Here is a 112039-nt window from a genome sequence, read left to right as displayed (position 1 = left end):
CCGATTCTTGTGTCTGAAAAACAACCCTCCACCACCACCCTCTGTCTTCTACCTTGGAGCCAGTTCTGTATCCAAATGGATAGTTCACCCTGTATTCGATGAGATCTAACCTTAGTAACCAGTCTCCCATGGGGAACCTTGTTGAACGCCTTAATGAAGTCTATATAGATCAGATCTATTGCTCTGCCCTCATAAAGCCTTTTTGTTACTTCTTCAAAAAACTCAATCAATTTTGTGAGACATGATTTTCCATGCACAAAGCCATGGGCTATCTTTATCATCCAATTTGTAAAGCCCATTCTAGGGCATACGGAATTTTGAAAGTTGACCATCAATGTATTAATTATCTCTGCAACCACATCTGTCATATAGATCATCAGGTCTCGGGTATTCATTCACCTATTGTCCTATTAATTTAAACACTCCTCGATATAATTTGATTGTGTAGAATTGAGGTTGGTGATGAAGAGTGAGATGAGAGTCAGAGGCTGAGGGGTGATCTTATAGAGGTTTATAAAATCATGAGGATAGGGTGAATAATCAGTGTCTTTTTCCCAGGGTTGGGGAGTCCAAAACTAGGACATAGGTTTAGGGTGAGAGGGAAAAGATTTAAAAGGGACCTAAGGGGCAACATTTTCACACAGAGGGTGGTACGTGTATGGAATGAGCTGCCAGAGGAAGTGATGGAGGCTGGTACAATTACAACATTTAAAAGGCATCTGGATGGGTATATGAATAGGAAGGGTTTAGATGGATATGGGCCGGATGCTGGCAAATTGGACGGGATTAATTTCGGAATCTGGTCAGCATGGACAAGTTGGACCAAATGGTCTGTTTCTGTGCTGTACATCCCTGAGACACCGTGACTGTATAAAGGCATGTTTCCTAATAGATTGGAAGGATAGAAATATCCTTTTGGCAATTTAGATCTTTAAAGATGGGAAATCAAGTAGAAAAATTAATAAAAGTAGAAAATCAAATGTTTTAGGACAAAGAGGATTGTAAATTCGGAATTCATGTTTTCAAAAAGCAATGGCTACTTGGGGTCAACTTGGGTTCAAACCAAAACTGATAGAATTTCGTTGGGATGGGCTATCAGGGCTTATGAACACAGTTACTTAACAAAGCATCCATGATGCAATGGGATGGTAGTGCTCAGTCAGAATGGCATCCTCTTATTCCTTAGTTTCTGGGGCTAGGAAACTCTTCCCACTTCCAAGCTGTATTCGTTTTTGTTGATGAAGCTCATAACAATTAGTATCTGATACTAAAGAATGCATAAAGATTTTGTGAATGTCCCTGTCTGTAATGAGGAATAAAAACAGGCAATGCAAAATCACCGTTCCCAGACAACTCCAAGTGTAGAATTCCCAGTGCATTGCCAGACCAACTTACTATTGCTGACATTGAAGCAGCTCAGGGGAGATTCCCAGCTTGGTTCTGTAAACCAAATGCTGAATATAAAAGCAAATAAGAGATGTTGAATTGGGAATGGGGCCATGGTTGGCTGGATATAAGTCAGGGAAGGAGTGCGAACAACTCCAGGAAAATTTCCAGCCTTGGGATTGAATCTTCCTGTTTTCATGTCCATTTCTGGGCACTCCATGCAAGAGGAACATAGCAGAGGTGAAGAAGAAGAGGTGGGGAAAAAGTGATGAATAAACTAAAATGTTTTCCATTGGAACTGAGAAGATTAATTGGGCACTCTAATAGAAGCCTTCAAAGGCATTTTCAAAAAAGTGTTGGCAAGGAGGTAAAGGATGAAAGCTTGTTTGTTGGCAGGGTGGTGATTCAGAGATGGAGAGCGTGAGCTATAAGCAGGGAGTGAACTGTTAAAGGATTGTTCTCAGTGAAGGAGCTAATTAAATATTAGAGATGTCCGACAGGGAATTAGACCAACATTCAAAAAGAAAGGGCATTAGAAGATGTGGAGATAAGACTGCAAAATGGGAGGACATGCATTGTAAGAGCTGATGTCAGGCATTGGCACATAGTAATGGGCCAAATGGCCTCAGTTCTCACTATAAGTGCTTTGATATCTACAAGAAAACTAATCATTCTTCCAATCCTATCCCTCATAGTGACTATTTCCACTTACTTCTATTCATAATGTCAACCATCTCTACTAACATAAGTTCACTGAGTAGACTCAATACGCTGCAAAGTCCAAAACATTAACTCTCCTGCTCCCCGGATGCTGCCTGACCTGCTGTGCTTTCCCAGCACCATGCTTTATCAACTCTGACTCTCCAGCATCTGCACTCGTCACTTTCTCCTAAGCTGTAAAACCTACCTCTGTCCTATGTCTTATGATTTTAAACCTATCATTATTGGGTAGAGTTTTTGCCTACTGTATCTCTCTTGGTGACACTGCTTGCTAACTCTTTTCCCAACTCTGCTGCTTGGAAAATCTCATCTTTGCAGCATCGCCATCCAATCTATGATTAAATCCCTCTCCTCTCAGACATGTTGGCTTTCCCCTCGAGTTGGTGTTTCTTGCAAATTGTCCTGAAGACAAAAAACTTCCACAACTTGCCATTTTCAAGCATGACTTAATTTATCCGGTTAAAAGCAAAATACTGCAGTTGCTGGAAATCTGAAACAAACTCAGAGAACACTGGAGAAACTCAGCCAGTCTGGCAGCACCTGTGGGAAGAGAGAAACAGAGTTAACATTTCAAGTCCAGTCAGAACTGAAGAAGAACATACCAGACTCAAATGTTAACATTGTTTCTCTCTCTACAGATGCTGCCAGACCTGCTGAGTTTCTCCAGCATTCTTTGTGTTTATTTTAAATTTGCTTGGATTGGTCCTCCAGTAAACTTTCAACATATTATTAAATGTATTGAAAACAACAACCATTTGGCCCATCTGGTCTTTGCTTTACTTCACTGACTCTTCTCCTATTCTACCCAGCATATCCTTTGATCCCTTACTTCCTTTTGCATTTGTCTAGCTGCCCTTCAAACCCATCCACACTCCACCAGAATTCCACATTCTTGCTATACTGTGGGGCTTTGAAATTCATTCATGGATGAAGAGTGTCACTGGCCAGACCAGCATTTATTGCCTATCTTCACCTCCCAGAGAGCAGTCCACATTGTTGTGGGTCTGGAGTCACGTGTAGGCTAGAGTAGGTAAGGCTGGCAGTTTCCTTCCCTGAAGGACATTAGTGAATCAGATGGGTTTTCTTCCTGACAACTGGCAATGGTTTTATTTTGTTGATTTCACTTTCCAGCATTTGCATTGGTGGGATTTGAACCCCAGAATATTACCTGTGTCTCTGGATTAACAGCCCAGCGATAAAACCATTAGGCCATCACAGTGGAGACCTTTCTTTTGACAACCTCAGGAGTGTTATTAATACCATCAACACAGTTCACAAATCACTGACAGAAGCAAACACCACATGAAAGAAAGATACTGAGGAGAAAATTTTGCATCCCTCTGCAGGAGTGACTGCCAACATAGTGGCTCAGCGGTTAGCACAGTGCCAGGGACCTAGGTTCAATTCCACCCTCAGGTGACTATCTGTGTCGAGTTTGTTCATTCTCCCTGTGTCTGTGTGGGTTTCCTCCCATGTTCCAAAGATATGCAGGTTAAGCGGATTTGCCATGGGAAATTCGGGGGGGGGGGGCGTTGGGTCTGGGTGCGATGCTGTTTCTGGGGTCAGTATGGACTCGATGGGCCAAATGGCTTGCTTCCACACTGTTGGGATTCTATGACATGAGAAAAGAGGTCAACGAGTAGCAGCACATTGAATTCTTTGTGTGTTTCCACATAGGGTTATTTACAGGTAAAAAAATAATTGGGTTTTACAGGAAAGAATCGGGCCGTTCGGCCCATCTGCTCTTCGCCTGTACCATAACAGCCTCCTCTCTCTTCATCTCCCCACTCCATCCCTTTCTCCTTGATGCGTTTATCCTGGATTCTCCTCAAGAAGGTTCATCCAAGCTCTCGAACATGAAGGAGCAAGCCGCCCGACAAACACACCCGGTCACCTGCAGGTTTGGAAGTTCTGCAGAGCTCCGCAGCTTGATGGACTGCTCTTTAATAGCAGCCCCTTTCCCTCAGTTCCACCCTGCTCTTCTCCAGAGACCACTTTAGGTCTGGGTCCAGGTTAGCTCGACAGCGACACCCCGCGGGGACTCCGCTCGCGGCCCAACGTGTAACCAGCGACTGCAGGGAGGCCAGCCCTGAGTTGGGAAAAGTTATGTGGGAATATTTGGGGGGAACATTAACCGGGATTGGGGAAAGGGGCGCGTCGATTTGTAGCTGGAAGTTGGCAGAGAACTGAAAGACCCCCCCCCCCCCACTCCCATCCACACCCTGAATCTGGTTGAGTGATTTCCTAGGCAAGCAATAGCAGCAATTGCTGGAGAAACTCAGCGGGTGGGACAGGAAGTGTGAGAGAGAGAGAGCAGATTGTCTGAAGAGGCCAATGGAGTCGAATTTCTTACTCTTCTCCAGCAATTTCTGTTTTTGTTTCATATTTCCAGCATCCACACTTGTGTTCCTTCTTTCTTCAAATAGTTTTGAATTGGTTTTTAGCCCAGTTAAACCCTCTCTGGATTTAGTCGTTGCCTCCATGTGGCCAACAAAGTCTCATACCATTCAGTATCAGAACTCCCTGGCTTTCTTCTCGTTCAGAGTCAAAGAGTGTGGTGCTGGAAAAGCACAGCCGATCAGGCAGCATCAGAGGAGCAGGAGAGTTGCTGGAAACGTCCACTCTACTGCTCCTCGGATGCTGCCTGACCTGCTGCGCTTTTCCAACACCACACTTTTCAACTCTGGTCTCCAGCATCTGCAGTCCTCACTTTCTCCTCCTTCAGCCAGCTTTTAACCTTCACTAGAAATCCATCTCCTGACTCAAAGTTTCTGGAAACTGCACCTTCCCATTAAATCTAAAATAGAAGCAAAATATTGTGGATGCTGGAGATTTGAAACACTGGCAATATGCTTCTTTATAGTCCAGAGTGGTGCCAGAGGACTGTTGTTCAAACCCAAACAGTGTAAGGATAAGCATAGTAACTTCAGGAATAGATTACATTCCCTACAGTGTGGAAACAGGCCCTTCAGCCCAACCAACCCTCCAAAGAGTAACCCACCCAGATCCAGTTCCCTCTGACTAATACACCTAACACTATGGGCAAATTAGCATGGCCAATCCACCTAACTCACACATCTTTGGACTGCAGGAGAAAACCAGAGCGTCCAGACACAGGGAGAACGTGCAAACACCACACAGACAGGCACCCAAGGCTGGAATCAAACCTGGGACCCCACTGGTTTGAGGCAGCAGTGCTAACCACTGAACCACCTTTCTACCCCAGAGAACTCAGAGATCTGAAACAAAAACAGAAATTAGTGGAGACATTCAGCAGATAGTGATTCAATCCCTACATGGAATTTACTGAATGGGTAATCTTCCACAGCCCCCAGGGTAGAGCATTCCAAATGATTCACTGCCCCTTAAATGAAGAAATTCCTCCTTATCTCAGTCATAATTGTTTGCCCCTTTTTCTGAGATTGTGTCCCCTGGTTCCAGACACCACTTCCACATATCCCAGCTGGAGGAAAATAATCTTCCTACAACAACCTTTTGAGACCTGTCAAAAGTTTGAAAGTTTTTTCCAACTCTATGGAATATAGGTTCCATCGCCCCAATCATTTCTCATGGGGCAATTTAGTGAACCTCTGTTACACTCCCTCTATGGCAAGTATATCCTTCTTAATGTTATGGGACTAGAACTGTATGCAATACTCCAGGCGCAGGTCAAGGTTATATATAAATGAAACAAGAGCTGAAAAATGTGTTGCTGGAAAAGCGCAGCAGGTCAGGCAGCATCAAAGGAGCAGGAGAATTGATGTTTTGGGCATAAGCCCTTCTTCAGGAATGAGGAGGGTGTGCCAAGCAGGCTAAGATAAAAGGTAGGGAGGATTGACTTGGGGGAGGGGCGTTGGGAATGTGATAGGTGGAAGGAGGTTAAGGTGAGGGTGATAGGCCGGAGTGGGGGTGGGGGTGGAGAGGTCGGGAAGAAGATTGCAGGTTAGGAAGGTGGTGCTGAGTTCAAGGGTTGGGACTGAGATAAGCTGGGGGGAGGGGAAATGAGGAAGCTGGAGAAATCTGCATTCATCCCTTGTGGTTGGAGGGTTCCTAGGCGGAAGATGAGGTGTTCTTCCTCCAGGTGTTGTGTTGCCATGGTCTGGAGATAGAGGAGGCCAAGGACCTGCATGTCCTTGGCGGAGTGGGAGGGGAAGTTAAAGTGTTCAGCCACGGGGCGGTTGGGTTGGTTGGTGCGGGTGTCCCAGAGATGTTCTCTGAAGCGTTCCGCAAGTAGGCGGCCTGTCTCCCCAATGACCTGCAATCTTCTTCCTGACCTCTCCGCCCCCACCCCCTCTCCAGCCTATCACCCTCATCTTAACCTCCTTCCACCTATCGCATTCCCAACGCCCCTCCCCCAAGTCCCTCCTCCCTACCTTTTATCTTAGCCTGCTTGGCACACCCTCCTCATTCCTGAAGAAGGGCTTATGCCCGAAACGTCAAATCTCCTGTTCCTTGGATGCTGCCTGACCTGCTGTGCTTTCTCCTGTAAATGAAACAATGCCAGTTTTGGAAAACCCAACTTGCATTAAAGGCCCGCCTGCCATTGTCGTTTCTAATTGCTTGTTCTACCTACACGTAGGAACATTGTCAAGCCATCACAATGCAGAAAGCCATTCCACCCCTCAATCTAACACAGTGGGCAGCTGGAAGGTCACTTCAGGAAACTTGGTCAGCATGGACTGGTAAGGCCAAAAGGTCTGTTTCTGTGTTGTATGAAAATACCAACATGTCTGGAGATCAGTCAAAGGCAAACAAAAACAGTGCAGTGCAGTTTCACAACTGAGAACTGACTATCAGAACTACACACAGCAGCTGGGAGCGATCGGTGATTTCTAAGCCTGGTCAGCTAAATGTTTGTGTCAGAGGCTGAGGGGTGACCTTATAGAGGTTTATAAAATCATGAGGGGCATGGATAGAGTAAATAGTCAAAGTGTTTTTCCCAGAATACAGGAGTCCCAAACTAGAGGGCATAGGTTTAAAATAAGAGGGGAAAGATCTTAAAGGGACCTAAGGGGCAACTTTTTCACTCAAAGAAAAGTGTATGTATGGAATGAGCTGCCAGATGAAGTAGTGGAGGCAGGTAGAATTATGACATTTAAAAGGCATCTAGATGGGTATGTAAATAGAAAAGGTTTGAAGGGATATGGGCCAAATGCTGGCAAATGAGACTAGATCAATTTAGGATATCTAGTCAGCATTGATGAGTTGGACTGAAGAATCTGTTTCTGTGCTATATGACTCTATGACTCTATGTTAGCTTATTTATTTATTATGTATGACTCCTGTAATTTTAATTAAGCACTGTAATATGGCAACTTATAAAACTTCTCACTGTGTTTTTGTAAAAATACACATGACAATAAAGTGCTGTTCTATTCTATTGTTGATCAGTGAGATCATAGCTGATCTGATAATCCTCAACTCCACTTTCCTGCCTTTCCCTGTGTAACCCTTGATTGCCCTGGCTGATTAAAAATCTGGCTCTCTCAGCCTTGAATGACCCAGCCTCGACAGCCCTCTACAGTAAAGAATTCCATAGACTCACCATATATCAAGATAAAAAGATCTCCTAATGTCTGTCCTAACCAGTTATTCTGAAATAAAATACCCTCTGGGCCACCACTGCCCCAAAAGGGAAACATCCTCTCTGTATCTACCTTGCTAAGTCCCCTGTGAACTTTATATGTTTCAATAAGGTCTCCTCTCATTCTTTTAATAACCACCCAGATTCACTAATTCTGTTACATTTGGCTTGGGGTGGCACAGTGGCTCAATGGTTAGCATTGTTGCCTTACTGCACCAGTGTCCTGCATTTGATTCTACCCTCAGGTGGAGTTTGCACATTCTTCCACAGTCCAATATTGTGCAGGCTCGGTGGATTAGCCATGGGAAATGCAGGGTTCAGGAATAGGGCAGGGGGATAGGTCTAGGTAGGATGCTTTTGGGAGAGTCGATCTGGATTTGATGGGCCAAACAGTGTGCTTCCACACTGTAGGGATTCTACGATTCAAACAAACAAAAAAAAAAACACTTACAGTTTCCTAAAGTTTCATTATGTCTTCAGCTGGCAAGGGCCTGAGCTCTGAAAGTCCCTTTCACTAAATCTCTCTTCCTCTATCTCCTCCTTTAGGACATACTCATCAGAGCACTATAAAAAAACTTCAATTTTCAAACCACACTGTCAGTAAGTGGTTACTTTTAATTCACACATATAATGTAGGTATCACTGACTGCTCCAGCATTTATTACCCATCTTTAATTGTCCCTTGAAAAGGTGGGGGTGAGCAACCTTCTTGAACCACTGCAGTCCGTGTAGTGTTAGTTGACCCACAATGCCGTTAGGGAAGGAATTCCAGGATTTTGACTCAGCAACAGTGAAGGAACAGCGATACATTTCCAAGTCAGGGTGGTGAGTGGCTTGGAGGGGAACTTCCAGGTGGTGGTGTTCCCATATATCTACTGCTCTCGTCCTTCTAGATGGAAGTGGTCATGGGTTTGCAAGGTGCTGTCTGAGGATCTTTGGTGATTTTCTGCAATGCATCTTGTTGCACGCTGCTGCTACTGAGCATTGGTGGTGGAGGGAGTGAATGTTTGATGCTGTGACGCTGATCAAGCAGCTGCTTTGTCCTGGATGATATCAAGCTTCTTGAGTGTGCCTGGAGCTGCACCCATCCAGGCAAATGATCAGTAGGCTATGCCTGAGTGAGATAAACTCAGTGAGCAGCAAATTAGGCTCATGGGGGAATTCACTGTGGGCTGCTTTGAGTAAAGATGATTGATTGATTGATGAATTGATTTATTATTGCCATATGTACTGACATACATGTTGCTTTGCATGTTAATCAGACAAATCATACCTTACATAGGTACATCAGGGTAAGAGAACAGAATGCAGAATTTAGTGTTACAGCTGTAGAGAAGGTGCAGAAAAAGATCAACACCAGTAAAAGAGAGGTCCATTCACAAATCTCAGAGCAACTTGGTTGATAACAAGTCTGATTGCAACTATTAAATGTGTTAAACATAAGTTGGATTTGCCAGTACTAGTAACCTTTGTCAATTGTTGTAGAGTTTATCAAAGTACAGTCAAGTAAAACCAAAGTAAGTGAAATTAATCTCAGTGAAATAAGGTTAAGGTCTGGGTTAGAGCAGTTTGATCTTGTGGAGCTCTTGAAAGTTATGGGTGTTATTGATGACCTGGACAACTACATGTGTAAGAAGTGTCACTAGTTGCAAAAACCTGAACTCCAGGTTTCAGAGCTCAACTGGCAGTTCACAGCCTTGTGGAGGGTCTGCACATGCTGACTGATATAAGTAAGCATTGGATTCTCTGAGGCCTGTACAAGAGCAGAAGAAATGAGAGGGAAAGTAGGACTTCAACCACTCTAGTATCAACTGAGATACAAACAGTGTGAAAGGCACAGATGCCATAAAATTCTCAAATTGCTTTCAGGTGAATATTCGAGTAAAAAATGAGGTCTGCAGATGCTGGAGATCACAGCTGAAAATGTGTTGCTGGTTAAAGCACAGCAGGTTAGGCAGCATCTCAGGAATAGGGAATTCGACGTTTCGAGCATAAGCCCTTCCTGATGAAGGGCTTATGCTCGAAACATAGAACATAGAACATAGAAGGATACAGCGCAGTACAGGCCCTTCGGCCCTCGATGTTGCGCCGACGGAATCCTACCTAACCTATACTAGCCCAATAACTTCCAAATGCCTATCCAATGCCCGCTTAAATGACCATAAAGAAGGAGAGTTCACCACTGATACGGGCAGGGCATTCCATGAACTCACAACCCGCTGTGTGAAGAATCTACCCCTAACATCTGTCCTATACTTACCACCCCTTAATTTAAAGCTATGTCCCCTAGTAACACCTGACTCCATTAGCGGTAAAAGGTTCTTAGTATCTACCCTATCTAAACCCCTAATCATCTTATACACTTCTATCAGATCTCCCCTAAACCTTCTCTTCTCCAATGAGAACAGCCCCAAGTGCCTCAGCCTTTCCTCATAAGATTTTCCTACCATTCCAGGCAACATCCTGGTAAACCTCCTCTGCACTCGTTCTAAAGCTTCCACATCCTTCCTATAGTATGGCGACCAAAACTGCACACAATACTCCAGATGAGGCCTCACCAGAGTCTTATACAACTGCAACATGACCTCAGGACTCCGGAACTCAATTCCTCTGCCAATAAAGCCCAGTACACCATATGCCTTCCTCACAGAAACGTCGAATTCCCTATTCCTGAGATGCTGCCTAACCTGCTGTGCTTTAACCAGCAACACATTTTCAGGTGAATATTATCTTTCAGCCTGCATGTAGCAAATCCAACAAGAAAATTCTAGATTTAGTCTTAGGAAGTGAAGCTGATCAAGCGACTGGAGTAGCCATGAGTGACCATTTTGGAGATAGGGATCTCAGTACAGTTAGCTTTATCATCATTCTGGAAAAGGACAAAGATATAACGGGTATAAGTTCTAAACTGGAGGAAGACAAATTCTATTAAGCTGAGAGGTGGTCTGGAGAAAGTGGACTGGAACAGTGTATTGTCACAATGAAACATGTGGTACTCTGAAACCCAAAGTCCCCTAGTAATCCACAAGTATTGAGGATAAGGTAAAGCAGAAAAGAAACCCACAAAAAAAGACCTAATGCTGTAGGAAACCCACAGTAGTTTAGAAAGTACAGGGTGAAGTCAAAAAAGAACTTAGGAAATTAGGCAGAGGAAGCAAACACTTTCATTGGCAGGTAACATTAAAGAAAGCCCAAAGATGTATGTATTATGAGTAGGTAACAGCAAAATGATGACAAAAGAAAGGATAGAGACTATCAGAGATTACACAGTGACTTGTACATGGATGGACAAGATTTGGAAGGTTATTAATAGATACTTTGTCTCAATCTTCACAAAGGGGTTAGTGAATGCAGACATTCTAGTTAAAGAAGAGATATGTGAAGTATTAGTTACTATTAGTATAGTTCAAGAACAAATACTAGAGAGACTGATATCTTTGAAGTGGATAAATCACCAGGGCCAGATGGACTGTATCCAAGTTGTTAAAGAAAGTCATGGAGGAAATAAGGACCATTTTCCAATCCTCACGAGATATAGATGAGTGACATGAGGACTGGAACTCCGTGAATATTGCACAACTGTTTAAAAAGGGTGCAGGTGATAGGCCACATACTTACAGGATAGTCAGACTGATCTTGGCAATGGGCAAACTAATGGAATCAATTCTTATAGATAGGTTAAACTGTCCTTTAGAAAGGTATTTATTAATTAGAGATGGTCATCAGAGGTTTGTTAAGGGAAGGTCAAGTCTTACTAAATTAATTGAACTAGGAGAAGGTTTAGGAGAAAGTGAGGACTGCAGGTGCTGATGATCAGACTCAAAAAGTGTGGCGCTGGAAAAGCACAGCCGGTCAGGCAGTATCGGAGAAGCAGGAGAATTGATGTTTTCAAGCATATGCTCTTCATCAGGAATGTTATTCCTGATAGAGTCATAGAGATGTACAGCATGGAAACAGACCCTTCGGTTCAACCTGTCCATGCCGACCAGATATCCCAACCCAAAACGTTGGCTCTCCTGCTCCTTGGATGTTGCCTGACCGGCTGTGCTTTTCCAGTGCCGCACATTTTGATGAGGAGCAGGAGTAGACCATTCAGCCCCTCGAGCCTGAAGTGCCATTCAATACTATCACGGCTGATCTCATCTCAACCTCAACTTCACTTTCCTGCTCGCTCTCCACAACTCTTCAAGCCATTACTAATTAAAAATGTGTCTATCTCCTCCTTAAATTTATTCAATATCCCAGCATCTACCACACTCTGAGATAGTGAGTTTCACAGATTCACAGTTTTAAATCTGCCATCCCTTAGTCTAAAACTATGACCTGTCATTCTAGATTACCCCACATGGGGAAACCTCTCTACATCTACTTTGTCAATCCCTATTAGCATCTTATAGGCCTGAATTAGATCTCCCTCAAGAGAGTATCGGCCTAAACTGCTCAATCTCTCTTCATGAGGCAAACCCCTCACCCGTGGAATCAATCTTGTGAACTACATCCCTCTCGGGCATGAGTACCAAATCTGTACAAAACACTTCAGGTACAGTCTCATTAATGCCTCATATTGGTTGCAGCAACACATCCTATTTTTATATTCTTCCTTTAGCAACAAATGCCAAAATTGCCTTCCTTATTATCTGTTGTACCTACATAAGCTTTCTGTAATTCATGCATGATTGAGACTGTAGTGAAGTGAATGTTTTCTATGTAGATTTTTGTAAGGTTGTTACTGAGCACCCACATAGTGGGGAAACTTGCACACAACGCAAAACATTGACCGAGTAGTCAATAGTTAAAAAGGATGACTGCTGCTTGCAGGTTGTTATCAAAGATTGAGTGGGCAGGAAAGTGATAATTCAGTCTGGAGCAGATTTACACAATAGCAAACAAAGCACTAGAATAAAACTGGGCATAAAAGAAAACTCCCAAGCGATACAGGGAAATGAAACAAAATTGCCTGAATCACCATAAATGAAAGGATAATGTTTGACAGAAACTTTTGTGAATGGAAAGCAGTGATGCTCACAGGGCTTCGTGCTGTGTGCCTAGCTAATTGTTTTATATATCTATAGGTTAATGATTTTAGTAAGACCTTGTCAAGGCAGACTGGCCTCAAATGTAAAAGCCTTTGGGATGCAAGAAAATGTGGCAAGTTGGATTCAAAAATGGATCAAAAGCAAACGACAATGGTCAATTGATGTTCTTTGCGAATGGAAAAAATGCTTTCCAATGACATTCCACAGTGCTCAATGTTGCACCCTCTGGCTGTTTACAGTAAATATTACTGACTTGGACATAAATGTGGGAAGCATAGTGGGGAAACTTGCACACAACGCAAAACATTGACCGAGTAGTCAATAGTTAAAAAGGATGACTGCTGCTTGCAGGTTGTTATCAAAGATTGAGTGGGCAGGAAAGTGATAATTCAGTCTGGAGCAGATTTACACAATAGCAAACAAAGCACTAGAATATACAATAAACGGGTGAGAGGAGTTGAGGAAGTGTAATAGGAGGGCACATCTACTGGCTGCTGAAGATGGCAGGGCAGGTTGATGAGGTGGTAAAGAAAGCAGCTGGGATCCTTTCCCTTATTAGATGAGATATAAAACACAAAGGTGGGGATGTAATGCTGGGCGAACTAAATCTCTGGTTAGGCCACAGCTGTAATTTTGTGTATAGTTCACCACATTCTGCCAAAATATCCTCTTCTCAGTTCCAAAGCTTTTCTGTGTATTTAAAAGGCTCTTTAAAAACTAACTCAAAGTTAGTTCCCAATATCTCTTTACATGTTGCAGCATCAAATTCAGTGCGGGAGATTTTATGATGCTGAAGGTGTTATATAAACACAATTTGTTGTTGTTATATGCTTTAAAAGAGAACATTTTGAGACTAAGATCAGGGGACTAATGGGATAATCCTTTGGATGAGCCAGCAAGGGCTTTTTGTGAGTTGAATGGTCTCTGCTATATGATTCTATAATAGGGCAGGTGAAAAAGTCTTGGAAGGAAGGTTTACAAAGTGAAGAGAGAGGCAGAGATAATGCCAGACACTGGAGCTGAATCTGTATTACTAGAGCAACACACAATGTTAAAGTGAAATATCCCTCATGCGGTGGTGAACTGTTCTCTTGACTGAAAAATAAATTTCCTTTGGATTTATCACAGGATATATCTCAGCAGTTGGAATGTGGGATGGTCCCAGAGAAGGAACCTGTATTTTCACACCTTCCTTATTAAAATTCTAATTGACTGGTTACAAAGACTCAAATTTAGTCTGAGGGCTGCGTGAGTTCACAGAAGCCGCTAATGAACAAATAACTTTTAATATTAAAAAAAGTGCCTGTCCGGCACCACAACAAAGGCAAATGATTAACAACCGACAAAATTGTTACTTCCCATGAATAGACTCGATTGTAACATTGTTTCCCCAGGCTGGTGCGCTCCAAATTTCATTAAAACTTCAATTAAATTCTGACCGCGAAAGGAAAGAAACAGGCAGAACCTGATTGCCTGGCTGAGAACATTATAGGGAGCAAAGATTACAAAGTGCACCTTTTGTAATAAGCTGGGCAGTGCATGGTTCTCTCATGACTGATTTCACAACCCCATTACTCCAACGCCAACTTGACTGCAGTAACTTTTTCAGAGGATGGATCTTTACGTGCTGAACAGCAAAAGACAATCGGTTTTCTGCCTCCTTTGCTTTAATTTTGTCTCCCCCTTCCTACATGTTAATTCCTGGGGCCAGGAGTCTGAACTGAGCACTCAATGATGAAACATGGCCAGTTTCTTCAAATTTCTCCTTGGCTTCCCCCAGGCAAGTGAAACAGATTCCAGAAGATCTTACTCAAACACATCACTAAACAGACTTCAGTTAACCCTATACTCACACCCATCACACCAACAAACATAAAAGAAAGATGTTTGCATTTCCACGACATGTTTCCCAAAGTAAGGACATCCCAAAACCTTTTTGTCTTATGAACAAAGGTTAAGCAGATTGGGACTCTACTCACTGGGGAGAAAGTGAGGACTGCAGATGCTGGAGATCAGAGCTGAAAATGTGTTGCTGGAAAAGCAACACATTCCTGAAGAAGGATTTATGCCCGAAATGTCGATTCTCCTGTTCCTTGGATGCTGCCTGACCTGCTGCGCTTTTCCAGCAACACATTTTCAGCTCTACTCACTGGGGTTTGGAAGAATGGGAGGTGATCTCCTTGAAACATGTAGGAACTTGGCAGGGTGATTGATGAGAGGATATTTCCCCTCATGAGAGAGTCGAGAACCAGAGGGCATAGTCTCAGAATAAAGGGGCACCAATTTAAGATAGAGATAAGGAGGTATTTCTTCTCTTAGAGCTTATGAGTTTTTGGAACTTTATGCCATCAAGAGCTGTGAGCATAGAGCCCTTGTATAAATTTAAAGCTAAGATCAATAGATTCTTGATCATTCAAGGAATCAAGGGCTATGGGGAAAGGGCAGGAAACTGGGAAGAGGGGTGTTAGATCATCCATGATTGCACAGAATGGTGGAGCGATCTCAAAGATCTGAACTCCTGTTCCTGTTTCTTATGGCTTTATGAGTTACTTACCAAGCATCATCACTCCAACAGCGTCAGGATTAGAAGTTTAATGGAAGCATTAGACCCTAGCCTCTTCACAAATTTTATGAGTTTGTTCTCTGTAAGTAGTTGACCATTACTTGTTCTTCCTCAGAAAGGATCAAAGGAAAGTTTGTTGGTAACATAAAGACAAGTAGGAAAGTGTTATGTGAAGGGGACATAAAGATGGAATGTAAGTAGTATAACTGTTTGGATAGAGATGTGGCAAGTGCAGTCTACTGTGGAAAAATGTAGAATTGTCCATTGTGGCAGGAAGAATGATTTAAAAAAAAGAAGCATATTATCCAAACAGTGAGAGATTGCTGAGTTCTGAATTGCAGAGGGATCTGGGTGTCCAAGTACATGAATTACAAAAGTTTATTGCAGGTACGGCAAATAATAAGGAAAGCTAATAGAATGTTATCCTTTGTTGAAATGGACTTGAACACAAAAGCAGGGAGGTTATGCTTCAATTATACAGGGAATTGGTAAGACAAGATCTGGAGTACAGTGTACAATATTGGTCTTTTTAGGGAAGGATATAAATGATTGGAAGAAATTCAGAGAAGGTTAACTAAACTAATACCTATGTAAAGACTGTATCTTTTTTATATTTTTCTGCACTTTTGCTTGAGGACTGAGATGAGAAAAGGACTTTCTTTAAAAGCTGGGATATGGAAAGGATTACTGCACCAATTATAAACCGCTGCAGTAATCCTTTCACTGACACTCAGTGTAAATGCTGTTTACATAGTTGTTTGTTCAAGCAATTGGGGTAGGTGCTACAAATGAACTGGAGTGAGGGAGCATATGAACATAAGTTCGACCAGCAACAAGTTGCTGATTGATCTGTTGAGTGGAGATCGGCTGTTGATGACAAAAACCTTTTGCCTGCCAACAATAATGTAATTGGCTGCCAGGTATTTGAACAGGTGTGAATGTTTGGTGAGAGCCATTGGAACTTGGAGAAGGAAAGTGCTGTCCTTTCTCTCTGCAGTAAAAATATCTCAAGCCTAAAGACCATTTTTTTTCCCCACCAGTTGCTGTGAGTTGCAGCTTTTAACAAATTAGTCAGAGACATTTTTTATATTCAGTCATAGGATGCGGGCCTCACTAGCATTCATTGCCTGTCCCTAGTTGCCCTTGAGAAGGTGATGGTGAGCTGCCTTCTTCAAACCCTGCAGTCCACCTGCTATGGGTTGATCCACAATGCCATTAGGGGGGAAATTCCAGGATTTTGACCCAGCAACATTGAAGGAATGGCAATATATTTCCAAGTCAGGATGTTGAGTGGCTGAGAGGGGAACTTGCAGGGGGTGGTATTCCCATGTATCTCCTCCCTTCCCCTTCTAGATAGAAGTGGTCATGGGTTTGGAAGGTGCTGTCTGAGGAGTCTCAGTGAATTTCTTCAGTGCATCTTGTGGTACACACTGCTGCTACTGATTGGCAGTGGTGGAGGGAGTGAATGTTTGTGGATATGGTGCTAATCAAGTGGACTGCTTTAACCTGAATAGTGTCAAGCTTCTTTTGAGTGTTGTTGAAGTTTCACCCGCCCAGGTAAGTGGAGAGTATTCCATTGCACTCTTGGCTTGTGCCTTGTAGATTGCGAGTCATGAGATGAGTTACTCTCCGCGGTAGTCTTAGCTTCTAACCTACTCTTGTAGCCATTGTCTTTATGTGGGAAGTCCAGTTGAGTCTCTGGTCATTGGTAACCCCCAGGACATTGATAGTGGGGGATTCAATGATCGTAACACCACTGAATGCCAAGGGATGATGGTTAAGTTGACTCTTATTGGAAGTGGACATTGCCTGCCATTTATGTGGTGTGAATGTTACTTGTCACTTGTCTGTCCAAGCCTGAATATATTCCAGATTTTGTTGCATTTGAACATGAACTGCTTCAGTACCTGAGGAGTCACAAATGGTGCTGGGCATTATGCAATCATCAGTAAATTTCCCCACTTCTGACCTTATGAGGGAGAGAAGGTCTTTGAAGAAACAGCTGGAAATAGTTGGGACTACCCTGAGGAACTCCTGCAGAGATGTCCTGGAGCTGAGATGACTGACTTCCATCAACTACAACCATCTGCCAGGTACAATTCCAACTGGATATCCATTGATTCCAGTCTTGCTCAGCCTTCTTGATATCACACTCAGTCGACTGAAACCTTGATGTCAAGAGCTATCCCTGTCACCTCACCTTTAGAATTAAACATTTTTTGTCCATGTTTTAACCAAGGCTGTAATGAGGTCACTGAGTAGGTTATTGCTGAGCAGACACTGCTTGATAACACTGTTGACGACACCTTGCGTCATTTTCCCAATAATCAAGAGTAAACTGATGGGGTGGTAACTGGTCACATTGGATTGCCCTACTTTTTATGTACAGGCCATACCTGGGCAATCTTCCACACTGTCAGGAAGATGCCAATGTTGTGACTGTAACGGAACAGCTTGGCTAGGAAAGCGACAAGTTCTGGAGCACAGGTCTTCAGGATCTCAATCATCCTTCACCTCCTACAAACCAATTGAAAGTAACTGGAGAAGGAAGATCGGGGAGTCCTGATGAGACACAAGAGTCATCACAGTGAACCCTATGGCCTTCCCAGTCTTTTGTGTCTAGCTGTATGTGTGTGCAGGGGTGCGTTTTTTTCTAACAGGGTTAGAGTTTTATCTAATAGAGTTAAATAGTTCAAAATTATTTGTCTGTAGCCAAGGTCTATCTATTTGTCTATCTATCTTTCCTGATGAAGGGCTTATGCCCGAAACGTCGATTCTCCTGCTCTTTGGATGCTGCCTAACCTGCTGCGCTTTTCCAGCAACACATTTTTGGCTCTGATACTCCAGCATCTGCAGACCTCACTTTCTCCTCTATCTATTTGTAGTAAACTTTTTTTTGTCAAGTACTGAAACCTGGTCTCTGCTTTCTGTTAACCTGGGTCTAAAAGACACGTATGTTGATAACTATTTGCAAACAATTGTAAACTCTTCAAATTCTGTGACAACTCCACGAATAGCAAGGCTTGATTTCCAGAGTGCAAGTGACATCTAAAAAAGAGCAGATTGTCTGAAGAGGAAATGCAATGCCAGCCTTAATTTCAAAGGGATCAGAATGTAAAACATCAGGAGGTTTTGCCTAAACTACGTAAGATCTTGGTCACAACTTGGTGAACAGTTTTGAGTGCCTTATCTAAGGAAAGGTATAGTTATTGCTCCGTTTCCGCAAGGATTCCACTCCTGAGAATCCCAACAAATGATAAAGTTCACAAAGGCAGAGCTCATGCAAAAATAGGTTAAAAATCTCAGAGTTTTGCCAGGGGAATTTTGTTGTTCCTTATATTTTGGCACGGATAGGCAAATTTGCGATTCGTGATACAAAGGATTTACTGGATCCTGGCATTGGAGACAGTCCGGAGAAGATCCACTAGGATTGTACAAGTCATGAAGGGGTTGTTTTATGGGGAGACGTTGAGTAGTTTGGACCTGTACTCATTGAAATTTAGAAGGATGAGAGGCAGCCTTATTGAAACCTACAAGATTCCCAGAGACCTGAGAGGATAGATATGGGAGGGTGTAGGATCAGAAGGTACAAACTCAGAATCAGGGGTCACACATTTAAGACTGAGATGAGGAAGAATTTCTTCTCTCCAAGTGTAGTGGATCTGTGGAATGTTTTACTGCAGAGGTCTGTTGAGGCTGGGTCATTAAGTAGATTCAAGGCTGAGATAGACAGAATTTTAATCAGTAGAGAATCAAAGGTTACCGGCAAAGGCAGGAAAGCAGATTTTTTTTAGATTTAGATTAGATTACTTAAAGTGTGGAAACAGGCCCTTCGGCCCAACAAGTCCACACTGACCCGCCGAAGCGCAACCCATCCAGACCCATTCCCCTACATTTATCCGTGCAACTAACACTACAGGCAATTTAGCATGGCCAGTTCATCTAACCTGCACATTTTTGGACTGTGGGAGGAAACCAGAGCACCTGGAGGAAACCCACACAGACACGGGGAGAATGTGCAAACTCCACACAGTCAGTCGCCTGAGTTGAAGGTTATCAGAGCTGCCATAGAATCCCTGGAAACAGGCCCTTCAGCCCAACAAGTCCACACCAACCCTCCAAAGAGTATCCCACCCAAATCCATCCCCCTACCCTATTACCTACATTTACCCCAGACTAACGCACCTAACCTGCACATCCCTGAACACTATGGGGAAATTAGCATGGCCAATTCACCTAACCTGCACATCTTTGGAATGTGGGAGGAAGCGGAAGCACCCGGAGGAACCCCACACAGACACAGGAAGAACGTGCAAACTCCACACAGACAGTTGTGTGAGACTGGAATCGAACCCTGGTCCCTGGCACTTTGAGGTAGCAGTGCTAGCCATTAAGCTACCATGACACCATGTTGAATAGCAGAACAGACACAATGGACTGAATAGATAAGAGTGGTGCTGGAAAAGCACAGCAGGTCAGGCAGCATCCGAGGAGCAGGAAAATCGACGCTTCAGACAAAAGCCTTTCATCAGGAGTAGAAGCAGAGTGCCTGCAGGGTGGAGAGGGGAGTGGGGGTGGGGAGAAAGTAGCATAGAGTACAACAGGTGAATGGGGGTGGGGATGAAGGTGAGGAGGGTGGAGTGGATAGGTGGAAAGGAAGATAGGCAGGTAGGACAGGTCACGAGGGCAGTGCTGCTGTGGTAGCGGGTCGGTTTCAGCACATGGTTGAAGAGCTTCAGGGCAGAGGAGATGACCTGGGGGTTACAGTGAGAGAGAGAGACTCACTGAGATTCTTGTAGAGAGAGGAGGAAAACTTCTTCAAGGCAGGCATCCTTGCAAGAGGATTCGCAGTAGTGTCAGCGATGGATTGAATAGCGTATTACTTGACTGAAGCTTTGTGGTCTGATAAAGATGTTAAATCTGATCAGAGACTTTGAATATTTTCAAGGCAGAAAGAATCAATTCTTGATTAACAAAGGAGGTGAGAAGTTATTGGGAGATAGGTAGAAATATGGAGTAATCACATCAGTTAGCATTTATTGAATGGCAGAGCAGGGGGCCACATGGCCCTTTCCAATTAGATTGGAAAGAGTGTAAAAAAAAGTTTTACAAGGATGTTACTGTCACTGGAACATTTGAGTTATAAGAGGTTGGATCGGCTGGAACTTTTTTCCCTGGCGTGCGGAGGCTGAGGGGTGACCATATAGAGGTTTATAAAACCATCAGGGGTATGGATAGGGTGAATAGAAAAGGTATTTTCTGCAAGCTAGGGGAGTTCAAAACTAGAGGTTTAAGGTAAGAGAGGAAAGATTTAAAAAGGACCCGAGGGGCAACCTTTTCACACAGAGGGTGGTGTGTTGGGCCATTCGGGGAACCCTGGCTGACAGATAAGAACTGCAATGTCAGACATCCCATTCACCCTGAGAGCTGGCTCTAAGGGAGCTGTGTCTGTGTCAAGCACTCTCCACGCGTAAATAAAGGGTGAATCAGTGACAGGATACCAGCCACTGTGGAGTTATTTCACATTTCTCATATTTTCCCTCCCTCAGTGTTTCTCTCCTTCAATTTTTTCCTCCCCATTGGTTTCTCCTCTTACCCCCTCTCGGTTTCCTCTCCCTCAGTTTCCTCTCAGTTTCCCCCTTATCCCTCCCTCAGTTTTCCCCTCCCTCGGTGTGCCTCCCTCGGTTTTCTCCTTCCTTGTTGTCCCCTCCCTTGGTGTCCCTCAGTTTTCCCCTCTCTCAGTTTTCCCCTCCTTTGGTTTTCGCCTCACTCTATGTCCACTCCTTTGGTGTCCCTTCCCTCTGTTTTCTTCTCTGTCGGTTTTCCCCTCCCTCGCTTCCCCCCCTCAGCATCCCCTCCCTCGGTTTTCTCCTCCCTCAGCGTCCCCTCCCTCAGTTTTTCCCTCCCTAGGTGTCCCTTCCTTCAGTTTTCCCCTCTCTCAGTTTTCACCTCCCTCGGTTTTCTCCTCCCTCAGCGTCACCTCCCTCGGTTTTCCCCTCCCTCAGTTTCCGCTCACTTGATGTCCCCTCCCTCGGTTTTCTTCTCCCTCGGTTTTCTCCTCCCTCGGTGTCCCCTCCCTCGGTTTCTCCTCCCTCAGTGTCTCCTTTTTTCGGTGCCCTCTCCCTCGGTTTCCCCTCCCTCGGTGTCCACTCCCTCAGCATCCCCCTCCCCTGATGTCCCGTCCCTCGGTTTTCCCCTTCCTCAGTTTCCTCCTCCCTCAATTTTCCCCTCCCTCAGTGTCCACTCCCTCGGTATCCCCTCCCTCAGTTTTCCCCTCCCTCGTTGTCTCCTCCCTCGTTGTCTCCTCCCTCGGTGTCTCCTCCCTTGATGTCGTCTCCCTCCTTTTTCCCATCCCTTGGTTTTCTCCTCCCTCGGTTTTTCCCACCCTCGATGTCCACTCCTTTGGTGTCCCCCTCCCTTGGTGTCCTTTCAGTGTTCCCTCCCTCGGTTGTCTAGCACACTCTTTGATGATCCTCCCATACAAGAGCAATTGGCACAGCCGAGGACATGGATGTCCTGGGCCTCCTTCACCGCCGGTCCCTCACCACCAGACGCCTGGAGAAAGAACGCCTCATCTTCCGCCTCGGAACACTTCAACTCCAGGGCATTAATGTGGACTTCAACAGCTTCCTCATTTCCCCTTCTCCCTCCTCATCCTAGTTTCAAATTTCCAATTCAGCACTGTCCCCATGACTTGTCCGGACTTGTCTGACCTGCCTAGCTCCTTTTCCACCTATCCACTCCACCCTCTCCTCCCTGACCTATCACCTTCATCTCTTCCCCCACTCACCCATTGTACTCTATGCTACTCTCTCCACCCCCACCTTCCTCTAGCTTATCTCTCCATGCTTCCAGCTCACTGCCTTTATTCCTGATGAAGGGCTTTTGCCCGAAACGTCGATTTCGCTGCTCGTTGGAGGCTGCCTGAACTGCTGTGCTCTTCCAGCACCACTGATCCAGAAACAGACTAAGATTGTGCCCTGTGGGTACCCAGCCAGTGTTCCAACGGAAATTCAATAACATCATATGATCATCTGTCAACAATCAGTCATCAGATGATCAGACATCAAATGGTCAGTAATGATGTGTTCGAATCTCCAGAAATACCTCCAAACAGAGTTGTCTCGCTGATCCAATATTACAAACATTGAGCAATCAAATTCTTCGACATTTAACTTCACCTTGCTCTGATCGCAGCTGATGTTATCACTGGAAAAGTCAGATCCCAGACTAAAATCTGGTTTCACAGATCATTGTTTGTTTTGTTTTGGCTTTAATGAGGTTGTCTGTCATTCAGACAGAAGCACGCAATGTTGCAGGTTTTGATTTCGCCACTAAACAGAAGTACATTAGCAAAAGGAATTTAAGTAAAATAGAACAAACCAGTCTATTAAATATAACAGAAATTCAAAGAGTTTAAAATACACAGCAAGAGTATATTCCCAACACTTCATGATGATTCTTAAAGAAATCCTTTGCATTGTATTCACACTAAAATGCCTTTCTCTATTATAAAGATAAAGTTACAATGGTCCCAAAGGGCTGCTCTCCCACTAGAGAAAGAGATGAATGGTGATGAGTTCAACCTTAGAGTCACCATGCCTCAGGCAAGGAGTAAGTTAGGGCCTTTACTGTAACCTCAGCCTGTGCAGGAATTGAACCCACACTGTTATTATCAGACAGACCAGCTAACCAGACGGCTGAGTTAACTAACACCTTGATATGTGTGAGGTAACTGAATTTAACTTCTACCTTGAAACCTTGAAAGCTTATTCCTGGAATTATCATACATTTAAATAAATTCAGCTTCAATTCCTCTTCATGGTTTTATCTCAATACTTGCCCACTGGAACTATCACTGGAACTATCATTCCTCTAAGGTCAATTGGTTGAATGGCTGGTTTGCAATTCTGAGTGATGGTTCAACAGTGTGGGATCAATTCATACACTGGCTGAGGTCATTATTCTTCTTCTCGCCTCTCCCTTTATCGGAGGTACGCTGACCTTCAGGTTAAACCAACACTAGTTGTCTCTATGTAATGAGAGAGCAGTCCTACAATCTGTTGGACTCTGACGAATTTACCTTTACCTTCTACCTGAATCTATTAGTTGGGACATTTGCATTAGACAATTCAGTGTCCCTGAGGATTTGTTAAAAGTTGCCTTCCTTTCTCATATGAATTTCACTTTCGAGAGAAAGGGGTTAACCGAGCTTGTCACGTTAGCTTCTTCAATGGAAGGCAATCCTCAGGACAAGAACATTACTGTCAAATTAACAGATTTTTCTGCGTTTACCATGGCAACAAACTTGTGTGCTTTCAAACTGGGGATGGGTGGAGCAATTGCTGTTTATAATATATAAAGAGAGAAGTCAGATGTGACTTAACTTGGAGCTTGTTAGGTTTTTCTTGGGAAGTGAAACTGGCTAGAAGGTGAAAACATTATGTTTTATTTTGTTAACAAGAAGCTGACTTGGTGGAAATGGACAAGAAATCTCGCCCTCTACTGGAAAGGGTCCAGGCAAAGCTACCTTGAAGGGTTGGAGAGGAGTGGCAGCTGGTTTTTGAAGAAGATAGACTTGGTGTTTATTTCACTCAATCATCCCCTTTTCATGTCTGGGGGTGTGTGGTCACTGTCGTAATGGAGGAAACACGGAAGGTAGTTTGTGCACAGTGAGATCCCACAAGCTGCTATGCGATGGATGAGCAGATAACACATACTTAAATGAAGTTGGTAGAGTGATAAATATCAGCCTCGATAGGACCGAGAGGAATAGACATTTCCCCCACTTCATCTGGCCATAAGGATCTCAAATGCGTATGAGCTGAAATGATTAGAGAAGGAGAGACAAGTCAGGTTATGTCAGCAGTCACATTTGTAGTGAAAGCCCTCACAACCCAACATCTTACAGCCATAGAAAGTTACAGCACAGAGGAGGCCACTTGGCCCATTGTGTCTACCCACTTTCTTTATCTACAACCTTGTAGATGCTCATCTAAATGTTTTTTGAATGGCTTCCTTACATACCACCCTTTAAGGCATTGAGTTTCAGATCCCCAGTACCCTCTGGGTGAAAATATTTCCTCTCTGAACTTCCTACATCATCATTTCTTGGCCCAAAGACAGCTCCCAAAAACTGGGCCATAAACAGTTCCACAGATAGAGCAAGAGCATAAGGTTTCAAAACTACCTCAGCCAGCGTAGCAATTAACTCCATTGTGAGGGATGACAATCTGATCCAGCTGAGTTAACCAATCACTCGAGGAGCCTGGGTTGTTGTGACGACACACTTGGACGTGCATTGTGGGAATCTGAAGCTACAGATAGAGCACCCATTATTTTCCATCACATGTCTGACCTGCTTTCACTGCCTGTCATTGACATGTGTAGGAAGGATTTGTAGACTGATACTCACCTGGTTTGACTGTGTTGTGAACAGTCTTTCTTAACCATCCCAGGTCCTGGACTGCAACTCAAACCCAGAGCCTCTGGCTCAAGACAGAAACACTACACACCATGCCAGGAGTTCTTCAAAGTTCTTTCCTATATCTATACCCCCCAGCTTATGGCCCCCTCAGCCATGGGGAACTCAAACTGTCTATCCACTTTATTGAGATGCTCGTTATTTTGGATGCGTTAGTTATTTCAAATCCCTCTGTTCCAAAAAAAAAACAGCCCCAGCCTAGCTAATCTTTCTTTACAGTTAAAACTCTCCGGTTCAGGCCATATGTAAATCTGCTGTAGTTCCTCTCTGGTGCAATCACAGAGATTCTATAGTCCAGAACTGCATTCAATATTCCAGCTGTAATCTAACTAATACTTGATTCTGCTCTTATATTTTTCCCAATTAACCTGTTGGATATATTAGTACACATTACTGAAGCAGTTGAGACTTGAACCTGGGACTCCTGGCTCAAAGAGGGTGGCACAGTGGCTCAGTGGTTAGCACCGCTGTTTCACAGTGCAGGTTCAGTTCCAGCCTCGGGCGACCGCCCATGTGGAGTTTGCACGTTCTCCCCGTGTCTGTGCAGGTTTTCTAATGTTTCCTCCCACAGTCCAAAGATGTGCAGATTGGAATTGGCCGTGCTAAACTGCCCATAGTGTTCAGGGATGTGAAGGTTAGGTGCATTAGTCGATGGTAAACTTACAATAATAGGGGAATGGGGCTGGGTGGGATACTGTTCGGAGGGTCGGTGTGGACTTGTTGGGCCGCAGGGCCTGTTTCCACACTGTAGAGATTCTATAATCTAATTGAGGCGACTACCACTGCACCACAAGATCCTGTTAGGGTAGCTTTTAACTCCAGTTTTTCCCTTTAACCAAACTTGAATTCTGCCATCAGTCATGATGGGATTTGAACCCATATCACCAGAAACTGAGGCTGGGCTGAGCAATCTAGTGATGTTACCTTAAAAGGCTTTCAGGGGAATTATCATTGTAGGTGCTCCGATAAAACCCGTCACTGTTTTGAACCCACATCTCTTGCTGAGATGGTGAGTATATACTTCTGATGAAAGACCAAACAAGCTGATGCCCTGTTCTCTCGGGGTGACCTAATTTATTTTGAAGGGGCTTCATAGGACAGATGAAGATAAACAGTTTCCGCTTGTGGGAAACTCCAAAACTGGGGGTTTGATGGCTTGGTTTGGAAACTCAGGAGGAACTCCTTTGCCCAGGAAATGGTGTCCAACATGGAACTTGAGATGGCACAGTGATTTATTTTAATTCATTTATGGGATGTGGGCTTCAATGGTTAGGCCAGCATTTATTACCCTAAGGGCAGGTAAGTGTCATACACCTTGCTGTGAGTTGGGAGTCACATGTACACTGGATAAGGAGGACGGTTTCCCTCCCTAAAGGGCATGAGTGAATCAGGTGGGTTTTCCCTAACAATTGACTCATGGTCATCATTAGACTCTGATTCCAAATTTTTTAATTGAATTCAAATACCACCATCAGCAATGTTGGGATTTGAACCTGAGTGCCTGGAACATTACCTGGGTTTCTGGATTAACAGCCCAGAGATAATACCCCTGGGCCATCACCTACATCAGTGCATTGATGAGGAAGCTATGCAAGAAAGAGCACCTGAAACAAGGATCAATGAAGAAAAGTGTGAAGATGTTCATGTGGAGCATAAATACCAGCGTCTACTCACTGAATCACCAGCTTTTACATTGAGGATCGCATGCAGGAAATCATGACCCATTTGATATTCAGCGCATCAAACCCTGATGGATCCCATTGCAAACAACAAGGCAGGGATAGATTGCAAGTGAAAAGACAAGTGATGAGAACAACATATAACCCTGCTTACCACCTTTAACCATATTTATAATTTGTTCCTGACGTGGTGTTGATGTTACATAGTTCCTCAGAGTAACCGTCTCACATCTAGGATCTGTCCAGTGTCAACAGATTTGCCTTGTGGGGTAGGTGTCCAGTGGAGAGGCAGCACAGTGAGGGCAGAAACGTCAGGAGCTCTTGCACATATTACCGAACAGCAGGCTGTCAAACAACCTTGGCAAAGCCCAATGAGACGGTCACATTGCCAGGCCACACACAGCAGGGACTAATGGATACTGAGGGGCTCTGGAGGGGGAGAGGTGGGTAACTTAAACAGTGGGAAAATAATTTAGAAGAAAAAAGAATGTAAGTATTGTAAAAGAAAAATATTGTGACATGGTTCGAACAGCAGGAATATTGATATTAAATGATTATTGATGCCATTCCTTCTCCATATTCTGAATCAGATGAGTTTATATAGTGGCTCTGCCTGTAAGGTTCAACTTTCACCCTTCTTTTTTCAAAAACTTTGAGATCAGCATTCACTAAATTTTCCATGCTTCCAATCCTGAAATGACCTAGAGTTGACATCTATCCAACACTTAGAACCTAGAGCCTCCAGCCCTTGTCATAATCCCTGCGCTCCCACAACAATCTGGCACCCAACCCAGCTCCAGCTTTTGTTCAGGTTGTACATCAGCTCAGGGCTGAGCTGGAAGGTTTGTCCCCAGACATTTCGTCACATACTCAGTAACATCATCAGTGAGCCTCCAGTGAAGCACTAGTGTTATGACCCACTTTCTATTAATGTGTCTTGGTCTGTTAAGGTGGGTGATATCATTTCCTGTTCTTTTTCTCAGACTGTGGTAGATGGGGTCCAAATGGTTGGCACAGTGGCACAGTGGTTAGCACTGCTGCCTCACAGTGTCAGAGACCCAGGTTCAATTCCCGCCTCAGGCGACTCTCTGTGTGGAGTTTGCACATTCTTCCCGTGTCTACATGGTTTTCCTCCGGGTGCTCCGGTTTCCTCCCACCATCCAAAAATGTGTAGGTTAGGTGAGTTGGCCACGCTAAATTGCCCATAGTGTTAGGTGTAGGGGTATGGTGGGTTGCTCTTCGTAGGGTCGGTGTGGACTTGTTGGGTCGAAGGGCCTGTTTCCATACAGTAAGTAATTTAATTTAATCTATTCAAATCAATGTGTTTATTGATGGAGTTCTGGTTAGAATGCCAGGCCTCTAGGAATTCTCGCGCGTGTCTCTGTTTAGCCTGTCCTAGGATGAGTGTATTGTTCCAGTTAAAGTATGTCCTTCTTTGCCTGTATGCAAGAATACTAGTGATAGTGGGTCATGTCTTTTGGTGACTAGTTGGTGTTCATGCATACTGGTGGCTAGTTTCCTGCCTGTCTGTCTGAAGTAGTGTTTGTTACAGTCCTTGCATGGTATTTTGTAAATTACATTCATTTTGTTGGTTGTTTGTATAGGATCCTTCAGGTTTATCAGCCACTGTTTAAGTGTGTTGGATGGTTTGTGAGCTATTATGATGCCAAGGGGTCTGAGTAGTCTGAAAGTCATTTCAGAGATGTCTTTGATATATGATAATATGGCTGGAGTTTCTGGGCATGTTGTGTCTGCTTGTTTGGGTTTGCTGTTGAGAAATCGGCGGCCCGTGTTTATTGGGTACATGTTCTTCTTTTTCTTCGGCTGTTTGTGGTTCCTGTGTGTTGTGACCCATTTAAATAATGTTCTGATGTAGCTCCCTTTGTGGGTGTTGGGATGATTGTTTCTGTAGTTAAGTATTTGGTCTGTGTGTGTCGCTTTCCTGTAGACACTGGTGTGTAATTCTCCATTAACTGTTTGTTCTACTGTGACATCGAGGTGTGGTACTCTGTTGTTGTTCGCGGCCTGGTTTGTGAATTTTATGCCGGTAACGGTATTGTTGATGATGTTGTAGATTTCTTTTAATTTGTTCCATTTTGTGATGACAAAGGTGTGATCCACATAGTGGACCCAAAGATTGGGTTGTATAGGCTGTTTGTTGGTGTCTCTACATTAATGCTTCTGCTCAGAAACCTGATATCAGAGATCCCATGGGTGTTCCGTTGATTTGTTTATAGGTCATGTTATTGAAGGTGAAGTGGGTAGTGAAGCACAGGTCCACTAGCTTGAGGATGTTGTCTTTTCTGATGAAATTGGTGCTGTCTGGTATTTGAGTCCTTGGTTCTTCTAGTAGTGCAGTCAGTACTTCTTTGGCCAGGTTGATGTTAATTGATGTGAACAGGGCTGTTACATCAAAGGAGACCTTTATTTCATCCTCTTCTATCTTGGTGTCATTGATGGTGTTGAGGAATTCTTGGGTGGAGTGGATGGAGTGGTGTGAGTGTTCTGCTGGATAATTCAGTGTTTGGTGGAGACCTTTGGCTAGTCTGTGTGTTGATGTTCCAGGTAGTGAGACTATGGGTCTGAGGGGGGCCCCTGTTTTGTGTACTTTAGGTAGTCCATAGAAGCGGGGTGTGTTGGATACATCTGGTTTCATGTTTTTTTTTGGAAATGTGTCTTGTTTATTTGTCCTGATTTACAGTCAGAGGGGGGTGGGTTGCTTTTTGGAGGGTCGGTGTGGACTTGTTGGGCCAAAGGGCCTGTTTCCACACTGTAGGGAATCTAATCTAAAAACAATTTATGAACTCTTTTTACTGTAGTTTTCTAGTTTGACGGTATTAGGCAAGAACTTTCAGAAGCTGACTGAGGGCAGGTGTTCGCAGGTAAAGGGATGGCTGGAAAATGGGAAGCCTTCAGAAATGAGATAATGAGAACCCAGAGAAAGTATATTCCTGTCAGGGTGAAAGGAAAGGCTGGTAGGTATGGGGAATGCTGGATGACTAAAGAAACTGAGGGTTTGGTTAAGAAAAAGAAGGAAGCATATGTCAGATATAGACAAGATAGATCGAGTGAATCCTTAGAAGAGTATAAAGCAAGTATACTTAAGAGGGAAATTAGGAGGGCAAAAAGGGGACATGAGATAGCTTTGGCAAATAGAATTAAGGAGATTCCAAATAGTTTTTACAAATACATTAAAGACCAAAGGGTAACTAGGGAGAAAGTAGGGCCCCTCAAAGATCAGCAAGATGGCTTTGTGTGGAGCTGCAGAAAATGGTGGAGATATTAATTGAGTATTTTGCATCAGTATTTACTGTGGAAAAGGATGTGGAAGATATAGAATGTAACGAAATAAATGGTGACACCTTTCAAAATGTCCATATTACAGAGGAGGAAGTGCTGGATGTCTTGGAAAGCATAGAGGTGGATAAATCCTCAGGACCCAAGAACTCTGTGGAAAGTTGGGCCTTTTGCTGGGCCTTTTGCTGGGCCTCTTGCTGAGATATTTGTATCATCGATAGTCACAGGTGAGGTGCTGGAAACCTGGAGGTTGGCAAACGTGGGGCCACTGTTCAAGAAAGGTGGTAAGGACAAACCAGGGAACTATAATCCAGTGAGCTTGATGTCAGTGGTGGGCAAGTTGTTGGAGGGAATCCTGAAGGACAGGATGTATTTGGAAAGGCAAGGGCTGATTAGGGGTAGTCAACATGACTTTGCGTGTGGGAAATCATGTCTCACAAACTTGATTGAGTTTTTTGAGGAAGTAACAAAGAGGATTGATGAGGGCAGAGTGGTAGATGTGATCTATATGGACTTCAGTAAGGCGTTTGACAAGGTTCCCCATGTGAGACTGATTAACAAGGTTAGATCTCACGGAATAGAGGGAGAACTAGCCATTTGGATACAGAACTGGCTCAAAGGTAGAAGACAGAGGATGGTGGTAGAGGGTTGTTTCTCAGACTGGAGGCCTGTGACCAGTGGAGTGCCTCAAGAATTGGTGCTGGGTCCTCTACTTCTTGTCATTTACATAAGTGATTTGGATGCGAGCATAAGAGGTACAGTTAGTAAGTTTGCAGATGACACCAAAATTGGAGATGTAGTGGACCTCAGATTACAACAGGATCTTGACCAGATCAGCCAATGGGCTGAGAAGTGGCAGATGGCGTTTAATTCAGATAAATGCGAGGTGCTGCATTTTGGGAAAGCAAATCTTAACAGGACTTATATACTTAATGGTAAGGTCCTAGGGAGTGATGCTGAACAAAGAGACCTTGGAGTGCAGGTTCATAGCTCCTTGAAAGTGGAGTCACAGATAGATAGGATAGTGAAGAAGGTATTTGGTATGCTTTCCTTTATTGGTCAGAGTATCGAGTACAGGAGTTGGGAGGTCATGTTGAGGCTGTACGGGACATTTGTTAGGCCACTGTTGGAATATTTCATGCAATTCTGGTCTCCTTCCTATCAGAAAGATGTTATGAAACTTTGAAGGGTTCAGAAAAGATTTACAAGGATGTTGCCAGGGTTGAGGGATTTGAGCTACAGGGAGAGGCTGAACAGGAGGGGCTGTTTTCCCTGGAGTGTCGGAGGCTGAGGGGTGACCTTATAGAGGTTTACAAAATTATGAGGGGCATGGAGAGGGTAAATAGACAAAGTCTTTTCCCTGGGGTCAGGGAGTCCAGAACTAGAGGGCATAGTTTAGGGTGAGACGGGAAAGATATAAAAGAAACCTAAGGGGCAATTTTTTCACACAGAGGATGGTAGGTGTATGGAATGAGTTGCCAGAAGAAGTGGTGGAGGCTGGTACAATTGCAACATTTAAGAGGCATTTGGATGGGTATATGAATAGGAAGGGTTTGGAGGGATATGGGCTGAGTGCTGGCAGGTCGGACTAGATTGGGTTGGGATATCTGGTCGGCATGGACTGGTTGGACCAAAGGGTCTGTCCCCGTGCTGTACATCTCTATGATTTTGTTGTGGAGTTGGGTCTATTGCCACCTGTTGGTACGAATTTGAATCTGCAAGCAGTGAGTTCACTTTTTCAAAGTACCCTGTTCTGTTAAGGATGACAGTTATGTGCCCTATGCATGCAATTTTTTTTGTCTTTTTGAGTCTTTCTAGGGCTTTCCTTTCCTGTGTGTTGAGGGTATTCCTTTCCCTTTCCTGCTTAGCATTGGTGCAACTGTCTGGTGGTCTGCTGGGTTTCTTCTGTGAATCCGTTGTCCTAATGGGTTAATTCTAATGCTGCTAAGAAGTCCTTTTGTTCAGTGTCTCTCCAGTTGGAGTTCATCCCTCTTGTTTCTTTTTCTTTTTTTAGATCTTCTCCCACACTACCACCTGATAGCGGCTGTACTTATTTTTCCCTAGCCACCATGTCACATGTGTGCAGGTGTCGGACACAGTGAAAAACAACAGTGTGTAAATCTTTATTTATATTCCACCACCAGGAAGCAAGGAAACAGCCGAGTGACCAGTGACAAGCAGTGCCCATCTCAGAGGGCCATATTACATGATCAAACAGTGAAGGGGAGGGCAGGGATTAAATCAAAATAGAGTTGGAGGGCAAAATAATACACTCCATTCCCTGCAGTGCCCACCTCTCCCTGAAAACTGTGTGCTCCTTCTCCAGGGACACCCGGGCTCTGACATAACCTAGTTCATCCCTCTTACTGGGACAGCTTTTTCTGTATCTGTTGATGGTCGGTCTGATAAGTTTTAATCCAAGCCTGAGTTGTCTATGTTACTCTATTGTGTGAGCTTGTCCAGTTTCTCCTGTAGGGTATTTTTTTCATTTTCTGTGTTTGCTGTTGTTTGATGATTATTGCTCGTTCTAGTCTGTATGTCCATTCATGATCTGTCTCATTAGTACTTAAAGATTTTTTTGGCGTGAAATTTCTTGATTGGATTTATGGAGTCAGTTGTGGGCATCGTTAATCATTTCTTGCAACATTCTGTGGCCATTCTGTTCATCTATTCTTCTAGCTAGTGGGCAGTTGGGTTGTGATTTGTATTTTAGACATTTTGGTAGTATATGTTCCCTGAGGCATTTATGCAGGAAGTACAGTTGTTCATGGATGGCACTCACTTGGAGAGCATTGGTTTCCCATCTTCAGGCTAGTTTTAGTGTATTATGCCCATAGGTGTATGCGATCTTTGAAAAGATTTGTAGCTCAGGTTGAAGTTCAGGTTGTAAGTTTGCTCACTGAGCTGGAAGGTTTGTTTTCAGATGTTTCAACACCATCCTTGTAACATCATCAGTGAGCCTCTGGTGAAGTGCTGGTGCTATGTCTTGCTTTCTATGTATGTATCTCGGTGTCGAGGTGGGTGATATCATTTCCAGTTCTTTTTCTCAGAGGATGGTAGGTGGGGTCCAAATCGATGTATTTATTGATGGAGTTCCAGTTAGAATGCTAGGCCTCTAGAATTCCTGTGTATGTCTATGTTAGCCTGTCCTGGGATGGATGTGTGGTGCCAGTCGAACCTTCTTTGTCTGTGTGTAAGGATACCAGTGATAGTGGGTCATATCTTTTGATGGCTGGTTGGTGTTCATGTATCCTGGTGAGTGGTGTTCTGTCTGTCTGTCCAATATAGTGTTTGTTACAGTTCTTGCACGGTATTTTGTAAATGACATTCGTTTTGGTGGTTGTTTATATAGGGTCCTTCAGGTTCATCAGCTGCTGTCTAAGTGTGTTGGTAGGTTTGTGGGCTACCATGATCCCAAGGGGTCTGAGTAATCTGGAAGCCATTTTAGAATTCTTTGATGTATGGTTTCCAGCTTTTGTCTTTCACCAATGAATCAGGGCAAGAGTAGGCCATATAGCCTCTCCAGCCTATTCTATAATTTGGTAAGATAATGACTGATGTAATGACTCCATATTCCCACTGACCCACAATAAACTTCCACTCCTTTGATTATTAACTATCTGTCCATCTCCGTTGATAAAACGTTGAGCTGGAAAAAGCACAGCAGGTCAAGCAGCATCAGTGGAGCAGGGGTGTCACGGGGGAGGGGGAATGGGGGCCAAGCGATAAATAGAGGGAGAGGTGGTGGGGCTGGGGGGAAAGATAGGTGGAATGGCGATGGGTGGATGCAGGTAGGAGGTGAATGTACTTGGTCAGTGGGAAGGCTGGAGCGGATAGGAGGAAAGGAAGATGGACAGATTAGGTCAGGTCAAGGGGGCGAGATGGAGAGGGAGGGCTGGACCTAGGCTGAGGTGCAGGTGTGGTGGGGCTGATTTGGAAGCTAGTGAATTCTACATCATGGCCATATGGCTGGATGCTCCCGAGGTGGAAGGTGAGGTGTGCTTCCTCCAGTTTGCGTGTGGCCTTGTCTTGAGGCCGAGGACGGACATGGCGTCAGGGGAGGGGGAGGGGGGAGAGAGGTTAAACGGCTGGCAACTGGACGTTGGGTCTGGTTGGAGCGTATGGAACATAGATGTTCTCTTAACCAGTCTCTGAGTTTGTGCTCAGTCTCTCCGATGTAGGGGAGACCACATTGGGAGCAATGAATGCAATAAGTCAGGTTAGAAGAATTGCAAGTGAATCTCTGCCGGACTTGGAATGATTCTTTTGTGCCTCAAACTGAGGTAAGAGGAGAAGTGTGAGGGCAGGTGTTGCACCTCCTGCAGCTGCAGGGAAAGGTGCCAGGTGGGTGTGTGGGGTGAAGGGGCGCAGAAGTGGGGTAGGGGGAGTGGAGTTTAGATGTGGCCCTAATGAGGGAATTGCAGAGGGAACAATCCCTATGGTAAGCAGATAGGAATGGGGAAGGAAATATCTTTTTTGTGGTGGGTCAGACCACAGGTGGTGAAAATGGTGGAGGCTTTGATGCATTGAATTTGGAGATTAGTGGGTGGAATGTGAACACCAGGGGACTCTATCCTTGATGTGGTTGGGAGGGGGCTGGGGTTTGAGGGCAGAGGTGTGGATCTGTCTGTTTTTGCCTTAGGAGCATTCAAGGACTCTGTATCCACCTCTTTGAGGAAGAACTCCCTGTGAAAAATAAAAATTGTCCTCATCTCCATCTTAAAGGGGTGACTCTGTTCTTTGAAGCAAGAACCCTATAGTCGATGGCATTGTGGCAATCAGCCCCTGTTATATTGTTTGCTGATTGGCCACTTTTTTTCCTCTGGCATTGCCTTTTAATTGGCTAGTGTTATCTGGCATCTAATTTTTGATTCGTTAATTTTGTCCAGCATTGTTTGCGAATTATTTGTTTCCAAGAAGGCAGGTGAGTCCTCCATCATGTTTCCCCCAGAGTCGCTGAGTAAATTGGGCCTTTTTCTCTGGAGTTTAGACAAATGGGAGGCAATTTCATGAAGGAGCTTAAATAGGGTTGGCCCTGGGAGACATTTTGCACTGTTTGGGGAATCTATTACATGGGGCACAGTCTTAGGATATGGGAAAGGAAGAAAGTGTTCCAGTCAAAAGGTTGTAAATCTTTAAATCTCCTACCCCAGAGGGCTGTGGATGCACCATTGTTGAGTACATTTAAGACTAGATGAAGAGATTTTTGGTGCCTCAGGAATCAGGGGATGTGGAGAACAGGTTGGAAAATGGAGTTGAGACCCAAGTTCAGCCCTGAAAGTATTGAATGGTGGATCAGGCATGATGGGCTGAATGGTCTCATAGACTCACAGAATTTTACAGAAGGAAGCCACTCAGCCCATCATATCTGTACCAGCTCCCAAAAGAGCTACCCAGCTGGTCCCACTTCCAGCCCTATCTCTGTAGAGCTCTATGAAATCATAGTCTCGTGCTCCAGTTTTTATGCTCTCAGCCACCATCACTAATGCAGATTGAGCAATATCAGTGGAGCAAGAACCAGAGTCAACATTTCAAGTCTAATATGACCCTTCTTCAGGTCATCTCTGCTTCACAGGATTTAATTAATTGGACAAATATTGATCATCAATATAGGATCAAGATTCATCTTTCTGTACAGGTCCACTGTGGTACAGGGATAACACTCAAAAGTTGGAAGGTTGTTGATTTTCTCTCTCATAGAATCATACAATCCTAGTGTGGGTGTAGCCCATTCGGCCTTTTAGGTCTATGCTGACCCTCAGAACAGCATCCCACCCAATCCTTGTAACCCTGCATTTCCCATGGCTAACCCATCCCTGGGACATCCCTGGACATTATGGGGCAACTTAGCACATCTAACGCACCTAGCCTGCACATCTTCAGACTATGGGAGGAAACCGGAGCGCCTGGACGAAACATCAGGAGAATGTGCAAACTCCACACAGACGGTCGCCCAAGTGTAAAACTGGGGCCAGGACCTTGGCACTGTGAGGCAGCAGTGCTAACCACTGAGTCACCATGCCACCCTATGTGGGTTATTTTTAACCAGAGGCAAATGATCAGGGCAATGCAATGTAATGTGAAAGATCACACAAAGGGGAACAGAAACAGGAAAGATCAGTTGCATGGGTTTGTAAAAGAAACCTACCACCCATCATAACAGCTGTTCAAATTTGAATTCAATAAAAATCTGGAATAAGAAGCTAGACTAATGGAGACTATGTAACTATTGTCCATTGTTACAAAAACCTAAGTGGTTAATTTATGTATTTTAATGAAATAATTCTGGTTTACATGTGACTCCAGATCCACAGCAATGTGGTTGACTCTTAACCACCTTCTGAATTGGCCCAACAAGCCTTTCAATTAGGAATGGGCAACAAATGCTGTCTTTGCAATTAACAACCACATACTGTGCATGAATAAAGGAAAACTACATGTTTTGGGTGAGCAGAGAATTAGACTTGGTTTAGTGCAGCCACAATGTTCCTGAAAGAGGCACTGGATGCAGACATTGCTGAAACCATACTCAAAGTGAGACAGGAATTGGGGAGGGAAGGAAAAAACGTCAATTTCTCAACATATCAAACAGAGCAGCTGAATCAGGTAACCTTTGCTGAGCCATTCTGAACGGTTACTTTCTGTCAGCTCCAGTTTTCTCTTCGTTGTAATCATAAGGATTATGGAGGCAGACCTATCCCAGCATCCTTCATCATTGTGAAAGCCCCCTATTGAAGATACAGTTTAGAAAAGGGCTTTGTTCAAACAGGACAAACGCTAGGATTGCTCTAACTTGGAAAAATTCTCTGTTCTCATGTAGTAAAGCCTAAAAGTACCAGGTAGTTCAGTCCTTTATTTTGAAATCATCCGTCCCACTATACTCCAGGACGTTTAATCATGTAACACTGGAAGGCCATTTTTTTAAGGTTTGGTAATCTGAGGTGCACTTCTGTAACTTCCAACTGGGTCAGGAAGGAGACAGCTTCAACTTTGTCTAAGAAAAGCTATGGAGAACTTACACCAAAGGCTGCTTTCTCTGGTCAGTTTTAATGTAATACATGTTCTACAGAAACTTAAATTGCTTTCTTTAATTGTAGCACTCTCATCTTTGATTCAGAATGTTTTAGTCTCCATTCCAGAATATTAGACACACAATCCAGGCTGGCATTCCAGTGATATTTGGAGGGGCCTTGTAGTGATTGGAACCATGTTGACCTCGTTGACTATGAGGTCATTGACTGGGGTTGATAACATGGGCCAGTCAGGAAACTCCCAGCCCAACTGCTTGTTCTGTGGTGCTCTGGAGTTTATGGACCATGTGTATATGGGGTGTGGGTGTTTGCACTCCCTCTTTAGTTTTCTGGAGAACCTTCTACTCTGCTTTTGGCTGTACTTCAGTCCCACGTTCCTGATCTTTGGGCACCCGGTGCGGAGGGGTGAGGGTAAGTCAGGGATCTCATCGTGGGTCTGCTCCTGGGTCTAGCCAAACTGGCCATTAACAGGTCCAGGCAGCGGGCCGTGGAAGGGCTGTTATGGCCGGTTGCCTGCCCCTCTTCCGTAGCTACACCCCAAGCCCGGGTGTCTCTGGAGAAGGAGCACGCAGTGTTTACCAATTCCCATGAACCGTTCAGGGAGAGGTGGGCACTGCAGAGAGTGGAGTGTTTCATTTCCCCCGCCAACTGTATTTTGATTTAATCCCTGCCCTTCCTTTTACTTTTTTGATCACGTAGCATTGCCCTTTGATGAGAAGGCCATTGCTTGTCACTGGACATTTGGGCATTTCCCTTTTTCCTGGTCGTGGAAATTGAATAAAGATTTGTACACCTTTTGTCATTGTCTGTGTCTCACACCTGCACACACACAACGTGGGTGCTGGGGAAAAGATAAACACTACCGCAGTTAGGCAGTAGTGTGAGGGTGTTAAAAAACAAGAAAATATTGAACCAGGAGATTAGAATCTCCATTTACAAAAATAAACAAGAGATTTAGGGGAAAAAAAACAGGAGATTAGAATCTCCTCAGTCCAGACGAGTGATTGAGCTGGCTGGTCACAGCCAATGTAGTGCATACAACTACATAAAGGGGTGACGTGGTGACAGGATACCAGCCTCTGTGCAGTTACTTCAGGCTGTCTTTCAGAAAAGATCGGGAGCCTGTTTTCCCTCTGTAGTAGGTACCGTCATTCTTTAGAAAATGATAGGGGTGTCCTCTCAGTAATTTGTCCTCAGTGAATATTTCTTAAAAACAGACTGCCTGTTTGTTACCATACTGCAGTGAATTAAGCTTGCTGCCTGCTATTTGGCCTGCCATGTTTCTTCCACTACTCAGGCTTCAAAAGGTATTGCATTGTCAGTCAAATGCTTTGGAATACCCTAAAGTTGAGAAAGGCACTATACAAATGCAAGTCTTTTTGTTTTGCAGCCTCCCCCTTCCTCCTACAATGTGCAGTCACTTAAAGATGAAACTTGGCATCAGCTAACGGCTGATTTATCTCAACCTCTTTACTAGCCTACATTGTTGTCCACATCTTATGTCTTATTACATTTCTCAATGTGAAACAGTTGTATTCAGCGTTTCCATACCACATGTAATGATGGTATTTTTCTTTGCAGGCTGCTTCTTTCGTACACACACGCACCCTCTGTCTCCTTGAATGGTGAAAGCTATAATTCAAAAGTGACCAAGAAATAAGGTTTAAAAAATAGTTCATAATGACATCCTTCTGCTTGCCAGGAATAATACCCAAGCTTGGAGCTGCAAGCTGTAATAAACTGTGCAGCTTTTGGGAAGATTTAGCAATCGAAAACATGTTTCAGCTGCCCTGGTTTCCAACTGATTGCAAGCACTGTCTTTCTACATGTGTTCTGTTAAAATACCAGGTTTAACTAAACCACCAGACACTTGATAAATGCAGCCAGCGCCCTCTGCAGTGCCTCCAATACATAACCATGCCAATTCAACCCTCTGATGGGAACCTGGATTATCCAAATACCAAATACCAATTATCCGAAAATCGGATTATCCGAAGGAGATCTCGAGTTCCCGACAGAAACATTACATCAAAGACGTGTTTCCAACACTGATCGCGTCTTTTATTTACAGTGATTAAACACGCCCCGTCTCCAAATGACTGACCTCCCACCCATTCTGTCTCCCGACACTTTCCCTGGAATTCTACACAGGTCTGTACCCTAAACCACAACCCCCCACCCCTTCCCCAGATCATCTCTACAATATTGTCCTGTACAGGGCAAACGTGGAACCTGTCAAAAAAGTGCAGTGAAAAGTTGTGTGTGTGGCTATCTTGCTTTGTCTGCGTCTGTCTGTGTCTGAGTGTGTCTGTCCATGTGTGAGCACACGCATGCTATTTGAAGACTTACCCCCCACAAAGGCAGCAGCAGCAGTCTTGTTGTTGGTGTACAGTCCGGCTGCCCTGGAGAGGGGGTGGGGGTGGGGCTGCATGGGCTAGGGAGGTGGCGATGGACAGGGGGCAGGAAGCGGTGTTGGAGGGGTGGATGGGGGGTGGTTTTGGGGGATGGGCGGGGACAATGTTGGATGGGGTTGGTGTGGGGAGGTGGTATTGGCGGGGAGGTGGGGGTGGTTTTGAGGGATGGGCGGGGGATGATGTTGGATGGGGTTGGGGTTGGGGGTGGGGGGTCGGTGTTGGTGGGGTGGGGGTGTGTGGCTTTGGGGGATGGGCGGAGACAATGCTGGATGGGGTTGGTGTGGGGAGGTGGTATTGGGGGGGAGGTGGGGGTGGTTTTGAGGGATGGGCAGGGGACAATGTTGGATGGGGTTGGTGTGGGGAGGTGGTATTGGGGGGGAGGTGGGGGTGGTTTTGAGGGATGGGCAGGGGACAATGTTGGATGGGGTGGGGGGGGGGCGAGGAGGCAGTGTTGTGTGGGCGTTGTTGGACTGGGTTGGGGATGGGGCCTCACGGGCTGTGTGCTGCTGCAGTCTCCTGAATGGGGAGCAGACTTTAAAAACTCCAAGCCCCAGAGAAAAGACATTTAATCGATTAAGCGGATAATCAATTATGCGAACGAAATAGTGCCTGCCCATCTCGTTTGGATAATCGAGGTTCCCCTGTACTGACTTGGGATGGTAATTTTTAAAAATTCATTCATGGGATGTGGACGTTGCTGGCTGGGCCAGCATTTATTGCATGTCCCTGGTTACCCTTTGAGAAGGTGGTGCTGAGTTGCTTTCTCGAACACTGCAGTCCACGTATTATAGATTGTCCCACAGCGTTGTTAGGAAGGGAATTCTAGGATTTTGACCCAATGGCAATGAAGGAACGGCGATATATTTCCAAGTCGGGACAGTGAGTGGCTTGGAGGGAAACTTACAGCGAGTGGTGTCCCCATGTATCTGTTACCCTTGTCCTTCTCATTGGAAGTAGCTGTGAGATCGAAAGTTCCTGTCTGAGGACTTTGGTGAATCTTTGCAGTGCATCTTGCAGAGAGTACACACTGTTGCTACTGAGTATCGATGGTGGAGGGAGTGGGTGTTTATGGATCTTTGTGGACTGCAGTGGTCGAAGGTCTCGCCACTTTCTCAAGGGCAGCAATAGACAGCAATTAAAATGCTATTCAGCTCGCAATACTCACACCTCACGAGTAACAAAAAGATTGGAGTGCCGACCAAGTGGGCTGTTTTCTCCTGAATGGTGTCAAGCTTCTTGAGTGTTGTTGGAGCTGCACCCATCCAGGCAAGTGGGAGTATAACATCCCACAACTGACTTGTGCCCTGTAGATGGTGGACAGGCTTTGGAGACGGGTCACTCACCATAGCATTCCTAGCCTCTAACCAGGTTTTGTAGCCACTGTGTTTATATGTCAAGTCCAGTTCAGTTTCTGGTCATAAGATTGTACCTCTTCTTCACATTCATTTTTCAATGCCCCTAGTAAAGAATGCATTTGATGCCGATTCCTAATTGCCCTTGACAGAAGTCGTCAACCACATCAATGTGAGGGTGGAGTCACATTAAGGCCAGACCAGGCAAGATGGTAGATTTCCTTCACTAATGGCATTAGTGAATCAAATGGACTTTTTAGTCACCGTACGGTGACTAGTTTTTCCAACTCTAAATTTTCTGTTTGGAATTAAACTCCACCAACTATAAGGTGAGAGTTAAGCCCATTTTGCCTGGTGTCTACAATGCCACTGTCTCACCCAAGATATCTCCTCTTGCATTTACATAGTGACTTTAATGCTGCTGCAAGGTTCTACACAGCTAATGCAAAATCAGTCAAAAACTGACACAGAGCTAGAAGGAGAGACTGAGAGGAAAGTGATAGGGGTTTGGGAGATGTGGGCCTTGAGGAGACGTGTTGCAGAATTGGACAAGAAATCTGGCAAGGTCCATTCCAATTTTGTGATCATCTTGCTCCATCATTTACACTTTCCACAAGTGACACAGTGAGATTCTGACCATGCAGTGGAGAGATGCCAATTGGCAGGATTAATGCATGTCAATGCCACAACTCTCCTCATTGAGGACTCTGGGTCTGTACTCGATGATGTTTAGAATGATGGAGGGAGGTGGATCACACTGTAACTTATAGAATACTGAGAGGTCTGGATAGAGCAGACATGGAGAGGATGTCTCCACTAAGAGGAGAGACTAGGACCCGAGAGCTCAGCCTCAGAGTGAAGGGACGAATCTTTAGTTGCTTCAGCCAGAGGGTGGTGAATCTGTGGGACTCGTTGCTGCAGAGGGCTGTGGGAACCAAGTCATTGATTGTCTTTACAACAGAGTTAGATAGGTTCTTCATTAGTAAGATTAGTAAGAGAAGGCAGGAGAATGGGGTTGACAGCCGTGATGGAATGGCAGAACAGGCTCAATGGGCTGAATGGTATAATTCTGCTTCTATATCTTGTGGTCATCAATATTCCCCCACCCCCCACGATACCCCCACATCGGGAAAATGTGAGAAGGAAATCAGACCGTGTATCCAGTAGATTCAGGCTGCCTATTTGTTCTGAACAATTTCCGAAATGCCTATGGACAACAGCAGCCCAGGGAATGATTAATAGGCACCTGTTGTCCCAGGAGAAAGTGAGGACTGCAGATGCTGGAGATCAGAGCTGAAAATGTGTTGCTGGAAAAGTGCAGCAGGTCAGGCAGCATCCAAGGAGCAGGAGAGTCGACATTTCGGGCATGAGCCCTTCTTCAGGAATCAGGTTTCCTGAAGGAGGGCTCATGCCGGAACGTTGATTCTCCTGCTCCTTGGATGCTGCCTGACCTGCTGCGCTTTTCCAGCAACACATTTTCAGACCTGTTGTCCCAGCCTGACCATTTTGCCATTTCAACTGTTCACCGGCAGTGGACTGATGAAGCACCTAGCAGGACACACCAGTGACAAGCAGTGGACAGAACAGCACCCAGCATGCAGGGTGGATTAGGCTACGTCTCAGGGCTGCTCCCTTAGCACACTCACTTTGTGCTTACCTGCATCTCCGCCCTGTCTTGTTTTGCCATGACAATTAACACAGTCATGAAAATGGGCAGCTTGCCTTGCCAGTAAGCAGGCCTCTACTGAGGGGATGTACATCTTTCTGAATGGCAGTGTATCACGTCACCCCACAGCAGCACCATGTGCTAGCAGCAAGCAGACTTCATAGGTAGCAGCTCTGTCTCAAAGTCTGAGGGGAGGAGTCCCCACTGAAGTCCATGGAGGAACCAATCAGGCACTGTAATTTTACACCAGCCTCCAATACCAGCAAAGGGTATTGGTCATGGCCAGGCATTTGTTCAGGATGATCCCAATCAGAGAGTTTGTGCTTCTGTAATCCAGGGAGTTTATCCAATGGCTCCTTAGCAATAAGCCTAAGGATTAGGGATGATCTGGTCAGGGACATGTATAAGCACCAGATACAAGTCTGGCTACATCTTAACCCTAGAGCTGGCCAGTCTTATCAGTCAAGGGGGTGGGTCATGACACCCATCATGTCCGTTCATGGACATTAATGGGGAATGGAGGCACTACGATGTGTGTTTGTGAGTGTATGTGTGTTGGTGTCTGCGTGTATGTGTATGCATGAATGTGCATGTGAGTGAGTGATGGTGTGTGCGTATGTGTGCATGAAGCTCATAGTGTATGTGAGAGTCTGTGTGAGGGGAATGTGTATGTCTGTGTGTGTTTGTGTGTGAGAATGTGTGTGTTTGTATGTGAGGGTGTGTGAGAATGTGTGTGTCTGTGTGAGGGTGTGTATAAGGGGTGTGTGTGTGTGTGTGTGTGAGCGCGTGTAGAATGCGTGTGCGCGGTGAGCCAGGTGTGGCCTTTGCTATGATACCAAGCCTCGGCAAGTTACCCTTTAGGATTGGAGGCTGCAGGCAGTGTGTCTGTGTGTGTGTGTGCGTGTGTGTGTGTGTGTATGTGTGCGCCTGTGTGAGAGAGAGAGAGAGGGTGTGTGTGTTTGGCTGTGTGAGTGTGTGTGTCTGTATAGAGTGTGTATGCTTGTGTGCATGTCTGTGTGAGTGTGTGTGTGTCTGTATGAGAGTGTGTGTGTGTGTGTATGTGTGTGTGGTGAGCCAGGTGTGGCCCTTGCTATGATACCAAGCCTCAGCAAGGATTGAAGGCTGCAGGCACCAGTAAGAGAGCAGTACAATTGTAAAGGGACATTGCAAGCTGCTAATATGGTAAGGCCTGGCTGGAAGGGTATAATGCAGGCAAGGTGCTGTCCATAGCCAGGAGCAAGGAGTGGGGGCATAGCTCAGGCCCTGGTTGGGAAAGGGAAGCAGATTGTAGGAACATGTAAGTCAAAAAATGTAGTGCTGAAAAAGCACAGCAGATCAGGCAGCATCAGAGGATCAGGAGAATTGGCCTTTCGGACAGAAGCCTTTCATCAGGAATGTGGGGTAGGTGGGATGGGAGCTGTGAGATAAAGGAGGGTGGAGGATAAGGTTGTGGGGAACATAGCTCGGAAGACGATAGACGGATGCAGGTGGAGGATGATGGTGATAGATCAGAGAGGAGGGTGGAGCGGATAGGTGGGAAGGATTTTGAATGGGTAGGACAGTTCAAGAGGGCGGTGCTGTGTTGGAGGGTTGGATCTGGGATGAGGTTGAGGAAGAGGAGATGAGGAAATCAAAGTTGATGCCATGTGGTTGGAGGGTCCCAAGGCAGAGGATGAGACATTCTTCCTCTAGAACATGTAAGACAGGTGGGGTTTTGGAGGAATTGTGAAGTCTCTCAGTTTAATGAATCCATCCATTAGGAAGGTGATGTGGATGATTGGAGGCTTTGGCCCGTACAACGTACAGTACACAAGCTGCCTACTCTCTGGTCATCCTATAGCACTGACTCTGGCATGGCTACTGCTAGACAACTCTTTGGCACCTACAATGCTACAGCACAGTGGAGGCCAAATATCAAGCTGTCAAGCGATGAGGGGCAGAGAGTTCACCAGGACCTAATGTCATGTTTACACATTGTTCCCTGTGCTTCACCACGGTGCAGTGGGCTCTCTGTGCCCTGAATAAGCCTTATATCTCTCCCTCCCACTTAGTACTCTCTCTGGTTCCCCTGTTGGAGTGCACGAAGCTTGCTCAGTAGTGGAGGCAGTTGGCCTCACAGGTTGGATGGGGTGAGTCCAGGGGCGCACGTGTCTGGATGGGCTGGACAATGTCAAGGGTCTTCCTGCCAGAGGCAATTCAATCCTCCTTGGCTTGAACTTCCAAGGATTGGCAGGTAGCAGGCAAGGTGAAGATGGAGGTCCCAGTCAAACCTGGAATGAGAGGGGCCTGTATGTGGTTCCTTCTGTGACTTGCTGCCTCCTGGTGCCACCCTGACTCCATTTGAGGGAAGGGGCAGCTGGATCTGGGTCAAGGCTCCCAGTAGCACTGTCACCCTGTCTGCAGTGGGGGAGAACAATGGCTGGGCTGATGCACTGAATCTGTGAGCTTCTCCCCAGTATTTTCTAGATCCACCTACCCCATCCCATTGTCCTTGACCCCACCTCCTTGTCCCTGACACTGCCCCCCTGTCCCTGATCCCAAACCCTGTTCCTGACCCCATCCCCGTTCCTGACCCCATCCCCTGCCCCTGATACCACTCCCCTGTCCCTGATCCAAAACCCTGTCCCTGATCCTAAACCCTGTTCCTGACCCCATCCCCTGTCTCTGACCCCATCCCCTGCCCCTGATACCACTCCCCTGTCCCTGATCCAAAACCCTGTCCCTGATCCTAAACCCTGTTCCTGATCCTAAACCCTATTCCTGACCCCATCCCCTGCCCCTGATACCACTCCCCTGTCCCTGATCCTAAACCCTATTCCTGACCCCATCCCCTGCCCCTGATACCACTCCCCTGTCCCTGATCCAAAACCCTGTCCCTGATCCTAAACCCTGTTCCTGATCCTAAACCCTATTCCTGACCCCATCCCCTGCCCCTGATACCACTCCCCTGTCCCTGATCCTAAACCCTGTTTCTGACCCCATCCCTGTTCCTGACCCCATCCCCTGTCCTTGACCTCCACCCCTATGATTGACCCCCACTGCCTTGTCCTTAAGCCCACCTTCACTCACTGACTCCTCCCTCCCTTGACACTCGGACCTCCCTCGCTCCGGCAAGGCGTACGGACCCCACCTGCTCCCTGGTCCCGCCCACAACCTGGGTCCACGCCCCCTGTCCCGCCTCTTCTGCGTCCCCGCCCCCTCTTAGCTCCTCCCCCTCCCGTTTGTGTCACCCTCACCTCGAACTATGATCCCTCTTTCCTGGCTCCTTGGCCAACCCCCTACCCCTTCAGCTCCTCCCCCTCACACTTGTCTCCACCCCCAGAAGTTAGCCCCACCCCCTCTTTTCGCCTCTCTCGTCCCTCCTGGCACAACGCCCTTCCGGTCTCCACCCCTTCCCATCCTGCCTCCGCCCCCTTCATTTGGCTCCTCCCCTCCCAAGCAACACTCCACCCTCCTGGCTCCACCCCCTGTATTTGGCCCCACCCCTTCCCCGTGCCACTCCGCCCCCCCTGGCTCCACCTCTTGTATTTGGCCCCACCCCTTGCCAGTTACACTCCGCCCTCCTGGCTCCACCCCCTGTATTTGGCCCCACTCCTTGCCCGTTACACTTCGCCCTCCTGGCTCCACCCCTTCCCGTGCCACTCCGCCCTCCTGGCCCCACCCCCTGTATTTGGCCCCACCCCTTCCCGTGCCACACCGCCCTCCTGGCTCCACCCCCTGTATTTGGCCCCACCCCTTCCCCGTGCCACTCCGCCCTCATGGCTCCACCCCCATTCCCCCTTAGGCCCTCCCCCTTCCCCCTCCTGCCCTCCTGCGGTAAGATGGCGGACTGGGTGGATTCGCTCTTTGACTCTCGCTCCTTCCCGTGCTGTGGGCTCCAGGAGTTCAGTGTGAGTGTTTCCACCTCGTGTTGATGTTTGCCTTCTCCCTGCTCCCGGGGCACGGGGAGCCTGGATCCTGCGCTGGGCCCTTGGCCTTGGCCTCGGACTCGCGTGCGCCCGCTGCCCGGCGCCGAGTGCACTGCCGCCGGCCGAAGCCCGCCACCTGAGCCCGGGGAGAGGGGAGGGCCTTGTTGATTCCCAGGGCCCTGGGGCCGCCGTTATCGTCCACTTACTATCAGTAGCTTCTAAATGTGGTGCTGCCATTTGAGTGTTGTGTAATATTTTAAGGAAAAGTTTGTAAGTTGGCGAGTTATAGGGTCAAGAATGAGGGTAATTTAATCATCACTTGTTGGGAATAGGGGGGTCCATGGAGCAGAGCCTGAGCCTCATGGACAAGCTGAGCTAGGATTGGAAGGTCATGATCAGAAAGAAATTAGAGAGAGGTTGAGGCCTTGTGCACTGGAACAGGTTTGGACAAGGGGAAGGATTGGAACTAACAAAGTCCTGCCTTTGGTGGGACCCAGATTTGTAAGCCTTTTAGCACACCAGCGGGATAAGGTTGGGGAATGTAGAGGAAGGGTTTAAATTAGAAGAGTCAGACCAGATTAGGAATAAAATTAAAGGTAATTTCTTTACGCAAATAAAGTGATGGGAAATTGGAATTCTAAAGGCAATTGATGCTTGGTCAGTTTCTGAGATATTTTGCAAAGTAAAAGGTACAAAGGGATGTAGGGGAAAGGTGAATGTATGGTATTAGATTAACGATCAGGTTTAGAGTCTGAATTTACAATTCCTGTTTCTAGTGACACCGAGCTCATAACGAACAGAGGAGTCCAGTGAGAAGTCTATCAGATAACAATCCAAAGAATGCCCTTCCTCTACAAAACAATCCTTAAATGATTATGATTAAACAGGTGCTTCATGGTTCATTGGTTAATCCAACCATGTATTAATCATGTTCAAATCAATATGGTCCTTGGGTTCAGACTGTGGAGAGGTAAAGTAATGGTTATGTTACTGGACTAGTAATCTAGGAGCCTGAATTATCTCAAGACACATCCCATGGCAATTGAGGAAAATAAATGAAATAGATTAAAATAAATCTGGAAACAAAAAATATCAGTAATAGTGTCAACAAAGTCCTCTGATTCTATAATAACCCATCAGGTTTCCTTAAGGTCTCTAATCTGGCCAGTATAAGACTCTAGATACATAGCAATGTGGCTGACTTTTAACTACCCTCTTCAGTTACCCTTTCAAGAAGGTAGTGCGAGATCACCATCTCAAGAGCAGTTAGGGATGGAACTTGAATGCTGACCTTGTCTTCAATGGCCACATCCTGTGAATAAATTTAACGCAAAAAGCATTAAATGGTAATGGTGGTGAGTGTGCCATGGAGAAGAACTTGGACAAGTGATAATTAGCATTTTGCTAGGCTTGGACAACAAAGGAAGGGAGGAAATGGTTGAACCAAAAAAGATTTGTAAAAATATCTTGGCAAATGATTAGCCAAAGTTTGTGTACTTGTAGTGTTTGTTGCATTGTGTTATTGTGTTTTAGTATTGCTGTTCAGTATGACAGTGTGAATGTAGTTATTGTCTATTGACTGGTATTTGTATGCCATTGTGAAGTAATTTCAATTGACAGTTGGAACACCAGTCTGGTCAAAAGGTATTGCTTCAAACCACTTGGACTTGACGCCTCAATGCACTGTCAGAAAACTTCTAATACGTAATTAGGAATGGCCCTTTAGATTTGTTGGGTCATCAATGAACCATATCAGTTTTTTTATGTATCTGTTAAGCAGCTCAGCACTCTACTCATATTTCCACAAAGTTCACAAAATTGCTGAGTAGGGAGCAGAATTTACCAAAGTGCGTCTGTCGTTTCAGACCATTAGCACAGAGTGACCCCAGCTTCAGGCACCCCTTGTTGAGCCAGGCTGAAGTTGAAATGTTTAGCAATGGAAAGAATAACATGTCACTTGCTACTTGGGCAGCCAAAGAAAAGTTTGCCATGCAGGCAGACCTTCCAACCCGATGAAAATTTTATGAGGGTAAAGATTCAGCCAAGTGTTAACAGTGTGAGATGGAGTCCCATATGGGGATTCGTTGGCTTGCTTAATGCATCCGAGTACTCACTGGTCTCTGAACCAGTGTGATAGTCATGCCAGTAAGATTAAGTAGTCAGGAAGAAGTGAGAAATAAAATTGATTAATTCATATAAAAACTGAAAGAACTGCAGGTGCTGGTTTGGAACATCTAAATAGATTTTTTATAAAAAAAAATGCTTTGAATTTTGAGATAAATTAAGAAACACTGTTGTTACTGACTCAACAGCCAGTAAAAACAAAGTTTTCAGCATTGAAGAATGATGGGAGAAAATGAAAGTAATATGTTCTAACCACTACAATATCCTGTCAGTAGCAGTTGGGGAAGTTATCAGATATTGAAGAGGAGATGGGGTAACATTTATATGATGTGCAGCAGAAAAAAAAGGTTATTTAATCCAATGGCTCATGGTCCACACAACTGGTTAACTGTCCAGGGCAAAACACCCCTCTTGATCTGCACCACGTCAACAAATATTTCTTCCCTCCACCACCGATGCTCAGTAGCAGTAGTGTGTACCCATATCCAACAAAAGAATAAATGTTGTCCTCTTTCACGTTCCTTCACCTCATCTGTCCTGTTCCTTGGTCCATTGTGCATTTCACTTCAAATGTCTGTTAATAAGGATATTTTAGTGACAGACCTGTTCATTTATTTCCATTCCTATAAGTCGATAATGGAGAGCAGAATGGTCATAAAGTCATAGAGGCGTACAGCACGGAAACAGACCTTTCGGTCCAACTCATCCATGCCGACCAACTATCCCAACCTAATCTAGTCCCACTTGCCGGCACCTAGTGGGTCTTAAGGTTGCTTTGACAGATTCAGTGATTTTTAGGGCATTCAAAAGGGCTAACTCACTCCTTATGGAGGAATTGCCCATAATTATTTGGGGCATTCACAGTTGCGTACTGTCTTTTACATGAAAGTTTCTAAGCCAGAGAATTATAGATCAGAAGAGACTTGTTGTGGTTTGAAGGGTCCTTTAGATCCCATAGTAATATGTCAAGCTCTTAATATCTAATTCCAGGAGAATGCTATTACTTCTGAGTGTGTGCACAAGTCAGCTGCGAAGGTGATTCCTGGCGACAGGAATGTTTACTTGTTTCAGAACGTTACAGAAGCGCATTGTTTGTAGGAGGAGTGCAGCTAGTAAGGCTGAGATCTTTGAAAAGGACATAATCCAGAAATCAAAAAGTGTGGTGCTGGAAAAGCACGGCTGGTCAGGCAGCTTCCGAGGAGAAGGAGAGTGGGCGTTTCCACAAGCTGAAGCCTAACATTGGTTATGACTTGGGTAAATGATGCAGCAACCTTTTGCTGCAAGATCAGACTAATAATAATGAGTTGTGACAAGTTGTGAGATTAAATTAACTAAACCTAGCAATTTATGATCTTGAGCCAGAGAATCAATGGCCATGAATTTGAATTAACTTTATTGTCACATGTACTCACATGAACAAGTTTACAAGTTGTCACTTATGGTGCACTCTTAGTTGCAAAAGTTGCTAGGTACAGATTCTTAGGGGCCAAAAAAAAAGAAAAATAAATCATCTAGCATTAGAGACCTTCAAAAATAAAAAGTCTTGGGAACAAATCAGAAAAATAAAGAAATATAAAGTTCAGAATAACAGTCCTTCCACAATTGTATTAAAAAGAAAGAATTTTTTAAACAAAGAGAATTTATGACAAAGTCATCTTAGTTCATTCCAAGGCAGTGGGCTCGATGACTCAAACTGCCTTTTGGGATCCTAGGCCAGACCTACATGATCTGAAAACGTGTTGCTGGAAAAGTGCAGCAGGTCAGGCAGCATCCAAGGAACAGGAGAATCGACATTTCGGGCATAAGCCCTTGTTCATTCCTGAAGAAGGGCTTATGCCCGAAACGTCGATTCTTCTGTTCCTTGGATGCTGCCTGACCTGCTGCACTTTTCCAGCAACACGTTTTCAGCTCTGATCTCCAGCATCTGCAGTCCTCACTTTCTCCTCGCAGACCTATATGATGCCAAAGAAAAGCCGCATTGAGTCACAGATTATTGCTGAAGCTGCCATAAGAACACCTAGACTGACGCCAATGAAAACCGCCACTGAAGCCACTGAGAGGAGACCCAAGTTTCTGCCGAAGCCACCGATAAGGAATCCCAGGCCAACCACTGGAATCCAACCTGGACCTGCCTCATCTTCAAGGCCCCCGTTGAGCCTATTTCAAGGAGCCACCAGGACACAATCAAGAGGAACAGCTGTATCCATACTGCATTTTCTGCTGCTGCAGCCTCTCTGAGCCTCCTTCCTTACCCGAAGCCGCCAAAAGACGACAAGACGAATTTGATGTTACAGAAAAAACTTTTTAAAAAGATGCGGCAGGCCTGGTGAGAGGAATCAGCCAGGTTGTCATTAAAATCAAAAGTTCTTAAAGGATCTTGCATTTACCTCTACCACCTAGAAAGACCAGGAGAATAGATACATAGGACGACCTGTAGCTACAAGTACTCTTCAGGATTGATGTAAACTTGAGAGGCAGGCATGAGTAGTTGAGGCTAGATTCAACTACTTATTCAGCTCATAGAGGCCTTAAGTGGAATTATAGATAAATAGCTAAATCGCAATAGCTGAATAATGAGTAAATATAAGAGAGAATCACTTCTCTTGACGTGACAAGTTTTATCATGTTCTCAGAATGTCACAAAATATAAGTCTTCCAAATTCCAGTGGATGCAAACCAAATCTGTCAAAGCATTGCTCATAAACCAGCCCATTCATCCCAAGAATCAGTCGAATAAGCCTTTGATTAGACTGCATCTATGCTCTCCTTAAATAAGGAGACCAAGATTATGAGCAGTCAGTGGAGTATAGTTGCTGTTTTGCTGTCCGAGTGAGGTGGATGATTTGTGCACCAACATTTTCCACAAACAGTAATGAGATGATGACTAAACTAACTTTTTAGTGAGGTTGGTTGAGAGTTATGTTATACACTGAGGAGAATCTTTCTGTTGTTTTTCTTTGAATCTTTTGTGAATGACAAAGCAGCTTTTTGTTTTGGTTTATGTGATGCCTATCTTGTTTAATCTGATATCCTTCACTTTGAACCAGATGACAAAGTGTTACAGGATGTGCGCACAGTATAAAAGCTTTCTAAAATATCAGCAGAAAGATACAGGCTAAATGCTAATGAACTTGCCTGTTACTATTGGTCCTTGAATGGTGAACCAAGATATGATAGGAGGGAACAAACGGCCTGCACACACTTTACACTTTGGTAAAACATCCAGTTAGCAGAAGAGAAAAAATGTGGGTCAGAGTTAGTGTTGTTGTGACCTGAATAATCAGATTGTGTAACATGCTATATGACCAGTCCTTGTAGAGACTGCCTTAACTGTTTCAAAAAACAATGTCAGATTTTGAATGATGTACCTGATATCCATTGGAGAGAACTAACTGTTAATTCTCAGACATTATCTGCAAGGCAGTAATTTGATCCAAAAAATTTAGAATCATTCCCATGTACTTTATTTTAAATGATACATTGCCAGTGCAGTTTCATGGCTCAGATGGTGTCATGACAAATAATTCTTGTTGTACTGTGTAATGTTACAATTCTGCTGCCTTGGCTGTTGCATTATCTCTACGAGTAGAAGGACTGAAAACATCCAATTGAGTATTTTATTTGGAAATAACAACGTAGAATCATAGAATCCCTACAGTGTGAAACTGGCCCTTCAGCTCAACAAGTCCACATCAACCCTCTGAGTATCCCACCCAGATCCATTCCCCTACTTTATTACCTACATTTAACCCTGACTAATGCACCTAACCAACATATCCCTGGACAATTTAACCTGGTCAATTCACCTAACCTGCACATCTTTGGGTTGTGGGAGGAAACCAGAGCACCCTGAGGAAACTCACGCAGACACGGGGAGAATGTGCAAACTCTGCACAGGCAGTCGCCCGAGGCGGGAATTGAACCTGGGACCCTGGTGCTGTGAGCCACTGTGCCGCCCCATTTTTAGTATGGTATCAGCAGGTGTCATGTGTTCAAGACAACTCTCAAAATAAATTGTTTGTTCTTTATATTTAACATGGTAAAAGTCTGCTGATTTTTAAAGTTCTTTATAAGTTGCTCTCGCAAATGTCTGCACTTTGTCTATGGGTGAATAACAAGGTAATGGCCTGGATTTTGACTTGTAGTTTGGGCATCAGTTTCTATGTGTGCAGTTCAGTGTGGAATAAATGAATTCCACATAAATGAATTACCAGGAAATGGAAATATTTACAAATCATTTGAATTGACGCAGATTTCCATCTTTTAGACAATTAATCTTGGTCCAAATTCATTGAAAATGTTAACCTTGTTGAACAAGTTGCAACCGTGGTTTTCAATAATATACTAAGTTCATAAGAATTGTTAAATAATCTCTCTGGTCCTATAAAACTAGTTTTATGTTTGCAAAATGTCCAGATGCTAAATAGAATTAGAGCTTGGGAAATTTAAATTTATACATTAATTTCATATATTGGTTCTAATCTTTCGTTTTCTCAGTAATAAAATTACATGTGTGAAGAATCATTGGTGGTTTTTGCTTCATGTGCCCAGTTTGATAATTTTCTCTGTGTGATTGCTGGTCACCAGAGATTCTTTGGGTTGACTCTGGAATCAAAGTAATACTGTACAATGGGAAATCCACCTGCAAAAATCGTTAAATCTCTACTGACAGCTTTCTTCACGGCCAGCGTGTTTTCATCTTTTGTTAACGTGCTGTGTCTTGTATGTAAAAGGCACTCATTTATTTAATGGTGCTGTTCACAGCATTTAATAATTATTCTGCAGCTTAACACTCCACCTCCAATTCTAGCCTCTTGTACATTTGTGTCATCAGCTCTTTCAGTTCAAGGGCAATTAGAGACTGTCGACATATGCTGTTCATGCCCATAATGCCCACAAACTATACAAATATAAAGAAAGCCGAAGAAGGTTAAATATTCTCCCTAAACTTGTCAGACATTGTCTCTCATTCTTTCTTTAAAGTACAGGTAGTTCTCCTGTAATGTGTTCCTGTGCAATACTGTGTAATAGAAAACTGTGCAACAGAAATAATGGGGCCCAGGGGAAAAACAGAGTTGGGGCGAACTGCCAAAAATAGCAGAAAAAATCAAATCAAAAATAATAGCCTAACACGAACGATAACGCAGTCTAAGTAAATCTTTAAATCATATATTATTAATGAAATAATACAGTAAATTTAGTACTGAAATCACTGACCACAGCATTATACCTTTCATGAAGTTCTCCTCCAGAAAGCATGCAAGCTGAGTGACCACATGATGCCGATGTGGAGGTCCAGACTTCCTCCAGATTCTGTCCTGCTTTGAACTAAAGTTCCTTATAAATGTAGACTACAATTCCTAGTTTCAAGGCTTGCAGAGCTGATTGTGTTCCTGGTTTAGCTGAACACACTAAATTTGCATTTTGCAGACAGAGGATTGTGAGACTGCGTTTTGCTGTTCAGCTAGTGCCAAGGATAGAATCGTATAACAGCGAACAGGAATTTGCTTTATAAAAAATGGTCCACAATTCATTAAACGCGTTACAGACATTTTGTTTAATAAATGAGTTTTTGGGGAAACACTGCTTTCCTTCACACCTGATCTCCTGATGTGACTCAGTTTGAAATTTATCTTGATAGTCTCCCCTGAGAAGAGCCTCCGAGTGTTTTTATTGCTTCAAGAGTGCTCTGCAAATGGAAATTGTTGTTGTAATATTGCTTGGCTGCAATTCTTGTCATATTTTATCGAATTATGAATAGTTTAAAGTTACACTTGAAGACAATGGGACCAATAAAGGGTATCTCCACAGCTGATGCCAGACCTGAATTTTCCCAATCACTGAGGGTTGTGTCACTAACCACACTCTTATTGCCCCCTGCAGCTGCTTCCTGGCCACAGCAAGTTGACAGAGAGAGTGAAAAAGCGACTCTACTATGGTCGAGATATGGATTACAGCATGGATGCTCTATCCTGTCCTGTCACCGGTATGTGGACATGTTATAGTGCGTATGATTGGACTTTTGATATTTCAAGGTTCCAGAAATATCAAAAGTGGGACGATCCCAGTGTTAGCTGATGCATAAGGTCCTCTAGGGCACCTCATTGAATCATATAGTGCAAGTTTTACATAAGATGTGGTGGTTGTTGTGTTTAGCTTTCTGATCACAGCTTTCTCCTGTTGTCAGAACAAGGGCTGTCATTCTGAACCCACATTGCCAATCAATGTCAGCAGTGGAGTGTACACGTGTTGTTTTTAAAAAGGTACTGATAACCAGAGGTGCCAGTTTTCACACCCTGGTGATGCTGCCTTGAGTACTGTGGTGTCTTGGCAAAACTCCATAACATAAAATGTGATTTATTGTGGCCTTTACTTCCCATTTTAACTCTCATTCCTTGTAGCTGCCTTACCAGTCAAGATTCTACCAGACATAAATACATTCAAGCGAATTACACAGGCTTACTGCCCTCTGAGAGAAAAGAAATGCTGCCCTTTTCTTGTCTTAAATGGAAGAAGTCTTATTTTTGTACTGCATCCCCTATTTCTAATCTCTCCCACAACGGGAGACATTCTCTCAGCATCCACCTTTCAAATTTCATCAGAATCCTTTATTAAGTGGTGGCAACGTGATTAGCACTCCTGCCTCTCAGCACCAGAGACCTGGATTCAATTCCCACCTCGGGCAACTGTCTGTGTGGAGTTTGCACATTCTTCCCGTGTCTGCGTGATTTTCCTCCAGGTGCTCCGGTTTCCTCCCACAATCCAAAGATGTGCAGGTCAGGTGAATTGGCCATGCTAAATAGCCCATGCTGTGAGGTGCATTAGTCAGAGGGAGATGGGTCTGGGTGGGTTACTGTTCGGAGGGTCAATGTGGACTATTTGGGCTGAAGGGCCTGTGCCCACGTTGTAGGGAAGCAAATCTATTCATTTAAGATCTCATCCATATCCACTGGCTCCGTCCACAGGTTGGCCCTTTGCTGTCAAATAGGTCCCATTTTTTTCTCTGGTAATCCTCTTAGTACACTGAAAAAAAACCTTGGGATTTTCCTTGATATAATCTGCCAAAGATATTTCATGGTGCTTTTGCCTTCCTAATTTCCTTATGAAGCAACCTGCTACACACACTATCCTTCTGAAGGGCTTCCCTTGGTTTTAATGCACTGTAATGACATATGGTTCCTTTTTTCTTCATCGAACTCTCAACATCCTTTGGCATCCAGGGCTTGTTGACTTTACCCTTCATTCTTAGAGGAACAGATTGGTTCTGAATTCTCAATGTACTACTTTTTAGAAGACCCTCATATTCCAAATGTAAACTTAACTTCAATAAGCTGCTCCTAGTCTATGTTTGCCAGATCCTTTCTAATAATATTGAAATTAGCACATCCCCAATTTAGATGCTTAACTTCTGCATACCTTTATTCCTTTGCAGAATGACTTTGAAACTTTTGGTCACTCTCCCCAAAATGCTGCACTAAAGCTTCAATCACTTGATCAGCTTCATTCCCTAGGATTAGAATCTAACACTATCTCTAGCAGGACTATCTACAAAGTGTTCTGGATGCACCTTACAAGTTCTGACCAACCCTTTCACACAAAGGTGATTCTAGTTAATGTTGGCAAAGTTGAAGTAGCTGACATCTATAACCCTCTTTCTTTCATGCCTTTTTGTGATTTGCCTACATATTGCTCCTCTATCTCCTCGTGACTTTTGGAAGGCAAACAGAATAGAAGCGCTCCACTGGTAACTTTGATAAGTTTGTAGGTAGGTTGTGGACAGAGCCAGTGCATCCTGGCCAGCAGTTCTGGAGTCTCTGTGTAACCATTATTGGAACAAGTCATTACAGAGCTCTCAACTGCGTACTACTCAAAGTTCTGGCTTTGGATGTTCTGGCTTCTACGGAAAGGACATTGTTAATCTTGAGAGGGAGCAGAAAAGATTTACAAAGATGTTCCTGGGACTACAGGGTTTGAGCTTTAGCGAGAGGCTGAATAGGCTAGGGCTTTTTTTTTCCTGGCGTGTTGGAGTCTGAGGGGTAAATCTTACAAAGTTTATAAAATTATGAGGGCGTGGGTGGGGTAAAAAGCCACGGTCATTTTCCTGCGGTGGGAAAGTCCAAAGCTAGAGGCATAAGTTTAAGGTGAGAGGGTAAAGACTTAAAAGGACCTGAGGGATAATGTTTTCTCACAGAGGGTGGTGCGAGTGTGGAATGAGCTGTCAGTGGTAGTGGTGGAGGCTGGTACAATTACAACATTTTTAAAAAGCATCTGGATGGGAATAGGAAGAGGAAGACTTTAGAGTGGTGTGGACCAAATGATGGCAAATGGGACTAGGTCAGATTGGGACATCTGGCCAGCGCAGATGATTTGGACCAGAGGATTTATTTATGGCTTGTATGACTCTGACCATCATTCAATTAGCCTAATTGGTCATAGGCTAAAATATATTATCAAGAAGGATATACTGGATACTTGAAAAATCCTAATGCAGTTATGTACACGTCCCGTGATTTTGTTAAAGTAAAATTGTGCCTCGAATTTATTAGAATGTTTTGGGGAATTTAGTAGTAATGTGGATAACCATAAGACCGTAAGACATAGGAGTGGAAGTAAGGCCATTCGGCCCATCGAGTCCACTCCGCCATTCAATCGTGGCTGATGGGCATTTCAACTCCACTTACCAGCATTCTCCCCGTAGCCCTTAATTCCTCGTGACATCAAGAATTTATCAAGCTCTGCCTTGAAGACATTTAGCATCCCGGCCTACACTGCACTCTGCGGCAATGAATTCCACAGGCCCACCACTCTCTGGCTGAAGAAATGTCTCTGCATTTCTGTTCTGAATTTACCCCCTCTAATTCCAAGGCTGTGTCCACAGATCCTAGTCTCCTCGCCTAACTGAAACAATTTCCTAGCGTCCACCCTTTCCATGCCATGTATTATCTTGTAAGTTTCTATTAGATCTCCCCTTAATCTTCTAAACTCCAATGAATACAATCCCAGGATCCTCAGCCGTTCCTCACATGTTAGACCTACCATTCCAGGGATCATCTGTGTGAATCTCCGCTGGACACTTTCCAGTGCCAATATGTCCTTCCTGAGGTGTGGGGACTGAAACTGGACACAGTACTCCAAATGGGGCCTAACCAGGGCTTTATAGAGTCTCAGTAGCACAACGGTGCTTTTATATTCCAACCCTCTTTAGATAAATGACAACATTGCATTTGCTTTCTTAATCACGGATTCAACCTGCATGTTTACCTTTAGAGAATCCTAGACTAGCACTCCCAGATCCCTTTGTACTTTGGCTTTGTGAATTTTCTCACCGTTTAGAAAGTAGTCTACGCTTTTATTCTTTTTGCCAAAGTGCAAGACCTCGCATTTGCTCACGTTGAATTCAATCAGCCATTTCCTGGACTACTCTCCCAAACTGTCTAGATCCTTCTGCAGCCTCCCAACTTTCTCAGTACTACCTGCCTGTCCACCTAACTTCGTATCATTGGCAAACTTCGCTAGAATGCCCCCAGTCCCTTCATCCAGATCATTAATATATAACGTGAACAGCTGCGGTCCCAACACTGAACCCTGCGGGACACCGCTTGTCACCGGCTGCCATTCCGAGAAAGAACCTTTTATCCCAACTCTCTGCCTTCTGTCAGAAAGCCAATCCTCAATCCATACCAGTAGCTCACCTCGAACACCATGGGCCCTCACCTTGCTCAGCAGCCTCCCGTGTGGCACCTTATCAAAGGCCTTTTGGAAGTCAAGATTAACCACATCCACTGGGTTTCCCTGGTCTAACCTACTTGTCACCTCTTCAAAGAATTCCAACAAGTTTGTCAGGCACGACCTCCCCTTACTAAATCCATGTTGACTTGTTTTAATCCGACTCTGCTCTTCCAAGAATTTAGAAACCTCATCCTTAATGATGGATTCTAGAATTTTACCAACAACCAAGGTTAGTCTAATTGGCCTGTAATTTTCCATCTTTTGTCTTAATCCTTTCTTGAACAAGGGGGGTTACAACAGCGATCTTTCAATCATCCGGGACTTTCAGTGACTCCAGTGACGTTTGAAAGATCTCTACCAATGCCTCCGCTATTTCCTCAGCCACCTCTCTCAGAACTCCAGGATGTATCCCATCAGGGCCAGGATGTTTATCAATTCTTGAGACCTTTTAGCTTTTCTAGCACTTTCTCTTTTGTAATGGCAACCATACTCAACTCAGCCCCCGACTCCCTTTAATTGTTGGGATATTACTCATGTCTTACAATGTGAAGACTGACGCAAAGTACTTGTTAAGTTCTCCTGCTATTTCCTTATCTCCCATCACTAGGCTTCCAGCATCAGTTTGAAGTGGCCCAATGTGTACTTTTGCCTCTCGTTTGTTTCTCATGTATTGAAAGAAACTTTTACTATCATTTCTAATATTATTGGCTAGCCTACCTTCATATTTGATCTTCTCCTTCCTTATTTCTCTTTGTTATCCTCTGTTTGCTTTTGTAGCCTTCCCAATCTTCTGATTTCCCACTGCTCTTGGCCACTTTATAGGATCTCTCTTTTTCTTTAATACATTTCCTGACTTCCTTTGTCAGCCATGGCTGTCTAATCCCTCCCTGGATGATCTTTCAATTATACCCACAAACTCCTGCCATTTTTGCTCTACTGTCTTTCCCACTAGGCTCTGCTTCCAATCTATTTTTGTCAGTTCTGCCCTCATAATTACCTTTATTTAACTGTAACACCATTACATCCGATTTTGCCTTCTCTCTTTCAAACTGCAGACTGAACTATGATTGCTGCTTCCTAAGGGTTCCCTTATTTTAAGATCATTTATAAAGTCTGATTCATTACATAGCACTGGGTCCAGAATAGCCTGCTCCCTTCTGGGCTCCATGACAAGCTGTTCCAAAAAGCCATCCTGTAAGCATTCCATGAATTCCCTTTCTTTGGATCCACTGGCAACATTATTTACCCAGTCCACCTGCATATTGAAGTCTCCCATGATCACCGAGACCTTGCCTTTCTGACATGCCTTCTCTATTTCCCGGTACATGTTGCGTCCCTGGTCCTGACCACTGTTAGAAGGTCTGTACACAACTCCAATTATGGTTTTTTTTGCCTTTGTGGTTCCTCAATTCCGCCCACACAGACTCCATATCATCCGACATTGTCATTCAGTGCCATAGATTTAATTTTGTTCTTAACTAACAAGGCAACCCCACCCCCTCTGCCCACCTCCCTGTCTTTTCGATAAGTTGAAACTCCTTGGAGGTTTAACTGCCAGTCCTGACCCCCCTGTAACCATGTCTCTGTGATGCCTACCACATCATAATTATTCGCTATGATCTGTGCCATTAGTTCATCTGCTTTGTTACGAATACAATGAGCATTCAGGTAAAGTGCCATAATGCTAACTTTATCATTAGAGATATTGGAAGTCATAAGATGTCCTAAGTTATCCTTCCTTTTTGCTGCATTCCCAGTCTGCCTTGAGTTTAAATCCGCCTGCACATATGCTATCCTGATGCTTATCTTTCCATTTAACTCCATACTCCCTGTCGCTTTCACTTTCCCTTGCCCCCCTCCCCCCCAACTCAGAAGTTTAAAGCCCTACTGACCACCCTATTTATCCGCTTCACTAGAACATTGGTACCTGATCGGTTCAGGTGGAGACCATCCTAACAGTACAGATCCCCCCCCCCGGTTCCAAAACTGATGCCAATGCCCCATGAAGTGGAATCCCTCTTTCCCACACCAATCCCTTAGCCACGCATTTACTTCCCTAACTTTCTTATCCCAATGCCAATTGGCACATGGCTCGGGCAGTAATCCGGAGATTATGACCCTTGAGGACCTGTGCTTCAATTTCCTTCCTAGTGTTTGATAATCCCCAAACAGGTCCTCCATCCTAGTCTTGCCTATGTTGTTAGTACCAATGTGGACCACAATAACTGGATCCTCCCCCTCCCGCTCCAATATCCTTTCAAGCCGATCGGAGATGTCCTGCACCCTGGCACCGGGCAGGCAACACACTATGCGAGACTCCCGATCCAGCTTGCAAAGGATACTATCTGTCCCCCTAATTATAGAATCCCCATAACAACTACTTGTCTTTTTGCTCCCCTCTCTTGAATGGCCTTCTGTACCATGGTGCCGTGGTCAGCTGGCTCATCCTGTCCAGAGCCCTTTGCCTCATCCGTACAGGGAGCAAGAATCTCATAGCTGTTGAACAAGGTATGTTGGAAATGTATTCTGATAACGGGGAACCTTTTGATATAGTGTACATAGATTATCAAGAAAATGTTTGATAAGGTGCCACGTCAAATGCTACTGCTCAAAGCGAAATTATATGGTGTAGAGGCTAACATTATGGAGGAAGATTGGATGGCCAACAGAAAACAGAATGGAGAGATGAAATGTCATTTTTTTGGTTGGCAAGCTGTAACCAGTGGACTGTCAGGGAATCAGCACTGAATCGCAACCATTTGCAATATGTATAAATAACTTGGATGAAGGAAGGAAAAAAAAATCTTAAAGTAAGGGGACACTTAGGAAGCAGCGATCATAATATGGTAGAGTTCAGTGTGCAGTTTGAAAGAGGGAAGGCAAAATCAGATGTAATGATGTTATCGTTAAATAAAGGTAATTATGAGGGCATGAGAGAGGAACTGACGAAAATAGACTGGAAGCAGAGCCTAGCGGGGAAGACAGTAGAGCAAAATGGCAGGAGTTTGTGGGTATAATTGAGGACACTGTACAGAGGTTCATCCCCAAGAAAGGAAAGATTATCCGGGGAGGGATTAGACAGCCATGACTGACAAAGGAAGTCAGGAAATGTATTAAAGAAAAAGAGAGATCCTATAAAGTGGCGAAGAGCAGTGGGAAATCAGAAGATTGGGAAGGCTGCAAAAACAAACAGAAGGTAACAAAGAGAGAATAAGGAAGCAGAGGATCAAATATGAAGGTAGGCTAGCCAATAATATTAGAAATGATAGTAAAAGTTTCTTTCAATACATGAGAAACAAACGAGAGGCAAAAGTACACATTGGGCAACTTCAAACTGATGCTGGAAGCCTAGTGATGGGAGATAAGGAAATAGCAGGAGAACTTAACAAGTACTTTGCGTCAGTCCTCACAGTGGAAGACATGAGTAATATCCCAACAATTAAAGGGAGTCAGGGGGCTGAGTTGAGTATGGTTGCCATTACAAAAGAGAAAGTGCTAGAAAAGCTAAAAGGTCTCAAGAATTGATAAATCTTCTGGCCACGAAGGGCTACATCCTAGAGTTTTGAGGGAGGTGGCTGAGGAAATAGCGTTGGTTGAGATCTTTCAAAAGTCACTGGAATCGAGGAAAGTCTCCGATGATTGGAAGATTGCTGTTGTAACTCCCTTTTTCAAGAAAGGATCAACACAAAAGATCGAAAATTATAGGCTCATTAGACTAACCTCAGTTGTTGGTAAAATTCTAGAATCCATCATTAAGGATGAGGTTTCTAAATTCTTGGAAGAGCAGGGTCGGATTAGAACAAGTCAACGTGGATTTAGTACATGGGAGGTCGTGCCTGACAAACCTGTTGGAATTCTTTGAAGAGGTGACAAGTAGGTTAGACCAGGGAAACCCAGTGGATGTGGTCAATCTAGACTTCCAAAAGGCCTTTGATAAGGTGCCACGTGGGAGGCTGCTGAGCAAGGTGAGGGCCCATGGTGTTCGAGGTGAGCTACTGGTATGGATTGAGGATTGGCTGTCTGACAGAAGGCAGAGAGTTGGGATAAAAGGTTCTTTCTCGGAATGGCAACCGGTGACAAGCGGTGTCCCGCAGGATTCAGTGTTGTTCTGAATGCAGCTGTTCACATTATATATTAATGATCTGGATGAAGGGACTGGGGACATTCTAGCTAAGTTTGCTGATGATACGCAGTTAGGTGGACAGGCAGGTAGTACTGAGGAAGTGGGGAGTCATAGAGATGTACAGCATGGAAACAGATCCTTCGGTCCAACCCGTCCATGCTGACCAGATATTCCAACCCAATCTAATCCCATCTGCCAATACCTGGCTCATATTCCTCCAACCCCTTCTTATTCATATACCCATCCAATGCCTCTTAAATGTTGCAATTGTACCAGCCTCTACCACTTCCTCTGGCAGCTCATTCCATACCCTTACCACCCTTGGTGTGAAAACGTTGCCCCTTAGGAGTCTTTTATTTCTTGCCCCTATCACCCTACGCCTATGCTCTCTAGTTCTGGACTCCCTGACCCCAGAGAAAAGACTTTGCCTATTGATCCTATCCATGTCCCTCACAATTTTGTAAACCTCTATAACGTCACCTCTCAGCCACCAACGCTCCAGGGAAAACAGCCCCAGACTGTTCAGCCTCTCCCTACATCTCAAATCCTCCAACCCTGGCAACATCCTTGTAAATCTTTTCTGAACCCTTTCAAGTTTCACAACATCTTTCTGATAGGAAGGAGACCAGAATTGCACACAATATTCCAACAGTGGCCTAACCAATGTCCTGTAGAGCCGCAACATGACCTCCCAACTCCTGTACTCAATACTCTGACCAAACAAAGAAAGCATACCAAACGCCTTCTTCACTATCCTATCTACTGCCACTCCATTTTCAAGGAGCTCTGAACCTGTACCTTGGAGTACAGGTTCATAGCTCCTTGAAAGTGGAGTGGCAGGTAGATAGGATAGTGAAGAAGGCTTTTGGTATGCTTTCTTGGGAGGCTGCAGAAGAATCTTGACAGTTTGGGAGAGTGGTCCAGGAAATGGCTGATGGAATCCAACGTGAACAAATGCGAGGTCTTGCACTTTGGAAAAAAGAATAAAAGCATAGACTACTTTCTAAACGGTGAGAAAATTCGTAAAGCCAAAGTACAAAGGGATCTGGGAGTGCTAGTCGAGGATTCTCTAAAGGTAAACATGCAGGTTGAGACGATTAGGGGGAGATCTAATAGAAACTTACAAGATAATACATGGCGTGGAAAGAGTGGACTCTAGGAAATTGTTTCCGTTAGGCGAGGAGACTAGGACCCGTGGACACAGCCTTAGAATTAGAGGGGGTAAATTCATAACAGAAATGCAGAGACATTTCTTCAGCCAGAGAGTGGTGGGCCTGTGGAATTCATTGCCGCGGAATGCAGTGGAGGCCTGGACGCTAAATGTCTTCAAGGCAGAGATTGATAAATTCTTGATGTCACAAGGAATTAAGGGCTACGGGGAGAATGCGGGTAAGTGGAGCTGAAATGCCCATCAGCCATGATTGAATGGGCGGAGTGGACTCGATGGGCTGAATGGCCTTACTTCCACTCCTATGTCTTATGGTATGGTTACTAAATTTGCCGGTGCTACAAAGGTGGATAGGAAAGTAATTTCTGAGGAGGACACAGAGTTTAATAAGGGATTTAGATGCCTTTGTGAGTGAGCAAAATCTGGGCAAATAGTGTTATTTGGGAAAATGTTCACTTAAACTTTACAATTCTTCCTGCCAAAGTAGTTATGTTTAAATGGATGGTTGCAAAACTGGTATAAAAGGGAGCTGGTACATGAACCTCAAAATGATAACATGCAGGTACAACAAGTAATTACAAAGGCAAATGAAATGTTGTTTATTGTAAAGGGAATTGAAATTAAAATTAGGGAAGTTTTGCCACAATTGCATAGGTCATTGGCAAGACCACATCTGTAATATTGTACACACAGTTTTGATTTCCTTACTTGAGAGACGATGTCATAACATTGGACGCAGTTCAGGAAAGGTTTGCTCAATTTATTCCTGGAATAACAGGTTACTTTATGTGGAGAGGTTGGATAGTTAGACCTGTATCCTTTGATACATAGACGAATGAAAGGTGATCTTATTACAACATACAAGATCCTAAGAGGATTTGAAGCGGTGTACTTCTGCTTGTAGGGCAAACCAGAGTTAAGGGCACAGTTTAAAATAGGGATCTCTAGTTTAAGATGTAGATAAGGAATGTTTTGACTGTGGATGGTTAGTGTGTGGTTTTTGTTCCCCTCCCACCCTAAAAGCTGTGGAGACAGTGTCATTAAATATTTTCAAGGCTGAGTTAGATAGATTCTTGATTGACAAGGGAATCAAAGGGTACAAGGAGTAGATAGTTTTTGCTCCACTTCCCTATGCTACAGAAGGTTACCAAACACTACAAAAGGATCTTGATCAATTGGAACAATGGGCTGAGGAATAGCAGATGGAATATAATTTGGATAAATGTAATGTATTGCATTTTTGTAAAACAAACAAGGACAGGAATTATACAGTTAATGGTAGGGCCTTGGGTAATGTTGTAAACAGAGAGACCTAGTGTTCAGGTACTTTATTCTTTGAAAGTTGTATCACCGGTAGATAGGGTGATTAAGAAGGCGTTTGACAGGGTTATCATTCCTCAGACCTTTGAGTATACGAGTCAGGATGACATTTTGAGGTTGTACAGGACATTGGGTGAGATGTCTTCTGGAATACTGTGTCCAGTTCTGGTCATCCTTGTATAGGAAGGGGATACTATTAAATTGGGGAGGGTTCAGAAAAGGTTTACCAGGGTATTGCCGGGATTGGAGGGTTTGAGTTATAAGGACAGGAAGGATAGGCTGAGACTTTTTTTTTAACTGGAGCGTAGGAAGTTGTGGGGTGACTATAGAAGTTAATAAAATCGCAAGGGCCATAGATAAAGTGAAATGCAAAGGTCTTTTCCCTAGGTTGGGTGAGTTCAAAACTAGGGGGCATATTTTTTAAGGTGAGAGGAGGAAGATTTAAGGGACCTGAGGGGCAACCTTTTCACACAGCGAATGGTTCGTATGTGGAATGAACTACCATAGGACGTAGGAGATGCAGGTACAGTTGCAACACTTAAAAAGACATTTTGGACAGGTACGTGAACAGGAAAGGTTTGGAGGGATCTGGACCAAATGCAGGCAAGTAGGGCGAGTTTAATTTGGGAAACTTGGTCAGCTTGGGGGAAGAGTCTGTTTCCATATGTGACTGTATGACAGATCAGTTGTGATCTTGTCAAATGGCAAAGCATGCTCAAAGGGCTGAATGGCCTCGGCCTCTGAGCTGATACATTCTTATATTCAGCCAATTATAAGTCTGTCTGCTTAATGGGAAAGCACTGAAGGATTTGGGTGCACATAATGAAATAGGACCTCAAATCCAACTCTCCTTGAAAATTACCAAATAGGTGGATGAAATAGTTGAACAGTTCTAGACAATTTTTATACTTTGTAGATGTGGAATATAGTTGGTGAGTAAAGAGTAATGATGAATTTACATGAGTTGTCTTATCCAGCTTTTGGATGAGGTGCTATAAACAAAGGCTGTGACCTCAGTACAATTTTAAAAAAACTTATAGCACCTTTTTGATGAAGAGAAAGGAATTTCACAACAGTGTCCTCATCACTATTAATCCCTCAATTAAATATTAACAGAACTTCACAGTTCAAAATATATCTGATACATAAACCATACACCCCACTGATTAGCTGACTGAAGTAGCCCATGTGTGCAAATCTAAAACTAACCATCTGTAGCTTGTCTAAAAAAACATCTATTGTGATTCTGCAATTGGGCAGCATTTGCTGAACAATTCTGAGAGCACATATTTTGGCTCACTTACAATTGCTAGCAGCAGAGCAGGGACAGGTTCTTTGCAGACTAATGGAAAATGCTCAAACCTTGTCTCTTTATTGAATCATCCAGGAACCTGAGTAATCTATAACTTCCCTTGCATTGTCTATGGCAATGCTTCAGTCGATGGCCAGTACGTTAACTTCAAATCAGCACGCTGTTTCCCTTGTATAAATCGTTGAGTGTTTGAAATTTGGCATTTTTGCATTTGCCCTGATGAGGGCAAGACCAACAGTTCAGCAACGTTCCTTTCTTTTGAGTAAGATTCACATTCTGAACTGCCAAATGAACTAATTCAAAGATATTGTCTTTTTCAGACATTGCAGTTGAACTGCTTCAGAAATCAGCACCAAGTCCCATTCGAAAACTCCAGAAGAAATACGCAGCTCACGTGGCTAGGTATATTTCCACATTATGTTGCAGTACTGTAATAACTGTTTCTTGCGTAGTAGGGCCTGAGAGTTGCTTAAGTTGCCAGTAGCGTCATACTTGTTCTCCAACAGTAATTGAAAGTCCTGAACAGTGCACTTTTTGTCCTGTCATGTATTTCTTGGAACATAACTTTTAGAAATGAAGAACTTGTAACAACAAGAAGTTACAAGAGATAAAAGTTGGAGAGGGATCAAGGACAGTAGTGGAGTTGGCTAGTCAATGGCTGGGTTTGGGTTCTCCTCCAAAACTGCTAAATGTATGATTTTGTTTTTATTTTACTTGGTTCTGGGTTCTGTGTTCCACTGACACCAGATTTATTGCTCATCCCAATTGCTCCAGGAGGATAGTTACGGATTTATCTTTGATCATTTTAGCTTTTTCATCAGATAAGCAGAGGCACAGAACAAAAATCTTAAAATTCCATCTGAAAACCATGAACAAAATGATGAATTTTCATTTGCAAACAAAGCTCACTGTATTCCAACACAATCTGCAATCATTCAGTCGAGTGAAATGTGGCTGGTGAGAGTAAATAATTCAGTTGTTATCAGCTTCAGGCTTGATATTGTTTCCAAATTTTGCATAAAGCTGGACTTTAAGATTGAATGCACCTGTTGAATTTTCTCCACGCGTCTGCAAAGTATTTGGATCTCATCTTGGAGACTTTGATTTGTAGACATTGTAGCTTTGACGACACTTCAGTTTGGAGCCTAGAACATTACTGAGTTGTAAGATATCTCAAGTAATGCACGGTCATAAACTGCATTTGCCACATTGAAATTTTATTAGTGATATTGATATGTCAGTGTAATTTAAAGTAGTCTGTAAATCTGTCCTTTTCTCTCTATTTTCCAAGCCTAATCACCACCTAATGTACAAGATCATCAGTGTGCACTCAAAACCTGAGGATTAATGATGTCCGTCTTTTCCACAGGGAGGCCTGTATCTCGCCTTGTGCAATGATGCTTGCTCTCGTCTACATTGAACGACTAAGGCACCGAAATCCAGAGTACCTACAGCAGATCTCCTCGTCTGACCTTTTTTTAATATCCATGGTGAGTGAGACCATGACTTCAGTCTGTTTTTGTGCCTTCAGGCTATGGTTAAGATCGACTTAGAAACATGTAGTGTCTTCCACAAATCTGGCATGTTCCTAAACACTTCAGTCAATGTTGTAATATAGAAAGAAGTGCTGCAAGTTAGCTAACAGCAGCTGTCACTACCCAGATAAGTTCTGCTAGGGCTATGGGTTGAGGGAGAAAAATTAACTAGATTGTCAGGGATGATTCCCCTGTTATAGAATCATAGAGTTATTGCACGAAAACAGACCTTTCAGTCCAACTCGTCCATGCTGACCAGATGTCCTAAATTAATCTACTTCCATTTGCTAGCACTTGGCCCATATAGCAGAGCATGGTCTCATGGACAAGCTGAGCTAGGATGGTAGGGTCACGATCAGAAAGCAATGAGAGAAAAGAAATGGCGGTTCAGGCCTTGGGCACTGGAACAGGTTTGGACAAGGAGGAAGGGTTGGAGCTAACAAAATCCTACCCTTGTTTTCATGCTTCTTTTGGCTTTGTTGCAGATGGTTGCCAGTAAATACTTGTATGATGAAGGAGAAGAGGAAGAGGTGTTTAATGACGAGTGGGGAGCCGCAGGCAAGCTGGATGTTCAAGTGGTCAACACTCTGGAGATGAACTTTCTGCGAGCAATTGTAAGTTATCTGAACTGTCCATTCAATGGAGTTATGAGATTTGAAGAATGTACATGCAGTTAAGCTTATGCTTGGAACATCTTATCTGACTTGCTGGGCTTTGCTAGGTGGAATACAGTATAGCCAGTTTACCACCAGTGGTCCATAAGGGGTCTGGTGTAATATGCAATCAGTTCTGCTCTAATGTGGTAGTTCCGTTCTCATGCAATCTCTTGTTATAAGAAAATTGTGTAATAACAGCACCATTTGAACTAATGTGGCCTGAATCGGGTTAATAACCAAGATACACTTTAAAACATTGTGCTTTAGAAATAGGGTCCCCAATTCATCAATCGTGTTCTAGCGAATTCATGTTAACAAAGTACTTTGTATATCAGAATGACCTTTAGTTATTTAATGGTGTGGAGCTTCACCAGATTATAGTCCCAGTCAGAGCTGGGACAAGGGCAGTGTTGAACTGTGTAACCCATTGGCTTTACTGTTTGCAAATCTCCATCAGCAGCAGATCCTTATGAAACTGTTTTAACTATTTGTTCTAAGCTCTATTTTGGAAACAAGGATCAGTAGACAATCTGAATGAATTCTTGTGATCACATGGAGTCGCAAAATATTATACAGGCAAAAAAAAATTGTGATTGTTCCTCGTTCTTACTCCCTTTTTCTTCCCAACCTTGTAATTTTCCTTCAATGATTGATGGTAATTTATTTGTTGAAGTTACCATCAAGTATTATATCATCACCCCTTAAAGCATCACATTCCAGATTACCCAACTTTTAAAAGAAGAGTTTCAGCATTTCACCTTTGGTTCCTTTACCATTGTCTTAAATACATGTTCATATTTTGAGTCTTTCTACCATTGGCACAGTTATCTCCCTGTTGACTATTCAAATTCAGGATTTAGAACAGGTCTGAAGAGATCTCTCAATCTGTGATGCTTTGAAGAGAACAATCCCAGTTTCTCAAATTAAATACAGGAATTGCTGGAAAAACTCAACAAGTCTGTCAGCATCTACAGAGCGAAAGCAGAATTAATTTTTCAAGTCCAGTAACCCTTCTTCGGAATTAATTGTAGTTAGGAAAAGGTCAAATGTAAAGAGGTGGTGATGGGGAAGGAGTCAACGCTAGATGGAGCCCAGTGAGAGAAAAATAGTTGAGCAAAGGAATGAGTAAAGGTCAGCCTGGGAGAATAGATAGCTGCTAATGAGGACCATTCGTTGCTGACAGTGTATTGTTTGTGGAACCAGCCCATGTGATGACAAGGCCTGATGTGTGGGGGTTAGGGTAAAGACATGGGAAAAGGTATGTTTAGGCCATAATATTTTAACACTTTTTAGGTCAACGTACTTTAATCAGGACAGTGAGAGTCAGTGAAAGTTTACTCACAATTTATTCTCCGTCGACTGCTGACCAACTAATTCAGAGGGTGAGCTAAATTAATTACAAAGGAGGTGTGATCCTTGATAAAGATTTATAAAATCATAAGGGGCATGGATAGGGTGAATAGCTAAGATCTTTTTCTCAGGGTAGGGGCTTGGTTTAAGGGGAAAATATTTAAAAAGCACCTGAGGGGAAACTTTTTCACACAGAGGATGGTACGTATGTAGAATGAGCTGCCAGGGGAAATGTTGGAGGCTGGTACAATTACAGCATTTAAAAGGCATCTGGATGGGTATATAAATAGAAAGGGTTTGGAGGGAAATGGGCCTAGATCAGATTAGGATATCTGGAGGGCCAGGACAAGTTGGATGGAAGAGTCTGTATCCATGCTGTCCAACTCTGCTTTAGAAATTTAACTTGAAAGTAACCTTACTTTTTAGGGTCTTCAGGCTGAGGGTCTCTTTGTAATCTGTCTCCTTGTGTCCCTGACTGGCAGGTGTCAGTCCTTAGCCTGTGCTTGCCATGAAACTGAAAAACAGTATTCCTTACCGAGTGAGAAATATCACCAAGCAAAAACTAATTTCCAAATTGAAAGTCTCCCAGTAACTTGGGGAAGTTGTTTTAGCAAAGCACATCAGTGTACGATCTCTTTTTAATTTGAAAATGGAAAAGTACTTTGAATAAAGTGTATTCTGCCCCAGATCAGTAAACTGTCTTCTGTTTGATGTCGTAGATTCTTAAGTTTCTTGTATTTGTTGTACTGTGAATTAAAGATAATGCCAGATATGCTGCAGGAGAAGGGTTAAAAGGGGGTTTATGGGTTAGATATCTGTACAGTGACAGTTTATAACTAAAAGTTTATCTCTCTTCTATGTTGCAGGATTGGAACTTGTATGTAAACACCCAGGAATTCTTTGAGCTTTTGAGTCGATTGGAGGGAAGGTGAGTCCAGGGCGTTGGTGAGAAACACTTGCTTTAGTGTAAATTGATGTGTTCCAAAGCTGTAATTGATAGTGGTAATATGTAAAATAATAGAAAGTCAGATCATAGAATCCCTACAGTGTGAAAACAGGTCAGTTGGCCCAACAAGTCCACACCGACCCTCAGAAGAGTAACCCATCCTAATCCATTCCCCTATCCTATTACTCAATATTTCCCCTGACTAATGCACCTAACCTACGCAGCCCTGAACATTATGGACAGTTTAGCACGGCTAATTCACCTAACCTGCACATCTTTGGTCTGTGGGAGGAAACCGCAGCAAACCTACTCAGACACAGGGAGAATGTGTCTGGAATCGAACCCAGATCCCTGGCGCTGTGAGGCAGCAGTGCTAAATGTTAGAAAAAAGCTACTGTCCTGTTGTCATAGGACTTATTATAGAATGTAGATATACTCTGACTTTGGTGTTGTCCATTATAACTTTAGACTTGCGTATTTTTGTTTAATTCACTTGTGGGATGTGGGTGTCACTGCTCACCAGCACCTGTTGCCAGTGACATAAAAACCATCAATGAGATAAATTAATACTGTATCACAATTGCCATTTACCTTGCCATTTACCTTTAGAGAGGTGATAGCCGAGAGTGTTATTGCTAGGCCATTAATCCAGAGTCCCAAATAAAGTTCCAGGGGCTGGAGTTCAAATCCCATCATGGCAGATAGAATTTGAAATCAGTAAAAATCTGGAATTACGAGTCTAATGATACTGTGAAATTATTGTTGATTGTCAGAAAAACCCATTTGGTTCACTGTTGCCCTTCGGGCAAGGAAGCTGCTGTCCTTTCTTGGTCTTGCCTCCAGATCCACATCCTTTGAATGAATGAAAACAAAACTAACAAACATACAAGATGGTTGTTTGTGATGTATAGGCCATGTGAATGAGTAGTGACATCATATGTCCAATGGCACAATCGATTCCTTAATTTTATATACTGAAATGCAATTTGCGACATCCAAATTTCCAGTTAGCTAAATGTCTAATACAATAGCCACTGGCCACAAAGTCATGTATTATAGACTGACTCCAGATCATTTGGAACAGAATAAGCTGTCCCAACAAGCAAAAACCCATTTCAGAATTGACTGTTCCCACAGTGACTACACTGTGAAAGTAGTTCATTACGTGTAAATCTCCTTGAGACATTTAAAGGTCACAAAATAACATAAGAAGTAGGAGCTGGAGTAAAGCATTCGCTCTCTCCAGTCTGCTCTGTTACTCATTCAATTAATTCACAATTGGTCCTCTACTTCCCTGCTCTTGTCCCTATACCTTTTGATTTCCTTTGAGTCCAAGATGCAATCGATTGCAATCTTTAATGTATTCAATGACTGTTCATTCCCAGCCCTCTGGGGTAACGAAATCCCAATATTCACAACCCTCTGAGTGAAGAAATTTCCCCTCATCGATCGGAAATTATCAACTATTTTTTCTTCAGACTTTGATCCCCTTGTTTTAGATCCAGGGGAAACAGCCTCTCAGTGTCTAAACATGAAATATAAACTCACATTTTCTTTCATGCACCATTATTTTAACACTGCTCACAGTCATGAGAGAATCTCCCACTGTAAGAATAATGTCAGCGTTGTCAGCAGCTGCATGTACAAGGCATCAATTGAGAACCTGCACTGAACCTTGGGCTATGAATGGCACAGGAACAACCTTTGCATTTGTTGTTCCTCTAATGGGTGTAGAATTTTGCCTCAACTGGCTTTTTGCGGAGCTACTTCTGAGCATAAACTCCTAACTGGAGCATAGGGACAAAAGAAAATCAATTATTGCACATGTCAGTGTCTGTAATATTTAGTTGGATATAGTGGAAATTATGTAAGATTTTCAAAGTTTGTGAGAAGATTTGTAGCTCGGGTGCTCGTTTTTGTGGTTCTGTTCGCCGAGCTGGGAGTTTTTGTTGCAAACGTTTCGTCCCCTTTTTATGTGACATCCTCAGTGCTTGGGAGCCTCCTGTGAAGCGCTTCTATGCTCATTCCTCCGGCATTTATAGTGGTTTGAATCTGCCACTTCCGGTTGTCAGTTGCTGTCCGCTGCAACAAAAACTCCCAGCTCGGCGAACAGAACCACAACAATAAGTAAGATTTTATTAAGAGGTGTTACAACAGAACTAAGATGATACAAAAACAGATTCTGGAGAAAGTCAGCCAGTCTTGCAGTATCTGTGGAGAGAGAAACAGATTTAACACTTTGAATCCAATATACTACTTCAGAACTCCAGTTCAGGAGAAGAGTCATAGAGTCACTCAGCATAGAAATATAAGCCCTTCAGTCCAACCCATCCATGCTGATTAAGTTTCCCAAACTAAACTAGTCCAGTTTGCCTGTGTTTGGCCCATATATCTCTCACCCTTTCCTATTCATGTACCTATTCAAATGTTGTAACTGTACCTGCATCTATCACTTCCTGTGGCAGTTCATTCCACATATGCACAATTCTCTGCATGCAAAAGTTGTCCCTCAGATCCCAAATAAATCTTTCTCCTCTCACCTTTAAAAATATATCCCTAGTTTTTAAACTCTCCAAACCTCATGAAAGACCTTTGCTATTCACCTTATCTATGCCTGTCCCATATCAGATTTTAACTCTGTATTTCTCTCTAAACAGATGCTGCCACACCTGCTGAGTTACTTCAACATTCTGTGTTTGATCAGATTTCCACTATCTGCAGTATTTTATTTTTATTTGAGTTGCACAGTCTTAGAGAAAAACGTCATACCGAGCTTTTTAATTTTTAATCTGTGCCTTTGTGTTTTGCAGAGTGGCTGAGTCGCAAGGACTGAAACGAGGCTGGTTTACATACACTGACCTGTGTGTAATACTGGAACAGGCACTATGGCAACAGGCATTTACAGAACTCTACCAGCATGTTGTTAAGGTAGTGTGCAATTACACCCTTATTACTAATTTAATCTTTTATCGAAGGGAAAGAAGCTGTAGCGAAACAAGCCGCACATATTAATTGGCATTTAATAGCAAAGCTTCTGCATAAGATAACTAACTGCAATACAGGCAGTCCTAGAATTACTGCAGGTGTATGATGAATTCTGAAGACATGCTGTGACCACATTTTTAATTCAGTTGAGTGTGTTCTTGGGAAGTGGATGATGCTGGTGTTACAGTGCTTCATTGAGTCACTCCAACACCTTTGTCATTTTGCAGCAGTCTGACAATTACCTGGTAATTTTTCTAGAGCTCCGTGAAAAAAAATAATTTGTTACAATATCCCAAGTTGTTGCAGTGAGGTTCAAAGTCCTGGCATGCTAGTCCAGGTCCATAACCACCGCATCACCACTCTGGATAGGTACCCTTCTAGACTAGGCTGCCTCGGGACGCTTAATTAGATTCAAATATGTGCCCATTATCTTCCTAATATCTTCATCCATGATAAAATATCAAGAAAGAAAGAGGCAGTCCCTTCCAGCATTCCCACTGGAAACTGCTGCCATTATAGCACCTATCTAAATGGGTACCTGGTTTTAAAACAGCTGATTTCAACTTTATCCAATATGGAAAGGCAAAGATTCCTTGTCAGATAATTCCTATCGTGTCTCACGTTTCCTAGTATTATTAGAGCTGTATTAAGGCAAAGTAGTGGGTATATTATTGGGCTAATAATTAAGACTAAATCTCTGGGATGCAGGTTCAAAATTCACCATGTTAACTGTTAGAATTTATCACATAATCATAGAGCCCCTACAGTATGGAAGCAGGCCATTTGACCCATCAAGTTCACGTCAATCCTCTGAAGAGCATCCCACCCTTTACCTTGTCCCTGTAAGCCTGCATTTCCCATGGCTAACCCACCTAGCCTGCACATCATGGACAATTTAGCACAGCTAATCCACTTAACCTGTGGGAGGAAACCGGAGCACCCGGAGGAAACCCAAGCTGACACGAGGAGAATGTGCAATCTCCACACAGACTGTCACCTGAGGCTGGAATCGAACCTGATTCTGTGAGGTAGCAGTAATAATCACTGAACTACCTAATGTAGTATAAATTTTTTTTTAAAAAAGAGCTGAAAGATAGTATCTGTAATGATAGGCACAAACTGATCATTGATTGTCACAAAAACCCATCTGGTTCATTAATGTCCTTTAGGGAAGGAAATTTGCCATCCTCCTCTGGCCTGACCTACACATGACTGTAGATCCACAGCAATGTGATTTACTCTTCATTGCCCTCTGAAATGGCCTGAGAAGTCACCCATTTCCAGGGCAATTGGAGATGAGCAGCATGCAGGGCTTGCCAGTGGCACCCATATTCCTGAAAGACTTAAAAGCAAATGAGGGTTCCTTTGTCCTGAAGAAGGGCTTGTGCCCGAAACATCGATTCTCCTGCTCCTTGGATGCTGCCTGACCTGCTGCGCTTTTCCAGAAACACATTTTTCAGCTTTGTCCTGGAGAAGACCTACACTTCAAATAGATGTTCAAATATCTGAGTTTTGGTCAGAAGAAAGAGATAATGTGTTTCTTTCCACATATTGGGTCAGACCTAACTTTTCAGCTGGTGATTTGTGCTGCTGGAAGAATAGCTTTTTTTTTTGCCATAGTTCCTAAACTGTCGGTTACAGACTATACAGCACAGAAACAGACCCTTTGCTGCAACTCGTCTGCATCAGCCAGGCATTCCAGTCTGGCCTAGTCCCATTTGTCAGCATTGACCCATATCCCTCTCTACTTTTACTTTTCACATACCCGTCCAGATGCCTTTTAATTGTTGTAATTGTACCCTCCTCCACCACTTTCTCTGGCAGCTCGTTCCATACCATGCACTAGCCTCTATGTGAAAAAGGTTACCCCTCAAGTCCTTTTTTAAACTTTTCCCTCTCGCCTTAAACAATACCTTCTGATATCAGACTCCCCGCCCTACAGAAAAGTCTATGGATGTTCACTTTATCCATGCTCCTCTTGATTTTATAAGCCTCTATAAAATCAATACTCAGCCTTCGACACTTCAGGTAAAAAAGCTCCAGCCTGTTCAGCCTCTCCTAATAGCTCAAACCATCCAACTCCAATAACCTCCAATTCTTGGAAATCATTTCTGCACCCTCTCAGGTTTAACAGCACTCTTTTTATCGAAGGTTGACCCGAATTTTACCCATATTCTGAAGGTGGCCTCACCAATGTCCTGTATAGCCACAGCATGACAACCCAACTCCTATACTCAGTGCTCTGACCAATGAAGGCACGCATGCCAAAAGGAACCTTCACTGTCCTGTCTACCTGCGACTCCACTTTCAAGGAACTACGCACCTGCACCCATAGGTTTCTTTGTTTGCCAACATTCCTTAGGCCTCTACCGTTAATTGTAAAAGTCCAACTCTGGTTTGCCTTATTAAAATGCAGTACCTCACATTTATCTAAATTAAATCTCCATCTGCCACTCCTCATCCTGTTGGCCAATCTGATCAAGGTCCCGTTATACTCTGAGATGATAATCTTCACTGTCCACTACTCACCTGTTTTGGTGTCATCTTCAAACTTACTAACCATGCCTCCTATATTCACATCCAATGATTTATATAAATGACAAAAAGAAGTGGACCCAGCACTGATCCTTGCGGCACACCACTGGTCACAGGCCTCCAGTCTGAAAAGCAACCTCTGTCTCCTACCTTCAAGCCAATTTTGTATCTAGCTGGCTAGCTTCCTCTGGATCCCATATGATCTAACTTTTACTAACTAGTCTACCACGTGGAACCTTGTCGAACACTTTGCTAAAGTCTATACAGACAACGTCAACTGCTCTGCCAAGCTTCTTTGTCACCTCTTCAAAAAAAACTCAAATCAAATTAGGGAGACACAATTTTCCACACAAAGCCATGTTGACTATCCCTAATCAGTGCTGAAAATGTGTTGTTGGTTAAAGCACAGCAGGTCAGGCAGCATCCAAGGAACAGGAAATTCGACGTTTCGGGCCAGAACCCTTCATCAGGAATTTGGGCTTTTGGGCTCTGGCCCGAAACGTCGAATTTCCTGTTCCTTGGATGCTGCCTGACCTGCTGTGCTTTAACCAGCAACACATTTTCAGCTCTGATCTCCAGCATCTGCAGACCTCACTTTTTACTTATCCCTAATCAGTCTTTGCCTTTCCAAATGCATGTTAATCCTGTCCCTCAGAATCCCCTCCAACAATTACCCACCACTGATATAAGACAGTCCATAGTTCCCTGGCTTTTCCTTACGGCCTTTGTTAAATAAAGGCACCAAGTTCACCAACCTCCAGTCTTCCAACACCTCACCTATGGTTGTTCTCGATATAGATAGTTCAGCAAGGGACGTGGCAATCTCTTCCCTAGCTTCCCATAAAGCTTTGGGAAGCACCTGATCAAGTCATGGGGATTTATCACCTTGATTCATTTTAAGACCTCTTTTGTAAAATAAACTCTTTCAAGACATCGCCGTTTATTTCTCCAAGTTTCCAAGCTTTTGTGTCTGAATGCTCATATCTGGTTGTGATAATGCCCTTCTCCAGGGTAACAGTGGCGTTTGTGAAGAGGAAACTGCTCAGATTGGAGACTCGGGCAGGACACTCCTCCAGGTTAATGTTAGTGAAAAGTACAGGTCTAAAATCCCCTTTAACTTTGCAATCCACTTGCAGCAGCTCAAGTTGTCTGCATGCTAACTTGGTGCAGGCAGAGGCTGAAAATATGTTGCTGGTTAAAGCACAGCAGGTCAGGCAGCATCCAAGGAACAGGAAATTCGACGTTTCGGGCATGAGCCCTTCTACAGGAATGAAGAAGGGCTCATGCCCGAAACATCGAATTTCCTGTTCCTTGGATGCTGCCTGACCTGCTGTGCTTTTACCAGCAACACATTTTCAGCTCTGATCCCCAGCATCTGCAGACCTCACTTTTTACTTGCAGGCAGAGGCTGACAAACATAACTCAAAAATCACTGAGTAGGTGAGGGGAAAAAAGCCCGAGGTGAAGTGGTTGAGCTGGGGAGCTGAATGGTGGCTTCTATCTGCACATTGTTCACACTTTGTTTTTCTGGCACTGGCAACTACTCCAAAAGGGAATCAGGGTCAGTTTATGTTTGTGTATGTGTCTGTGGTGGACTGGTATAAGGGGTGTGGGGAGGAGGGGCTGCCAAATGAGTGGTATTTGGGAATACGACTTGCTGAGTGAATGAGTGGGGGGGATGGTTGAGGAGAGGGACTGCCATTTTGGAAGATGGGCTGTTGTGAGTGTGACAGGGGGTTGGGGTGAGGGGCTAATGAGGGAGAGAGAGAGTTGGAGGGGTTTGGGAACTGTGATGCTGAGTAAGAGTCTGTGGAAGCAGCACATTTTAGACGTGTGTCTCTGTGTATGTGTGTGGGTGAATACCATGTGAGATGATGCGGAAGCAGGGTTGCCTGTTGGAAAGGGCCTTCATTGTCTCCTGTCATCGGGCAATATGGCAGAAACCGACAGAAGTACGTAAAATAATTACATTGTTACAAGTGCTTTAAAATATTCTTATATCTGATGAATTGAGAATTTTCAGTAATGATTTACTGAATGTTCCTGGGCTGCTTTATTTCTGCTTTGCGCTTGCTCATGTCTGGAGTCATACTAATTTTCACGTGTTAAAATAATGTCAATGGAAGATAAGTTGGTTATGTTACTAATTTAGAAATCCAGGAACTGGAATTAATGACTTGGGAACAAGTTCACGTCCAACTGCAGCAAATAGGGGAATGTAAATTCATTTAATTAAGTTTTTAATTTATTCTTTCTGGGATGTGGGCATCACTGGCTGGCCAGTATTTATTGCCTGTCCCTGGTTGACTTTTGAGAAGGTGGTGGTGAGCTGCCTCTTTGAACCGCTGCAGTCCTTGTGCTGTCGGGGCACCCACACATGCTGAGAGTTCCATGGTTTTAGTATGTAGAATTAAATGTTAATAATGGTTACAATGATAATGTGAGCAAAATCCTATCCAGTTCACTAATGCCTTTTGGGACGGGAGATCTATCATCTTTAACCTGTCTGAAATGTGTATGTGACTCCAGATCTATGATCTTTAACTGTCATCTAAAATCGGTGTAATTACTCCAAATACCGAAATAGCTACAAGCTCCTCTACGCATGCGATCAGAGCCAGTAGTGTCATCTGGCCATTCTCGGCTTCAGGATACATTTGCGCATGAGCTGCTGATGCAGAAGTGGTCAGCACCAATACTTCTGCAGACTGCTTCACCCTTATTTCATGTTAATCCGTTTTCAAAAGTGATAGCCAAAGCCCGTGCTGCCTCAAACACATCCCCTTATGCTCTTTTCTCGCTCCTGGTGCTGATGCCAATCTGGGGCACGGCACAGTCAAGAGCTCTAGTTAATCCCTCACGCCGTCAGTTTTGTTCTCTTCTGACATTTGTTTTCCCTTTTTGCTGAATATATGAATTATCTAACTCACCGCAGAGCCTCAGTGAATGCCATCTATTCTGTTTAAACTTTGTAATAGTTAATTCCTGAAAACATCAGAAAGATTAATCTCCAATTCACTTCACAAATAGTTTAGCAAAACAATCTTACGGGCCAAAAAAAATTGTCAGTTTCCTATTTAATTTGGAAAACTAATTACAGTCATTATAAAGCTCTCTGTCACTTCCAAGTGACGTTGGCGTGCTCATAAAATTTCAGATCTCCAGTATTTATTGACTCATTAATTCCCTTGGCACAGTTTAAAATCTTGATTTTTCTTTAAGGGAACGCCAGCGTTTGTTGATCAACCCTAATTGACCTCTCGTGACTTACTAGGCTATTTCAGAGGGCTGCAAATGATTCAAATGCCTGTTCTAAGTGTCACAAAGAGCATAAGTCTCTAAAAAGCTAGGTTATGTGCCATTCTGCAGCAAAGACTTTTTTTTTAAGATTAGATTAGATTACTTACAGTATGGAAACAGGCCCTTCGGCCCAACAAGTCCACACCGACCCGCCGAAGCGCACCCACCCAGACCCATTCCCCTACGTTTACCCCTGCACCTAACACTACGGGCAATTTAGCCTGGCCAATTCACCTAACCTGCACATTTTTGGACTGTGGGAGGAAACTGGAGCACCCGGAGGAAACCCACACAGACACAGGGAGAATGTGCACACTCCACACAGTCAGTCGCCTGAGGGGGGAATTGAACCCAAGTCTCTGGCACTGTGAGGCAGCAGTGCTAACCACTGTGCCACCGTGCCACCCACTTCTTAAGTGACATTTTTTTATTCCCAGATATCGCCCACATTTTGTACCAACGAAGTTGCATTTTGGAAGAGTTGCTGTTTCATATATACGTAAATAAGAGAGAAAAAAGACAAAACCACAGATGCTGAAAATATCATATACAACAGGGAATACTAGAAATACTCAATCAGTCTGTGAAGAGAGAAACAACTCATTTCAGGCTGATGACCTTCCAACAGAATTTTAAAAAGTTAGGATTGTTTGTGTAGATTTTTGTGTCTGCACCACACCCATTACCACTCTCTGCTTTTTGCATCATGAAATCTTTTGTCATTTTTCTCCTCTGGCCTCCACCCTATAACAGATTCCTTTGTCATTCTTGCCCCTTCACCTTTTCTAGTTCCATATTCCTGCAGTTTTGCTGAAAGATCATCGACCTGAAACATAACTCTTATTTCTCACTCCGTGGATGCTACCTAACCTGCTCGGTGTAGCCAGCACTCCTTGCTTTTACAACGGAAGGGAGGGTCTGTGTTAGGGTGGAAAGGCAGGAGAGTTTAAATTGAAGTTGAGGTGCCGAACATTTTACACCAGCATCTTTGGTATTCAGGAGCTTTGCTTCATTTTTCAGCATAAAGCTCATGCAGATTAGGAGGAAGAAGCTGTGACCAGTTCTCTCACCCGGCCACATACACAGCCACAGAACGTAGTGCAGTAAAGCACAGGAACAAGCCCTGTGGCTGACTGTGCTGACCATGATATCATTTTAAACTAATCCTATCTGCTTACATGTAGCGTGTATTCCTCTGTTCCTTGCCTGATCATGTGGCTGTCTAAATGCCTATCAAAGCTGAAAATGTGTTGCTGGAAAAGCGCAGCAGGTCAGGCAGCATCCAAGGAACAGGAGAATCGACGTTTCGGGCATAAGCCCTTCTTTGCTACCATCTCTGCGTCTACTACCTCTCCTAGCAGTATGTTTCAGGCACCTACCACCCTCTGTGTTTAAAAACAAAAATTACCTCACACTCCGTTTTTCTCGCTTCCCTTTAACCTTTGTCCCTCAGTATTTGAGGTTTCCAGCCTGGGAAAAAGACTCTGACAATCCACCCTGTCAATGCCTCTCATAGTCTTATTTACTTTGATGAGTAAAAAATGAGGTCTGCAGATGCTAGAGATCACAGCTGCAAATGTGTTGCTGGTCAAAGCTTACTTTGATGAGGTCGACCCTTCGCCTCCGATGGTCCAATGAAAACCAATCCAGACTACATCCTGGTAAACCTCTTTATCCCCTTTTCACAGCTTCTACATCCTTCCTATAGAGTGGCAACCATAACTGCAAACACTGCTTCAAATGTGACCTACATGAAGTTTCATATAACTGCATTGTGACTCGCAAACTTTTATTAGAGGCTCTGACAGACTCAAAAACGGACAAATCCCCTGACCCGGATAAATTTCACCCCAGGTTGCTGTGGGAGGTGACACAAGAAATTGCAGGGCTCTGACACAAATTTTTAATTCCTCTCTGGTGACAGGGAAGGTTTCAGAGGTTTGGAGAACAACTGATGTCGTTCTGCTTTTCAAGAAAGGTGGTAGAGATGAAATTACAGACCAGTGAGTCTCCTGTCTGTGTTTGGAAAGCTATTTGAGAAAAATCTGCAGGAGAGAATTAATGTCTACTTGGAAAAGCATGAGGTAATTAACGATAGTCAGCATGGCTTTGTCAGAGGAGGTCATGCCGAACAAACTTGTTAGAATTTTTCGAAAATGTGATCGTGTGTGGATGAGCGAAGTTCAGTTGATGTAGTTTATGTGGACTTGAGCAAAACTTTCGATAAGCTACCTCTTGGGAGACATTGAGAAGAATTTGGGGAACCTTGATGAGATGAATCAGAAATTGGCTTCGAAGGACAACACAAAGTGTAGTGGGAAAAGGCTGTTCAAGTGTCCAGTGGTGTCCCACAGGGATCAGTACGGGACCCTTATTGTTTGTTATATAATGAATGGCAGAACACAGGAACTGAAGGATCTTGGGGTAATTATCCATTAATCCTAGAAGTTTGCAGAACATGTGAATAGGATAGTTAAGAAGACATGTGGGACAGTTGCTTCAGTTGTGGCATAGTGTACAATAGCAAGGAGATAGAGTCATAGAGGTGTACAGCACAGAAACAGACCCTTCAGTCCAACTCGTCCAAGCCTACAGAATATTCTAACCTAATCTAGTCCCATTTGCCAGCACTTGGCCCCTATCCCTCTAAACCCTTCCTATCATGTTGAAGTTGTACAGTGTTGGTTAGGCCACAGCTGGAGTACTGTGCACAGTTTTGGTCACTTTGCTATAGGAAGGATGTGATAGCACTATAGGGGGTACAGAGGCTGTTCACCAGGATGTTGCCTGGGATGGAGCAATTGAGCTATAAGGAGAGATTAGGTAGGCTTGGATTGTTTTCTTTCGAGCAGAGAAGCCTAAGGAGGGGACATGATTGAGATGGCATGGATCGGCTGAGTAGGAAGCGACTGTTCCCCTTGGTTGAGGAATCATTCACAAGAAGGTGTAACTTTTGGGTAAGGAGCAAGAGATTCCAAGGGATTTGATTAAAAAATGTTTTCACTGAAAGGGCTGTGGGAATCTGACGGTGGAGACTGGCAACCTTACAACCTTTAAAAATATGATATTTCATAATTCTTGATCATTATGTTTCATAATCCTTGAATGTTATAATATTCAAGGCTATGGGACAAGGGCAGGAAATTAGGATTAGCGCACTTTTAGTGGTAGTTATTGTCAGTGCAGACTCAATGGGCCAAAGGGCCTTTTTGTGTGTTATGACCCTATACTCGATGTCCTGACCTATGAAGACACCTTCTTTACCACCTTATCCGTTTACATTGCCACTTTCGGGGAGCTATGGGCTTGCACCTCAAGATCGCACTGTATGTCATTGCCCCTAAGGGTCCTGCCATTTACTGTATACTTTCGTCTTGCATTTGACCTCCAAAAATGTATCACCTCACACTAGTCTGGAATATTTCCACCTGTCATGGACATTTTGACTGACCTGTATTCTGGTGCATCTTTGACTACCTTCCTCACTATCCACAACTCCACCAATTTGTGTCACTAGAAAACTTACTAATCAGACCACCAATGTTTCCATCCAAACCACTACAAACGTCAAAGGTCCCAGCACTAATCCTCGTGGAACACTGCTGGTCACAGACCCTGCAGTCAGCAAAACACCCCTCACAACTATCCTCTGTCTTCTATGATCAAGCCAATTTTGTATCCAAATAACCAACTCACCATGGATCCCATGTGACTTAATCTTGTGGACCAGCTTACCATGAGGACCCTTGTCAAATGCTTTAGTAAAGTCCATGTAGACACCAGCCATTGTCCTACTCTCATCAATCATCCTCGTCACATCCTCAAAAGAACTCAATCTAATTTATGAGATAAGACCACCTCTGGACAAAGCAATGCTGACTATTGCTTAGAAGTTCATTTCTTTTCCACCAGTGAGAGTATACCCTATCCCTAAGAATCTTCTAATTTCCCTGGTACTCGTGTTAGACTCATTGGCCTATAATTTTCTGGATTACCATGATGTGGAGGTGCCGGTGTTGGACTGAAGTAGACATGGCCAGAAGTCACGTGACACCAGGTTATAGTCCAACAGGTTTATTTGAAATCACGAGCTTTTGGAGCGATGCCCCTGACGAAGGGACAGCGCTCCGAAAGCTTGTGATTTCAAATAAACCTGTTGGACAGTAACCTGTTGTCATCTGACTTCTGGCTGTTTCTGGGTTATCAGTCAGGGACAGAGATTGGCTATCAGTTGCTAACAACACAGCATTTCTGGTGTGGTAAGAGAACTCTGGGCAATTAATCTGGAAGCTTGTCACTTGTTGATGACTAATGTTTGCTTTGCCCGCTGCTGTGCCTTATGTTGACGGTTAAGTAAAGCTTTGGCATGTCAAAATGCTCTGTTAGTTTACTGGGGTGTATCACAGTACTCCGTTAGCCAATCCTGTCAATCTTTCAATGGTAATCACAATCTGTTTCCACAGTGAATCTAATAAATTGTATTGATTTTGTGCAGATTCCAGGAAGGATTGATGAGTGAACTGGGTTTGAACGATTATTACATTTCTTCTGTTTTTTTTCTCACTGCAGGTTGCTTGCATGATGGGACTTGTGTATCTTACCAGTGTTGCAGGAATTATTGCTGGAACTGCAGTCCTGCGCCAGGCAGTCTTTTCAAAGGGTCAGATATGTGTGATTTCCCAGAACCAAGAGCCTGTTTTGAGCCAGGGGGTTATCCTGGACCCAGTGGAATGCACCCAGGAGGCCGAGACCTTTCTGTCAACACCATTTGAAGCAGCAGCCGGTAATCTGGTCCAGTCTCGAGACTCTCCTTCCGGTCTTCCCTGCTGTATCTTAGAAGCTGATGGTAGCAGGGTGAACTCTGGCATCGGGGTAACTGCACTCTGTCTTTGGGGGACCGTCCTGACTTCACTCACTTACAGTAATGACGTGAGGGCCTCCCGAGAGGGAGCTAGAATCACGGCGCCCATTTCTTGTTCGAATTGTTGTAAGCTGCACAGTGAGGCCGGGCTGGCCGTTAAATGCCGGTCATCAAACCAAACATCTGTCCAGATCGCCTTTCGTCAACACAGCCCATTGGAAGCATATGCCTCCATCCATTCACACAACACCCTGCCTCATGTTGGATGCAATGGTTGTACAAAAGAGACTGAGTTAAACGGAAAGCCCCCTCACAGCATTGAACGACTGATGGACCTCCTGTGTCTCCCTGGTTCCCTAAGGATGAGTCAATGCCCTGTGGAAACAGCATTGGCATTTAACCAGCTTGTGATGCCAGTCTTACCCAGTTAGGAGCTTCGCACTCCCATCGGTCAGATTTTTGGAATCGATAATTACGGCTATGTCAGACTGAACAGTTTTCTCTTCTTTGCCCACACCCGGATCCGACTTATGATCTTTTGAGTAATCTTTAAATCCAGCCATGAAATTAGCAAGACCAATGTTAACATCGCAATATAACCTTAGTCAGCCACAAAATCTGTTCTCCAGAATTGGCAGCTATACCTAACCTAAACACCAGTGAGAAACACCATAAATCCACCAAATGCTGCCAAGTTTATGCTTGGTAAGAAGCTGGTCATTTTGTCTCCAAGACAAAAATTTTAGACATGGTGTGTAATATGAGCAATAAATTTGATTTATAAGCAGACACCATTGGTGTCGATCCATGTATCAAATCTCAAGGTGCTTTGCATACAATGAATTACCTTAAAGTGCAGCAGTCCCTCATGTAGGAGAACGCAGCAGCAGCCTTCTGCGTAGCAGATTCCTCCAAACAAAAATGTAAAGAATGTTATGTTTTGATGCTCTTGGGTGAGAGAGGGATGTTGACTTGGGCAAGAGAAAAGCAGAGCGGTGGGATTTTACTTTCACATCCATGCTAACAAACTGGAGTGAGCAGACAGGAGCTCTCTTTGACATTTCAGCTGAAGGACAGTATCTCTGGCAAAGCAGCACTCCTGCATATCCGCAGTGTGTGCTGCCATGTATTAAATGGAGCCTGAATCAGAATGTTTTCACTGCAAATGAAGGAAGATGTGATGCAAATGCTGTTGGATCATTGTACTTTGTTTACTTTTGATTCATGGGCCCTGCTGTGTCTGGGATTTGGAGATTATAAATCTCAGTATTTTGTATTCTGGTGATTGAAGGGCTTCTTTAATGAAAAGGTTTAATGGAAGTGGCTAAGAAATGGGCATGGGATACAAAAAAAAGTCTATATTTCTGAAATCTTAGCCATATGTTGATCTCTGTTGAGAGACGTGAAAAAAGGAGACACCACTTTTAACGTTGGGAACTTAAATCTGTATCTTTCCTAAAACATCTTTTGAGCTATCCGAGTGTCAACTCTATTCACGATACAATACTGTGTATTGTATTCACTACTGGGCTGGTTACTGAGTGATTGAAGGATAAGGGAAGCAAAAACCGAAGTTGCTGGAAAAGCTCAGCAGGTCTTGGCAGCATTTGTGAAGAGATCAAGGAAGCACTGGAGGTTTAAGTTAAATTTTGTAATTAGCACTTGGTTTAATTCGGTCATCACTTAACCAGAACTTAGCTGCAAAGATTACCTTATGATTTCTCCCATCCAGATTTAATTGTGCTCTGCTAAGTGTACAAGATGCCGTCGAAATGTAAACAGTTCCCTCCTCTCTCGTCCCAAATGTGTAATTCAGTATTTTCTTTTATGTAGCCTCTGCGTTTGTTGTAATTTAGAGCAGCAGTAAGTTAGAGAGTAACCTTCATTCCCTCCCCAGTCCCCAAGCCGATTGTCTGGTCTTCCTGGATTACTGTCTCATTGTTGAGGAAGTAACCAATTCCCTTGAACTGCCTTGGTCCTGGTTTTTTTATACAACATCGAACAGTACAGCACAGAACAGGCCCTTCAGCCCACGATGTTGTGCTGACCACTGATCCTCATGTATGCACCCTCAAATTTCTGTGACCATATGCATGTCCAGGAGTCTCTTAAATGTCCCCAATGACTCTGCCTCCACAACTGCTGCAGGCAACGCATACCATGCTCTCACAACTCTGCGTAAAGAACCCACCTCTGACATTCCCTCTATACTTTCCTCCAACCAGCTTAAAGCTATGACCCCTCGTGTTAGTCATTTCTGCTCTGGGAAATAGTCTCTGGCTATCGACTCTATCTATGCCTCTCATTATCTTGTATACCTCAATTAGGTCCCCTCTCTCCTCCTTTTCTCCAATGAAAATAGTTCGAGGTCAGTCAACCTCTCTTTGTAAGATAAGCCCTCCTGTCCAGGAAGCATCCTGGTAAATCTCCTCTGAACCCTCTCCAAAGCATCCTCATCTTTCCTATAATAGGGTGACCAGAACTGGACGCAGTATTCCAAGTGCGGTCTAACCAAAGTTTTATAGACCTGCATCAAGATCTCACGACTCTTAAACTCAACCCCCCTGTTAATGAAAGCCAAAACACCATATACTTTCTTAACAACCCTATCCACTTGGATGGCCATTTTAAGGGATCTATGTACCTGCACACCAAGATCCCTCTGTTCCTCCACACTGTCAAGAATCTTATCCTTAATTCTGTACTCAGCTTTCAAATTCGACCTTCCAAAATGCTTCACCTCACATTTATCCAGGTTGAACTCCATCTGCCACCTCTCAGCCCATGTCTACATCCTGTCAATGTCCCGCTACAGCCTACAACAGCCCTCTACACTGTCAACAACACCTCCAACCTTTGTGTTGTCTGCAAACTTGCTGACCCATCCTTCAATCCCCTCATCCAAGTCATTAATAAAAATTACAAACAGTAGAGACCCAAGGACAGAGCCCTGTGGAGCACCACTCACCACTGACTTCCAGGCAGAATATTTTCCTTCTACTACCACTCGCTGTCTTCTATTGCCCAGCCAATTCTGTATCCAGACAGCTAAGTTCCTCTGTATCCCATTCCTCCTGACCTTCTGAATGAACCTACTGTGGGGAACCTTATCAAATGTCTTGCTGAAGTCCATATACACCACATCCACAGCTCGACCCTCATCAACTTTTCTAGTCACATCCTCAAAGAACTTCATCAGGTTTATGAGGCATGACCTGCCCGTCTCAAAGCCGTGTTGACTGCATTTAATCAGGCCATGCTCTTCCAGTTGGTCATAAATCCTATCCCTCAGAATCCTTTCTAACACCTTGCAGACGATAGATGTGAGACTGACTGGTCTGTAATTGCTGGGGATTTCCCTATTTCCTTTCTTGGAGAGGAATTACATTTGCCTCTCTCCAGTCCTCAGCTACGACTCCAGTGGAGAGCGAGGATGCAAAGATCTTCGCAAGTGGCGAAGCAATCCCATTTCTCGTTTCCCAAAGCAGCCGAGGACAAATCTGGTCTGGGCCTGGCGACTTGTCAATCTTAATGTTTGACAAAATTTTCAGCACATCAGCTTCGTCTATCTCTATCCATTCCAGCATGCACACCTGCTCTTCAAAGGTTTCATTCACTGCAAAGTTCGTTTCTTTCAAAAGACAGAAGCAGAAAACTCATTTAGGGCTTCCCCTACCTCCTCAGACTCCACACACAAGTTCCCTATGCTATCCCTGTTCGGCCCTACTCTTTCTTTGACTATTCTCTTACTCCTCACGTAAGTGTAAAATGCCTTTGTGTTCTCCCTAATCTGTTCTGCCAAGCCTTTCTCGTGCCCCCTCCTGGCTCTCGTCAAACCATTTTTGAGCTCCTTCCTCGCCTGCCTGTAATCCTCTAGAGCTGAGCTTGACCCTAGCTTCCTCCACCTTATTTAAGTTACCTTTTTCCTTTTGACGAGAACTCCACTGCTCTTGTCATCCAAGGTTCCTTTATCTTACCAATTGCTTGTCACAGAGGGACATATTTATTCATCACTTGCAACAAATGTTCCTTAAACAGTCTCCACATGTCTATAGTGCCTTTACCATGGAATAATTGCTCCCATTCCATGCTTCCTAACTCGTGTCTAATTGCATCTTAGTTTCCTCTTCCCCAATTAACTAGCCTCCTATTTTGCCTAATCCTCTCCTTCTCCATAGCTATGTAGAAGGTGAGGCAGTTGTGGTCACTATCACCAAAATGCTCTCCCACCACGAGATCTGATACCTGCCCTGGCTCGTTTCCGAGCATCAAGTCTAGAATGTCCTCTCCCCTCGTCAGCCTGTCAACGTACTGAGTTAGGAAACGCTCCTGAACACACCTTACAAAAACAGCTCCATTCAAATCTTCTGCTCGAAGGAGGTTCCAATCAATATTGGGAAAGTTAAAGTCACCCATTACAACAACCCTACTACATTCACACTTTTCCAAAATCTGCCGACCTATGCTTTCTTCCATCTCCCTGCTGCTATTGGGGGGCCTGTAATAAACCCCTAACGAGGTGACTGCTCCCTTGCTGTTCCTAATTTCCACCCATACTGACTCGGTAGGCAGATCTTCCTCGACAATGGAAGCTTCTGTTGCTGTGATACCCTCTCTGATTAGTAGTGCTACACCCCCTCCTTTTTTACCCCCCTCCCTATTCTTTTTAAATGCTCTAAACTCTGGAACATCCAGCAACCATTCCTGCCCCTGAGAAACCCATGTCTCTGTTATGGCCACAACATCATAGCACCAGGTACTGATCCATGCTCTAAGCTCATCACTTTTATTCCTGATACTCCTTGCATTAAAGCAAACACACTTTAACTGATCCCTTGGTTCCTTCCCAGGAAAATCCTTCCCACTAGCTGGTCTACCTCTTGTTATTGCCTCATCTGCATCAACTCTCACCTCCGGTATACAGCTCAGGTTCCCACCCCCCTGCCATACTAGTTTAAACCCTCTCGAACTACTCAAGCAAACCTCCCACCCAGGACATTGGTCCCCTTCCAGTTCAGGTGCAACCCATCCTTCTTGTACAGGTCCCACCTTCCCCAGAAGGCATCCCAATTATCTACATATCTGAAGCCCTCCCTCCTACACCAGCTGCGCAGCCACGTGTTAAGCTGCGCCCGCTCCCTGTTCCTCGCCTCGTTATCTCGTGGCACCGGTACTAAACCCAAGAACAGTACTCTGTCCGTCCTGCTTTGCGGCTTCCATCCTAACTCCCTGAAATCACTTTTTATATCCTCGATACTTTTCCTGGCTATATCATTGGTGCCAATATGTAACACGATTTCTGGCTGTTCGCCGTCCCCTTTTAGAACCGTATACACCTGATCGGAGACATCCTGGACCCTGGCACCCGGGAGGCAACATACCTTCCGGGAATCCTGATCCTGACCACATAATCTACTATCCAGTCCCCTACCACGAGTACTTTTCTATTCTGCCCCCTTCCCCTCTTTGCCAGAGTGTCAGGCTCAGTGCCAGAGAACTGACTGCTATGGCTTTCTTCTGGAAGGTCATTTTCCCCCCACCCCCAAGCAGTATCCAAAACAGTATACTTATTCCTGAGGGGAATGTCCAGAGGGGATCTCTGCACTGTCTCACTGTCCCCTTTCCTCCCCCTAACTGTAACCCATTTCTCCTTGTCCTGAGCCTTAGGAGTGACCAACTCCCGGTAACTCCTCTCAATTACCAGATGGGAGTGATGGAATGTAAAATATAGCAGGACCACTGCTTCTGATCATTACCTATGTAGGCCAGGCCGGCCAGAACATTTTCATTGGCAAGGTTGTAACAATGGAATTTGTCCTGACCCTGCCCCTTGCAGTTTGAGTGTGCCAAACATTGGTCGGGTTAAAAGGGGGAGGACAGGGTGTACCTGAAAGAGCTCACCCCAGCAAGGATCATACGTCTCAGGAAGCATGAGGCTAAAAAGAACCATCCCTTAAGACAGTTCTTCAACATGTGTCCCCCTAGCAAGTGAAGTATCTTATAAAAACAACTATCCATCCACCAACTATTTTGAATCCAGGATCCAGGAATTGAGGCTTTGAAAAACTCCAGCTAGTCATCGAATTAGATGTGACAGTTAAATAATCAGAGCAATTTTTGCTGCAAGCATCATCACAGCAAGTACACAATATAGTGCAACAATAGGCTTTGTACCTGTAAATTTAGGAATGATGTCGAGAAAGGACTAGCCTTCTAGAAAGATGCAGTTGCCTTCCTTCCTCTGATCTCATTCGATGGCCAGAGATTTATGATCATGAAAGACAATCTACATTCAATAAGCAAGTAACATTTTTGCTATCTTGAAAACTTTGCTGGAGGAACTCAACAAGTCTGGCAGCATCAATGGAGAAACAGAGTTAATCTTTCAAGTCCAACGTGACTCTTCATTGAACTCAACTTTCAGTCTCGATAGCTGCTGCCAGACTCCCTGCATTTCTCCAGCACTTTCTGTTCTGATTTCAGCGCTCCAATGCCTGCAATATTTTGCTTTTATTTTGATGTTTTTGCTACGATGGACATTTAGTTTTTCAGATCTTTGTGTTAAACTTAAATATCTATGCACCAACATGTCAGTGCTGGTTCCAACAGGGCTGCAGACCCAAAAGAGAAGGCTAAGTAAAACATGCTGGAAATCTGAAATAAATGCTGGAAACACACAGTAGCTGTTTTTGGATGTCTTTACACCAACACACTTCAGAATATGGCTTCCAATGAATAGCAGCCATTGATTGTTAAAGGCATTTGATGTACCAGCTGTGTTTGTTCTGCTCCCATTAGGTGTTTTGAAGTGATTTCACAGTTAAGTATTGATCAGCCACAAATGACACAAATGCTGGAAATTCTCAGCAGGCCAGGCAGTAGAGTGAGAAACACAATCAATGTTTCTGGTCAGTGACCTTCTGTTTTTATTTCAGGTTCCTGGCATCTGTGGTGTTTTGCCAGTATGCCACTTGTAAATATTAAACGCCTTTCTATCAAACTGCCTTGTGAGGAACACGGCGTGAATAAAGCTTGCATTTTTCAGATTCAATTCAAGTCCATGGTGAAAGTGCTGATCGACTTGCTTAAACAATGTAATGGTTCAGAGGAAGCTGAAACTTTAAAAATACTACTAGTTTTTGATTAACATTTTAGAATACAGTTCCAATCTTGCAGTGCAGGACATGTATACTGTCTACAGTATTTCTAATTCTTTTCAATAGCAAAAAATGCTGATTAAAGGAGCACATCTGAACTATTTTCAATTTTTTTCAACAGGATTTATTATTCCAGTACAGTTATCCTTCCACCATATTCAAGTGAAATTCTTATTTGGTTAGTAATACAGTTGTCATAGAGTCGTACTTCCATTTGTTGTAATTCTGCTTCACTTGGTAAAGACACACCCATTTATGTTATATTTAACACTTGAAATTGTTACATGCTAGTATTAAAAACTGCAGAAGTTTCCTGCATTTTTGTGGTTTTGCTAGTCTTGTACTCTTGTCAGTTCCTTGTGACGCATCTATATTTTTCAGGGTTATTTGCTCTACTCTGGGTCGCATTGTTTTCATACAGATTGTTTGTTTCAACTAGCTTCTAATAAATGATTTCAGTCACATTTAAGTTTGTTTTTGTGTCGCACACTGATGTCCATGTTTACAAATTAGATTATGGATGAATTGTCACAGACAATACTGCTTCAATGTCACTGTGATAGAAAGTAGGAACACCAATAGGCACTCAGTTCAACAATGCAGCTCCGCTATTACAGCTCCACTATTCAACATGACCATGGCATCAATCTCCACGTCATACTTCCACAGTTTACCCATCGTCTTGACTCCTTTAGCTTCAAGAAATCTATTTCTTTCTTTTGTAAAAGGTTAATGGAATTATTACAGGGCGGAAGGGCCCTGCACCAGTTCTATTTATCCAGTCTGACTCTAATATCTCGTGCTAATCTCCTACCTATTCTCCATGTCCCTGTATACCATTACATAGAACATAGAAAAGTACAGCACAGAACAGGCCCACGATGTTGTGCTGAGGATTATTCCGAATCAAAAATAAATAACCTATGCACCCCTCAATTCACTGCTGTTCATTTGCTTAAATGTCCCTAATGACTGTTTCCACCACCACCACTGGCAATGCATTCCATCATTCATAACTCCCTGCGTAAAGAACCTGCCTCTGACCTCTCCTCTATACCTTTCTTATATCTATGACCCATCATGCCAGTCAATCCTGCCCTGGGGAAAGGTCTCTGGCTATTGACCCTAACCATGCCTCTCATTACCTTGTATACCTCGATCAGGTCACCTCTCTTCCTCCTCCTCTCCAGAGAGAAAAGTCCAAGCTTAGTCGACCTCTCCTCATAAGACAAGCCTTCCAGTCCAAGCAGCATCCTGGTAAATGTTCTTTGCACCCTCTCCAAAGCCTCTGCATCTTACCTATAATTGGGCAACCACAACTGGACACACTATTCCAAGTGTGGTCTCACCAGGGTCTTTTGTAGATCTGCAGCAAAACCTCGCGGCTCTTAAACTCGATCCCCCGTTAATGAAAGCCAAAACATAATATGCTTTCTTAACAACCCTATCCACTTGGGTGGCAACTTTGAGGGATCCATGCACTTGAACACCAAGATTCCTCTGTTCTTCCACACTGCCAAGAATCCAGTCTTTAATCCTATATTCAGCATCTCTTCGCATTTATCCAGGTTGAGCTACATCTGCCATTTCTCAGTCTAGCTCTGCATTCTGTATATGTCATGCTACAGACTGCAATAGCCCTCAATACTATCAACGGCACCTCTAAGCTTTGTGTCATCAGCAAATTTACTAACCCACCCCTCAACCTCCTCATCCAAGTAATTTATAAAAACTACAAAGAGCAGAAGCCCAAGAACAGAGCCCTGCGGGACCCCACTCAACACTGACCTCCAGACAGAATACTTTCCAACTACAACCACTCTCTGCCTTCTGTCAGCCAACCAATTCTGAATCCAGACAGCCAAATCTCCCTGTATCCCTTACTCCCTGACAATGTAAGAGCCTACCCTGGGGAACCTTATCAAATGCCTTGCTGAAGCCCACATGCACCACATCCACTGCTCGATCTTTGTCGACCTGTCTCGTCACCTCCTCAAAGAAATCAATAAGATTTGTGAGGCATGACCTGCCCCTCACAAAGCCATGCTGATTGCCTTTAATCATTCTATGCTTTTTCCAAATAGTCACAAATCCTATCCCTCAGAATTCTTTCCAATTCCTTGCTGACCACAATCGTAAGACTGGCCTGTAATTGCCAAGGATTTCCCTATTCCCCTTCTTAATAAGACAAACAACATTTGCCTCCCTCCATTCCTCCGGTATGACTCCAGTGGAGAGTGAGGAAGCAAAGATCTTCACCAGTGGCTTAGCAACCTCCTTTCTCGCTTCCAGGAGCAACCTAGGATAAATCTGGTCTGGCCCTGGGGACTTACCAATCTTAATGTTTGCCAAATTCCTGTCCAAAAAAGCCGTTTTGAATGCCTCAATTGATCTCACAGAAACTACTCCTTCAGAAGCCTTTTTCTCACATCATCTTTGCTTCATTTGCACATCACTTTAAATCTATTCTCGTTTCTTTTGCAAGCAGGAGCAGCTTCACCTTTTTACTCTGTCCAGCCTGCTCATGATTTTAAAAACGTCATCAAATCTCCTCTCAGTCGTCGTCTTTCAAGGGAGAACAGTCCCAATCTATCCTCAGGGCTGAACTTTCTCATTTCTGGAGCAATTCTCGTGAGTCATTTCTGCGTGCTCTCCAATGCATTTGCATCTTTCCTATAACTGTACGATCCATAACTGGACACAATATTCCAGCTAAGGTCTGGCAAATACCTTGGACAACCCCCAGATGACAAGGCTGCACTTAAGTGATCTTCCTGCGTCTGCAAATGAGGCTGAACATATCTTTCCCCATAATGTCTTTAATAGAACGCAGAGATTGTACTACTTGTTTGTTTTAACCAGAATGAGATTTAATGTCTCCCCCTTACTCTTTAGACAGTGGTGTTGTGTTCCCCCACTGTCCTTGTTTGTGGACTCTGATTGTGTAGTGACCTCAACAGCATTATTGGAATGTTAGACGTGAAATATCGTCTACATTACACACACTTAGTTGCAGGTGTTTGAGGAGGGACAGGGGCATGAATATTTCTCAACACAGCCACACTTACAAACACAAAAGGTGAGGTCAAATTAAAAGGATAAAGGGGTTATTCAATGCGGAACAATTTGAGTACAGGTCCCCTGGTCTGCATTTGGTCTCCCCAGTATCGAGGGGAGAGAGAAAGTGGATCAGCCTGGACCTGCTGCTTGGGGCTCCAGCGGCTTTTTCTAACTCTACTGTGCTCAAACCAAACCAAAGAAACACTGAGCTGGGAGAACTGGCCACTCCCCTTTCATTGCACAAGTTATTTTTCAAAACCTTGAAAGCCTGTTTCCTGAGGCAGTATCCATTAGTTATAATCCAACTGGCCCAAAAAACCATCAACTTAAGACTTTCTGGAGTCTGTGTTGTTTAAGACCTTTCTGGGGGAAAAAATAACAAAAACATAATCTCATTAAATGAGTAGAATTGTCACAACCTCAATATTGACTTCACCAACTTCAAAATCCTTCCTCCCTCACCTTTATCCCATGTCCAGCCCAACCCCCTTCTCCTCTCCGCCTCCCTGATCTGACCTGCCTTTCTCTCTCTCTGTAAACTCCAGCTGTACTTTAACATTTTCCAGTTTCTGTATGACAAGACATTGATTGGTTTCCACTTCTAATTCCACTAGGAGAAAGTGAGGACTGCAGATGCTGGAAACCAGAGTTGAAAAATATGGTGCTGGAAAAGCACAGCAGGCCAGGCAGCATCCGAGGAGCAGGAGAATCGACGTTTCGGGCATAAGCCCTTCTTCAGGACTTCTAATTCCACATCAATCTGGTCAGATTGTGAACACTGCCATTGGTACTCATCCACCATTTCATTGCATTGTCCCTTGGTGGGGAGTTGCACTTATAATTCCCTGGCTTCAACATTTAGTTGGACTGTACCCAGGGCAGCTAGCATTTCAGCAGTTAAATTATCCTATACTAGAAGCATGTCTGAATCAGAATGTGTCATTTTCTAATGTTATAGTAGAAGGTTTTGTTGCAGCTGTTGATTTCATTTTAGACATCACTTCAGATCCTAATTTTCCCCCTTTGACACCCAGTTTATTTGACTTGTTTCTTATATTTGGACTTTTATCAAAGCTCATCTTTCAAAATCTTTTGGAATTATAATTATTTTGGAATTAAAACACCAATTTCTGTTACAAACAGATTGCGAGTTTTAAAATGAATCTCTCTCCCTTTTTTCACATGTTCATAAGCAGAATAAGATGCAATGTTTCCCTGTTTTAAATAGTGGTGACGTGTTTCCCCCTGTTCATCTGTTGATTGACTCCGTGAACACTGTTATGAAGTTAAACCAGAAACAAGGTTTATTCACACATTCTTAGATGTGAAGGGGACAGGAAAGTACATCTCAATGCAGTTACTTGCAATCGTACAAGGTGAAATCAAAAAGCTAAAGAGATTTTTTTTTAGATTAGATTTCTTACAGTATGGAAACAGGCCCTTCAGCCCAACAAGTCCATACCGATCCTCCGAAGAGTAGCCCACCCAGACACATTCCACTACCCTACATTTAACCCTGACTAATGCACCTAGCATGATGTGCTAGATTAGAGTGGTGCTGGAAAGGCACAGCAGGCCAGGCAGCATCCGAGAAGCAGGAAAATCGACATTTCGAGCAAACACCCTTCATCAGGAATAACACTATGGGCAATTTAGCCTGGCCAATTCACCTGGCCTGCACATCTTTGGATTGTGGGGGGAAACTGGAGCACCCGGAGGAAACCCCCACAGACACAGGGAGAATGTGCAAACTCCACACAGTCACCTGAGGTGGGAATTGAACCCAGGTCCCTGGTACTGTGAGGCTGCAGTGCTAACCAAGTAACAAAACATAATTAGAAACGACTGGGAAATATTAGGTTATCACTGGCCTTGCCTTTAAGATGGAGTCAGTGTATACAAAGCTTGAGTTAGCAACAGGAATTCTTTTATGGTGACTGCTGATCAGCAAGCTGTCCATTCAGGATTTGTAGACCGTTTCTTCTCCTTAAAGTTCCATACAAAGGTCATCTGAGTAATATTGTTAAACACTTTACTTCTGTTTCACTGTTTTAATGAGAGAAGGTTGATCACTTGAGGACAGCGCAAAATTCAGGGCTTTGGTTAGTTATTTTTTACAGGACGTAGCCTTTTTCTTTGCAGTGGGAAGTTATAGAGTCATAGAGCCCTTTGGTCAACTCGTCCATGCCAACCAGATAATTAATCTAGTCCCATTTGCCAGCATTTGGCCCATATCCCTCTAAGCCCTTCCTATTCATATATCCATCCAACTGTCTTCTAAATGTTGTAATTGTACCAGCCTCCACCACTTCCTCTGGCAGCTCATTCCATACACGCATCACCCTCTGCATGAAAAAAGTTACCCCTTAGATCCTTTTTAAATCTTTCCCCTCTCACCCTAAACCTATGCCCTCTAGTTTTGGCATCCTCTACCCTGGAAAAAAGAGGTTGTCTATTCACGCTATCTATACCCCTCAAGATTTTATAAATCTATAAGATCACCCCTCAGCCTCCAACACTCCAGGAAAACAGCCCCAGCCTGTTCAGCCTCTCCCTATAGCTCAAACCCTCCAACCCTGGAAACATCCTATTCAATCTTTTCTGAACCCTTTCAAGTTTCACAACATCCTTCCCAGAGGAGGGAGACCAGAATTGCACTCACTATTCCAAAAGTGACCTAGCCAATGTCCTGTGCAGCTGCAACATGACCTCCCAATTCCTATTTTGAATGCATTCTAGTGCATTCAAAATAGGTTCACTGCAAATAAAGTAAAGGGTACAAAATGCCTTCTTCACTATCCTATCTACCTGCACTCCACTTTCAAGGAGCTATGAACCTGCACTCCAAGGTCTCACTATTTGTTGACACTCCCCAGGACCTTACCATTGGGGATTTTGATATGGTCAGTACATATTGAATGAGATTGTGTCAATCCTTTAACTGACTAGAGTCATAGACATACAGTATGGAAACAGACCCTTTGGTCCAACACGCTGACCATGTTCCCAGTTTAAACTAGTCCCACTTGCCGGCATTTGGCCCATATCCCTCCAAATGTTTCCTATTCATGTACCTGTCCAAATGTCATTTAAATGTAACTGTAGTTTCATAGTTTCAGAGTAATAGAAGCAAGAGTAGACCATTTGGCCCATCATCCTTGCTCCGCCATTCATTAAGATCATGGCTGATCTATCCATCGTCTCAGCTCCACCTACCTGCATTATCCCATTCCCCTTATTTCCCTATCATGCAAAAACCCATCCAACTGTATCTTGAATATATTTAATGAAGCTGCCTCTACTGCTTCCTTGGGCAGAGAATTTGATAGGTTCACTGCTCTCTGTGCTAAATGTACTTCACCTAATCGTGACGCCATGTTCCCTCGTCCTAGTCTCACTCAACAGTGGAAACAAGTTGGTAAAAACAATGACTGCAGATGCTGGAAACCAGATTCTGGATTAGTGGTGCTGGAAGAGCAGAACAGTTCGGGCAGCATCCAAGGAGCAGGGAAATCGACGTTTTGGGCAAAAGCCCTTCATCAGGAATAAAGGCAGAGAGTCTGAAGCGTGGCACGATATGGTTGAAGAGCTTCAGGGCAGAGGAAATGACCTGGAAGTTGCAGTGGAAGAGGGACTCCCTGAGATTCTTGTAGAGAGAGGAGGAAAACTTCTTCAAGGCAGGCATCCTTGCAAGAGGATTTGCAGTAGGGTTAAAATCAACGAGGTAAAAACAATGACTGCAGATGGAAACAAGTTGCCTGCCTCTATCTTATCTATTGTTTTCATAATTTTATATGTTTCTATAAGATCTCTCTCAATCTTCTAAATTCTAGCAAGTACAGTCCCAAGTGGTTCGACCTCTCCTCATAGGGTAACCCCTTCATCCCCGGAATCAACCTGGTGACCCTCCTCTGTACCAGTGTATCCCTCCTCAAGTAAGGAGACCAGAACTGTGCACTGTACTCCAGGTGCAGCCTCACCAACACCTTGTACAATTGGAGCAGAACCTCCCTGCTCTTCAATTCAATCCCTCCATCAATAAAAGCCAACATTCCATTTGCCTTCCTGATTATCTGTTGCACCTGCAAATCAACTTACAGCAATTCATGTGTGAGTACCCCTAAGTCCCTCTGCATGACATCATGCTGCAATCTTTCACCATTTAAATAATACTGACCCTACTATTTTTACTTCCAATGTGGATAACCTCATATTTACCAACATTGTACTCTATCTGCCAGACCCTTACCCACTCACTTAACTTAACTAAATCTCTCTGCAGACCCTCCCCATCCTCTGCACAGTTTGCCTTTCCACTCAATTTAATGTCATCAGCAAACTTGGATACGTTACACTCAGTTTTCCCTTCCAAATCATATATATAAATCATGAACAGTTGTGGGCCCAACACTGACCCCTGCATCACCCCACTCACCACTGATCTCCAACCAGGGAAACACCCATTTATCCCAACTCTCTGTTTCCTATTGGTGAACCAGTCCTCTATCCCTGCTAGTACATTCCCTGCAACTCCATATATTCTTATCTTATGGATGAGTCTTTTATGTGGCACTTTATCGAATGCCCTCTGGAAATCCAAATATACAAAATGCACCTGTTCCCCCCCATCCACCTCACTTATTATCCTCAAAGAGCTCCAGTAAATTAGTCAAACACAATCTTCCCTTTCTGAATCCATGCTGCATCTGCCTGATGGAGCCCTTTCCATCCAGATGTCTCTCTATTTCTTCTTTAATGATAGTCTCCAGCATTTTCCCAACTACAGATGTTAAGCTAACTGGCTTATAGTTACCTGCCTTTTGCCTACAACCCTTTTTTTTTAAAACAGTGGTGTGACATTCACTGTCTTCCAGTCTACCTGGATCTGCCCAGCTTCCAGTGAAGTTTGGTAAATTACCACTAACACAGCTACTATAACTTCTGTCACTTCTTTCAGCCCCCTGGGATACATTCCATCAGCACCAGGGACCTATCTACCTTTAGACCCTCACGTTTGCTCAACACTGGTCCTTTAGTGATAACAATTGAAATGAGGTCCTCACCTCCCATCATCTCCTTAACATCTTTGGCATATTAGACACATCTTCCATTGTGAAGATGTACACAAAATAGTTATTCAAGGCCTCAGCCATTTCAGCATTACCCAATATTAATTCCCTTTCTCATCCTGCAAGGGACCTATGTCCACTTTAGCCACTCTTTTCCATTTTACATATAACCCTCCATTCCCAGCAATACCCTGGTAATTTTTTTCTGAACCCTCTCCAATTTAATAATATCTTTCCGATAACAGGGATACCAGAACTGCACACAATACTCCAAAAGTGGCCTCAACAACATCCTGTACAACCCAAACATGATGTTCCAACCGTTATACTCAAAGGTCTGAACAGAGACAGCAAGCATGCTAAATGCCTTCTTAACCAACCTGTCCACGTGTGACGCAAGTTTCAAACAATTATGTGCCTGAGCCCCTAGATCTCTCTGTTCTACAACACTACCCAGGGCTCTACTATTAATTGTTAATGAGCTGCCCTTGTTTATTTTACCAAAATGAGTCTCATCTCTCCAAATTAAACTCTGTCTGCCACTCCTCGGCTCATTGGCCACTGTTTCAAAATTTGGTCCTTAAAAAGCAATTCGGGTTAATCACTGAGAGCTGTGGGATAGGAAGGACACAGTTACCATCACGACAAAGGATTGTACATGACCAACTTTGCCAACCCGTCTCAGATGTTATGTAAGGCCATTTAACTCATCGTCTTATGGAATAAGGATAACGTGATTCTTTTGCTTTAGGGTCTTTCTTAGAAATACATAGGGCTAAATTTTATTTGCTATTGGCTGCATTCATTGTATTGAGTTTCGTGTGGGATTTCTCTCAGTAAGTCCTGGTGACAGTTTTCATGTTCCATTCCAAAACTCACCTTATCTGTGCACCTTAGCTCTGTGGCAACTCACCTGTAATATCTTCCCCCTGATTAGAAGTGGATCCATTCACTCCAGTTGGGATATCCATGATTCCCAGGGATGGCACCAGCGCCATATTTAACATGCAGTTATACACACCACATCAAGGCCTGTCAGTGCAAAGCTGTCTTTTGTGGCTCTTTCCTCTGAGGATTTGTCCTGGAGATGGGAGACAATGGCAACCTGGTACCCCAAAAGAGACTTAAAGGTCCTCGTGGGCAGGATAGTGCAGAGGAGGACAGTCCTCTTTCTTCTGGACTGGCAGGAGAGACCACACCATTACACTCTGCTAGCCTGGCCTGGGGTTTTCACTACTCTAAGTGCCAATTCTATCGTCCACCATCTACAAGGTACAAGTAAGGAGTGTGATGGAATGCTCCCCATTTGCCTGAATAAACAATATTCAAGAAGCTCGACACTTTTTCAGCATTTTCTGATTTTGTTCCAGATACCATCCCCTGCTGAAAGCACTTATCCTCAAATATCTCTTCAACCTCCTCCTCCTTACCTTAAACTGTGACCTGGGTCACTAACCTCTCAAGTAGGGGAAAATGTTGTCCCTGTCTGTTCTATCCATGCACCTCATAATTTTGTACCACTCAATCACGTTCCCGCCAACACCCCGCCCCCCCCACCCCTCCCACCTCACCTCAGTTTTCTCTGCGCTGAGGAATACAATCCCAGCCTAGCTAGCTGAATCACTCCAGCCTAGGCAACACCCTGGTGAAGCTTTGCATCCTCTCTCTCGTGCAATCAAGTCCTTCCTACAATGTGGCGACCAGAACTGATCACAGTACCCCAGCTGTGGCTGAACAAATATTGTGAACAGCCAAATCGACATTTCAGGCAAAAGCCCTTCATCAGGAATCGGCTTTTGCCCGAAACATCAATTTCGCTGCTCCTCGGATGCTGCCTGAACTGCTGTGCTCTTCCAGCATCACTAATCCAGAATCTGGTTTCCAGCATCTGCAGTCATTGTATTTACCTCGTAAATATTATGTACAGCTGCACTCTCTCCACAGATACTGCTTGACCTGCTGTGATTTCCTGCATTGTTTGTTGCCACGGTATCATTAACCTCCTTGCTCTTTTATTCTATGCCTTGACTCTTAAATGCAAGTATCCCCTATGGTGCCTTAGGCACCTCATCTACATGTCCTGCTGGCTTCAAGGATCTGTGGACATGCACACCAAGGTCTCTCTGATCCACTGTACTTCCAAGGGTCCTACCATTCAATGTGAACCCCTTTGCTTTGCTAGTCCTCCAAAAATGCATCACATCACATCTTTACAAAATTAAATTCCATTTGCTATTGTTCAGCCCATCTGTTTATCGTCCTGAAGTCTAAGCCTTTTCTCTTCATTATTTACCAAAAGCCAACTTTTGTGTCATCTATGACCTTACTGATCATGCCTTTACTTTTGATACTACATCGTTAATGTACATAACAAATAACAAGGAACCCGGCACTGAATACAGTGGAATGCCACTAAATACAGGATTCAAATCACAAATGCAACCTTCAAGCCATTTCCCTCTGGTTCCCAATACCAAACCAAATTAGGATTCAATTTGTGATTTTCTAAATGTTAAAAGCCACACAACACCAGGTTATAGTCCAACAGGTTTATTTGGAAGTACAAGCTTTCGGAGCGCTGCTCCTTCATCAGGTAGCTAGCGGGGCAGGGTCATAGGACATGGAATTTATAGTAAAAGATTAAAATGTCATACAACTGATGCGATGTATTGAACAAACCTAGATTGCAGTTAAGTTTTTAATCACTTAGAATGGGTTACAGGTTTCGATTCATTAATATGTAAATCCAAGAACTTCTTTCAAGTCACATTCCCGAAATAGAAGATGGAACATTCCAGCGCAGTACAGGACCTTCAACCCTCAATGTTGCACCAACTTGTGAAACCAATCTGAAGCCCATCTAACCTACACTATTCCATTATCATCCATATGTTTATCCAATGACCATTTAAATGCCCTTAAAGTTGGCGAGTCTCCTACTGTTGCAGGCAGTGTGTTCCACATCCCTACTACTCTCTGAGTAAAGAAACTACCTCTGACATCTGTCCTATACCTATCATCCTCAATTTAAAGTTGTGTCCTCTTGTGCTAGCCATCACCATCCGAGCAAAAAGGCTCCCACTGTCCATTTTATCTAATCCTCTGATCATCTTTTATGTCTCAAATAAGTCACATCTCAACCTTCTTCTCACTAACAAAAGCAGTCTCAAATCCCTCAGCCTTTCATCATAAGACCTTCCCTCCATACCAGGCAATTTCCTGGTAAATCTCCTCTACACCCTTTCCAATCTTCCACATCCTTCCTACAAAGCAATGAACAGAACAGTACGTAATACTCCAAGTGAGGCTACACCAGAGTTTTGCACAGCTACAACATGACTTCATGGCTCCAAAACTCAATCCCTCTACCAATAAAAGCTAACACACCATATGCCTTCTTAACAAACCTATCAGTGTGAGTGGTGTTATGGACTAGGCCAGACCACTCAAAACATTCTTAAGCAGGCAGCTCCAGACTATAATTTTGCAATTTGTTTCAGTAAGTGTACAATGAAAATTACCTGGAGTAAGTTAGCTGGGTTGACTACCAGATTTTAAAACAGACAACACCTTATTCAAAAAATTACACAATGAAGCACAAAGAACAGAATAAAGAACCCCTCCAGAACTCAGTCTACCCAAACTAGATTTAATTAAACTGTTCTGAATATACACAACAGCCCCAATAAGCAAACCCGTTTAAAAAAACAGTAAAGATACTGTCGTTGGTTACAGGTTGAAGTTAGAACAGCCAAAGGAGAGGGAGAGTTTCGCAACTTGTTTCTACATATCCGAACTCCCAACTCATTCTGGACTGAAGTGCTCAGCTAGAGAGCTGACCACCCCCCCCCCCCCCCCCCCCCCTTTCATTATACAGATCACTTCTAAACCATGACCACTTTGGCCTGAAGTCTCATCTGTTTATATATAAACAAAAAGCCTCTCAAAATCCTTTTTCATCTCTGTACCAACTAGTCATCTCAGAGCCAGGAGAGTTTTATGACCCCTCTGAAAAAAATCAAGATCACAGTAACCTTGAGAAAAAGGACCAGCTTTGTGACAGTGGTAACTTTCAGTGATCTATGTACATGGACACTGAGATGTCTCTGCTCATCCACACTTCCAAGATTTTTACCATTAGCCCAGTACTCTGCATTCCTGTTACTCCTTCCAGAGTGAATCACCTCACACTTTTCCACATTAAACTCCATTTGCCGCCTCTCAGCCCAGCTCTGCAGCTTATCTATGTCCCTCTATAACTTGCAACATCCTTCAACACTATCTACAACCCCACCGACCTTAGAGTCATCCGCAAATTTACTAACACATCCTTCTACAATCTCATCCAGGTCATTTATAAAAATGACAAACAGCAGTGGCCCCAAAACAGATCTTACACCACTAATAACTGAATTTCAGGATGAACATTTCTCATCAACCAGCATCCTCAGTCCACTTTCAGCTAGCTAATTTCTGATCCAAACTGCTAAATCACCCTCAATCCCATGCCTCCATATTTCCTGCAATAGCCTACTGTGGGGAATCTTATCAAATGCTTTACTGAAATCCATACACACTACGTCAACTGCTTTACCCTCATCCACCTGTTTGGACACCTTCTCAAAGAACTCAAGAAGGTTTGTGAGGCATAACCTACCATTCACAAAACTGTGTTGACTATCCCTAATCAACATATTTGTTTCTAGATGATTATAAATCCTATATCTTATAATCCTTTCCAATACTTTACCCGCAACTAAAGTCTAAAATTACCAGGGTTGCTATCCTCCAGTGTTCTTCCACTATTCCTGCAGACAATGACAACATAAAGATCAAAGCCAAAGATTCTGCAATCTCTTCCCTAGCTTCCCAGAGAACCTAGGATAAATTCCATCTGGCCCAGGGGGCTTATCTATTTTCACACTTACCACAATTGCTAACACGTCCTCCTTATGAACTTCAATCCTGTCTAGTTTAATAGCCTGTATCTCAGTATTCTCCTCAATAACATCATCATTTTCCTGAGATAACTTAAGATTTTAAAACAAAAGTGACATCTCAGCTCAAACAATGCATTAAAGGTGTGAGGTTAGAGTCTGTCTGTATTCCAACCTTCAGTCAAACCAGTTCTATTTCCAAAGCAGGAATTTATAAAACGTCACATGAACTGATTACACAGATTGTGTGCATTTTGAACAAAATAGAATGTATCTGCAAATATAAATTTGCAAATGTAATTTCACCCCATATACTTATGTGTGTGAGAGAGTGCGTGTGAGGGAGAAACTGAGACAGAGTGTGTATGTGCACATGTGTACATGTGTGTGTGCAGAAATGATGAACACCGCCTGTGAGACAGTGTGCACTTGAGTGTCTGTGTGTGTGTGTGTGTGTGTGAGCATGTGTATGACAGAGGGCCTGTGTGTGTATGTACTGTATATGTATGTGTGTATGTGTGTGTGAGAGAGAGAGAGTCTGTGTATAGTGCAGTGGGTCACCTGTAGTGTGACATGAACGTAATGTCCCGGTTGAGGCTATTCCTGTGGGTACCGAACTCGACTATCAGCCTCTGCTCAGCCACTTGGCGTTGTTGCCTGTCCTGAAGTCTGCCTTGGAGGATGGTCACCTGAAGATCCAAGGCCGAATGTCCTTGACTGCTGAAGTGTACCCCAACTGGGAGGGAACATCCCTGCCTGGTGATTGTTGCACAGTGTCCATTCATCCGTTGTCATAGCATCTACTTGTTCTTGCCAATGTACCATAACTTGGGGCATTCATGTCTGCAGTGTATGAGATAGACAGTGTTGGCTGAGTCACATGAATGGGTGGCATTCCCATTTGTAATAGTGGTATCCATGTCGACACTCTTGTCAAGTCTCGCAGCAGTGGCCAGCACCGTGGGCGGCACGGTGGCATAGTGGTGAGCACTGCTGCCTCACAGCACCAGAGACCTGGGTTCAATTCCCACCTCAGGCAACTCTCTGTGTGGAGTTTGCACATTCTCCCTGTGTCCGTGTGGGTTTCCTCCGGGTGCTCCAGTTTCCTCCCACAATCCAAAAATGTGCAGATTAGGTGAATTGGCCATGCTAAATTGCCTGTAGTGTTAGGTAAATGTAGGAGTATGGGTCTGAGTGGTATATGCTTCGGCGGGTCGGTGTGGACTTGTTGGGCCGAAGAGCCTGTTTCCACACTGTAAGTAATCTAATCTAATCTAGTTGCCATGACAGGGTTGTGTGGTATTGTGGTTGATGTTGTCCTGAAGACTGGGTAGTTGGCTGCAAACAATGGTATGTTGAACCTTGGCAAGGTGCTCATCCTCATCGATAATGTGTTGCAAGTTTTTCTGCTCCAAGGAAGTACTGGGCAATGAAGTGTACCCTATTGATCTTATTCCCGTGTTTGTCTCCTGAGGAGGTCATTATGGTTTCTCGCTGTGGCACGTTGTAATTGGCAATCGATGAGTTGGACATCGTATTCTGTTCTTATGAGGTGATCCTTCAGCACCTTCAGGCGTCTGTCACGTCCCTCCTCATGTGAACAGATCCTTAGGAGATGGCTGTTTTAATATGTTGAGGGTAGAAGCATTGTGAGGTTATCTGTGGGTTTGCGGTATAGTGAGGTACTGAGGTGCTTGTTCTTGATGGAGATGCGTGTGTCCAAGAATGAGACAGATTCTGAACAGTAGTCCATGGTAAGTCTGATGGTGGAATGAAACTTGTTGATATCACTGTGTAGTTGTTTCAATGACTCGTCACATGGGTCCAGAGGAAGAAAATGTCATCAATATATTTGGTATTTAGTGTTGGTTGGAGGTTCTGCGTAGAGAAGAAGTCTTGTTCAAATTTGCACATGAAAATTTTGGCATATTGGGGTGCAAATGTGGTCCTCAAGACTGTTCCGTGTTGAGTGTGTGAAGCTGGAAAAGCACAACAGGTCAGACAGCATCCGAGGAGCAGGAGAATAGATATTTCGGGGTGTTATGCTCAAAACATTGATTCTCCCGTTCATCAGATGCTGCCTGACCTGTTGTGCTTTTCCAGCATCACACTCTCAATTCTGATCTCCAGATCTGCAGTCTTCATTTCTCCATGGCTGTTTCATTGTCTAGATGACGAACTCGTTGTCAAAGGTGAAGGCGAGAACGAAGCAGATTAGTTGTAGGATGGTGCTTGGAGATTGGCAGTTGTTGGTGTGGAGTAGTGAGGCTATTGCAGCGATGCCATTTTATGGGGGATACTGGTGTAGGGTGTTGAAATGTCCATTATGATGAAGAATGTTTCTGGTTCAATTGGTCTTTGGGTGCCAAATTTCTACAGAAGTTGGTGGTCCCCTGTATATTCATAAATGGTTCATTCTCAGAATGAGGCTAGCGTCACTAGCTAGGCTGTATTTACTGCCCATTCCTAACTGCCAGAGAACATTAACCCCATATCAACATGTCTGAAATCACTAGAATAGGTAAGAATGGCAGACTTCCTTCCCTAAAAGACATTTGTGAACCAGATGGGTTTTTGGTGATAATCAGTTCGACTTTAGGCTAATGCTTTGTTTCTGGTTTTATTGAGTTCTAATTTCACCGCCTGCCATGGCAGGTTAAATGTGTGAGCAAATCTTTAGCAAATGGAATCTAATCTAGGAAAGTGTGAGATTATCCATGTTTGCAGGAAGATGAGTTGGATTTAGTATTATGTAAACGGGAGAAAGCTGCAGCACACCAGGAGTTGGGGAGTGTTTCTCATGTTTGACTCTGAAAAAGCTAGTACAGATCATTGTCTTATAACACACATTTCATCAACGCAAATTCACTGACGAATTGGGAACCGTTTCTACAGTGTGAATATTTAAAACATGAGTTGGCTGTAGCATGATTACAGCGGCAGTACTTTACGTGCTGTTTCTAAAGTATGACTTTTCTACAGCGCAGGGTCGCACAAGAGCACAACCATTGGGTTATAGAACCCAGGGCCGGCAGGTAATGGGAAAGGCAGACAAAATGCTGGCCTTTATTTCAAAGGGAGTGGAGTGTAAAAATAGAGAGGCCTTGCTAAAACTATACAAGGCCCAAGGCAGATCACAGCTGGAATACTGTGAACAGTTCTGATCTCCTTATCCATGGAAGGGTATACAGATAATGGAGGCAGCCCAGAGAAGGTTCACTCGGCCGATACTGGGATTTTCTTATGAGGAGAGGTTGAGTCGATTGGGTTTGCTTGCCCCTTCCAGAGAGTAATTAAGGGTCAACTATATCAATGTGGCTGTGAAATCATATACAGACCAGACCCATTAATGCTTCCTTCCAGAAGGGACTTTAATGAACCCATTGAATTTTTAAGATAATTTGATTTCTTTACGGTCACAATCAGTTGGATCTTCTGCAGCTTATAAATTACTCAGATATGAACTGGCTGCATTGTGTTCATGCAGTTTGTGACATCATCTGACTCATTGCACTGATGCATTCCAATTCACTGCCAGTCCCTCTGTCAGCTTCATGAACAGTAACGTCGCTGGGGCTAGTTAGACAAGTCCCAGTTAATGCTATGGGGACAAAGGTTGACATCCCATCCAAGGCAGCTGGTTACCTTTAAATTCAATGAATAATCCTGAAATTGAAAGCTTGTCTCAGTAATGGCGCCCTTGCAATTATTGACTGTCAATTGTAAAAACCCTTTTTTTTCCTTTATTCATTCACGGGATGTGGGCATTGTTAAGTAGACAACATTTATTGCCCAGGGGCAGTTAAGAGTCAACCACATGGCTGTGGGTCTGTAGTCACATGTAGGCCAGACCTGGTAAGGATGGCAGTTTCCTTCCCTATAGGACATTAATGATGCAGATGGGTTTTTCCAACAATGGAATCATGGTCATCATTAGACTCTTTAATTCCTGATTTGGATGTGAACATAGGAGGCATATTTTGTAAGTTTGCAGATGACACCAAAATTGGAGGTGCAGTGGACAGAGAAGAAGGTTACCTCAGACTACAATGAGATCTTGGGCCAAGGAGTGGCAGATGGAGACTATTTTAGATAAATGTGAGGTGCTGCATTTTGGAAAGGCAAATCAGGGCACAACTTATACACTTAATGGTAAGATTCTGGGGAGTGTTGCTGAACAAACAGACCTTGGAGTGCAGGTTCATAGCTCCTTGAAAGTAGCGTAATAGGTAGATGGGATAGTGAAGAAGGCATTTAGTATTCTTGTCCTTATTGGTCAGAGCATTGAGTATAGGATTTGGGAGGTCATGTTGCGGTTGTACAGGATATTGGTTAGGCCACTTTTGGAATATTGCATGCAATTTTGGTTTCCCTCCTACAGGAAGGATGTTGTGAAACTTGAAAGGGTTCAGAAAAGATTTACAAGGAAGTTGCCAGGGCTAGTGAGTTTGAGCTACAGGGAGAGGCTGAATAAGCTTAGGCTATTTTCCCTGGAGCATCGGAGGCTGAGGGGTGTCCTCATAGAGATTTATAACATCATGAGGGGCACGGATAGGGTAAATAGACAAGGCCTTTTCCCTGGGGTAGGCAAGTCCAGAACTAGAGGGCATAGGTTTAGGGTGAGAGGGGTACGATATAAAAGGGACCTAAGGGACAACATGTTCACGCAGAGGGTGATGCATGTATGGAATGAGCTGCCAGAGGAAGTGGTGAAGGCTGGTACAATTGCAACATTTAAGAGGCATCTGGCTGGGTATATGAATGGGAAGGGTTTAGAGGGATATGGGCCAAATGCTGGCAGGTGGGACTAGATTGGGTTGGAATATCTGGTTGACATGGATGAGTTGGGCTGAAGGGTTTGTTTCCATGCTGTACATCTCCATGACTCTAAATAGCAAATGAATGAACAGAAACTAAAATCTTTGTTTTGAATGCATCATTGCAACACCTAATTGAATGTTAAGACAATAAGACGCAGTGTGAGAATATTCGCTGTTATGGTTTCAGATGGTGTAATATATATTATTTGTGAGAATTCAAAATCTTAGAATTTGATTTAAGAAACCAGGCTATGTTTATTGCAAACTTGTCTGGATGATTGCAGCCAAAGGATCTGATAAAAGCATGGAGTTGCCCTGGGAGCCCTCAACATTGACATTGTGCCCTGTGGCATTTCGTTGGTCAAACATGATTAAGGCAACCTCTTACTGATTAGCGTGTGTCCCCTTCTGCACTTTGAATCAGTACTCCTCCATTTTGTAGCCCAGTTGGAAGAAACACTGAGGCTAGCAAGGAAATAGAATGGACCCTGGGTGGGGGATTTCAAAGTCCATTACCAAGAGTGCCTTGGTAGCACTACCAGTGTTGACCAAGCTTGTCAGGTTCTAAAGCTGCTAGACTGGATCTGCAACAGATGATCATGAAACCAAGCTCAAAGCAGACTTGACATTATCCTCACCCATTGCAGAAGCACCTGTTCATGACAGTATCAGTAAGAATGACCACCCTTCAGTCCTTGTAGTGACAAAGTCCCATATTCCCTTTGAGAATACCCCCCGTTATGTTTTGTGTCATTAACAATGTGCTAAATGGGATAGATGTCAGCGATCTAGCAACATAAGTCAATGCGGGTCATCAGTAGCAGCAGAACCGTACTCAATGCAATCTACAACCTGGCATATCCTCCACTCTACCATTACCATCAAGCCACGGAATTGGTCCTAGTTCAAGGAAGGATGCAGGAGGACACACCTAAAGTTGAGGTGTCAACCTGATGAAGCAAAATCACAGCTACTTGTGCAGCAAACAGCATTAGCAGCAAGTGATTCTATGGCCAACAAACTGAATCTCAGTTCTGCAGTCCTGCCATGTGCAGTCATAAGTGTACCACTCAGTGATAGAGGAGGATCCACAAATATCCCCAAATTCAACGCTGGAAGAGCACAGCGCATCAGTGCAACAGATAAATTGGAAACATTTGCTCCAATCTTCAGATAAAAGTGCCAAGTGGATGACCCATCATTCATTCTCCACCGGTACCGAGTGTCCAAGATACCAGTCCGAAGCCAATTCATTTCACTCCAGGAGATAGCAAGTACCAGCTGAAGGCAATAGATACTGCAAGCTGGGACAATAATGATTAGTACTGAAGACTTGAGCTCCAGAAATTGCTGCTACCCTAGCCTAGCTGTGAAAAATGTGGAAAATTGCCCAGGTAATTTATGTTGACAGAAAGCAGTAAAAGTCCAACCCAGCCAATTACCACCCCATCAGTCTACTCTCGATCATCAATAAAATGATTGAAGATGTCATCAAGCAGCACCTACTCAGCAATAACCTGCTGAGTGATGCCTAGTTTGGGTTCTGCCAGGGCCACTCAGCTCCTGACCTCATTACAGCCTTTGTTCAAGCACAGATCTCCACTAAATGGTTACTAGCACTTCAAGAAGGCAGCTCACCACTGCTTTCCTAAGGGCAACTATGAATAGGCAGGAAATGTTAGCCTAGTCAACGACACCCACATCCAATGAATGAATAAGAATTTTTTAAAACCTGGGATTCCCTGCTCTCTGATACACAATGGATTAGATTACTATTCTGAAAGGATTGACTGAATTTTTAAAAGTCCTTTACAGAGGTAACCAACACTCATATGCAAACAACGCCTGAGACCCGGGTTCAATTCCCGACTCAGGCGACTGACTGTGTGGAGTTTGCACGTTCTCCCCGTGTCTGCGTGGGTTTCCTCCGGGTGCTCCGGTTTCCTCCCACAGTCACAAAGATGTGCGGGTCAGGTGAATTGGCCATGCTAAATTGCCCATAGTGTTAGGTAAGGGGTAAATGTAGGGGTATGGGTGGGTTGCGCTTTGGCGGGTCGGTGTGGACTTCTTGGGCTGAAGGGTCTGTTTCCACACTGTAAGTAATCTAATCTAATCTAATCTAATCTAAAATTTACAGCCCAGGAAACAGGTCTTTCGGTCTTCCAAGCCTGAGCCGATCCAAATCCACTGTCTAAACCTAACGCCCAATTCCTGAGCATCTGTATCCCTCTGCTCCCCACTTCCTCATGCATCTGTCCAGATGTACCATAAATGAATCTACCATGCCTGCCTCTCCTATCTCTGCTGGCAACGCGTTCCAAGCAACTTCCACCGTCTGTGTAAAGTATTTTCTGCGTGTATCCCCCTTAAACTTTTCACCTCTCCCTTGAACGTGTGACCTCTCATTATTGAAACCTTCACCCTGGGTAAAAGCTTGTCTCTCTGTACCCTGTCTATACCTTTCATGATTTTGTAAACTCAATCAGGTCCCCCCACAATCTCCTTTTTTCTAATGAAAATCCTAACCTACTCAACCTCTCTTCATTGCTAACACCTTCCATACCAGGCAACATTCTTGTAAACCTTCTCTGCACCCTTTCCAAAGCGTCCACATCCTTTTGGTAATGTGGCGACCAGAATTGTACGCAGTATTCTAAATGCGGCTGAACCAAAGTGTTGTACAATTTTAATATGACCTGCCAGCTCTTATACCCCATCCGATTAAGGCAAGCATACCATATGCCTTTTTGACCACTCTATCCACCTGTGCAGCCACCTTCAGGGTACAATAGACATGAACTCCCAGATCTCTCTGCTCATCAACTTTTCCCAAGGCTCTTCCGTTTACAGTATAGTTCACTCTAGAATTAGACTTCCCAAAATGCATCACCTCATATTTTCCTGGATTGAACTCCATCTGCCACTTCTCCAC

The 112039-nt window shown here is 43.8% G+C and overlaps 1 protein-coding gene across 1 annotated transcript; it reads left to right on the top strand.

Moving 5' to 3' along the window:
• Nucleotides 1-46022: 46022 nt before the first annotated feature.
• Nucleotides 46023-90741, top strand: cnppd1 (cyclin Pas1/PHO80 domain containing 1). Its single transcript, XM_060828262.1, has 8 exons — nt 46023-46102; nt 54128-54230; nt 66217-66298; nt 67266-67386; nt 67917-68045; nt 70304-70365; nt 73194-73311; nt 83773-90741. The coding sequence occupies exons 1-8, from the start codon at nt 46034-46036 to the stop codon at nt 84493-84495; spliced, it is 1407 nt and encodes a 468-aa protein (XP_060684245.1). The 5' UTR covers nt 46023-46033; the 3' UTR covers nt 84496-90741.
• The last annotated feature ends 21298 nt before the right edge of the window (nt 90742-112039 follow it).

This window comes from Hemiscyllium ocellatum, chromosome 7 (assembly GCF_020745735.1).
Source record: "Hemiscyllium ocellatum isolate sHemOce1 chromosome 7, sHemOce1.pat.X.cur, whole genome shotgun sequence".
Lineage (NCBI taxonomy): Eukaryota > Metazoa > Chordata > Chondrichthyes > Orectolobiformes > Hemiscylliidae > Hemiscyllium > Hemiscyllium ocellatum.
Note: the sequence above shows the minus strand (reverse complement) of the source record. Positions and strands in the feature narration are given on the sequence as shown.

What these genes read in the sequence shown, in the direction of transcription:
- cnppd1 (XM_060828262.1), top strand. Translation starts at nt 46,034, where the DNA reads ATGGCGGACTGGGTGGATTCGCTCTTTGACTCTCGCTCCTTCCCGTGC. An exon ending in TCTATCCTGTCCTGTCACCG is followed by an intron (nt 54,231 to 66,216) that starts GTATGTGGACAT and finishes TGTCTTTTTCAG; the next exon opens with ACATTGCAGTTGAACTGCTT. An exon ending in TCTACCAGCATGTTGTTAAG is followed by an intron (nt 73,312 to 83,772) that starts GTAGTGTGCAAT and finishes TTCTCACTGCAG; the next exon opens with GTTGCTTGCATGATGGGACT.